Below are 144179 nucleotides of genomic sequence, written 5' to 3' on the forward strand. Positions count from 1 at the left end.
AGTTTGGTCACCATAGTCACGATCTTCAATGTGAAAATTGATCGAAAAGTTTCTCGTCACGTTTGTCTGAGGAGGGATAGAAGTGATTCACCACTGTATCCGTTTCCTTAAGTCCAAAGCGTGAAAAGAAAGCTTGAGTAGCACTGTGTCCAGTGTAGGTGACAAATGTGTCCATTTGTTGCTCCCAGTTAATGATACCACTTTTCTCGGAGATTCGCCCTGCAAGGGGTGCTGGGATTGTAACACCAGTTAGGTTCTCTACCTTTCTGCTTACTTGGATGTTCTTTCCTGGAAGTTGTGTGGGGAAGAGAAGATTTTAGTAAGTGTTCTTTTCAGTTCTGAGAATTTTCCCTAGGCCTTCCATCTCCCTCTTGTCCGTGTTTGCGGCTGCTTGTATCTGCATCTACCTTCTCGTACTTACGCCTAGCCACCCACGTGGCTCTGCCTCTGGTTAGCCTTCTCTTCCCCACTTTGTCACCAAACTCCTATAATTTGATCCCTCAACCCCTCACCTCAATTATTCCTTCTCACATTTGCCTTCTTCTCTCCTCCACCAACTGCTTCAATTTACCCTTTCCAAAGCTGCTCCATTTAATGCTATCCCGGAACAAACTTTCCCCTTCTCTCACCAAATAAACTGCTTTCAATAAGCTGCTCCTAACCCCCTAAACAAATAACATCCCACAATCCACCTCGTTCTAAAGTATTGCTTTTCATAACCTCCAACCATCTGCTCTCTACCTCCCCTTAAAGAAATAAACTGTCTTTAGTGTTCCTTCTTATCTGGGCTCTGAGCTACCTCACTGAAACCATAAAATACACACACACACACACACACACACACACACACACACACACACACACATACCCCCAACAGCCTCCCAAATGAAGAAAAATGACCTAATACAATCTTTTGCCTTCCCTTTTTCTCTCTGAGAAAGAAAACTCTCATGAGGTATATAAGGACCCATTTGGATCTCTTTGAGGATTTTTTTTTCTCCCTGGTGAGATAAGCTAAGGAGAAATACAGTAAGGCATTCCAAGGCCAAACACATTCTACTGTTTATTACACATATTACATTCTTAAATAAAAATGCGTCACATAACATTTTTTGCATAGATATCTTACAATATACCAATTTAAAAAAGAATTATGAAACAGACCAGTAACAAAAATAAATTTTTTCTTCATTAATAATTTTGTAACATTAACATACCACCATCATATAATACAAATAATAGTTTTAAATCTTAAGACTTTTGTACAGCAAAAAAACTTGACAAAGTAATATATTTATATATATATATAAAAAGCTTAAAAAAAATAAAATGTCAAAAAAAGGCATAACCGAGGGCTATAAGACTGGGTACTTCTGTGATATATTATAAATACCAGAGAAGGCCTGAGAGCATGTGACCGAGGGAGGTGTGGGAGGGGTAGGGCTGGGAGTAGGTCTCTCCAAACACACTTGTTAGACACGTCTGGCAAAAAGAAAACGTACAGTGCAAAAATAAAGTTCTTCAAGCAACTGTTACGAGAATGAAAGAGAGTTGAAAGAAAAGTGGCAGTGGCTGGGAGGTTGCATGGTAGGAGGAGGGAGAGGGTGACAGGAGAGAAGGAGTTTGGGGGGCATTTATGGAAAGGAAGGGGGAGGCTTCAAAAACATTAAACATTTATTTTTGCCTCTGTGTTAGCAAGGAGATCTTGGCCGTAACAGGTGTATTTTTCCTCCCTGGAATGAAGCAGAAGTGAAAGATCAAGAAATTCAACTAAGTCTGGGTTTAAATAGAAAATGCATGCTGAGAAAAACAAAAACAAAAAGGTTGAGGACCAGCCAGTGAGCCCCAAAGCCTTTCGGGACCTAGATTTGCAGAAATCATTCTGCCTCGGGTCCAAAGGCCTATGATTAAAATGTCCCCTCTCCCCACCCTCAGCCCCTCCCCTCTACGTGGAACTCCCAGTGTGTTTTCAATATACTGGCAATTATAAGCATCCATCCCCCCCAAAAGATATTAGGCACTGGTGGCTACTCCTCGTAAACGTCAGTAGCCTAACTGTTTTCCTTCTGCGAAGGTACATTAGGTACACATGCACACGTGTCTAGCTGCGTGCACACATACCACCCTCATTATTCTGACGTGGGGTGCATTTTATGGCAGTAGACAGAAGCTGGAGTCAAAGCAGTTTACGATTCCAAAGCTCACAGTTGAAAAAAATTGTATAAACAGTCCCCAACAAAGAACACATCAACCTTCCCTCGTGACTGCTGAGAGGGAGCCCTGTTTGAAAAGAGTATCTCGTTTGGGATATTTGTGAAGTGACGGCCTAGGATTTCTCTCTCCGTTTTTGATACCTGTTTCCCGAGGACTTACACGTAAATGCAGAACACCTGAAAAATACAGTACTATATTGGAAGGGTGCACAGAAGAAAGGTAATTGCAGCTTTACTTTTCCCTTTTCCAGGATCTATTAGGAATCAACAGAGGAGATTTAAGCGAGTGTTAAAAGCAAGAGAAAACCCTGAAGCCTCAGGCAGTTCGTCATGGGATCTCACATTTACAAGCAGTTTTTGCTTCCTTTGACACATTTTCGTTGTTCCATCTCAAGTCTTCCCAAAGATCCTCATTGAGGAAAATAGGCCATCAAAGAGGCATCGATGTATACTCAGGCCAGCCCCTTTTCAAACTGAGATATCACCATGTTTACCGAAATGTAATCCAGACCCGGAATGCAAATTCTCTCCTCCTCCCTCCACCCCACACTTGGCAGTGGCCACTTCCGGAAGATGCCAGAGGAAGCTTCCGCAAGTAGATTTCAACCAGGTTCTACTTAACGAATTTTCACTTTGGCAAAGATCTGGGTGCAAAACTGCGGCCAGAAATGCTGGCCCTCATAAGATTTTTTTTAAAAAGAAACAATGAACCTGATTTTTGTAGTTAAATATGTTGCGTCTCTGACTTTCCCAACCTTCTTCCTTCTCCTAAAACCAACTCATGCAAAAGAAAAGCCAAAAGCACTTTGCACTATATTTTACATTTTATGAAGTGACTTCCATAGAGGAAACCATTTTGAACCAATAAAACTAATCACTAAGATTTGTTGTTCTTGCCATTTGAGTTCATTTCTTTTGACTTTGCCGTAGAATTCAGGAGTTGGGGCTATAGCCAGAATGTTCTGAATGCACTGGCTGAGCCGCCCTGAAAGTCCCATTTATTTCCCCTTTGATGCAAATAGACATGGCTAATCTGGAAGCTTATCTCAAACTGAAATCCTTAAAAAAAAAATCTTCTCTGGCTTCTAGATTCAAAGAAGATTTTTTAAAACATAGGAATCAGTTCTGCTAATCATTCGTGAGGTTGGCTGTCTTTTTTTACCCTGTTATCATCAGGCAATCAAAGATGTAAAAAGGGCACAAGAGGTGCAGGAGGGGAGGAGAGGGGATACTTGAAGGGCTTTGCAAGGGAGAGCACAGAGAGGAGAAGGAAATGGTCAGCAGGAAGTTCATTCTGGGGGTCTCCGATATTTTTATAAAATGCAGCTCTGTCATAGAATCCAAACATCTCTTTTTCTGGACATAATACTCATCACCACCAGGCATTAAGCTGGGCAATGAACCGTCAATGGGGCAGGAGGCCAGTAGCCAGGAGCAGCATTATAATTTCAGGTTTCCACATCTTTGACTTACAGCCGTGTGGTAGGAGAAAGAAGCACAAATTGAAATAAAGAAAACTGTCAATGGCTTCGAAACACTCTTTTCCTATATGTCAAACTCTGAACCCTGGATAAACCGAGCTTGAGAGGACAACCACAAGAAACACCATGCCAGGTTTTTCCTTTCAAATTTGAGATCCCCTGGAATGTTGGGAGGTAACAATTTAAACGAGAAAGCGGTTTACTGTATTTCAAAGGTCCATTAAAGCACTGTTCTAAATAACCTGTCCTCTTGGAAGCGAACTAGCTTCAGGTTATTTCTTGGAAAGCCTGTTCACGCCAGCAGGCTCTTTCCAACCATCTCTGCCATTTCAGAGATGATGGACACTTGATCACAAATCCATTTCCAAAATGATTGGGGCTACTGCCCCCCACCCCACCCACCACGGACAGGACTGGTTATCATTCAGAGGTGTCAATCGGGCTAGAGAAGAACAGTTTCAAAGCCATACACTTAGCGCCCACCAAATTCTCAGGCCAATTCTCACAGTCAACAAATACCTGAAGCAAGCAAGCCAGCCCCACCATCGAGGTTCAGTGCACCCTGCTAAGAGAAAGGTCAGGAGCAGATTACAAAGGACCTCACTGATACAAAAGAGAGAGAAACTGCCGAACATTTCAGACGCTGATGAAGACCAAATGCCCTTTGTTCTGCCACGTTCAAATGAGATCTTTTCAAGACCACAGATGACAACGGGGAGCGAGCAAGCAATGATTACTCTTTTGCATTTTTTTAAACTTTCTTTTTAATAGAGCCTTGCATTGGTCAGTTCAAAAATTAAATTAAGTATTATAAACCCTTAATAATAATAGCATTTCGAGAGGCAAGAGCAACTCCAGCTGGGGAGAGAACGTTTGTAAATCGTGGCAGCCATGGCTAACGCCATCACTGGTGTGTGCGTGCAGTCATGCTGGAGGCTGCTCTAGAAAGGGAAATCAACAAACCAACAAAACCTGGGGTCTCTAAAGTTTCATCTAGTGCACTGACTGGAGGCGCTACAGTCTAATACAGCTGAGGGTCAAGGTCCCTCACACATCCTTCATTGAGAAAGGATGCACCACACATTCAAATATAATCCCATGGTCCGCCCTGATGGACTGGCTACAAATGCACTCGAATGCAGTCGAGAACTATGAGATTGTCAGCAAGCAGTGCTCCAGAAATGGTTTCTAAGTCATGTCTAGTTTTAAATCTTTGGAATAAAACTGATTTTTTAAAATACCCTCCGACTAACATATACATAATTGCCTCTGGCAAATGGGCAGATTTTGTGTGTATGTGTGTTTAGGGTGGTTTTTCTTTTTTTGCTGTTTTTTTTTGTTGTTGTTTCATTTTTCTTTTTTTTTTTTTCTTTTTTTTCTTTTTTTTGGTCTAAATTGAAAAAAGGAAAAAGGGAAAGAAAACGTTAAGGGCCAGACCTCAGAATGCCCCAAGTGTCCAATTGGCAGCTACAGCATTTGTGATAAGGAGGCTCCTTTGCCCTCAGACGAGTAGTTTCAACATTTCAGTGAAATCAAAGTTTGCAGAAAGCTGAGAAACCAAATGCCAAGGATCTTGAAGGTTGCTGTCATAAATGCATCTGTGTTTCTTATATTATTATTTCCTTTCAAAGACTTCACTTTTGCATCCCAAATAGGTATGGGGTGGCATTTTAACAGTCAATGAGTCAAACAGTCAAGGAGGGCAGGAGGGGAGCCAGCTGGTATGAAGGAGCAGCAACCATGGGTGGACCAAATGCCATTTTTGTGTTTTTAGACGTGTCTTGAAGGGATGGTCCCAGAATATACAAAATATACAATCTGCCCTAAAACCACCCCGCTTGCTTGCATAGGCCATTTAATGGTCCTAAAGGCAGTCTTTGGAGTTGAGGCCAGTGCCAGCTAGCTAAGAATGCGGGTAGATGGAGGCCGATATTGGATGTGTGTGTGGGATGGAAAGTGAGGCATGTAACCCCCTCGGCGTCAGCTTGCAGAGTAAGAGTGAGGCCTCTGTGGATCCCGGGTGCTCTAGGTCACAAGTCATGGTGGGCCTAGCCCCAAAAAAAAAAAAAAATCAGAACTATGTCTCTCTTTTTAGACAGAGCATGAGAGAAATATCTCAACCCTTTCTTTAAGTGTCCACCCTTCACTCCCACAATGGCATTTTGTACTGTGTGTTTTAACAAGTGGGGGTGATAGGACTCAGTGGGTATGAGAGAGGAAGAAAGGGTGATGGTTTTTGAAGTCACTAGACTTGAGAGGCATCCTCTGTTCTCCCCACTCCTGGAAAGAGTGATATTTTTGGCTTTTTGTCAGGTCGTAACCCAGAGTTAGGTTAAATATGCAGCTGCCCTTTGAGACTAGCAACATCTATGCTGAAACTGGTTATAGGGTAGCAATGACATACAGCACAGGGTTGATCACTGTAAGCTGAGGTCAGGATGCCTCAAGGGGGATGAGAAAAGTGTGATGTCCCATCTGATTGGCTGCTTCGAGAGCTGGACATCCAGGTGCCGAGAGAGAGTCCTGGAGAGGTTTAGTCCATGGAGAAAAGATAAAACATTTAAGCTTCCAAATAAGCTTTTCAAGTTTTCGTTAGCAAAAAACAGAGATTAAAAAGAAAAAATCTAGCACTGGCAATAAGGTGAGGCTCAAGGGATATACTGTGATTTATCATCAAGGACTTTATTCTCTTGGCCACTTTGCAGTCATGCTAGAAGTTTCCAGAATCCCTAGTGCATATGGTGTGCAAGAGAGTCAAAAAGTAAGAAAAGAAAACTCCTCCCTGGAGAGTGAAGTCTAGAGAAATGCAGGCCAGAAAGGTGTAAGGAGTTATTCCAGAGTCTGCCGCCGCTAAGGCCGTTGGTATCAACTGGATAGATCTCAATAGTACTAAGAAGAACCAAAACTGATCAACAGTTCTGTGAGGAAGTCGGACGCACGGAATAGTAGGACTTTTCACACACAAAGGACAAATAAACCAAGAGTTAATTTTGGCTACCAAACTGCAATTTGGTTTTCTAGGTCATTTTCCCCCAACTATTTAAAAAGAAACATTAGTGCTACACATATGCAACTTTAAGACGTTGTATTCTCCTATCAAGTTGCACTGAGAAGCAAGTTAAATAAGCCCCTCTTACTGCCGTCCACCTGCAGAGACGTCACATCCATTTTCTTTGATTTCCATTGGCAACAGCGGGAAATAATTCCAATAGTGCTGAAGTAAGCAGCCAGACTGCCTTGCTGAGTTCACCTGGTTTCCTTCTTCTTCGTCTTCTACCATCTGGCTAGGGCAAGGCATAAAGAATAGACGTATATATTTTAAATATAGCTGAGTGCATGACAGTGTGTGTGTGCGCGTGTGTGTGTGTCTATGTGTGAGTGCGTGTGTGCGTGTCTGTGTGTGTCTGTGCGTGTGTGTACACAGAGGTTTAATAAGTGAGAACTTTCTTCTGCGAGGCAATGGGTCCCCGCCTGAAGTCCAGCCCCCTGCCTCATGGCATTTCCTTCAGACAACGGCCGGCGCCATGGCAACTGTGGCCTTTAGGTTTTTTAGATATGTCTCTTCATATGGAGGGCAAGATGGTCAGACCTGGAAAAACACCTAGGAAACATAAAAATAACAAGGATATTAGAGAGATCTGGATAAAGAACTCAACTTCCATCACCCCTTAGAAAACGATTAGCCCTACCTTGAAGAGAGGCAGTGCGTATGTGTTGAGAAATAAGGTGTGTAGGGAAGGTGAGCTCAGGAGTCAGACTGCTTGGGTTCAAATCCCAGCTCTTCCAATAGCTGTGTGACTCTGAGCACTTTAACCTCTCTGTGTCTTAATTCTTCCTCAATAAACAGGGATAATTACAGCACTTACTTCATAGATTGGTTGTGAGGATTAAATGAGATGATCTATGTAAAGTGCTTAGAAAATTCTCTGGCACATGGTAAGATCTCGATGAATATTAACTATTATTATCGAAATTGTCATTATTAAAGAAGAAACGAATGTAAAAGTGTGTTGGAAATGACGTGTCATGCCCGTATAGGGTAAATAAAGAATGATTAGCCTGTACCATTGAATGATGAAACTCTAACATTTCAACACCCAGATTTCAGTCCTAAGCTTTACAATGGAAGCCCAGAAATGCTGCCTGTGATACCTGCAGGTCTATATAGACATTCTATATTCAAGTCGAGAAAAAGCTCATGTTTATTAAGGATGGTATCATATGCAGGCACGTGCTAGCTATTTCCCCAATCTCACCCCAGTAATATCCTCAGCAGCCTTCCATGGTAAATCTTCGCACCCCTTTTGTGTGCATGTGCTAAGGACATGAGGCTTGGGTCACACAGCCAGTGAGTGGCAGCCATGGGGTGAGAACCCACGCAGATCTGTAAGCCCACTCTTTTGAACTGTTTCTTGGTACCCAAGGTCCACCGCTGAGTGCCTTTGTCAGCCTCAGAGCTGATGCAGTGGTTGTTTTCACTCCTTCCCCCTTCTTCTGACACCACCAACTTGATCTTGCCCGGGACAGCAACTCTTCTGCATTCTCAATTGTATGGGCCTGACCCTCCTCCTAAGGCTGAAGTTTTATTGCCACAGTGATCTGCTTAGTGAAAGTCATGTGACCCACAAAGGTCAACGAGAGCCAGCTCTGGGACATTTGCTGAAACTATTGGAAGAGAGAAGCTCTCTTTCCACTGTGGTTAAGATACTAATACTGAAGCCCGGAGCTGCTGGTGTCCATATGGCCATGTGGGAAAGAGCCTGCTTGGGAACGAACTCAACAGAGAAAAACGGGGCCAGGGGGTAGAAAGGAAGAGAGAGTTTCTAGTCCTGATGAAGAACATCTGAGAACCTGGACCCAGCCAAGCCAAAAGACAAATCCAATTCTATTCTTCTTAGTTATTAGAGCTAATAAATACCCTTGGAAGCTAACACCAGTCTGAATCAGGGTTCTGTACTTATAACTAATAGAGTGGCCATTTCCATATCCCCAAAGCCTACATACAATCTCAGGTTCTGGCTGGAATCCCAGTGAAGTCAGCACCTCAGACAGCAGTCATTCTCAGCTCTGGGTGTACATCCTCCCTCAGATCCTTCCTCTTCTAGAAACCAGCCACCCTCCTACCTGGGAGAATGTTCCCAGGATCCCCTGAGGCCTGAGATACCCTCACAGTCCAAAACTCTTGTTGGGATGTTAGCAAGCTTTCCTGTTCAGTGCAGAATTTCCCTGTAGTTGTTCATTCCTAAAACAAACAAACAAAAACCTGCCCTATCCCCTGATCCCAACATTTCTCCACACACCTTTTGTGTTCATTTCATAAACAGGTACACATGCAGGATAGAACCTCAAGGAAATGAAGCAAAACAGAACAAAGGTAAAATGAAAAAAAAAAAGGGAAAAGTACAGTAGAAAATGATCTAATCCAATAACGTGTTGAATAATAGTAATTCTAACTATAACCACTTATTTCAGGCTCTGATTTGGTATGAGCAAGATACTTGGATAATCCCTTAGAGTTCCACTGAAAGGGGATTTGATTTACTATAAAACAGTGATAAATTTTCTTTAAAAGCAAGTACTTGATGTCACTGGTACAAGAAAAAGCAATACAGCCTGCAGGGAATTTAGTATTTGACTTGCACGACTCTGTCCTGTCCTGAAGGCACACTTAGTACTGCCCACTGCCTCTTCTCTTTCTTTCCCTCCCTCCCTCCCTTCCTCCCTTCTTTCTTTTCTCCGTCCTTCATCTCAACAGCCTTGAGGAAGAAGATCTAAGCCAGGAAGTTCTTTTTGTAGGTATTTCCTTTTTAAAGTTAACATCCTCACAAGAACTCTATATAAAGACGGTACCATTCTTATCCCCACTACCAGATGAGATACTCATCAAAAAGAGGCAAAGCCAAAATCTGAACCCAAGTAGCCTGACTCCAGAGCACATGCTCTTAGCCATATCTGCTTTTTAGGCTGAAAAGAAGGTCAAGCTGAGCTGTCGATTTAAAGAGTTTGTAGTAGGCAGAATAACGGATGGCCCTCCCCAGATATCTACACCTCATCCCCAGGACTTGTGAATATGTTAGGTTCAAAGACAAAGGGGAGTTAAGGTTGTGGATGGAATTAATTTGCTGATCAACTGATCTTAAGATAGGGAGATTACTCTGATTTACCTGGGTAGGCCCAATGTCACCACAAGGGTCTTCAAAAGTGGAAGAGGGAATTAAAAGAGAAAACCAGAGAGATGGCAGCATGAGAAGGACTCAACAGCTTTGATAATGAAGGAATGGGGTCAGGGGCCAAGGAATGTGGGCAAAGCTGAAGCTGGAAAAGACAAGGAAATGGATTCTCCCCTTAAGACTCCAGAAAGGAACAGAGCACAGCCCCCATCTTGATTTTGTCCCCAGTGAGACCTGTGTTGGACTACTAACCTACAGAGCTGTAAGATAATAATTTATAAAGATAAATAAGGGTGATATAAATCTGTGGCAATTGGTAATGGCAGCAGCTAGAAAACTAATCCAGAAGTTAATCTGGTCAGGCCTGAGCAGTAAGGACCTACTTATAAGAAAGCAACAGAGCAGGTACTAAGAATCCTGCCTGTCCAAAAGAGGCACATGGGGATTTGAGACAGTAAGAAGCAAAGTATAAGTCATGGCAGTACAAAACCTCTTTCCTTTCCTTTCCATATCCTGAGAACATACAGGACAACAGTATTCTTGATATAGGACTTCATTTGAAATTACCACTCTGCAATGTATGTGTTCCATACTTTTATTCTGCTTTTACCACTTGCCTAGCCTGTGCTGGGTATCTAGCAATATATGTACAAGCAACTATCTTTACCCTTCAAGTTCTTTCAGAAAAAAGTAAACCAAATCTTTGACATGGTATGAAATGTAACTGCACCCCTCCTGAATCAAACTAGCATCATTATTTGTTAAAATTCTAGGAAGTACATGATGTTTAGAATTAGACTAGGTGGTTTCTGAACTGGAGATGAAGAAGACTGCAGGGCAAGGAATGTGGGCGGCCTCTAGGAGCTAAGAGTGGTTCTGGCTGATAGCAAACAAGGAAATAGGACTTCAGGCCTACCATAGCAAGAAGCCTTATGATACTCTGAGGAGAGAACCTAGCCAGGCCAGGCTGGATTTCTGACCTACAGAAATATGGGAAGATAAACCACAGGCAGTATGGCCTTTGCATTCATAGGTCTTCGCTGAAGTTCTCACTGAGTTCCTCCTTTCCTCTCCCAAGCCTGGCAAGCATTCTTATGACTACTTCTTTGAACTCTTTATCAGCACCATCATTCTTGAAAGATCAAGACAGTGTTACTGAAAACCATAAATCTGAAGAGGAGTGGCTAACATTTTTATAAAACAGTTGAAGAAGATGAGGAATTGATATACAGAGAAGTTCAATAACTTGCCCTAGGATATAACTGTTACAGGACTGCACTCCAGACTTCCTGAATAAGTCAAATTTTGGTTAACTGATCATCATCAAGTCATTATGACAATCCAGGAGCAAGATCTTTCTGTCCAAAAAGGACTTCCGGTACTATATGAATAGAAGTAGTTAAGAGGAGGCATCCTTGTCTTGCTCCTGATCTTAGAGGAAAAGATTGCAGATTTTCACTGCTGCATGGCTGACAGGGTCTTGGTGCTCCGGCCAGGTGTCAGGCCTGTGCCACTGAGGTGGGAGAGCCAAGTTTAGGACACTGGTCCACCAGAGACCTCCCGGGTCCACATAATATAAAATGGCAAAAGCTCTCCCAGAGATCTCCATCTCAACGCTCCACTCAACGACCAGCAAGCTACAGTGCTAGACACCCTATGCCAAACAACTAGTAAGACAGGAACACAACCCCACCCATCAGCAGAGAGGCTGCCTAAAATCATAATAAGGTCACAGACACCCCAAAACACACCCCCGGACATGGTCCTGCCCACCAGAAAGACAAGATCTAGCCTCATCCACTAGAACACAGGCACCAGTCCCCTCCACCAGGAAGCCTACACAACCCACTGAACCAACCTTAGCCACTGGGGGCAGACACCAAAAACAACAGGAACTATGAACCTGCAGCCTGTGAAAAGGAGACCCCAAACACAGTAAGTTAAGCAAAATCAGAAGAGAGAGAAACACACAGCAGATGAAGGAGCAAGGTAAAAACCCATCAGACCAAACAAATGAAGAGGAAATAGGCAGTCTACCTGAAAAAGAATTCAGAGTAATGATAGTAAAGATGATCCAAAATCTTGGAAATAGAATGCAGAAAATACAAGAAATGTTTAAGAAGGACCTAGAAGAACTAAAGAGCAAACAAACAATGACGAACAACACAATAAATGAAATTAAAAATTCTCTAGAAGGAATCAATAGCAGAATAAATGAGGCAGAAGAATGCATAAGTGACCCGGAAGATAAAACAGTGGAAATAATTACCGTAGAGCAGAATAAAGAAAAGAGAATGAAAAGAATTGAGGAGAGTCTCAGAGACCTCTGGGACAACATTAAACGCACCAACATTCGAATTATAGGGGTCCCAGAAGAAGAAGAGAAAAAGAAAGGGACTGAGAAAATATTTGAAGAGATTATAGTTGAAAACTTCCCTACTATGGGAAAGGAAATAGTCAATCAAGTCCAGGAAGCACAGAGGGTCCCATACAGGATAAATCCAAGGAGAAACACGCCAAGACACGTACTAATCAAACTATCAAAAATTAAATACAAAGAAAAAATATTAAAAGCAGCAAGGGAAAAACAACAAATAACACATAAGGGAATCCCCATAGGTTAAGAGCTGATCTTTCAGCAGAAACTCTTCAAGCCAGAAGGGAGTGGCAGGACACATTTAAAGTGATAAAAGGGAAAAACCGACAATCATGATTACTCTACCCAGCAAGGATCTCATTCAGATTTGACAGAGAAATCAAAAGCTTTTCAGACAAGCAAAAGCTAAGAGAATTCAGCACCACCAAACCAGCTTTACAACAAATGCTAAAGGAACTTCTCTAGGCAGGAAACACAAGAGAAGGAAAAGACCTACAATAACAAACCCAAAACAATTAAGAAAATGGTAATAGGAACATACATATCAATAATTACTTTAAATGTAAATGGATTAAATGCTTCAACCAAAAGACATAGACTGGCTGAATGGATACAAAAACAAGACCCATATATATGCTGTCTACAAGAGACCCACTTCAGACCTAGGGACACATACAGACTGAAAGTGAGGGGATGGAAAAAGATATTCCATGCAAATGGAAATCAAAAGAAAGCTGGAGTAGCAATTCTCCTATCAGACAAAATAGACTTTAAAATAAACACTATTAAAAGAGACAAAGAAGGACACTACATAATGATCAAGGGATCAATCCAAGAAGAAGATATAACAATTGTAAATATTTATGCACCCAACATAGGAGCACCTCAATACATAAGGCAAATGCTAACAGCCATAAAAGGGGAAATCAACTGTAACACAATCAGAGTAGGGGACTTGAACACCCCACTTTCACCAATGGACAGATCATCCAAAATGAAAATAAATAAGGAAAGACAAACTTTAAATGATACATTAAACAAGGTGGACTTAATTGACATTTATAGGACATTCCAACCAAGAATAACAGGATACACTTTCTTCTCAAGTGCTCATGGAACGTTCTCCAGGATAGATCATACCTTGGGTCACAAATCAAGCCTTGGTAAATTTAAGAAAATTGAAATCGTATCAAGTATCTTTTCCGACTACAACGTCATGAGACTAGATATCAATTACAGGAAAAAAATCTGTAAAAAATACAAACACATGGAGGCTAAACAATACACTACTAAATAACCAAGAGATCACTGAAGAAATCAAAGAGGAAATCAAAAAATACCTAGAAACAAATGACAATGAAAACACGATGACCCAAAACCTATGGGATGCAGCAAAAGCAGTTCTAAGAGGGAAGTTTATAGCAATACAATCCTACCTCAAGAAACAAGAAACATCTCAAATAAACAACCTAACCTTACACCTAAAGCAATTAGAGAAAGAAGAACAAAAAAACCCCAAAGTTAGCAGAAGGAAAGAAATCATAAAGATCAGATCAGAAATCAATGAAAAAGAAATGAAGGAAACGATAGCGAAGATCAATAAAACTAAAAGCTGGTTCTTTGAGAAGATAAACAAAATAGATAAACCATTAGCCAGACTCATCAAGAAAAAAAGGGAGAAGACTCAATTCAATAGAATTAGAAATGAAAAAGAAGTAACAATTTACACTGCAGAAATACAAAGGATCATGAGAGATTACTACAAGCAACTCTATGCCAATAAAATGGACAATCTGGAAGAAATGGACAAATTCTTAGAAAAGCACAACCTTCCGAGACTGAACCAGGAAGAAATAGAAAATATAAACAGACCAATCACAAGCACTGAAATTGAGACTCTGATTAAAAGTCTTCCAACAAACAAAAGCCCAGGACCAGATGGTTTCACAGGTGAAGTCTATCAAACATTTAGAGGAGAGCTAACACCTATCCTTCTCAAACTCTTCCAAAATGTAGCACAGGGAGGAACACTCCCAAACTCATTCTACGAGGCCACCATCACCCTGATATCAAAACCAGACAAAGATGTCACAAAAAATGAAAACTACAGACCAATATCACTGATGAACATAGATGTAAAAATCCTCAACAAAATACTAGCAAACAGAATCCAACAGCACATTAAAAGGATCATACACCATGAGCAAGTGGGATTTATCCCAGGAATGCAAGGATTCTTCAATATACACAAATCAATCAATGTGATAAACCATATTAACAAATGGAAGGAGAAAAACCATATGATCATCTCAATATTATTGAAGAGGCTGTCTTTTCTCCATTGTATATTCTCGCCTCCATGTGAGGTGAGGCATCACCTCACATTGGTCAGAATGGCCACCATCAAAAAATCTATAAACAATAAATGCTGGAGAGGGTGTGGAGAAAAGGGAACCCTCTTGCACTGTTGGTGGGAATGTAAATTGATACAGCCACTGTGGAGAACAGTATGGAGGTTCCTTAAAAAACTAAAAATAGAACTACCATATGACCCAGCAATCCCACTACTGGGCATATACCCTGGGAAAACCATAATTCAAAAAGAGTATGTACCACAATGTTCATTGCAGCTCTATTTACAATAGCCAGGACACGGAAGCAACCTAAGTGTCCATCATTGGATGAATGGATAAAGAAGATGTGGCACATATATACAATGGAATATTACTCGGCCATAAAAAGAAACAAAATTGAGTTATTTGTAGTGAGGTGGATGGACCTAGAGTCTGTCATCCAGAGTGAAGTAAGTCAGAAGGAGAAAAACAAATACCATATGCCAGCATATATATATGGAATCTAAAAAAAAAAAAAAATGGTTCTGAAGAACCTATGGGCAGGACAGGAATAAAGACGCAGACGCAGAGAATGGACTTGAGGACATGGGGAGTGGGAAGGGTAAGCTGGGACGAAGTGAGAGATTGGCATGGACATATATACACTACCAAATGTAAAACAGATAGCTAGTGGGAAGCAGCCGCATAGCACAGGGAGATCAGTTCGGTGTTTTGTGACCACTTAGAGGGGTGGGATAGGGAGGGGGGAGGGAGACGCAAAGCGAGGAGATATGGGGATATATGTATATGTATAGCTGATTCACTTTGTTATGAAGCAGAAACTAACAAACCATTGTAAAGCAATTATACTCCAATAAAGACGTTAAAAAAAAAAAATTAGACTAGGTCCCTCACCACTGAGGTTTTATTTAAATCCAGTACACCAGCAAGATACTTAGTCATGATTAATTTATATTTATTAATTTATACTTACTGAGTTCCACATAGGAATAGTAAAGTAAAAAGTAATAAACTCAGCATCTAGAAATGCAGAATCAAATAACTGTAAGGGTAATATACCCCCAGAGGGTATTTGTGACTCTACAGCAGTCAGATGACCTTGAATAAGAAGGTCCTTAATGATTGAAATTTGTTCATTACAGAGAACTAGTCAAACCCCTATTGTAGTTTCTGCTGCTTATGAAAAAGGTCCACTAAAGTCACATGGGCATTAAGCTGATAGCAATCCTCTAGGACACTGAAGGGCCAGATAGGGGTTGGTATTTGTCACCACCTCTTACTGACTGAGCTGACTTAGAGATCAAAGATCAAAATGCCTCCTCTAAACTTCCCAGGATCTTGGAGGTACTACCCCGGGAGCAGTCTCCCTGGATTCTATCTGCATATGAGCACTTGTGGAAACAGCCCTGACTACCACCATCAGCAGCCTCATGCTCTATGGGCTGAGAAACAAGATTCAGCCCTGAAAGCAGCTGATCACTGAGTGGGCTGCACTGTTGAGTTTGACGGTAAGAAAATGGCAGAGCCACCTCACTGCTTTCTCCTCTAACCCAAACCTGAAGCCAGAGGTCACAAAACCCAATGTCTTCAGGGGCCAGGCAGACAAAGTAAATGGGTGCAATGGGTGAAGTGTAAGAAACACACAGTTAAACTATGTTAAACTATGTGATTCCACTTCTGATAAGGCATGGATTAAGAGGACGTAACGAGAAGTGTGATGATACACGGCGACTGATGCTCTGCCTTCACACTGGGGAGACTGTGGTGGGGGAGGAGGGACAGTGAGAAATGAGTGACCACAGGGCCATCACTGAAAGGTAGTGATGACTCTTCAGCGCCAGAAAATCACGGCCACGTGGGAATGTGAGCCCACTGTTACTGGATCTTCCGAGTTTTTCAGACAAAGCCAGGAATAGAGATTTCTGTGGCACTTAGCAATTTTAAATGTTAGCAAAACAAACAAAAACTCATGTATTTTTAATCTACCCTTCAGGCAAAATAAAAGTATAAGTTAGACTTGGTACCTGCTTTAAGGACAAGAAACCCTAATCCTAGTTCAGCCTCTAAGTAGGGTGGTCTGATTGTTAAATTATACAAGGCAACAGATAGGTTTCTTGGGCTCATACACCCTTTGGGACCAATAGGATTCAGTGTCCTGCTAAGGGCTACAGATGCCCTCTGTTTCTGAAGGTAAAGTCTTCTAAGGAATGCCAAGTCCCTGGTCACTCCAGGCTTTCCTTCTATCGGCTTTGGGACCACTCCAACTCCCCACGCCACCTCCCAGACCTGCTCTATTCTTAGCATAATTCCTGCAACTGAAGTACAAGGTGCTGCCTGTCAGAAGGCATGAAGGAGACTCCTCCCCCTGATTTCTGGCCCTGTTGAAATGCACTGACTCTTGGCCCATGTCACAGGATGCTGAGCTACTCACCAGCTCCCCCAAATACCACGTCACAGAATCTGTACCACCTGCTCCTCAAATTTCTAACTCCAGAAACCAGAATATATTTCAATGAGGAAAATAAAGCAAAAGACTAACCAAATTACCCATCCCTGACATCTCCTTCACTGAAATATCCAGTCGGTTTGAAATATTTCTCCATATAAATCACACAAATGGTCAGGTTTAATCCTAATGTGTCAAGTGCTGGACAGTTGCATACTGCTTAGTAACTCGGTGGACCTAAAGAGAGGAATACTAACTCGGGCAATTTCCCCGGATTATGGCCATCCACAATGCACCACCTCCAAGTAATAGCCTCACCGCCCTTCAGGGCAAGGTGACTCGTGTGTACCTACTACCACCACACTTTGATAACTCACAAAGGATCCTCTTCACCCCCACTGATATAAGGCTCTTCCTCAAAGGACTGTGGTCAAAGAGTCACCATCCATATAACTTCTTTATTAGTAGCCAGGGTTAGAGAGGCATGAACTTGAGATGGGAGTCGAGAGAAGATATCAAATAAGGAGAAACATCACTGAAATATAATCTGTAGAAGAACAGCTGCTGATTCACATACATTTAGAGGGACTTTGAGGTAATGGGATAGAAATGAAAAAACAGGTTGTGTTTTTAGGTAGCAGAAGAGAGCTCCAAGGGAATGAGAGACAATAGCTTTATGGAATGTACTTCCTCAGCCCTGGGGTGGGAGGTTATCTTTGGGCTCCAGGAGGCATGGGGGGCTTTATTTAGTTCTTCAAGAATGAAGATAAGAGGAAAATAGCCTCTTCAGGAAAAAGGAGAAAAAAAAAAGGAGGAAAAACCTGAATGCTCCTTTATAAGCATCTTAAAGGAGCTCCAAGCCAACTGGCCACCCATGAGATCTGGCCACTCTTGCCCTGCTCTCCAAACAAACAGGCACTACTCCAGAGGAAGGTCTGGTGAGGGAGGTGCCGGCACAGTGATGAGGGGGGCAGGATGTGAAAACCATCGCATTTCCTCCGACGGAGAGCCAGGCCTCTGCAGACATCCTGCACACCCCTCCTGCCAGCCTGCGAACTGCTGGCTGAGCCGGGGAACCCTGAGGCTTTCAGGGCTTTTATCGTATTAGAAGCATTTTTCTCATCATAACCGAGACCTTTAGTAGTGCATTAAAAAGATGGTTAATTTTCTTAAGCTTCCTTTTAAACACAGAAATAGGATTAGAAGGCTAACACGCTCAGATGCAAGCCCATTATTTGATTATGTCTAAACCTAATCCTGCCTTCACCTTGGCCTGCAGAGTCTCCATTTTGGGGTTTATTGGTTGATAATGCCAGGGCTGTCAGATACTATTACTTGCATAGTATCTGCTGCTACGTGCTCTTTCTTCCACTATCAAATGCTGAAGGTTTGAAATTGAATTATAGGATAAGTTCTCAAAGCCTCACCAACTTTTAGACCTTTGTACCTATTTTCAAGGAAGAAAGGATGGTTCAGGCCCCTCAAAGAATGGGAACTCTCTTCAGCAAATTCATTTCTAACAGTGCTTCGAAGGAAAGCCTTATAACTAACTAACCTTCCCTCCATTAAGCAGGCTTTCTATTCGTTCACATTATTAAGGATGAGGAAAAATAGTATTGATGTTAATAAAAAGATCAGAAGCTACAGGTGACCGTTCTCTATCCTATCACTTTTCCTATTATACTAAAATTATCTGTCACATCATCCCCTTGAGGGTAGGAGCTATGTCTTATTGATACCCAGTGACTATCACAGCTCTGGTGCTCATTAACTATTTATGTAACTGACCCAAGAATTCATATCATCTCTTGGTTACATGCAAGGAGGCACACTTATCTAATTGGTTTTCTCCATGGAGAAGTAAAAGGCATTCCCAGGCCTGAGTCTCTGCAAGAGAGGCTTGTGATAAACCCAAGAGCACACGACCAGCCCCCCCTCCCACCCATTTCAGCACCTCCCTTCCCCATCCCAGCAGCTTCTAAGTTTCTTTACCTGTCGCAGTGGTTGCATTTAAAGGGCTTTGCACCTGTGTGTTTCCTGTAGTGCCTTGTGAGCTCATCGCTTCGTGCAAAACGCCACTCACACCCTTCCCATGAGCACTTATAAGGCTTCTCACCTGCAAGAAGAGATGGAATGACCATGGTCAGCAACAGGAACAAAACGGGCACACACCTGATCAGGGTCTGCTACCTATTCTACAGTCTTGGAAAAGGGCTGTGAAATCATTCTTGAAAGACTGCATTTCCTAACACAGTATGTCTTTTTTTTTTTTTTTTTTTTTTTCCAGTCTCCTGGTGTTTTTCTTGTTGTTATTTTATTTTATTTTATTTTTTAACCTTCAAAAGTGGTTTCACAAGATCTTCAAATCTGGAGCTGTCATTTCAGTTCCCAGAGTCAGAGCATTTCCTTCAACTGGTGAGGGATCAATTTTTATTTATTTTCTATTCCCTGGAGCACTTTGACCCCCTCTCCCCGACTCCAAGCAGAAAGGAAATGTGCTATTTTCATCTGAACCACAAATGCTTCTAATTCTATTTTTCTCCAGAACCTACAGTAATTTACCATTTCAGCCCTTTTAGTCTTCTCCCCTCTCTTCCCTCCTACCACAAACTGTAGCCAGGCAGCTGACTGACAAGGCAAAGAGCTCAGGTCTCCCAGAACCCCAGTTCCTTCCAGTAAATGTGAGTGGATGGACAGTCACGAGAAAAGGCTACGATTTGAGAGTAAAACAAAAATCACTTAACGATTCCCGGCATTTATGTAAAATACAGTTGCAAAAGTCCTATGTAAGAAGCTCATCACTTAATGACTCCAGAGCGTTCATATTTGAGTGTGATACACATTATTACAAAATATTTTTAAAGTCAATTTGTAGAGCAAGGGTTCAGCCACGGTGAAGCTGCTTAGAAGCACGAAATTCGAGCTCTGTGCTCAAGTGACCTTTTCGCACAGTAAATACAGATGGAGGAATATGGAAGAGAAAGTACATGACTTTTCCTAAGACCTTTTTTTTTAACCCATCAACGTCTGTCATCAAACATGACAAATATCTACCCTTCCAACTGTATGGTGGGCTGGTTCTAATAAGAAGAAAAATGATCTTTGAAATCATGAGGGTTACTGAGCCCTGTAACTGAGAGGCTGGTTAGCATAGCAGTCAACAGCTCTGAAGCCAACCTTCCTAGGCTCAACTTTTGGTTCCGCCCTTAACTGTCTATCCTTGGGCAAGTTAATCAACATCTCTGTGCCTCTGTTTTCATAGAGATATGTACCTTAAAGGGTTTGGAGAGGATAAATTAATATACATAGGTACTATATATAAATTAGAACAACGCCTGGCATAGGTAAGTATTATAAACCGCCAAACCTGAAATTTCCAGATACACAAGTGCCAAAGTAGTACGGCTGCCCCATTATTTCTCCATTTTTAATAGCTCAACCTTCACTAGGCAGCACTTAAGGAGACATTGCCCAGGTACTATACTTGACCCACTTTCTTCTTTCCACCTTTTTCCTTCCCTTTGAACCTAACTACAAAGCATTCACAATCCTTTATTTGTATCACCTAGAATTGAACCAAACATGATTGAAAATTTCATTTCATTAAATTGGTGCCCTAGTGGGCTGCTGCTCTGTAAAACCCATGGAGGAGAGGAATGAGAAACACAGGCATTTCTTTTCAATCGAACCAAGAGGACATGAAGGACGGCCAGAAGCACAGGAGGAAACCCATTCAGTTTTGGAAACCAGAAAAAAAAAAAAAAAAGAATCACTGAGCGGTGTTAAAAGTTCACCTTCTGGATCCTTAAAGCCACAAGTTTGGAAAAATGCGTCTGCTGCAGAGAAGGTGAAGAGTGGAGGGGTCAAGTCAGCTTTGGAGTTAGCACACCTGGGATCTTATTCATTCGTTGCAGACACCAGGCCTCAGTGTCCTTATCTGTCAAATGGGGGTGAGATGCCTGTGTTTATCGTGAGGCTTACATAAGTTGTTGTGTATAAGGCATTTCCAGAGCCTGGCACAAGGTAAATGTTCAATTAATCTGAACCCCCTTTCCTCTCCGTTCGCCTATATTCTCAGAGGCTGCTGAGGAGACAGGTCTAACTGGCCATCAGTACAAACTTCCAGGGCTCAGGCTCCAGACAGCTGGGTCTGGAGTCACTCTGGGCAAACTAAATGTTGGAAAACAGAGTCTTTTTAAGTTTTAAGTATTTTCTCAGTATACTGATGGAGAATGGACCAGAAAAACTGTGCTCTTTAGATCTGCTCTGAATGAGTGGGATGCTGAAGGGGAAATAAGAGACCCAAGTAGGAGAGAGAAGTGCCTTCTCAGAGAGGCCTGTTGGCATCATTTACTTAATGTTATTGATCACCCACGAGGCTCTGTTACTTCAAGGAAATCTGGCACAAACAACAACAACAAGAAACGGAGAATGAGGCACCAAAGACTTCAGAAATTCAAAATACCCTCCAACCCCAAAGGCCTTCAAATGAAAGTAAAATTGGAGGGTCCTGGAACCTTGGGTACCAAGCATACCCCAAATGCAACAAGGCATCTGGAAATCCCATGACATCCTACAGCAACAAGCAGAGACATCCAGTCCCCAAAATCAATCCCACAATCGAACAGACCCGTCCATCATAGGCAACCACATTCTGAAGGACACAGGAAGGACAGAGAGAAAATGAGGGAGATTAAAGTAGATGTCTTTGGGTATTTTAAAAAAAAATTTCAAAGTGTTTGCTTTTCCCCTTGCTGAATTTTTTTTAGCCAGTTTTGTTCCGTTTTATTCTGACAAATAATATCAAGGATTTAGTTATTTCCCAGAAAATAATGTAGGTGCTCTGTTAATTCCTGGCACAAACCAACCATCCTCTTCCCAGTAGCTATTTCAGTGTCCTTCCAGTGGCTGTGTCCCTTTTGCCACTGCACAGACAGAAACTACAAACAGCTTGACTTAGCTCTGAATCGTGTCACCTAACATTGTTTCCTGCTTGCAGCAGGTGCTATACAGAATAACACTAAGGACAAGACCCTCTGTGCCCTGCTAGTTTAGCCAAGTTATGCTACAGTGATTCATCAAGTTATTTTTCTAGCGCCTGATTAATCGACCTACAAGTTGCCATTTCTGCAAATACTTACTAATAAGAAATTTAAAATAACCAAGAAAGAACTCAGCCAAATGAAGGAGTAGTGCCTGAAACAGGGAGAGTTCAGAAATCAGAGGGACAGGAAAAATACAAAGAATTGGGAATACAATTTCCTATCTAAAGCTCACAAATAGTGTGGTTAGGCTGGCCTAGTTTCTGGGTTCTGTACCCACTTCCACAAACTAATATCTACTCTCAAGTCAGTGAAATTCTTCCGTCAGTACTTTGCATGCCCAAGATTACATCCCCCAGACACCAACACCTGACTGCTGGATCTTGGGGGCAGAACAATCTACACCCACAATGCATTAGTTTTTATCCTAACACCGTACCTGAGGATTTCTGCTCATTTTATGAAAGGCTTGGGTTTCCTTCTTTAGAAAAGAATGGCTTTCTTTATAAAAGAAAACAAAGTCTTTTAGAAAAAAAAGACAGAGGGTGAAAGGGGTGTGGGAGAAAGGAAGGAAGGAAGGAAAGAAGGAAGGAAGGAAGGGAGGGAGGGAGGGAGGGAGGAAGGAAAAGAAAGAGAGTGGGAGATAGAGAAGAAGGGAAGGAGGGAGGGAGGGAGAAAGAAAAGAAAAAGGCAGTTCAGTAATAACTGAGCAGATTCATGCAAAATCAGCTCATCTGCCTCACCCTCCCTTCTCTCCTTGCTCCACTCCAGGTCCTATTCCTGGGTATAAAACAGAAAATGTCATACCCCTGCCCCACGCTACACTTGCGGCACCTAGAATGCCCAGCATTTGGCTCACTGCATCTCAAGAGTGAACAAAAATGTTCAAGAGAGGTCTCTGTGAGACAGGCAGATGGGAGACAGGCTTCAAACATCAGGACTCAAGTCCTGAAGGAGTGTGTGAATGAAGGCAAGCATGTGACAAAGAGGATGTACAGGAGAGCACGACAGTGCCTGCATGGTTCACAGGGCACGCAGTAGAAGACGCTCTTCAGAACCCTCTGAATTTTAGGGGGAACATCAAGAACTACTTTTCCTTTCTGGAAATTATTAACCCCAGGAAACTCATTTCCCTGGGGGAGTATGTGTCACATCAGACGTGATAGTAGGTCTAATCAGGTGTAAATAGATTTATAGCCATATAAGGGCTCTTAAGGAGAGTTAAGGATGCTTGAGAAACAGGACTGACATTTAGCAAGGCTGAATCATGGCACAAATTCATGCTTCCCCACAAAATGGCCTCTGAAATGGAATGTGGTCTAAAGCAGTGTGGCATTTTTTTTTTTTAGTTTCTTACAGAGTAACTCTTCCTACATCACAATCATCACATTTGATTGATCAAAATATATTGTCACCATTACCTTTTGAACATGTACCTCCAATACATGTAGATTTATTCATGAATTATGTACTTCCTAAATGTACTAATGTCCTAATATATTAGGATATTATAAAACATACACTCAATATAGAAATTTAAAAGAATTAGGGTCAATTAAATATAAATAGAAGTTATAAATTTTTCTTCCTGCACTCAAAAAGACTGTGTTGCACAACCCTATTTCGAGACCATTGCCCTACAGGGTAGATGAAAACAGCTTGGCTCCAAGCTCACTGGTCTCTGTGCTTCTATCCTTGGCCCCTACGGTCTATTCTCACTGCAGCAGTCAGAACAACCCTTTGAAAATGTAAATCAGAGCATGTATGTCCCTTACAGGGGACTTCAATCTTTATATTTCCATATAATTGTTTTCTTTAACATCCCCTGGATTTTATTTTATGCATTTAAAAACATTATTCTGCAGAGGGTTCCACAGGCTTCACCAGACTGCCAAAGAAGTTCATGACCCAAAAATGGTTAAGAAGATATTAAAGTATAAATGCTTCAATGGTTTCCTATTGCTTTTGGAATAAAAGTCAAAAGCCTATAAGGTCCTGTAGTATAGAGTCTACATGATCTGCCCCCGCCAACCTGATTCCCCACGCCCTATCTGGCTGCTCCCACCTCAGAGCCTCTGCACTTGCTACCTGGAACACTCTTTTTGCCTCACTTCATTCAGGTCAATGTTCAAATGTCTCCACCTCAGAGAGACCTACCCTCCCCATCCTCTGCTGAACAGCAGATTCTGTCATCTTCTATACACTACTTAGTCGCTCTGAAATTAGACTGCATATTGTTTGTGTGTACTACTGTCTGCTTCCCCTAGGAGAGTATAAGCTTCATGCAGGCATCTCTTTTGTTCATTGTGATACCAACAGCACTAAAGCAGGGCCTGGCTCAATCCTGTAAAAGACACTGCATGAATAAAGCATCCTGATTTGCAACAAAGACCCAGGTACAGCAGAGGGGCAGGACAGCCTGAGTGATTTCAGTCCCTCTCTATGTACTGAACTGGCCTAAGAGTAGAAAATGCTTGCTTGCTTGTTTAAACCTGGCCACGCCCCTGTGACAGGGACTACAATGTGACACTCTACAATGGATTAACTATTCCTGCACCATCAAAGATCACTTCCCACTTCTTCCCTATTTGCCCGAGCCTAAAAAAGGAGTATCCTGAAAATCTTCCTGTAACCTTCATCTCAACCCTGGGATCAGTCTCCTGAGCAACATCCCCTCTGGGAAACCAAGTGCATCATTTTACGGAACTCATTGGTAGAGGTTCTCACTGAAGATGGGTTTGGGAGAGCATAAGTGATACGTCAAACGTACTGCACTATACATTTGCCTTTAAGATATAGATTGTAGCATGAAATACGAACAGGTGTCAGAATCTTGCATTAAAAGTCTCTTGAAAATAAACATTGCTAATGCAAATTTTCTGCATTCATTTCCTGATCTGCAAAATTTCAAGTTCCTAATCCATTTCCTAAGGAGACTAGGACGTTGACGTACCTAGGTTTCTGTTAAAACTAATTCTATCTATTTCTTTTTACCTGTTTAAAAAATGTAGCTACTAGATTTCTGTTATCGGGCATGTTAGGGTCCTAGTCCCCTTAGGACTTGGATTAGGAATTTGAAATTCTGCAGATCAGGAAATGGAAAAGCAAAATGGAAAGGAGAAAGGGTACTCTGTAATGGGTTTATATTGTCACCTAGCACATCTAGAGGAAACCAGCAAAGACCCATCAATTGCTTTCACATCACACTCAGCAACACTAGAGAATTTAAACCACATGGGGAATAAAGACACTGAGAGAGAAAATGTCACAAAGCTTTCTTAACATTGGAAAAAGAGGCTCATCCACCAGAGGGCAGACAGCAGAAGCAAGAAGAACTACAATCCTGCAGCCTGTGGAACAAAAACCACATTCACAGAAAGATAGACAAGATGAAAAGGCAGAAGGCTATGTACCAGATGAAGAAACAAGATAAAACCCCAGAAAAACAACTAAATGAAAGGGAGATAGGCAATCTTCCAGAAAAAGAATTCAGAATAATGATAGTGAAGATGATCCAGGACCTCAGAAAAAGAATGGAGGCAAAGATTGAGAAGATGCAAGAAATGTTTTAAAAAGATCTAGAAGAATTAAAGAACAAACAAAGAGAGATGAACAATACAATAACTGAAATGAAAACTACACGAGAAGGAATCAATAGCAGAATAACTGAGGCAGAAGAACCGATAAGTGACCTGGAAGACAGAATGGTGGAATTCACGGCTGCGGAACAGACAAAAGAAAAAAGAATGAAAAGAAATGAAGACAGCCTAAGAGACCTCTGGGACAACATTAAACGCAACAACATTCACATTATAGGGGTCCCAGAAGGAGAAGAGAGAGACAAAGGACCCGAGAAAATATTTGAAGAGATTATAGTCGAAAACTTCCCTAACATGGAAAAGGAAATAACCAGCCAAGTCCAGGAAGCGCAGAGAGTCCCATACAGGATAAACCCAAGGAGAAACATGCCGAGACACATAGTAATCAAATTGGCAAAAATTAAAGACAAAGAAAAATTATTGAAAGCAGCAAGGGAAAAATGACAAATAACATACAAGGGAACTCCCACAAGGTGAAAAGCTGATTTCTCAGCAGAAACTCTACAAGCCAGAAGGGGGTGGCATGATATACTTAAAGTAATGAAAGGGAAGAACCTACAACCAAGATTACTCTACCCAGCAAGGATCTCATTCAGATTTGATGGAGAAATCAAAAGCTTTACAGACAAGCAAAAGCTAAGAGAATTCAGCACCACCAAACCAGCTCTACAACAAATGCTAAAGGAACTTCTCCAAGTGGGAAACACAAGAGAAGAAAAGGACCTACAAAAACAAACCCAAAACAATTAAGAAAATGGTAATAGGAACATACATATCGATAATTACCTTAAACGTGAATGGATTAAACGTTCCAACCAAAAGACACAGGCTTGCTTAATGGATACAAAAACAAGACCCATGTATATGCTGTCTACAAGAGACCCACTTCAGACCTAGGGAAACATACAGACTGAAAGTGAGGGGATGGAAAAAGATATTCCATGCAAATGGAAATCAAAAGAAAGCTGGAGTAGCTATACTCATATCAGATAAAATAGACTTTAAAATAAAGAATGTTAAAAGAGACAAGGAAGGACACTACATAATGATCAAGGGATCAATCCAAGAAGAAGATATAACAATTACAAATATATATGCACCCAACATAGGAGCACCTCAATACATAAAGCAACAGCTAACAGCTATAAAAGAGGAAATCGACAGTAACACAATAATAGGGGGGACTTTAACGTCTCACTTACACCAATGGACAGATCATCCAAACAGAAAATTACTAAGGAGACACAAGCTTTAAATGACACAATAGACCAGATAGATTTAATTGATATTTATAGGACATTCCAACCAAAAACAGCAGATTACACTTTCTTCTCAAGTGTGCACAGAAGATTCTCCAGGATAGATCACATCTTGGGTCACAAATCAAGCCTCAGTAAATTTAAGAAAATTGAAATCATGTCAAGCATCTTTTCTGACCACAATGCTATGAGATTAGAAATCAATTGCAGGGGAAAAAAACGTAAAAAACACAAAACACATGGAGGCTAAACAATACGTTACTAAATAACCAAGAGATCACTGAAGAAATCAAAGAGGAAATCAAAAAATACCTAGAGACAAATGACAATGAAAACACGACAATCCAAAACCTATGGGAGGGGCTTCCCTGGTGGTGCAGTGGTTGAGAATCTGCCTGCTGATGCAGGAGACATGGGTTCGAGCCCTGGTCTGGGAAGATCCCACATGCCGCGGAGCAACTAGGCCCATGAGCCACAACTACTGAGCCTGCGCATCTGGAGCCTGTGCTCCGCAACAAGAGAGGCCGCGACAGTGAAAGGCCCGCGCACCGCGATGAAGAGTGGCCCCCGCTTGCCACAACTAGAGAAAGCCCTCGCATAGAAACGAAGATCCAACACAGCCAAAAAAATTAAATAAATAAATAAATAAATAAGTCAGGAGCTCTTTAAAAAAAAAAAAAAAAAGATAACGTCCCAAAACCTATGGGATGCAGCAAAAGCAGTTCTAAGAAGGAAGTTTATAGCTATACAAGCCTACCTCAAGAAACAAGAAAAATCTCAAATAAACAATCTAACGTTACACCTAAGGGAACTAGAGAAAGAAGAACAAACAAAAATTGGAATTGGAATTTTCAGAGCAGAAATAAATGAAATAGAAACAAAGAAAATAATAGCAAAGATCAATAAAACTAAAAGCTGGTTCTTTGAGAAGATAAACAAAACTGATAAACCATTAGCCAGACTCATCAAGAAAAAGAGGGAGAGGACTCAAATCAATAAAATTAGAAATGAAAAAGGAGAAGTTACAACAGACACCGCAGAAATACAAAGCATCCTAAGAGACTACTACAAGCAACTCTATGCCAATAAAATGGACAACCTGGAAGAAATGGACAAATTCTTAGAAAGGTATAACCTTCCAAGATTGAACCAGGAAGAAACAGAAAATATGAACAGACTAATCACAAGTAATGAAATTGAAACTGTGATTAAAAATCTTCCAACAAACAAAAGTCCAGTACCACATGGCTTCAGAGGTGAATTCTATCAAACACTTACAGAAGAGCTAACACCCATCCTTCTCAAACTCTTCCAAAAAATTGCAGAGGAAGTAAAACTCCCAAACTCATTCTATGAGGCCACCATCACCCTGATACCAAAACCAGACAAAGATACTACAAAAAAAGAAAATTACAGACGAATATCACTGATGAATAGAGATGCAAAAATCCTCAACAAAATACTAGCAAACAGAGTCCAACAACACATTAAAAGGATCATACACCATGATCAAGTGGGATTTACCCCAGAGATGCAAGGATTCTTCAATATATGCAAATCAATCAATGTGATACACCATATTAACAAATTGAAGAATAAAAACCATATGATCATCTCAATAGATGCAGAAAAAGCTTTTGACAAAATTCAACACCATTTATGATAAAACCTCTCCAGAAAGTGGGTATAGAGGGAAACTACTTCAACATAATAAAGGCCATATATGACAAACCCACAGCAAAAATCATTCTCAATGGTGAAAAACTGAAAGCATTTCCTCTAAGATCAGGAATGAGACAAGGATGTCCACTCTCACCACTATTATTCAACATAGTTTTGGAAGTCCTAGCCATGGCAATCAGAGAAGAAAAAGAAATAAAAGGAATCCAAATCAGAAAAGAAGAAGTAAAACTGCCACTGTTTGCAGATGACATGATACTATACATAGAGAATCCTAAAGATGCCACCAGAAAACTACTAGAGCTAATCAATGAATTTGGTAAAGTAGCAGGATACAAAACTAATGCACAGAAATCTCTTGCATTCCTATACACTAATGATGAAAAATCTGAAAGAGAAATTAAGAAAACACTCCCATTTACCACTGCAACAAAAAGAATAAAATACCTAGGAATAAACCTACCTAGGGAGACAAAAGACCTGTATGCAGAAAACTGTAAGACACTGATGAAAGAAATTAAAGATGATACCAACAGATGGAGAGATATACCATGTTCTTGGATGGAAGAAACAATATTGTGAAAATGACTATACTACCCAAAGCAATCTACAGATTCAATGCAATCCCTATCAAATTACCAATGGCATTTTTTACAGAACTAGAACAAAAAATCTTAAAATTTGTATGGAGACACAAAAGACCTCAAATAGCCAAAGCAGTCTTGAGGGAAAAAAACGGAGCTGGAGGAATCAGACTCCCTGACTTCACACTATACTACAAAGCTACAGTAATCAAGACAATATGGTACTGGCACAAAAACAGAAATATAGATCAATGGAACAGAATAGAAAGCCCAGAGATAAACCCATGCACCTATGGTCAACTAATCTATGACAAAGGAGGCAAGGATATACAATGGAGAAAAGACAGTCTCTTCAATAAGTGGTGCTGGGAAAACTGGACAGCTACATGTAAAAGAATGAAATTAGAATACTCCCTAACACCATACACAAAAATAAACTCAAAATGGATTAGAGACCCAAATGTAAGACCAGGCACTATAAAACTCTTAGAGGAAAACATAAGAAGAACACTCTTTGACATAAATCACAGCAAGATCTTTTTTGATCCACCTCCTAGAGTACTGGAAATAAAAGCAAAAATAAACAAATGGGACCTAATGAAACTTAAAAGCTTTTGCACAGCAAAGGAAACCATAAACAAGACAAAAAGACAACCCTCAAAATGGGAGAAAATATTTGCAAATGAATCATCGGACAAAGGATTAATCTCCAAAATATATAAACAGCTCATGCAGTTCAATATTAAAAAGACAAACAACCCAATCAAAAAATGGGCAGAATACCTAAACAGACATTTCTCCATAGAAGACATACAGATGGCCAAGAAGCACATGAAAGGCTGCTCAACATCACTAATTACTAGAGAAATGCAAATCAAAACTACGAGGTATCACCTCACACCAGTTAGAATGGGCATCATCAGAAAATCTACAAACAACAAATACTGGAGAGGGTGTGGAGAAAAGGAAACCCTCTTGCACTGTTGGTGGGAATGTAAATTGATACAGCCACTATGGAGAACAGTATGGAGGTTCCTTAAAAAACTAAAAATAGAATTACCATATGACCCAGCAATCCCACTACTGGGCATATACCCAGAGAAAACCATAATTCAAAAAGACACATGCACCCCAATGTTCACCGCAGCACTATTTACAATAGCCAGGTCATGGAAGCAACCTAAATGCCCATTGACAGATGAATGGATAAAGAAGATGTGGTACATATATACAGTGGAATATTACTCAGCCATAAAAAGGAACGAAACTGGGTCATTTGTAGAGACGTGGATGCATCTAGAGACTGTCATACAGAGTGAAGTAAGTCAGAAAGAGAAAAACAAATATCGTATATTAACGCATATATGTGGAACCTAGAAAATGGTACAGATGAACCGGTTTGCAGAGCAGAAATTGAGACACAGAAGTAGAGAACAAACGTATGGACACCAAGGGGGGAAAGCGGCGGGGGGTGGTGGTGGTGCTGGGATGAACTGGGAGACTGGGATTGACATGTATACACTCATGTGTATAAAATGGATGACTAATAAGAAAATAAATAAATAAATAAATAAACATTAAAAAAAAAATTGGAAAAAGAGTAACCAGTAAACATCACTCCATAGCTTGGCAATCCCTTCTCAGTGTGTATGTGCTACAACTAAAAAATACTCCACGTTATTAACTCTGCTTTGGAAAACTGTCTCAGAGTTCCTCTTAGATTCCAGCTGAATTTTAAATATTTTTTTTTCCAAGGTTTTTAGATTAGGGGAGTGATGGAAAAATGAGACAAGGACTTTATTTTCCAGAATTTCAAAAGCATTTATAACTATTACATAAAATAAAATATGTACTCATTTATTTATGCTCCATGTTGATTTTTTTCATTCATCCATTTACTTGCTCACCCAAAAGCCAACTAGTTGCTAGGGCCTGAGTTACTGAATTATGCAAAGCACCAGACACTTTACAGACCATACAAACATTTACTCTATTTTTTTTTAATTTTTAAAACAACTAATAAAATAATAACTGGCCTAGGTTAGGTTAGCTCCTCATTGCCTGGATCACCACCTTAAAACGGTTGTTTAAAAATTTATAAATTAAAATTTAAACCTTATATCCTTAATGAGGTATAGTTCCTACTTCAGAATATGGAGAGAGGTGAGAAAGGATTTTGACTTAATCCCACAGCTGTCAACAACTGCAGTGTCCAATACAGTAGTCACAAACCACATGTGGCTGTGAGCACTTGAAATGTGGCTAAGGCAACTAAAGAACGGAACTTCCAATTTAATTTAATGTAAATTAAAATTTGAAAACTGAAGCAATATAAAGAATATTTTATATTCTTCTTTTGGTAGGACTGTATTTAACTTTAACCATTGAAAATTTAGCATATGGATTTAGGCATGCAATAAGTATAGAATACACTAGATATGGAAGACTTATTAATAAAAAGAATACGTAAAATATAGCTCAATAATTTTTTCATACTGATTTATGTTGAAAATATATTTTGGATATATTGGTTTAGATAAAATATATTATTAAAATTACTATTACTTATTTCTATTTACTTTTTTAAAAATGTGGTTACTAGAAAATTTTAAATCACATATATGGCTTGCATATATTTCTCTTTTAGACAGCACTAGTTTAAAATATAGCTTCTATGTAGAATTCCCACCATTAATTCAAGTGTAAGGGCTCATCCTTTCTAAACTCTTACCAATGCCCAGCCCAAAAAGCTATGTTACCACCCTGCTATCCAGATTCACAAACCCTAACACACATCATCCAAAACAACTCATCTCTGTCTGCAGGTAAGGAGGCAAAGTCAAATACTGATGCTTCTGGTCTAACTCAGTGATAGTGAAAATACCATCAGCCTCTTCAGTGTGACAACCTGGATTCAGCCAACATTAATTGTTGGTTCTAATATGCACCGAGCAATGACAGTGCTAGAGATTAAAGCAAAAGTAAATGGTCTCGGCACTAAAGGAGTTCCCAGGTGGGGAAGCCCCATGCGTGAACACAAACAACACAAGCCCAATGCATCTGATCAATGTGTGTGCGTGGATGTGTGGAGGAGGCCATCCTTAGACTCTGTAGGGCCCTCAGGGTAGGCTTCCCTCAATGCCTCGATGAAACTTGAATCATTGGTCTGGTGGAGAGAAAAAGGACTAGTCATCCAAAAACAGATTCTTTTAGTTCTGGCTTTGCCACATACTAGCAATATAGCCTTGTAGAGTCAGTTAACTTCTTCTGGATTTACTGTTCTTAACCGCGTAGAAAATAAATTTTAAAACATCTTCCTGCTTCTTTTGTAGTTATGAAGATTCAATGGAACCTAGTACATAAAAGTGGTCAATTACGAAGTCCCAAATGGATAAAGGGTGTATTGACAATGATGGTGATATCAAAATGGAGTTTGCAGGTGTGCAGGAAGCCAGAGAAGACTATGGGAACAGAGACCTCAGTCACCTCTGTATGCAGGGCAAGGGCACAAGGGCTTCTCCATGAAACTGAAACTGGAGCCCAAGCATCGCACTGAATCACTTCTCAGACCCATCTAGCTTTGTGAAACACAGCCTGGAAATACACAGGATTAAACAAGTCTTTGGGGACATATTCCATTTTTAATGACTGTTAACTTTTTCTAAAATGTTCTTTTGGAGGTGAACTGTTAGATTCTTGGTGAATTTGTTTGAAACGCTGAAGGAAGACTGGATTGGTCATGAAAACGGGCAACCATCACAGATGCTGGAACAAGTATAGCTCTCAGCAATTATAGAGTTTTTGCAAATGTGCAACCTGTGAGTCCAATACATTTGTTTTTAGATACCACAGCATGTGTCCCATAAGGCTAGGGGTATCATAATATTCTCAAAGTCAAACTGATTTTTTATTTTATCAAAATGTATACAGCATTCTAATATTTTCAGTAAGTTACAATTAATTCCCTTCCCCCAGCAAAACAAAAACAAAATCCCACAACTCTTAAGAGAGTAATTCTCAAAAGACTGTAAACTCACTTAAAAATTCAACACTCATACCTGAAGTTATATGTTGTCAAGCTGTAAAATAGGTAAGTATGACCATTCAGGGAACTAAATGTTTTTCTGGCACCATGGTTAATTTTTTCTTACTTTGCTTTGATTCTTACTGGCTTCTTTTTGTTGCTGTTGTCCAATATTAATTTTAAAAATTATTTTTATCAGCTTTTTAAGGATAAATTCAAGGAAAGTTTAATATCAATTTGGAAATTTAAGTACATTTTGGTGATTACCAAAGTTACAATAAAAGTTAAAAGCTAGATAGAAATTAAATTTGAAGAAAAAAATTGTCAAAACATTTGTCTCTTTTCCTGTCACAATAACTACACCATGTGAATTTATTTGAAACTAATTTGTAGGGCATTTCCTCCATTTAGCAATCAAGATATTACTCTGTAAGCCAGGTCTCCACAATTCAATGTGATGTATTTAGGTAAGAATTTGATTAAGAACTATGAATTTCAAACCCATGGCCAATCTTTGATTTTTGCATTCAAATGTAAATATAGCATGATTGCAAAGGATACATGCAGGAACAGTCTATTACTATTACAACCATGCCCAAACTATTAATTTTTGAATCATTTAAAAAAATTTAATTTTAAAAATGAAGAGGAAAAAAATGTAACTTTAGCCCCAACCAACATGTTCCAAGCTTAGTTGATATGAAAAGTATCACCAAGCCACTGTGAAAGTAATAATATCTCTAATGCAGGAGTGTGCCCTTCAGAAGCAAACCAACATAGAACAGGAACCCTTCCCCCCAGAGGTCCAATGAATTTCAGAGGCTGGCAACGCAGGTGTACAACTTCAAGTGAGTATTGGCAGGAATTTCTTCTTCTAGCATGAAGGGAGGTAGTAAGAAAAAGAATAATGGGTAGCACAGAGCTTTGAATGAGAGTAGGCCTGATACCTACTGGTGAGGATTTGGGAGAACCTGAGGGCAGTGGGAGAGGATTGTGTATCTGGGATTTATGAAAAAAAGAGGGGCATGGAGGTCCAGTACCAGTGTCTCAGGAGGGGAGGCTAAAACAAATCTCACCGGATCCAGGACACATGGTAGTCATCAACTGGCACATATCACATTAGTAGATGATGCCTAATTTATTGTCTTAGATACACTGAATTTTCCTTTTTTGCTAACTAAAAATTGGATAATATAAGCTTGAAACACATATATTAGGGTACAGAGTTAATTTTCTGCTACATATGTGATATATATGAAAAGAGATGGACCGGTGGTATAGAAAACCATAAGACTGGATAATCCAAAAACCATGTTAGATCTGATTTTGGAAATTATCAAATGACTAGTGTCAGCATCCTGAATTTGTTCTGATTCAGCTAACGCAATGATTAATTGTTATTCCCTGATCATACAAATGCAGACGGTACAGAAGTGGTCTAAGCAAATCAATACTGGATAAGGTAATTTGTCTTAAATTAAAAAACAAAAAGGTAACTTTATCAATCCTCAAAAAGCCCAAATTGTATCATTTACATACAGATGATGGAGATATGGGCCCTCACCTGGACCAGCTACCATTCAAGTTGAATAGATATGGATCCAATTACCTAGAGATTTCGAGTCAAGATTTAAAACATCAATTTGTCTATATAACTTAACTCTCCCAAGATTAACCCCCTTTTTTCCCAGAGACTGAATTTCCCCATTAGCTAAACCATCCCACATATGTACCTGCCCAAGTATGAAGTTTAAGGAAAAAAAACTCAAAAGGAAAATATTAGTCTCTTATTTTGACAAATGATAACTTACACAAGATGCTCTTCAAATACCACTGCCTATGTACTTTGGAAAAGATGTCCACAAAACCGTCTCGCTTTTTTTCCTACCCTTATCTATCCACTACTCCTTCCACAAACCCCTCACTCTCCAACATTCCCAAGCAGCCCTCCCCAGCCCTTCCTGCTTACGGGGATGTCCTCAACTCAAGATGTGTCTGTCTTCTACATGTCACCCCAGCCCAAAGTATTTCTCCTCCTCAGAAAACTATAGTTTTGTCTGAGTTTTCACTCTTTGGCCACTTGTTTGCTATTTCCTATAGATATTTATCTTTTTATGCCTTGATCTTTTGCCCTGCCTGAGTATCCAATGTGTCTAGGAACAGAGCTAGATGCTTTCTCGCTTGCCTCTTTGTCATCTCCCACTGTCGAGTACCAGCTCAGGCATTCTCAGTGCATATAGTGCACTCAGAATGACACTTACTAAGGAACAGATCAGTGATCAATCAGAAATCAACAGTAACATCCTGCCTTCCAGATTCATAAATCCTAACATGCATTGTTTCCGACACACCTCATCTCTGTCTACAAGTGAGCAGGCAAAGTCAGATACAAAGACTTCTGGTCTAACTCACTGATGGTGAAAATACCATCAGCCTCTTCAGTGTGACAACCTAGATTCAACCAACATTACTTGTTGGTTCTTATAGGCACCAAGCAATGACAGTGCCGGAGAGAAAAGCAAAAAAGTAAAGGGTCTCTGTTCTAGAGGGGTTTCCAGGTGGGGAAGCCCCACGCGTGCACACAAACAACAAAAGCCCGATGTGTCTGATCAGTGCGTGTGCGTGGATGTCTGGAGAAGGCCATCCCTAGACTCTGTAGGACCCTCAGCGTAGGCATCCCAGAAGAGAGAAGCCTCACTGAAACTTGAAGGATGCCAGGGACAAGGGTAGTGGGCATTTCAGGGAGAAGGAACAGCAGGTGCAAAGGGCCATAGATGAGGAACAGGGGGGTGTCACAGCTGAGGTGAAGGGGGAGCATATGAAGAGGAATTTCAAGAATGGACTGGAAAGAAGTAAGAACCACACCCTTAGGGGCCTTGATGACAAGCCACCCCCCTCTCAGGAGACTGATTTCCTTGAAGTGAGAGTTCACGTCTTTACATAGCTGTATCATCAGAGCCTAGCCTAATGTGTGGCACCAGTACCTCACAAAGCATATCCTCTGGGAAGCGATTCTAGACCAACTCTGGTAGAACTGGATGCCCCTTCCTCTCTGATCCTATAACTTCTTCAGGAGAGTCTTATCTTACTGCTTGAGTGATTTGTTTACATGCTGTCGCCTCACAAAACCAACTGGTCCCTGCAAGGGCAGAGGCCAGGTTTATTTACCTTAGTATTTCCAAGACTTATTTAGAACAGTGGAGACATTTCAAAGACTGTCAATTAACTTGATCGAACAAACATGCATCTATGACTAGTCCTTAGTTCAAACCTTCCTTCAAGCACTGTAGCTTAGATCCTCCTACAACCTCCTTCTGCTGCTTTGTAATAGGAATTAGGAAGAAAACACAATGATTGAAGCCACGCATGGAGTCTACATTAACACACACACACATACACACACACACACACACAAACCACCTCCCCTCCAAATCTGCAAACAATTCAGCACAAACATGTTGACACCCACATATGTAAAAACATCCCCACACAATCTGTCAGACTATATACCTCTAACCTCAAACAGCCTTAATTTTGTCTGTGCTAAACCCACAGCTACAAAATACTTTTCTCTTCATTCTTCTACTAAATTTTCACCTTGGGATGAAAATGTCAGTGCTGTGTGACTTGATATTTTGGAAAGAAAAAAGTGCAAGAACATTAAGATGTGGTTAATTTGACCCTATAGGCTTACTTTCTCAAAGTTATTCATTTCCCAGTCACTTCATATTATGCCAATAATGCAATATTCTCATAAAATGCAAAATGTAAATTAAATTTCCATTCAGAACTTCTGGAATACCACAGGAAGCTAGTTTTCCTGCAGTTATTTTGACTGTGCAATGTGCCACAAACTAAAATGCACTAGGATTTTTTTTCTTACCATATTATACTTTTAGAATTTCTGAACTAAAGTGCTTCATGTTTAAATGTCTTAAAAAGAGGCTATTCTTAAGACTCAGAGCAGAGCAGCAACAGCCAGTTGTCCTTCTATACTCATTCTCCCTTTTTCTATTATAAGAGAATCCCCAGATTTTAGCCATGCTCATTGCCACCTAGAATGAGAATTCTACTTCCTAGCTCCTTTGCAGTTGTATATGGACATATAACTAACTTCTGGTTGATGAGATGTGAGTGGAAGTGACAAGTGCAATTCCAAGCTGTACTTTTAAAGGTTGGGACATCCTCTCCCCTTCCCACTTTCAAAATAGTTGCATGAAAACTAGGTTGCTATAAAGCAGGCCTGGGAGTAGCCATCTTGAATTGCACGGACATGGGCGATCCCTTAAGGACAGAAACCCTTGGGATGGGGGAGGGACAAACAGGACAGAAGGAGTCTGGGCTTTTGAAAACTTCTCAGAGCACACTTGCCTCAGAGCCTGGACTTTTATGTGAAAGAGAAAAAAAATCTTCCATCTTCTTTTAAGCCTCTGTTAGCTTGGGTCTCTGTCACAAATAGCTTCATTTATGTTCTTATTAATTCAAAGGGTAAACAGAAAGCAATGAATGAAAATGATACATGCCCAAATGGAAAATTTGCAGTAAAAGCATTATTTCACATCTCAATCTCACTTTTTGCTTTATTCAGAAAGGTTGCCAGAACTTCTGGAAATGGAGTATCATGTTTGCAAGTATAGTTCAGTGGAAAATACATACGCGCACGCACACACACACACATACACACACACACAACTCACAATCAGGAGACCTGGGTTCTAGTGTTTACTCTTACTACTTACTATTTGGTCTTAGAAAGTTACATACTCTTTGAGTCTCACTTTCCTCCTCTGCAAAATGGGGCTAACCTCTTTTTTTTTAAATTAACATCTTTATTGAAGTATAATTGCTTTAAAATGTTGTGTTAGTTTCTGCTGTGTAACAAAGTTAATCAGTTATATGTATACATATATCTCCATATCCCCTCCCTCTCACCCTCCCTATCCCACCCTATCCCACCCCTCTAGGTGGTCACAAAGTACAGAGCTGATCTCCCTGTGCTATACAGCTGCTTCCCACTAGCTATCTATTTTACATTTGGTAGTGAATATATGTCAATGCTACTCTTTCACTTCGTCCCAGCTTACCCTTCCCCCTCGCCGTGTCCTCAAGTCCATTCTCTACCTCTGTGTCTTTATTCCTGTCCTGCCCCTAGGTTCTTCAGAACCCTTTTTTTTTAGATTCCATATATATGTGTTAGCATACGGTATTTGTTTTTCTCTTTCTGACTTACTTCACTCTGTATGACAGACTCTAGGTCCATCCACCTCACTACAAATAACTCAATTTTGTTTTTTTTATGGCTGAGTAATATTCTATTGTATATATGTGCCACATCTTCTTTATCCATTCATCCAATGATGGACACTTAGGTTGCTTCCATGTCCTGGCTATTGTAAATAGTGCTGCAATGAACATTGTGGTACATGTCTCTTTTTGCATTATGGTTTTCTCAGGGTATATGCCCAGTAGTGGGATTGCTGGGTCATACGGTAGTTCTGTTTTTAGTTTTTTAAGGAACCTCCATACTGTTCTCCATAGTGGCTGTATCAATTTACATTCCCACCAACAGTGAAGGAGGGTTCCCTTTTCTCCAAACCCTCTCCAGCATTTATTATTTGTAGATTTTTTGATGATGGCCATTCTGACCACTGTGAGGTGATACCTCATTGTGGTTTTGATTTGCAGTTCTCTAATGATTAGTGATGCTGAGAATCCTTTCATGTGTTTGTTGGCAATCTGTATATCTTCTTTGGAGAAATGTCTATTTGGGTCTTCCGTGCATTTCTGGATTGGGTTGTTTATATTGAGCTGCATGAGCTGATTGTATATTTTGGAGATTAATCCTTTGTCAGTTGCATCGTTTGCAAATATTTTCTCCCATTCTGAGGGTTGCCTTTTTGTCTTATGGTTTCCTTTGCTGTGCAAAAGCTTTTAAGTTTCATTAGGTCCCATTTGTTTATTTTTGTCTTTATTTCCATGTCTCTAGGAGGTGCGTCAAAAAGGATCTTGCTGTGATTTATGTCATAGAGTGTTCTGCCTATGTTTTCCTCTAAGAGTTTTATAGTGTCTGGCCTTACATTTAGGTCTTTAATCCATTTGGAGTTTACTTTTGTGTACGGTGTTAGGAAGTGCTCTAATTTCATTCTTTTACATGTAGCTGTTCAGTTTTCCCAGCACCACTTATTGAAGAGGCTGTCTTTTCTCCATTGTATATTCTTGCCTCCTTTGTCAAAGATAAGGTGACCATACGTGTGTGGGTTTATCTCTGGGCTTTCTAGCCTGTTCCATTGATCTCTATTTCTGTTTTTGTGCCAGTAACATACTGTCTTGATTACTGTAGCTTTGTAGTATAGTCTGAAGTTTGGGAGCCTCATTCCCCCAGCTCCATTTGTCTTTCTCAAGATTGCTTTGGCTATTTGGGGTCTTTTGTGTTTCCATACACATTGTAAAATTTTTTGTTCTAGTTCTGTGAAAAATGCCATTGGTAGCTTGATTGGCATTGCACTGAATCTGTAGATTGCTTTGGGTAGTATAGTCATTTTCACAATGTTGATTCTTCCAATCTAAGAACATGGTATATCTTTCCATCTGTCTGTATCGTCTTTAATTTCTTTCATCAGTGTCTTATAGTTTTCTGCATACAGGTCTTTTGTCTCCTTAGGAAGGTTTATTCCTAGACATTTTATTCTTTTTGTTGCAGTGGTAAATGGGATTGTTAATTTCTCTTTCAGATTTTTCATCATTAGTGTATAGGAATTCAAGACATTTCTGTGCATCTAATTTGAATCCTGCTACTTTACCAAATTCATTGATTAGCTCTAGTAGTTTTCTGGTAGCATCTTGAGGATTCTCTATGTATAGGATCATGTCATCTGCAAACAGTGACAGTTTTACTTCTTCTTTTCCGATTTGGACTTTATTTCTTTTTCCTTTATTTCTTTTTCTTTTATTTCTTTTTCTTCTCTGATTGCTATGGCTAAAACTTCCAAAACTATGTTGAATAATAGTGGTGAGAGTGGGCAACCTTGTCTTGTTCCTGATCTTAGAGGAAATGGTTTCAGTTTTTCACCATTAAGAATGATGTTGGCTGAGGGTTTGTCATACATGGCCTTTATTATGTTGAGGTGGGTTCCCTCTATGCTCACTTTCTGGAGAGTTTTTATCATAAACGGGTGTTGAATTTTGTTGAAAGCTTTTTCTGCATCTATTGAGAACATACAGTTTTTCTCCTTCAGTTTGTTAATATGGTTTATCACATTGATTGATTTACGTATATTGAAGAATCCTTGCATTCCTGGGATAAACCCCACTTGATCATGGTGTATGATCCTTTTAATGTGCTGGTGGATTCTATTTGCTAGTATTTTGTTGAGGATTTTTGCATCTATGTTCATCAGTGATATTGGTCTGTAATTTTTTTGTGTGACATCTTTGGTTTTGGTATCAGGGTGATGGTGGCCTCATAGAATGAGCTTGGGAGTGTTCCTCCCTCTGCTACATTTTGGAAGAGTTTGAGAAGGATGGGTGTTAGCTCTTCTCTAAATGTTTGATAGAATTCACCTGTGAAGCCATCTGGTCCTGGGCTTTTGTTTGTTGGAATATTTTAAATCACAGTTTCAATTTCAGTGCTTGTCTGAAATTTCAGTCTGTTCATATTTCCTATTTCTTCCTGGTTCAGTCTTGGAAGGTTGTACCTTTCTAAGAATTTGTCCATTTCTTCCAGGTTGTCCATTTTATTGGCGTAGAGTTGCCTGTAGTAGTCTCTCATGATCCTTTGTGTTCTGCAGTGTCAGTTGTTACTTCTTTTTCATTTCTAAATCTGTTGATCTGAGTCTTCTCCCTTTTTTTCCTGATGAGTTTGGCTAATGGTTTATCAATTTTGTTTATCTTCTCAGAGAACGAGCTTTTAGTTTTATTGATCTTTGCTATTGTTTCCTTCATTTCTTTTTCACTTATTTCTGATGTGATCTTTATGATTTCTTTTCTTCTGCTAACTTTGGGGTTTTTTTGTTCTTCTTTCTCTAATTGCTTTAGGTGTAAGGTTAGGTTGTTTATTTGAGATGTTTCTTGTTTCTTGAGGTAGGATTGTATTGCTATAAACTTCCCTCTTAGAACTGCTTTTGCTGCATCCCATAGGTTTTAGGTAGTCGTGTTTTCATTGTCATTTGTTTCTAGGTATTTTTTAATTTCCTCTTTGATTCCTTCAGTTATCTCTTGGTTATTTAGTAGTGTATTGTTTAGCCTCCATGTGTTTGTATTTTTTTACAGATTTTTTTCCTGTAATTGATATCTAGTCTCATGGCATTGTGGTCGGAAAAGATACTTGATACGATTTCAATTTTCTTAAATTTACCGAGGCTTGATTTGTGACCCAAGATATGCTCTATCTTGGAGAATGTTCCATGAGCACTTGAGAAGAAAGTGTATTCTGTTGTTTTTTGTTGGAATGTCCTATAAATATCAATTAAGCCCATATTGCTTAAAGTGTCATTTAAAGCTTGTGTTTCTTTATTTATTTTCATTTTTGATGACATGTCCACTGTTGAGAGTGGAATGTTCAAGTCCCGTACTCTGATTGTGTTACTGTCGATTTCCCCTTTTATGGCTGTTAGCATTTGCCTTATGTATTGAGGTGCTCCTATGTTGGGTGCATAAATATTTACAATTTTTATATCTTCTTCTTGGATTGATCCCTTGATCATTATGTAGTGTCCTTCTTTGTCTCTTTTAATAGTGTTTATTTTAAAGTCTATTTTGTCTGATAGGAGAATTGCTACTCCAGCTTTCTTTTGATTTCCATTTGTATGGAATACCTTTTTCCATCCCCTTACTTTCAGTCTGTATGTGTCCCTAGGTCTGAAGTGGGTCTCTTGTAGACAGCAAATATATGGGTCTGTTTTTGCATCCATTCAGCCAGTCTGTGTCATTTGGTTGGAGCATTTACTCTATTTACATTTAAGGTAATTATCAATATCTACGTTCCTATTACCATTGTCTTAACTGTTTTGGGTTTGTTATTGTAGGTCTTTTCCTTCTCTTGTGTTTCCTGCCTAGAGACGTTCCTTTATCATTTGTTGTAAAGCTGATTTTGTGTTGCTGATTTCTCTTAACTTTTGCTTGTCTGTAAAGGTTTTAATTTCTCCGTCGAATCTGAATGAAATCCTTCCCGGGTAGAGTAATCTTGGTTGTAGGTTTTTCCCGTTCATCACTTTAAATATGTTCTACCACTGCCTTCTGGCTTGCAGAGTTTCTGCTGAAAGATCAGCTGTTAACCTTATGGTGTTTCCCTTGTATGTTATTTGTTGCTTTTCCCTTTCTGCTTTTAATATTTTTTCTTTGAATTTAATTTTTGATAGTTTGATTAATATGTGTCTTGGCGTGTTTCTCCTTGGATTTATCCTGTGTGGGACTCTCTGCACTTCCTGGACTTGACTGACTATTTCCTTTCCCATGTTAGGGAAGTTTTCAACTACAATCTCTTCAAATATTTTCTCAGACCCTTTCTGTTTCTTTTCTTCTTCTGGGACCCCTATAATTCAAATGTTGGTGTGTTTAATGTTGTCCCAGAGGTCTCTGAGACTGTCCTCAATTCTGTTCATTCTTTTTTCTTTATTCTGCTCTGTGGCAATTATTTCCACTAGTTTATCTTCCAGGTCACTTATTCGTTCTTCTGCTTCAGTTATTCTGCTATTGATTTCTTCTAGAGTATTTTAAATTTCATTTATTGTGTTGTTTATCATAGTTTGTTTGCTCTTTAGCTCTTCTAGCTCCTTGTTAAATGTTTCTTGTATTTTCTCCATTCTGTTTCCGAGATTTTGGATCATCTTTACTATCATTACTCTGAATTCTTTTTCAGGTAGACTGCCTATTTCCTCTTCCTTTGTTTGGTCTGGTGGATTTTTACCTTTCTCCTTCATCTGCTGCATATTTCTCTGTTTTCTCATTCTGTTTAACTTACTGTGTTTGGGGTCTCCTTTTTGCAGGCTGCAGGTTTGTAGTGTCTGTTCTTTTTGGTGTGTGTCCCCAGTGGGTGAGGTTGGTTCAGTGGCTTGTGTAGGCTTCCTGGTAGTGGGGACTGGTGCTTGTGTTCTGGTGGGTGGGGCTGTATCTTGTCCTTCTGGTGGGCAGGGTCGTGTCCAGAGGTGTGTTTTGGAGTGTCTGTGAACTTAGTATGACTTTAGGCAGCCTCTCTGCTAATGGATGGGGTTGTGTTCCTTTCTTGCTAGTTGTTTGGCATGGGGTGTCCAGCACTGGAGCTTTCTGGCCGTTGGGTGGAGCTGGGTCTTAGTGTTGAGACAAAGATCCCTGGGAGAGCTCTCGCCGATTGATATCACGTGGGGCCAGGAGGTTTCTGGTGTCCAGTGTCCTGGACTCGGCCCTCTCTCCTCAGAGGCTCAGGCCTGACAACTGGCCGGAGCACCAAGACCCTGACAGGCACACAGCTCAGAAGAAAGGGAAGAGAGAAAAAACAAAAAACAAAAAAGAAAGAAAAAAACAAACAGACAGAACCCTAGGACAAATGGTAAAAGCAAACCTATACAGATAAAATCACAAAAAGCATACACATACACACTTACAAAAAGAGAAAAAGGAAAAAAAAGAACAAACATATATATATATATATATATATATATATATATATATATAAAAGGAAGAGAGCAACCAAACCAATAAACAAATCCACCAATGATAATAAGCACTAAATACTATACTAAGATAAACATAAAACCAGAAACAAATGGGGCTAATCTCTTCTTTGATGTTGGCCTCACAGGACTATTATGAAGTATGAAGAGAGATGATGGCTGGGCAAGTGCTTTGTATTATGTAAGCAAACTTATTATTAAAATATTCCCAACAAACATCCTTCTTTATGCAAGGTGGCTCATATCAACACCCAGTAGCCAGATGTACCTTCCTGGTGAACAAAAGGTCTGCAATCACCTGTTTCTAGCTAACATGGTTAGACATCAGTGTATGGTGTTAGGAGCAGACCACCTCCTGGTGCTAGTCTTTCAGTTAATGATCAGAGATGTCACCCTAAGCCCCAACTTCTCAACTTGCACTGTGTCACTGATTAGAAACACAAAGGGTTTGGACCAAACAGCACAACTTTTTTTAATAGAAAAATAGCTCATAGTTCATGTACCACTAAATATGGTATACATCTCACCATGCCACACATCTCATCCACTAAAATATGTTAGGCTCTTTCTGTTGGATACACGGACAGCAGAATCAAATCCTGCTAAGATGTCTCTATTTTCCTTCCTCACATAGATATACATATAGCAGAAACCAAGTGAGAGAGAAAAACACAAACTATTATACACAAGCAGACAATAAATGTATCTTTCCCGAGAAGACATCTTGCATGATCATCCTGAGCCAAGACTTGTGGCTCAATTCCATCAATGCTCAATCGATGATGATATTTTATAAATCCTGGGGAAACAGGGTACTGGCTAATATTTACCCAGCACTCATTATGGGCTGGCACTGCAGCACTCGAAGGGCTTCAAGGCTATTCTCTCCTTTAATCCTCTCAACAGCTCTATGAGATACATGCTATCATCCTCCCCCATTTTATAGATGAGAAACTGAGGGTCAGAGAAATTAAGCCACTCCCCAAGTTCACCAGCTTATGAGTGGTACAGTCAAGATTTAAACCCAGGCAGGCTCACCTTGAGTCCACATGATTAACCCTTATCTCACTCTGCCTCTTATTTAAATGCCAACAATAAAAATAAATGTTCATATTCCTTTTGGAAATATTTTCTGATAAAATAAATCTTTCAACTGGAAAGAATGCCAGAACTCTTTAGAGGCACCCATACAGTAGCTGTTTTAACTTTTAAAAAATGAATAAGTGAAGGAATATTATCCACTGAGACTAGAAGCAAGGGATGTGAACTACCCCTCACTCACCCCTGTCAAGTCCCACAGTCTCATCTTTAGCTCATATAATGGTACTACTCACTACACGACCTCTGTGTGGGGTAGGCAGGCAAAGGTGATACCACATATCAACTTTACCAGTGGTTTTCCATTTAATTCCCTTCACTTTCTCAAAAAAGCATCAGTTTAGCCTGACACAGCCCTAGATAAACCAAAATGGAAACCCCCAAGGCCAACAGAAAAGCAACGTCTTCATTCTTAACCCATACCTCCGACTGCCTGAAAGCTCTGCAGGTCCAAAGGTAGACTGAAGATGGCTCTGCGTTGGGCTATTTCCTCAAACTCCTACCTCTCTGCCACATCCTCTCCCACACCTAGCCCAGAAGCCCACAGAGGAGGATCTGGAGTGTCCTGCAGGGAGAGAGCAACACAATGGGACTGGAGAAATCAGTAAGGGGCCAGACTGCTGGGTCCAATCTGGAAGCCACTAGTCCCATGTGCCTCCCGAGCATTTGAAATGTGAGCAATCTGAATATAGATATGCTCTAAGTGTAAAATACATGCTGGATATCAAAGACTTACTATGGGGACTTCCCTGGTGGCGTAGTGGTTAAGAATCCGCCTGCCAATGCAGGGGACACGGGTTCGATCCCTGGCCCGGGAAGATCCCACATGCCACGGAGCAACTAAGCCCGTGTGCCACAACTACTGAGCCTGCACTCTAGAGCCCACGAGCCACAACTACTGAGCCCGTGAGCCACAACTACTGAAGCCCGCGCGCCTAGAGCCCGTGCTCCGCAACAAGAGAAGCCACTGCAATGAGAAGCCCACGCACCGCAACAAAGAGTAGCCCCTGCTCACCGCAACTAGAGAAAGCCCGCACACAGCAACGAAGACCCAACGCAGCCAAAAATAAAAATTTAAAAATTAAAAAAAAAAGACTTACTATGGAAAAAAATGTAAAGTAGTTCATTAATAAATGTTAATATTGATTACATGTTGAAATTATTTTAAAGTCTAGTATTAAAATTAATTAATTAGTATAATTAATTACTTTTAAAATAAAGCTGCCAGGATATGTATATATAAACACACATGTGGCTTGTATTACATATTTCTATTGGACAGTCATCTTACACACCACATGTAAGGATTTGGACATTATCCTAAGAACAATGGCAGCTACTGTGAGCTTTTAAGCAGAGGCATACCACGATCAGATTTGAATCTTTAAAATATCACCCTGGCTACAAAACGGAGAATGGGCTGCAGAGGGAAATAAGCTGATGTTGTGGCAGACTCTCTAGGAGGCTCTACAACAGTCTGGGAGAGAGAAGACTGTGGCTGGAACATGGATGGCATTGCTCCTAGCAGCAGAGAAGGAGAGAAGTGAACAAATACAAAACATAGTTAGAAAGTAATGCCAAAAAGTTATAGAAAATGATTGAATAAGGGGGAAACAAAAGGTTGTGTACAGGGATGACTCCCAAGGTTCTGCTATGAATAGAGTGGGTGGGCCATTCAGTATCCACTCTCTAGTAATTGTACATCCAAGTAAAAATAGCCCATTAAGTTATCCCAGGGTCGCAGTATTCTGCCTGCATGAAGTTCTTCTGCAAGAGGCATGAATCATGGATGCTCTGAGTACTCTGGAACTAGCGTATGCTATTCCAAAGTGCTTTCCTTCTGAAGAGCTCCCAGAACAAGTAACTCAAGATTCTGCCAAGACAAGAATCACTTTGGAAAGCTGTCGGAAACAATGATGTTTATTGCTGCTACGATCAGGAAATGGGCTGAAAGCACAGCCAATGGGATGGGCTGTGGTGGAAGCTGGGTGGGGTCTTTGCTCCTATGCCCCTTCCTGGCTTCTCTCCTAGAAAATTCCAGCAGAATACTGCAGGAGAACCGACTTTGGAGTCAGATCTTGACTTAAAGTCAGCTTAGCTCCTTATTAGCTGGGTATCCCTGGGCTCTTCTAGGCCTCTATTTTTCCTCGCTGAGATGGGAAAATCACCACCCACCTTGGGAGTATTCAGGGCAGGGACACAGGTACAGCACCAGCAAGCAGCCTGATTAGCACAGTAGTGCCTCAAACCAGGGCTGAGGCCTCCCCTCCTTCAACCCACTCAACATCCGTCTCCCAGAAAGGGGCGGGCGGCAGGTGTGCGTGAACCTCCCAATCTTCACCCGTCTCACCTCTCACAGGTGAAAGCATGACACCATCTCAAGAAAAGCTGGGCTGGGTGTTTTTGGCATTAACCTCACGGAGAACCCAGCACCGAGCCGAGGCTGCCAGGACAGGGGAGGGACACTCCTTGCAGGGCAAGCATTATCATGAATAATTAAGGCAAAGCTCTGCTAATCAAAATAAATGAACAAAGGATGCCTCCGATACAGCAGCCACTTTTTTTTTGATTGTTTTAGGAGACCAGTTTTTCTCCGTTACCCCGCTCCTTCCAATTTGATCATCTTCAGAGGCCTCCCTATCAATTTGGGTAAATTAGCAAGCTTCTCCTCCATGTGAAGCTGTGGCCATAAATCACAAATATGAGTGTGTGTGAAATCATATAGCATGGGGCCCAGTGTAATAATAAACACATTTATATTTTAGAACTGCTGTTTTCTCCACACTCGAGCCGGCTCACTGCCTGGGCCCCAGCGGCCAGCAGGCACCCACACCCGCCCCGTGGGCAGCGCGCTGGCTTCACGTGCTGGCCCCAGACCTGCGATCTGCCAGCTCCTCTCTGTGCCACGGCGGGCAAGGACTCATACCTGCTCACGGCCCTGTGTGCGGCGCAGCTGAGACACAAATGAGCAGGTGACCTTTCAAGCCGCGTCAAAATGGGCCCTTGACCCCGAGACCTCAAAACTTCAGCGGTTTCACTGTCTGAATCAGCCAAGTGAAAAGACCCATGTTTGCACAATATGATTGTGTTTACACAAAGATTTAACGCCTCAATAGAGCAAAAGCTGTTCAGTTAATTTTAATTATTGCTTTATTCTTCTCACAACAGATTTTTAAAAAAATGTTTAACAGTCAACTCATTGTAATTGATCCCATAAACTTTGTGCCTATGGTCCTTCTAACTCGTGCGATGACACTAGTGGGAAAGATGCATGAAAGGTTTTCCTTAGTTGAAAGGATTATTTCCAGTCCCTGCCGTTGCTTATTTAACATTCCTTGTGGAAAAGATGGACACCAAGGAAAACCACAGGAAAAACTTCAAGATCTGACTGTGGGAGGGGGGAAAAGACACACATGGGTTAGAAAGCATTCTAATGCTTAGCAGCAAATTCTAAGCAAACAAGAAGCTCATATCAAATGAGGATGAGGGCCCTGTCAGTTCTAATGATTTGTTACGATTATTTCTTTGGCAGGTAGAATAAATAAAAGGGGGAAGTAAATTTGAAAATATGAAGATGCACAGGAACCCAAGATCAGACAAAATTAAATCTACAGGCAAACAATCCTCAAAAAGTAGAGCCCTCAGGGTTCATGTGTGCTGTTCCTTCCACCTTGCAGGAATTTGTCTTTTGGTGTTAAAACCTTTTCTTTCTTCAGCTCTCCAGAAGACAATGCAAGTGCTTGTCACTCAGAGGTTCCTATAGATCCTTTTGGCAGAATGCTAGAAAGCAGCTATTCTTCACCACGTGCTTTTGTGAATACAGAGGGGAGATGGCTGCACACAACAGCAGAATCTTCACCTGAGTTTGGGATCTTTGCCCACTAGGGGATTTATAATTACTGTATCGATCAAGTGTTTTTCTCCTTAAGACGTTTAACATGTCCATAAATATCCTCCAAAAAGTGGGGCAAAAGAGGGATAAACAGGATTACTTTTTAACTCCGTAATTATCATACAAATAAAAATAAGAGCACAAATTATTTGTTCAAACTCCCCAAGCAAAGCTCTGGTATACCTAAGACAGCAACGAGTAACCTACACACCAAGATCCATCCATCCACAGTTTCTCCCACCTCTTCTCTAAGGCACTCCATTTGGATTTTCCAGTTTAGTAAGGAAAGAGGACTAAGGTGCATTCTTGTAAGGGGTCAGGAGAAGTTTTCATTTATGATTTCTCTCCATACATTTTCTAAAATATGCAAATGCGCTAGTACTGAGCTATCACTTCAAGAATCAATGCCTTGCACTTGTTGGCATCTTCAAAGCTTTCTTTCTTAAAATAGAAAAAAACAACCAAGATTAAAGATTCTTAAGTTCAATCTAAATAGAATATAGGAATAGATTAGACAAACTTTCAGTTCTCTTAGCTATTCTAAACTTGTCATACTGGATATAGAACAACTCACCTGTTACTTAGCATATGTGTGAGATAAGAAGGATGGCAAACGTTAAGCCATTTATTTTGCTGAACCATAACACAACTAAACTCGTTTATATTGTTTGAATTTAGCCCCATCCCCGCAAAATAACTGATTTCCAAAGGACAAACAGAATGAGGTATGCTGTAGAGTTCATCACAGAAAAATCATTCTCAGAGCCTTAGTCTCCTCATCTATAAAATGGGAATAATGAGAACATTTACCCCACAGGTAAGTGAGGGTTAAATCAAATGAGGTACGTAAAAGCACTTGGTGAGCTATGACAACCAATACAAGTGATATCTTATTGCTTACTTCCTTGGATAAAGCAATAATGTGTTAAGCAGCCATCCAGGCTTGGTCCCCAACTGCCTTCTCATTTCCAAAGCCAATCTGAGTAGGAATGCTTCAGCCTACCCTTTCTTTAGTACATCTGCTCTGGGGAGCTGACTAAATAACCACTGCCTCTTCAGGTCATCAAGATAAATATTACTAATTCCCTACTGGACCTAAAACTAAGGTCTGATAACAACTGTGATCCAAAACATGGCACTTACCATGACCCCAGGAGGCCAGCCCACTAATCGCAATCTCTCCAAGTGGCAAGGGATAAGCTAATCTGTGTGAAAGACACAGATGTCACGTCCTCCCTATAGCCACATTCACATGTATGAGAGGAATAATGTCAGCAGTATTATCTCCAAACAGCAAGGACAATGCCACACAATTATAATAGCATAGTGTCCATTGTATCTGGGGATGACATGTCTGACAATGTTATTTTCTATGCATGTGAATGCAGCTGAAAGGGCCAATGCATTATTCACATCTCCTGACAAAATGCTAGCATGAAGTATGTGTCCATTAGATAATGCCACTTAAAATGCTTTTACGTGAGGTAGCACCTTTCTCCCCGGGAAATCACAATGCTTCACGGTACTTTCCTCATGATGCTGGTGTGAACCAGACAGTGAACGACAGCAAGTGCACTGAGGTAGCACATACTAGTATAATACATTTTTCCCAATAAAAGGTCCATTTTCTGACTGAAAATATTTATTCTCAGCCTTATTTCTGCCCTAACAGTCAACTTTCTCTTTGATAATAAGGAAACAATTGTTACAATTTGGCGAGACTGCTGTACATGAGAGGACGGGTAGAAAATGATCATTAGTGCCTGGTCAGCTGGACCCATTTCCTGGCTAAAAGCCTCTCTCCCACCTACCAGCCTGGCAGCCCATGTGATTTAAATCCCTGCCTCAGCAAAATCTCAAATTATTACAGGCCAGGAGCCTTCAGCAAGAGGGGAGGGGATGTCGCTTGTGAGGAGCTACAATCATGAATGTTAATTCTAGAAAGCTAAGCATCGGGTAGAGGTGGAGAGATTTCCCTATATCATAAGGGGGGGGGGGGAATAGAACATCTTCTAAGACCCAAAAGAAATAATACATTATACAGTAGTTATATTCTGTCAATTTTTAAAAGAGCACAAAAGGGGGCTTCCCTGGTGGCGCAGTGGTTGAGAGTCTGCCTGCAGATGCAGGGGACACAGGTTCGAGCCCTGGTCTGGGAAGATCCCACATGCCGTGGAGCAACTAGGCCCGTGAGCCACAACTACTGAGCCTGCGCGTCTGGAGCCTGTGCTCCGCAACAAGAGAGGCCACGATAGTGAGAGGCCCGCGCACCGTGATGAAGAGTGGCCCCCGCTTGCCGCAACTAGAGAAAGCCCTCGCACAGAAACGAAGACCCAACACAGCCAAAATAAATAAATAAATAAATAAATAATAATTAAAAAAAAAAAAAAAAGAGCACAAAAGGGAAGGCAAGACCTGGCTGGTAGTCTTAAAAGGATGAGGAAATATTTTGCAAGTGGTGCAGAGGAACCCAAAGAGAAGGAGCGAAGGACAGCTAAGGTTGCGTTAGGCCAGGGTTTCTCAATCTCGGTCCTGTGGACGCTTGGGCCCCATGAGTCTCCTTTGTGGAGGCCGTCCCATGCACTGTAGTGCGTTTACCAGCATTCCTGCCCTCCACGTACCAGATGCCAGTAGCAATCCCCCTCCAAGATGTGACAACCCAAAGTGTCTCCAGACATTGCCAAATGCCCCAAGGGGGAAAATGGGCCCAAGTTGAGAATCAGAGCATTAGGCAACTAATGATCTCACATTTGGGGAGTGCGGCTGGGCTAAAAGGTTTACTCTCACATATAATGGGCGGCCTCTTCCGCCACTGAGAGGAGGTCCCAATACCCACCCCCACCCCGAACAGTCATGCGACTTTCATGTTCCTGCCGGCACCTCATTAGCTGCTCAAGTTCTTGGAGGGTCAGGGAAGGCCCGCCGAGTGGATCAGCTCCCGTGGTGAGTAGGCAGCCATGTGAGGTTGTGCACACAGGGTGGCCAGCTGAAGGGCGGAGGAGGGCTGAATCCAGCTCTGCTGTTCAAGCACGGGCCACATCTGCCCCACGGAAGGTGCACCTTTTTCTGATTCACACAGAAGCATGATATGGGTTAGCCGCAGCCCTACTGGGCAGCTAGCAGCCATCAGATTCCTCTTTTCCAGGTTCATCAACTGATATACCTCATACAAGAGGCAGCAACATTGAGTGCAGATGAGAATTAGCAAAGCAGGTTTTTTTGTGACTGAGGAGAATCGAAAGTTTGAAACAGCTGCATGGAACATCTCCTTTCCTCAACCCCCAAAGCATGCTTGCACTCCCACTATTGCTTTCACTATGGAGCCATGCGAAGAATAAAGATCTGCCTGCCTGAAGAGCAGGAAGAGAAGAAGCTAGGAAGTGGGTCCCGGTGTTTGTTTATGGCTAGGGTTAATCATGACTGCTTCAGTCTTCCAAGACCTCTGCCTTGGTTTCTCAGGTCTTACCAGAGCCAGGATGCAGATACGTCCAATCCACGGGTGAAGAGGAATGGACAAAAACAGCCAGGACTTCCTTGGACTTTTCCTCCATATCCTGCTTCAGTTGACTGCAGATGACCCATAATATTTCGGAGTGATTAACAATGGTCCTTTTAATAGAGACAGCAGAAATACTACTATACCTGCTCTGTAGTTATCCTCTGATAATAAGGTTTTCTTTTGCAGTTCGATTGCTACTAACAGCTAGCTGGTTTCCTTAAGATCTATGGAACACTGCACTATTCTCTCCATCATCCTAGCCTAGTTTGAGGCCTTCTACCTATTTTAAGGATACTTTAAACAGAAATGATTCCATAGAGCCTGATCTGATCTACTAGCGGCAGGGCTGTTGCTCAGAATAGAGCTTCTCCTGCTTCACTTTCAATAGAGGAGGGTAGATCTCATTAGTATGGGAAGCCGGTACTAGCCATTAGCGTTGAGTAAGAGTTGCCTCTGCTAACTATTTCTGTGCACAGTCACACAACATGCTCTGAGTTTTCTCAATAAAACAGCTCCTTCCCAGGGGGATGAAGCTGCCTCTTCAAGGGGCCTCAATTTACGTATACTTTCCCAACCATTTAAAGTGAAACCTCCTTGAAGCATCATTTCACTTCTGAAGAATCTTCCTCCCCATACTTCCAGGGAGAATTTCAATAATGATGAAATGGAAACCTCTACTTAGATAGGAAATAAAAATGATATGGAAAGTAATTACACTTTTTAAAAAAAATCACAAAACTGATTTTAGGTTTACTTTGCACCACATTTGTTTGTTTGCTATAAGGAAAGAAAAATAAGGTGTGCAAACATGCTTATTTCTATGTAAATGCAATGTATCACCAAAGAGTACTTAGGACATGCGCTCTGCACATCAGAGGAACGAAATCCATAATGGAAACGCATGGGTCTAGAAGCTTCCCTTCACTCTTTCTTAATGAATAAAACAGTTGGGAAAATCCTATAGTTGCTTTTAGTCCATTTGATTTCTTACTTTATACTATGTATGATATCAAGAAGAATGGCTACAAAGGAATTTGGTCCATTTAAGGGATAAAGTGGTACTCTCCTTAAGATGTTAAAGATGCTGCTTTGTTATAAGTTAGAAATGTTCATGTTTGCACAAATTCTATTAGTGCCCATATCAACTATAGATGTGTAATAATTTGCCCGTTCTTTCTTAAGATCAAATCCATCATTGAAGTAATAAGTCTTCAAACATCTTTTTTCTTTTAAACTATATTCAAAAGGTAAGCAGAGAGAAGAAAGACTTCAAGAGTCTAATGTGTTTTCATAGCTAAAGGATTTAGTTGAGAAAGCAGGCTGAAGGGACGCAGGTGCCAGACATTGTGTAGAATTTGCACTTATGCTCCATTAATTGCCAGCATATCTTCCTTTCCCTTTTTCCTCCCCTCCCCCCATTAAATCCCTTTGGAAAACAGCAGAGCAGCAGGCCCAGACTGGTACCCAGCAGCAACACCAGGAGCAGAAGTAGCCAATTAGCCTCCAGAATACAAAGAGGGGGAAAAAAATTGATGCAGTTACCTAGCAACCAGAAAGAGCAGAAACAGCTGTGTAGCAGGCCCAGGCTGGTACCCAGGCAGAAACAGGATAGCCAATTAGCACACTGTATTTAATGCTGATGTGGTTTCCTAGTAACAGGCTGTACAAGTCTGTCTGTTGCATTTTCTCCCTCCCTTCCTCACATTTTCCTCAATCATGCACAGTATTACTATTTGCCCTAATTACTGTTTCTCCACTGCTTCAAGCAGCCATTATTTTGTCCCCAGAGAAATTGGAAGAACTCGGAAAAAAATCTTCTGTAATGACAGTATTTAGTTTCAAATTCAGATTAGCCATAAGCCTTGAGACACTAAACAACAACAACAAAGAACGAAAAAAACAAAAAGCCAGCAAATCGCCTTCTGCCTAAATTTATAAGTAGCCTATGGTACCTTTTCTTCATGCTAATATTCACATGTGAGTGAAGCAAGAAACATTTAATAATGCATACCATCATTCTGCCATACACTATATTTTCGAATAGGTTGAATCTTCTGTGTACTTGAATTTATTCATATTGATTTTCTGACACTCTCTCCTGAACACTGGGAACATAAAATGTCTTATTACTTATATCAGAGAAGGGAGATGTATCTTTTGTTGCTCTTTTTAAAATACTGATACTACGTTCAATAGGCTCATGACCAATTGAGAATTCGGTATGAGGAATCATTATTTCCTTTCTACAACAGAAGTTGAGTACAGGTGAAGAGTGTGTGAATACCGCAGTAAGGGTTGTAACATGTACAAACGACATGTTGTAAGTTCAAAATCACAGTAATGAATTCCAGTGAGGTGATATTAAACCTCATGAACATACAAAATGAAGACAGAAAACATTTAAACATGACTATCGTGCAGCTATTCTAAAATATTTCCAACTGCACACTGCCCATCTTATATACTAGAATATGTACTGGCGTCAACCTTTTTCCTGGGTTCTAGTCATCAGGGCACAGATTATATAATTTCACATTTTTAGGGCATCCTTTAGACTCCTAGAACCTGTCTCATTTTAACAGTACCTTCAATATTGGAACAATCTATCTATCATCCTTCTTACAAAATTCCCCTGCTATGAAAACTCCAAGGGCTCCAGAAGAAGACATTAGACACCATAACACACTTCACTGGGCAATACTCTTCCATGAAGGAAAAGGACTTTCTCCATTGAGGATGGCTTCTGGCTTCCTGCCCACAACAAAAGGATTGACGGCTTTTGTCAACTTTAGCTCACCTAGTGGAATGGTTGAAACTATTGTATCCCAACAGATTTGGGATTTTAAAAATTTTTACATTGTTTGCTTGAAAACAGTATGCATAATACTGTTTTACTTTACTGAATTCCATAAATTAAATGTCAATTACAGTAATGGAAAGAGGATACATTCTGAAGACAAAAACAACAAAAGAAGTCTAAAGTATATGCTTGCTGACACCAGATGAGTGGCTTATCATATAAAATGAGTTTTAAACTGTAAGTGCATTTTTATTTTGCAAATAAAATAAAAGGAGTCTAACCTGACTGCAGGTAACTTTTGAAGGGAAGAAAGGAAAAGATGCGAAGTCCAAAAAGGAAGAAAGTCTGCCAAGTAGGCCTGGTTTAAGACAAAGCTGGACCTAGGATCCATAAGGAATTAGTAATGGGGCGCCCTGGTCTTCCATTCCCCAAAACTTATTGGCTTCCATCCTGGGTCAGTCCCCAACTCACCTACCTCAATAAGCACAGATAATAAAGGAGGAGGCAAGGTGAACATAAATATGGGACAGACCACAGAAAGTATATTCTCTCTGCAGACACCCTTAAATAATTTAAGTAGGTTGACTTCCATTATATAAGCTAGTCAGGTCCTAACACTGGCAACCAAATATGGAGACAACTGCAGGAATGGGGGGGTGACTCTGTCACTGGTTGGCCAAATAGCCAGCACATTAAAAAGTCACTAACTTTTGTTTATTTTGAATGGTCTTCCTTCTATTAACATTTAGCTTAATAACTGTCCTGTCAATATATTACTTTAAAAAAATGGCTGAAAAGAGGTTACTCTTAGAAAATGTAGAAAATCCAGTAGCAGGGGAAGGGGGAAGAGTGGGAGGCAGAGAATGCTGCTCCAGCTTCCAACACACCCCCATCTTGACTCCCTACTTGCTTGCAGATTCCTGAAATTCCATTAAGTCTCCTATAATTGAAGATTCAAAACATAATAAAAGATTTCAGTGTTTTATACTGGTTGATGGATATGTAATCCACCAATCAATAGTGTACCAGATCCTTTCTGATGTAAGGGAGGGTAAAGGAAGGCTAAAAAAGGCAGGAAGTGACTCAGTATAGGAAAGCATCAAGTATAAGATTCTTTGGTGGGGCATGAAGAAGGAAGGAACTGAGATTTTTAGAAAACAAATTTGCCGCCATCCAGATCACCTCCATTAGACTGGGGACAAATTGAAACTGCCTGGATTAAAGGGTCACACCCTCTCCATTTGGTACCTGATAGCCTGGCTCTGAGTCCCATTACACATATATCCATAGTAGGCTGGATTCCCAAAGAGTTCCATTTGCTTACCAGAATTAACCTCTTTATATGAAAAGTTTGTTTCCTCATGATCCATATTCAAGGTTTCAACTACAATTTCTACAAAATTCAAACTGAATATTTTTCAAAGAAAGGCACATTATTTTACAAATACTTTTTCATCTGTCCCTGTATTTCAACTAATTTTTTCAAAAGGATTATTCCAAAGCTTAAAAAAAAAAAGGTTTTGGTTTTGGTTTTATTACACATGACTTTCTTGAACTCCCCTTTGTTTCCTGATTGTAACAGAATCACTCCATTACTGTTTCAACTTCAGGAGACATAAAAAAACTATTGCCTACCACCAATTAATTCTTACAATATTATCTTTGCCTGCACTCTTTACAAAGCTCCGTTTAACTTTCCTCCAACCTCCCAATACAATATATACAGGATAATCATAATGATCATGGTTATTAATATTCTTACTGTATTAGAAACAGCGTCTATACATTAATTATTTATTAAAGGGAACAGTTTTTTTCAGGTTCACACTTGGCCTTCCCAATGCCATTCCTTCATTTGCACAGACTTCTCATGACCCTCTTTTCCTCTTTAGCAAACAGAGCTGGCCTAACCTTTAAATCTTAGAATTCATAAAATTCGATTACTTCCACTGCCTTTTCTGAAATGAGATTCCTCTTTTCTCTTCCCTCTCCCTACCTCCCATCCCCAATCCATGCTCTATTCTCTTTTGAAATCAGGTTCTAAATATAATGGCTTTATGAAACCATATTTCAGGCTTTTGCATCAAAAAATGAGGTTCTCAGAGATGGGGGAAGGAACAGTATCTAGTATAGTGGGTGTTTAATAAATATCGTTTATGGTGAAATACTTTTTAATTTCATGGTTTTTTCTTTCTCCTCAATTCTTATTTTAACATATTTATTTACTTTGTGACTACCAATTATCCATTAAAAGGACATCTGGAATAGGCATCCCACAAAGCCTACAGTTATTACCATATTATAATAATAAAATAAATGTGCTTGCTGTGTATATGCTGAGTTTAAGCCATTCTACTCAATGTATGTTTACCTAAATTTATCTTCATAAATGTTAAGAGCTAGCATATTGCTAGATTATCATGTGGTGAAGCTCTAAGATTTTCCTGAATCATAAAATTCTCCCATCAATTGTTTTTCACCACGTCATTCACGACCCTTCTTTCAAACTCTTTCTCTTAAGCCCCTGAATATGCTAAATCCAAACTACCAAACCCTCCTATTAAACTCTCTTCACCTTGTGAACTGAACAGTTAACCCTTATGCTAGTTTCCATCCCATAATAGGGGTTTAATGAGTTTCTGCCTCAACACATGGATAAACTTCATTAGCAGCCATGTGTCTCAGCATATTAAAGGCCCTTTAATGTCTTAAAATTGCCCTATTTCAGTTGCTATTGTATAAATTCAAAGAATTCTTATCTATGGCGCTGAGGAGGTTGAAAGTGGTCGATGGGCCCCCTACAGTTCCAGACTGAGGTATTTAATTTCATCCTGCTGATACGCCTGACCTTGAATTAGGGTTTCTATTTTATATAAATTAGTGTATTATCACATTGGCATCATTTTAAAAGATGAACAGCATCAATAAAAGACACCCTTTCCAGAAAGAGAAGAGCGACTTCGTATCTCTGAATCATCCATGCTGCTTCTGACCACTGACAGGAGCCCTGATCTCATTTAATGTCCTGTCTTCCTTTAGAACTCCTTATCTGACTGGCTCTTCCCTTCTTAACTGCTGGTCATTTCTGTGGCACAGCACCTGACATCCACGGGCACTTAATACCTGTTTGTAGAATGACTGAATGAACAAAGTAAATAAGAATACTACTAAATTCTACTAAATAGAATGCAAGCCTGAGGGACACGGTACAAATTTTAATTCTGCCAGTGGCAGGTTGTATATCCTGGACCTTAGTCCATTTTTATAGTTTTGGTCCTCAGTTTCCATTATATGTGATAATGCTTGTTTTTATTATTTCATATGGATAGAGTATTAACATTTGTCATTTTAATGAGTGAATTGGGAATGTTATAAGAAAGTCTCTCTTTAATTTTAAAGTAAAAAAAAAAACGGTTTAATAGTAATGACCATAATAATAGTAACTATTGCAGTAACAATAATGGGCCTGGAAACGGAAGATCATTCCTTTGTAATTTCCTTGTTCTGGCTCTTAGTCACTTGATGAGGCAGTATGTTTAAGGATTCTCCCAGTTCTTACCTATTTAGAAGACACTTAAAGTAGTTTTCATTGTCAATTTGTATTTAAACTATAAGTTTCTCATTTCCTCTGAATAATGGGTTATGAAGAAAAATATCTGTATGACTTCTTTTCCCCTCATGAGTTAGCACAGAAGTTAAGAGCTCGGACTGCAGCAATACTATTTGATTTGAATCTTGGCCCAGCCATCTAGGACCTCTGTGACACTGGATGAGTTACTTGACCTCTCCTGGTCTCATTTTTCTCCTCTGTGAAATAAGAATAGCACCTGTGTCATTAGATTAATATGGCTTAAAGGGTTATATTTGTAAAAGATTTCTGTTAAAAAAAAAAGACAACAGGCCCAAAATGGAGTCATTTGTGCTAAGCCCCACATCATCAAACCAAGACTTAATACCTAACTTAACTATAGTTTTAGCCTCCCCCAAGAATGAAATCTTAAACAAGTCAATCTGGAATTACCTGGTCAGCACTAGTGAGGTAATCTGCCTGAGAGACCCCTGCCATCACCCCTAAAGGAAGATGATCTTGCCACAAACAGCTCTGTGCTGGTATAACTCCCTTGTCCTGCCACCTTCTGCCTATAAAAGTCTTACATTTTGTACAGCTCTTCAGAGCTCCTTGCTATTTGCCAGATGGGATGCTGCCCAATTCTTGAATCATTGAATAAAGCCAATAAGATTGTTAAAATTTACTCAGTTGAATTTTGTTTTTTAACAGATTTGGAGGCAGTGGTGGGATCCAAAGGAAACTTCTGATGGCTTCAGAGATAACGAGAAACACAGGCACTGGTACCTGTAAACCCTTTGAGTTCTTTGTCTTTCTCATTATTTTCAAGGGCTGTGGGTAAGTTCCTCTCAGCTCTGAGTTCTGCTCTCTTTGCATTGAGCTCCTGATCCAATTGGCTTTCCAGTGAGGGTTAATGGGCCAGTCTAGTATGACAGGAGGCTCTAACCGAGTGCCAATCCTTAGCCCTTGGTTAGACCATGGTCCCAGTCCAGGGCTTAGTGGGTCAGCGTGAGCTGGCAGATGGTCCCACCTGGAACCCAAGTCCCTAGCCCTTGGTTAGTCCACAATCCCCATTTATTAGGGACTGTTAGTTTAGTCTGTAGCTCCTCATTGGGAACAGCTGGTGGTGTCCACCTAGCGCCTTCTCTTGGCCAGTATGCAGTAACATCTCTTTGGTTACTGCTGGTATGTTAGTGTGCATATGAGGTAAAGACTATTGCTAATGGGAATCTCAGAAGACAAAAGTCACAAAATTGATGGGTATGGTCGAGCACTTAAAAGCTGTTACAGCGCTTGTCACCTAACTCAAAAGACTCCTGTGTTAGGATAAATTGGTCACAAAACAGGTTAGATGGACACCAGGTCACCTGCCAATCCCAAGAAAATTTCCACACAACAAGGTATGCTGTAAAACACCACACAATCCCCAACCCAGTGCCACATCCCTCTTGGGTATTAATGTTGGCTCCGAGAGACCCAAGGCTTAGCTAAAAAAACTGGGATCCTTACGTTTCAAAGAACTGAGTATACTACCTCTGGCACACCTGCTTATTTTATGTCTAAGAACTATGGTCCCGGAAGCTATAAATATCTTAACAACAATGGCAAAACCTTACTAAAGACAACCTAGAATTACAATGGCCGTTATAGGGAATGTTCCAATTAGATATGATCATTTAAGAAAGCTTGCCTTAAAACAAGGGTTCCCAAATCAAACAAACAGAATGGGATACCTACTGTAATTGGCATGCAGAGGCTCCAAAAGGCTCCAAAGTTCCAAAATACCTTCACTGAAAGATTTGTTATAAAAGGCTAATGAAAAGACTCAAGAGGTACCTAAAACCAAAGACCATATGAGGGACACAGCTCCGGCTGTTCCCCTCTACCCTCCTTTACTGGAGCATTCATTCTACTGTCTTCTGTCTGAATTGTCTTTCCATTCTGAAGAGACTACAGGACTGTGAACAAGTCTGCCAAGTTAGTGGCCATACAGACACCCCCATATCTACCCTCAAAGGAAGGTCCCCATATGCACCCCTCCCAGAGTTGAGAGGACTCTGAGGGATTTTCTGGTAAACTGCTACATTATTTCCTTAAACAGCCAAGGAAAAATAAAATTAAAATTAATGGAAAAACCTTGTCAAATTCTGGTAGATACTACAGCCCACAGATGGGATCCTGGGAAACTGGCAGAAGCCAGCGAAGAGTGAGAGTTCTTACCAGAGGGAGCTCTCCTGAATTTCTGTCTGTTATGCCCAGTTGGGAGAGGAAAATAAAATTTCACATTGCCCCTTCCTTTCTAAATCCAGATCCACTGGTTATTGATCCTTTCTCTCCCAAGGACAGCTGTTACCTTCTTGTTTGTCTTATTTTACGTCCTGAGAACTTGGCTTGTCAATTTGAGGGCCTCAAGATATGACTGGGCAGAAATGTAGGTTATATCCCATTTGCTGCTAGATATGGCTGGACAGAAATGTGGGTTAGGCTCCATTTGCAGCTTGGGTATACAGCCAGCCCTCAGGGGAATTGTCTAAGTCTTTATTTTTTTCTTTCTTTCTCCTTTTGGCTATCTTTGGGAGTGGCTCTGGATCTTGGGAGGGTAATAACTTTTGCACCCTCTTTGGGGACACCTCTTGAGTCCATAGGATTGTTCAATACTGCCAGTATTTTTTATTTCATCTTATTTATTTATATTTATTGCGTGTGTCAGCTGAAAACTGACAAGATATTTGAAAGCATTTTTTAAGTAGCTCTGTGATCAGAAGTTGGCCAAACTGGAAGCTGATATTCAGAGCCTGATAGAAAAAAAATTTTTAAACCTTCTCCCCTAAGAGAAATGAAACTATGTACCCAGGAGGAAAAAAATAAAATAACAAAAAACATTCTGTTGCCTTTGTGAAAGGATTTACTAAAACGTTCCGAAGGCAAACAGCTCTAAATCCAGAACGTAAATTTTCATTTCCATCTTAGTTGGAAATCCTCTCCCCAATATAAAAAAGCAAATTGAAGATAATGTGGTTGAATAAGCAAATCAACCCCTTGATAATCATTTAGGCTACAACCCACTTCTTTGAGAAATTAAAAGCAACTGCCCCTATCTTACAAATTTTTGCAAAACCAGAAATGCAGCTCTAGAAACAATTCGAAGCCCAATCCCCAAACCTCCCCTATTCATCTCAAAAGACTTGTAGGTATTGTAAAAATTCTGGCCTTATGAAACAAGAGTCCTTCTTGGAAGAACTTGCATTCTTTTCCTGTGCCTTTGAGATGTAAATGTTCTACCAGGTCATCTCCAGGAAATCGTATCTAGGCCATATCTCTTTGAAATGCAAACTCCAGGGAGGTAATTCTTATCAAAGGGAAAAAAAGGGGGTAGGGAGTTATTTGGAACTTAGATAAATGAAAAATCTTAAGTGTCTTCTTCACAAATATTAGTGAAAAGCTTTAGCCATCTGAGCCTTAACTTATTCCATCTGCCAAACACACAATTTTGATCCAACTTATTTTATATAACTAGTGAGTTTTGTATTACTGTACCTAATTCATGGCTAAAATTTGAGAATGGAAGCTTTAAGGTCTCTGAGTCTGTCTGTATGTTTATGTGTGTCTATATACACAGTTGACACTTGAACCACAAAGATTTGAACTGCTTGGATCCACTTGTTTGCAGGTTTTTTCCAACAGTCAGTATTTCAGTACTATATGATCTGCAGTTGGTTGAATCCACAGATATAGAGGAACCATGTATACAGAGGGCGGACGATGAGTTACACACAGATTTTCCACTATGCAGAGGGTTGGCACTCCTGAACCCCACATTGTTCAAGGGTCAACTGTATATGTGTTGTAGTTGTGTGGTATTTTCTACCTCTGGATGGTATTGCTAAAATTAATTTGTAAACGGCTCCATTTAATTGGTTTAAAAACAAATGCTATATAAATTAAACATAGTCTCAGAAATATGAAAACTAACTCAAATGTTTTTCAAGTTCACATGACCTAGGATAATCTTCAGTAAATAAAAGCTAGTTTAAGTTTGTTGGCTTAATTAAAATAGATATGTCTTTAGAGTTATCAACTTTGAAAATAATGCAGACATACAACTTTTATTCTACCTGGGTTTACTAGTCAAATAAGTTCATGTTATCTCCGTTACAAAATTTTTCAGCAAGAAAAATAACTTGGTATGATAAAATTTTCATGAGTAATCTAAACATAACTGTTAAGAACAAGTGATTTAAGTAGATGTAAGTGGGTAAGCGTTTCCACTTTCCAGCAATAACTATGGTTTATGGTATATCTACTTAAATAGTTTCCCCAAATCTTTTTGGTAACTTGAAGCCTTAGAGTTTTGCTAAGTTAAATTAAATGATGAATAGTCACTGACTATCTAGATCATTTCCATTTAAATACTGGAACATTAGTCCTGAACATAGGTTTATCTACTTTTAGCTTCTTATTACTGAGAAACTTGGGTTTATTAGTAGACATGGTTTTTTTGCCACATTGGAAAATTTATTATGAGAACGAATATACTTCTAGAAATTATGAAATGTATTTATAAATTTGCCAATCCACAGAATGCCCATATAAGAGACAGTCCACAATTTCTTACATCTTAGTTTTCACTATGAATTAAGGATGTATTCCTTATTTTCAATATTATCAATATATGTAATTAAAACTACTTAGAAAAAATAAGGGTGAAGGGAAACAACTGTGTATGAAAAGTAGGTAAGGAAAGTAAAATGACTGATTGTTCCAAAATGAGAAAGAGAAAAAAAAAAAATAGGACAAAATTGTAGAAAGTTTGTGGAAAAGGAACCTTGGGAAACAAATTTTTTGTGTAGTCAGGCTGGCTAAGATTAGAATGAATTTATTTAAGTTTAAAAAAAATGAGTTTTAATATCAAAAGTACACTGGTACAAAATTAGAATTTGGTTTTCTCTGTTAAAATTACAAGGTTTTACTGGACTTTTAGTCTGCTTTTGATAACGGAATGTGAAATTTTCTTTATTTTTTAAGTAATCTGCCTGGACAGTGAAGATTTTGTGTCTTACCACAGTAACTTACTGTGCTTCACACTGTCTTTATCAGGTCTTTGATTGCTTGAGAAAACCCAATCTTCTCAATATTAAAAGAGCTAAGTTTTGCTTACAACTATGTAACCTTCTGTATTTGCCTTTAACAATATCTACTGTCACTATTAAATGGATATTTTTGACACACTTCCCCCCAAATCAAATTCTAAGTAAAGTTTTTTGACTTCAAACTTTCTTTGGGATTTTCCAGAGGGCCCCTGGAACATCTCAAGAGATTTGTTCTCTCTCCTCATAAAAAGAAAGATGTTAAACTAAATAGGCTTATTTGATACATTAAATTAAATGAGAAGGATTGTCAAATAGGTAACAATAAGTCTTCTCTATTTTGTATTTGTATATGTTATAAGTGTTCCAGAAATCGTATGAAATTCCTGGAAATCTTAAATGTTCCGGTAAAATGTTATCAGTCATAATTCCAGGTACTATCTTAAAATGTATATCACAGAAATAAATACACTTCCTTAGCAAATGAGTTCTCATCAGATCTTAACAGTGGGCATTTTAAAGTCTTTTATAATTTACAGGCAGTTATTGTTTTACTCTGATATTTTTGCAAAAGTGAGACTCATGGAAAGGACCTTACCAAGTGCTCCTGACCACTGACACTGCTGCAAAACTAGAAGGCACTGAACCTTGGGTACATATCGCACAGCTGAAGAAGGCTCTACCTGACATCTGCTCCTGGGCAAACTCTGGAGACCTGCAAATCAAACTAACTAGGAAGAGAAGTAGCTGACATCAGTATAGACTGCTTCCACCCAAGATGCTGAATCAAGACTTCATACTTTAAGCATTAAAAACCCTTTCTTCTTCTCTTTCTTTCCTTTACTGTGGCATTGGCCTGGAACGACAACACCATCATATCTCCCAGGCCATTACCAAGGGGGATAACCTTTTAGACTGCTGGATTTGCCATTAAAAACTCCAACCTGTCCATAATGCTAGAGACCCCCTGGTCCTTTCTGCAACCAATTTTTCTTCTATTCCTAATGTCCTGTAAACTACAATTGAACCCCCCTTAGAAGTCACTTAGAGGGTCTAACTTTTATGGCCAGGACATTCAGTGCCTTGTTTTTACTTTTCTCTGATTATAGCTGTACTTGCCCAACTAGACACAACACCTAGACAAACCATAGTATATTCGCACCCTCATATTCTTATGATTATCTAAATCAGATCTTACCCCAATCATGAAAAGATCTTACCAGCAGCACCCATTTTTGCAAGGAATTTAGAACAACTTTTTATTTGGGGCTAGGAGATTTACTTTCCAAATGCACTGAAAAACTAACTGACCCCTGGCTTGAATGGGCAAGTGCAACGATCCCTGCAAATGAATCCGTTAACAGTGCCACATTCATGGGAATGGTTTGTGCCCTGACATGATTAATCTTTGTCTGTGGTGATTATCATTCTCCTTGGGCTTATGCATGCCTAGATGGCTGGTACATAACCAGGCAATGCCTCTTAGGTTATCTAACTGTACCCCTAACCATCCACAATCAAACTGAGGCACCTCATTGGTCAACTCCCCTGATTTACATTGTCAAGTTAGAAGGGACCTATCAGAAGGCTTCAGGACTCAGGATTCGCTTCCTTTGGCAGGCACCTACTTCCCTGGTTAGGAGTGAGTACAAATGAGACTATGATCAGGAACCTTCCTTAACTCTTGAAAGTACAGCAGAATCCACTGCTAAAGCAACAGCTGCCCAAGAAGATTCCTTAGACTCTCTGACCAAGGTTGTTCTTGATAATGGGATAGCCCTTGATTATCTTTTAGCTGAACAATAAGGTGTCTGTGCTGCGTCCAATACCACTTGCTGCACTTGGATTAACACTTCTGGGGAAGCTGAAACTCAGCTACATAAAATCACTGAATAAGCCACTTGGCTTTAAAAAGTGACTCCTTCAACGAGGTCTTCCTTGACGTATTTGATTTTGATTGGTTTGGGTCTTGGGGAGCATGGCTCTGAAGTGCACTCCAGATACTGGGAATTGTCTTGCTTACAATAATCATAGTTGTCTTCCTGGTGCACTTTAAATGCACGTTTAAGTGCATGTTCATGGCCACTAACCACCAAGCAAGTAATACCCTAAGACTGAAATGTCAGAAAAGGGATGAAGAGAATGACCAACTTAAAAAGTGTGAACCTTAAGTAATGACCTGTGAATAGCACACAGAGAATCAGCAAAAACTGTGAGATCTTCAGAGCAGTAGCTGGGAGTGGCATTAATGCATTAAATTTTGATCACATCTCTCAGGCTGAGTCTGATCAGAAGGGGAGAATTGTTAAAAAAGACAACTGGCCCAAAATGGAGTCACTTGTGCTAAGCCCCACTTCACCAAACTGAAACTTACAGTTTTAATATAGGTTCACCCGCCCCAAGAATGGAATCTTAAACCAGTCAATCTGGAATTACCTGATCAGCACTAGTGAGGTAATTTGCCTGATAGACCCCTGTCATCCCCTAAAGGAAGGTGACCTTGCCACAAACAATCAGCTCTTTGCCGGTACAACTTCCTTGTCCAGCCCCCTTCTGTCTATAAAAGTCTTTTGTTTTGTATAGTGCTTCAGAGCTCCTTTCTATCTGTTAGATGAGATGCTGCCCAATTCATGAATCACTGAATAAAGCCAGTAAGACCTATAAAATTTACTCAATTGAATTTTGTTTCTTAATACTCTGAACAATACCTGGCATATAGCAAGTGTTTTCAAGTATTTGTTGAATAAGTAAAATAAATTATATTTCAAACTTTAAAGAACTTTCATTATATGTATAAAATAAGCACTTTTGTTCGCCTCTGAAATACTACACTCATCTTTTTGTTTGTAATGTTTTTACCCACCTTTCCATTTAAAAACAATTTCCCTAAATCCTAATTAAACTTAGAGATTGTGCCACATCTTGATTCATTATGACCACCCCAAAGCAGATATAAAATGCTAAGTAAATTGCACGTTCGTTTTATCTTTTCACTTAGAAAGCATACTTTTATATTTTTCAGTGCAAAATCTAGAATGTCCTATCACCACCCATGGATTAGGCTAAAGCAACCCCAGTCTATAGAGAGTTCTCCAAGTAGCACAAGAGAGGACGTGGCCTCTTTTCTCCCTCCTCTGTGACCAACAACCAAAGATTTCATTGCTGGCCTTTGTCCGGACTTTACCAACCTGACTCATCTTAATAGTGTAAATGTGGACATGCTTTTATATGAATTTCCATATTAGAAAAGTCTGCTCACTTAACACAAAGCACCATTTCAATCACAGACTTTCTTCCTTTCCTACTCATTAGTGATCGAGAAGAAATGTAGAATATTATTCTTTCTCATTTTGAATAGAAACTACTAACATTTTAACAAATTGATTTTTGCTGAAAATAAGCATAATAAAATGGGTTTTTTTTTAATTGAAAGTGAGGGATTCCCCTGCGTCAAAATATAAGAATTATTTAGCTGTCTCCAAGAAGATGAATAAAACTATGAACATAATGGTTGACTTATTGAGAAAGAAAAATATATTATACAAAGACCAGAAAACAGAGTGGGAGAGAAAGGTCTGTAATGGCTTGGCTGCTAAAGGACATTTTTACGCTCATGCCAGCACTAAGTGCTCTTCCCAATGAATAAACCATATGTCCATTTTTATATGCTTCCTTTCACTAAGATTCTGCTACTTCACAATATTCCTTTTGTCCCAGTCCCTGCCTCATCTTCTGCCACCCCCAGCCTGGCTCCCCCATCCCTCACTTCACCTCCTTGGGCAACCAGTATTTGTGCCCTAGCTACCAACTTGAATATCTGCTACCTGAAAAAAAGAAAAACCACCTCATTGCCTAACATCCTCCAGGGCAAAAAGTTTGAAGGATTCAGCATCCTCAAAAAACAGCCACAGAAGGGGAAAAAAAAAAAGAAGATGAAGCAGCAGCATATCTTTTCCAGCTCAGTAAATCCTATCTGTATAAAGATTAAATGAATAACACTTTTAAAAATTCTTCAATGCAAGGAAATCCACGTCACCAACAATGTATTGTCTTTCTTTATGCATAGACAGAGACCCACATATTTTATTTCACATTTGCAAGTGTGTTTCTTTTTCAACATATTACCATATAGAAGAGATAGATCATATATATAACTCTAGAGAACAAAATGCCAATATTTCCCCTCTTTCTCCTGGATGGTTTTCTCTCTCTCTCTCTCTCTCTCTCTCTCTTTTTATGTCCCAAAACACGTCCCCAGCTGAAGGATAAGAAAATATTTTCACTGAATTAAAGTGAGCCCTGTGTTAAAACAGCTTGCCTGAATCCAACCAGAGTCCATTTTTTTAAACTTCATTTCAACATTTGGTCAGCGGCTCTCCCTACTCCATTCATTTCTAGCAGCAGACTCATCTCCAACCTGAATTCCCATCACCCTATACCTTGGCCCTCAAGCTTTTTACTAGTCTACTTCCTTGATATGTTTGCACTTAATTTGATTCCATCCTTCATGCTTTTTTCATTATTCTTAGTTCATCCACACCACATAAATTATCACTTTTGTTTTTTTCAGTTCCCCATGTGCCCCCTTCACACCAATTCCAAATAAATACTTCTGATTCTCATCCATTTCATCCAAATTAATTCAGATTCCCTCTCCTCATCCCCCATCTCCACTTTTACCTCCCCTCCTATCTGTTTCTCTTTCTTATAGCACCTACTTTTCCCTCCATGCTTGTCTCTGCAGAAGGTTTTACTGGCAAAATGCATCTGGAGGGTGCGAGGCCATTGCTTCCTGTGTTGTTTCAGGAAAGTCATGCTCTACATTACTGCCAACTTCAACGGGCCAATGCCTGCATGTCCAATTTCACCCTCCATGAATAATGTCCTTGTATCATCACCCCTACACTGAAATTATGGAAGTGAGGAAAGAAAAGCTTCTTGTTTTTTGGAGGCATTTAACTTTAAGTGGTTTATTTCTAGTTTACATAAAGCTGTTTTTGCACAAAATCACTGCTAATCAATATCATCGGAAATAGTCACAACTACAACCAACCCTATTACTATCCTTAATGAGCTCTTACCATCTGCCAAGTATTTTACATATGTTTACTCATTTAATCTTCAAAACAATCTAGGAGGTAAATTATCCCTATTTTACAGGTGAGGAAACTGAGGCTCAGGGAAGATACATCATGTATCCAGGTCATAAATCTAGGAAGTTGTAGAGCCAGAATTCAAACCCAAGTCTCCCTGACTGCAAAGACCTGCTCTTAACCACTCTGCAGTACTGCTTTTCTAATAATGCATGGTGCCTTCTTGGGTAAATTCCCCACGGGGAGGAGTCTTTCCACTTTAATCCACTATAAGGCAAGGGGTTGCAGGTGCTGGGAAACATAATGAGCTCCACCTTGATAATCACTCTGAACAGAAAATGCCCAAAAAACAAAGCACAAAATACGCATCACTCCTCAGAGTTATCCTTCTAACACATCCATTGGAAAGAGGGGATAGGGAAAAGAAGAAAATGCTCTGGACTCACCCCCAAAAAAGACTCTCTGCTTCCCCAGAGCCGTCCAGTCTCCATACTAGGCAGGACATTGCCTGTCTCACGTTAGTAATGAAAAAATGTGCTCATAAGCATGAATTCCACACCCCCAACAAAGCTCAACCTTCTTGCCTCATCCTGCCTTCTCTGGTTTCCTGCGGGGAACAGGAGATGAGTCATGGCTGAAGCCTGGGAGCACTGCAATGTCTTCTCGTTACTTTACTCACTGACTTGAGAAAGAAAGACATATAAATAAAAATGACCTCCAGGACAATATCAGAGAGAGGGAAAAAAAGCTGAAAATAGCAGGAAGCTTTCGCCTTGATGTATGTGGACTGAAGGACTTGAACCCAATCTCCAGTGGGAACCCTGAGTGGCACCCGAACCTGAGCCACGGGTTCAAAAGTTACCTTAGGGGACCTTCCCATGAACCAAGCAAGGGCACAAGGGAAAGTCAGTTCGGAATTAGAGGAGGGCATGCCTAAGTCCTGTGGTGTGAGGAAGCAACGTCCACGCTCATCCTCCCGTGGGAGTACCTTCCAGGTTCACGGTGGTGATGGCTTCTAGTCACACATTATGCACTCCTACCTCAGGGAAGCTCCTCTGTCCTGCACAAAGACATTTCGCAGACCCCCTCCCCCCAGAACATTAAAGCTGAGAGGGGCCTTAAGATCCGGATTGTTTGGCAGATGTGGAAAATGAGGCCGCCAGTGAGGTAAAGCGATGTGCTCAAGGTCACAAAGCTAGTTAGTAATAGCATTAGAATAGAACCCAGGTTTTCCTGATTTTCCAGCCAATGAACTTTGCACTGTACACTTCCTTGGTGACACAGTCCACAAACCACCACAGAGTACCTGGAAGACAAGCAGTGAGCCCGAAAAGAACTCTCACCAACACATCTCCTAGCCTAGATCCAATCACCTATTTCTCCCTGACAACACTCTGATTCTGCTGTTTATACTTTCGGAGTTTTTCCCTGTTCAGCTTGTACTGTGCACGCAGTATGCAAAAACCATACCAGCAATACACTGTCAGGGACTCATTAAAAAACCCCCAATGACGGTAATTGCTCCTACGATGCTAACCCCAAGAAGAGACACCAGCCCTAAGCTTCCAACTCAAATCAGAGAACAAAGACCAGATTCAAGGAAAATGCTAATCTCACTCTTTTCTCTGCAAACTCCACTCTTCCAAATTATCCCATCGCTCCCAAGATGAACATGATTCCTGGGAGTCACCACAAAAGTCCTGAGGAAAATATACAGTCCCCGCCGGTCCCCAGCGCCCTTACCACACACATAGCAATGTAATCACTTTAGCAACTTCTCAGTAACAAGCTCATTAAAAAGCAATTCTGCCATCTCTCCATTAAAGCATGCGCCAGAGAACAATGCAAAAGAGGAGATGCCAATTAATTATAGAATGATCACCTCTAATGAACTCTGAAACCCTCCTGCTGTTGGTGACTTTGATGAAAAATCACGGATGCTGGAAAAAGAGTGAATAGGGACACCTTGGCTACCTTGTTCAACTGTGAATTTCAAATGTACCTCCTCGGATTCCAGTGTTGATCCAAACTGCAAAATTACACTGATAAAACAATGAAAAGTGTCAGGAAAGTGACAAGTGCACATATCACGTACGGTTGTGAGTCACACCACCAGAGCCCCTGTTCAGGCATCCTCAGTAGTGTCTGATTCTACACCGTGGTTGGCATTGCCTCTGAAAGTGTCTCTGAGCCAGTGACAAACCCATGTCCTGTGCTCAGGACACCTGGAGATCCTAAGGTAACGAGTGAGTCACCTGCTTCCCCACCCAGGCCCACCTGCCTCTCTACACCTCCTAGTTGGCATGGATGCCACTTCTCGGAACAGAGAGAAGCCCTTCCCACCACGAGGCTAAAGGAGGAAAAAGAAGAAACCACGTGCGGCCAACTTGTACCACTACCTGTGTGAGTCCTCTGGTGGGCCTTTAAGTGGGAGCTTTTTGTATAAACTTTCCGGCACCCGTTAAACTGACAGCGGTGAACCCTCTTCTTGTTTTCAGGGCATGCCTCAGCCCCTACCCCTCCTTGTTCACTGTCGCTCTGTCCACTCTTAACTGTCCCAGCTGCCGCCACGGCTGCCGCTGCTGTTGCCACCCCTCCCACCTTTACTGAGCTGAGTGCAGCCTTCTTGGCCACCAGTTTCAACGTCACTGTGCCATCCACGGCTGAGAGAGTCTGTGAGGTTTTGACCAGATGGCGGCTGAGCTCAGGGGACGAGGGGGGCGTTAATGAGGTCACTGCGTTGAGCTGGGCCTGGTTGACGGCTGTGTAGCTGTCTAGAGAAGAGCTGGTTGGCTGGAGGCTGAGGCAGGTCTCAGATAGCAACTTGTCCCGAGAGAGCAAAATGTCCACTGCCGAACTCTTCTCACAGATGGTCGCTTCCACAGGGAGCAGCAGGGGGTCTAAGCGCCGGAAACTTTCCTCAATGCACGGGGGAGGAGAAGCACGGAGGAAACAGTCCAAGTCCTCACCAAAGGTCTCCGAGATCCTCCTAGGCTCCGTCTGCAGGTAGCGTTCCAATTCAAGGCATGTCTGCAGAGGGGAAGGAGGGAGGGAGAGAAACAGCCATCAGAAGCAAAGAACACCATAAGACCACATGTTGACAGGCTGAGGAAGAAGATACAGGAAGGAACAGAGAATGTTTCATGGCTCGTATCTGAAATTCTCTTGTTGAAAGGTCTGACCTTGTTATTTCCTCCCTGGACACTTCTGAAGGGTTCACAAGGGTCACATGATATGAGTTCAACTACTATAGTTAATGGGGAACTAGAAGCCCAGAAGGGCTATCTCACACCATCAAGTTCCCTGAGAACATTTAATGTTAAAATGGTCTCATGCTCCACAATCCAATTCAGCAGGTGAGATGCTCTAAGCCTCCCTAGGAGTTCCCGCGCAAGCAAGAAGCAAATAGAATCAGACAAGGTTTTCATATCGAGATAAGACTCCCCACAGTCCAACTTAATTTTTCAAATAGACTTTAGCAAGTCACAAAAATAAGCCAATTTTCCAACCTGACCTGAAGAATAAACCATGCCCACCCAAACTAAGTCATGAGCTGAACCAACAGCAAGCCCTGCCTTGGGAGTGGATTCCCTAACCAGCAGGAATGGACACTGTTCTAAAGAACGCCTTGTATAAAACCTTTGATGCACATGACAAAACCCCCATTGTTTACAGCAAGTTATTCAAAATACAATTGCTACATACTGTGTGGCAAGGAGCATGAGTCCCATTACAATAGTTCGACATCTCTGACTCCATGATAAAAATAAGTTCAATCATAGCTATTTGAATTGTTAAAGATAAGACACAATCTATTTCAATATAAAGTTTTCACCTGGTAAAGAAGTGAGGAAAAAGAAACCAAAAAAAACAGAAAGGTTCAGAGTTTCAACAAATATTCATCCATGGTGCATGTAAGTCTTTGTAAGATGGGGGAAGCGCTTTTATGGCCAAAGCGGATTTTAAGTTTATAATCTAAAAGCTCTCCTCACTTAATCCTACTCTTCCAGAATCTGGTAGAAAACCATGGTGCTAACTTATACTATCAGTTCAATTTGCTCTAACTTCTGGGGCTTCAACAAAGAAACACTGATGGCAAATTTAAAATGTGACTAGCTCCTAATTTACTGCCTCTGTAGAGCTTCTATGTTTTCAACCAATGTTCTGATTCTAGGTTTTTATTCTGTTAAGAATCTATTTTAATGATATACCTAGTTGTGTTGTATCTGTCAAGGATCTTATTTTGGTGACATTTCAAAAGATTGGTTTTTAATCAGCCTTCTGGTAAAACTCTGCATTACTGAATAAGAAAAGCAGATTTTTAACAATGAATGACCTTTGGGTCTCACTATCGATTTTTAATAGGATAAACTAATGAATGGTTCCAATCTTCATTCAACCCTCATGTCACACGTGTTCGCTCAACTACTGTGTTCACAGCAAGGTGCAAGGCTTTCTGTATGTTAGAAGGAGAAGACTGTGATAGATCCATGTGATGTAGGTGCAGAATAAACAATTACAAGCTAAAAATTACATGAATTTATAAGCAAAGTGGTACCAAATAACATAACAATAAAGTATGTTGATAAGTTCTTAGGGGATGAGTGGACAATGAATTCTGTACTCTATATTATGGAGGTATTAATCAAGTAAAGCTTATTGGAAAAGTAAGTTTGATTCTATTTTGCTTATTGATTAAATAATAGCTCTTGCTGAGTAGCTTCCCACCACTTCATATCCGAAACGAGTACTACCACCTTCTCAGGTCTAGGAATTTGTCTTATCCTTATTTGCCCCTTTTCTGAATTCTCTGTTTCAGAGATTTTCCCTTTCATTTTTCCATCTCATTGCTAAAAATTATCATTTACTTCTTTCCAATATTGAAACCCTCAGTGTTAGTCCCAGCCAATTCACTTCTGAATTATAAGATATTAGCCCTGAAACCTCCCTTAAACCTCCCCTTCCCTTTTTAAACCATCATCTACCAAGTACAGTGTCTGGTACCCATCAGGTACATAATGTCTATCAAACAAAGATAAAATCAACTTTATGCTATTATTTTGATCATTCTACTCTACTCCACTCTACAAAAGCCACCTGCTGACCCTAACCTGGACTAGGCTGAGGCTAGCAATCCTAGAAACGACCACTAATACATGTCTTCTAGAACATAATTGTAATGCTCCTTTAGCTTTGCCCAAAGAGCAGAACCAGACCTTTGAGACACAGATATGTTTCAGGTAGAAATCAGCTGAATCATGGGTTATAAGAGGTCCTTGAGGCAGTTCCCGGCCTCACGCACACAAGGACTATTTCACACCCACAGTCACCAGTGTCTATGAATAGAGCTTTTGGATGTCATGTCATCTTACATATTTTTAGCTCAAAGAATCAAAAGTCACTAAGAAATTGTTGTGATTATTAGGAAGCTCAGATCTCTTCATAGTCAGAGTTCTAAGGAACTGAGATATTCTAAATGCATTTACACACTCTTCAGGGAGGATAAAAAATAACCTACCCAGTATGCCCTAGTTTGAATCCCAGAACACATGGATCACACTAATTATCTAAGGATGGAGATACTTCCCATCACTAAAATGTGGGAAAATCTGGACCACTTAAGAGAGGCTATCACTTGCAATCCTAATACAAGGCATTCTTATTCCATCTGAGAGTTAGAGAAGCATGAGTACCCATCAGAATGTGCTGGGTAGCCCTCTGAAATCATTATGGAATATTTTTGTCTTGAGAAATCTACTTCTTGTAATATTTGTTGGTGATGAAGCTTAGATAGAAAAGAAGACTTTGTCAACCAGAAACTCATCAGGAGTGTTGGAGATTAAAATGTTAAGGATGAGGAGGATTTCAATGTTAGATTATTTCCAAGCAAAAGAGACCGTTTATCGCCAATGTTTTTGAAAAATAATTATAAGAACTCCCTTAAGAAATGCCTATGATGTTTAATTGGAATTTAAGGTATCAGTATTTACTCAGAGATTTTAATACATATACACACAGAGGTAGATATAGAAATAAATGTGTATATGCATGTATGTGTATATATACATGTATTTCCTAGCTCTGTCAATGAGAAGAGTCTACAAGCAAAGACACTCCAGTAGCAGTGAGCACACCTGGCATGAAGATCTTGGTTTCTAAATATCACTATCCAATAAAGGGAACCAGGATGCCTTGGAGAAATAGTTGATTGAAAGGCTGAGGCAAAGAAAATAAAGATGAGACTAGAATATACTGTTGTACCAGAAGGTAAGGAAGTGCTCATAAAGTGATGGAGGCATGTCAAAAAGACTCATGAGCCAACTTGAAGGAGTTCTCAAAGCCCAAATCTAGGCAATGTGAGCAACAAAAACGAATAATGATAAAAGAGTCTAACCCATGGAATACAATTAATATCCATGAATCCACAGTGATATAAATAAATGGTTGAATAAATAAATAAGTGGAGGAGATAGATCAGCTCCTACTTATAGTAAAATTACAATTAATAAACATAGAAGTATTGAAAATAGAAGTATTAAAATAGAAAATCGCCATTAGTCAAACAACAAAGTAGTAATGAGTACAGGCAAGAATCACCAATGGATGTTAAAATTAATAGATGAAGGTATAATGAGAAACAAGATATTTGCCTAGTCTCAAAGCACTCCCCCAACAAGACATTTATTAATCACAAAGACAAAAATAATAATTTTACAGTAGAGAAACCTGGCATGCACCACCTTCACCATATGATGAAATTTAGCAGCATATTGATATCATGCTCCCCGAACATGACAGTCTGAAAAGGGCACAACATTATTCTGTGCCATTCTTGCCAAAAGTACCTAACTTCAATCTAATCATGAGAAAACATGAGACCAATACAAATTGAGGGCCATTACACAAAATAACTGGCCGGTATTCTTTAAAAGTATGAAGGTCATGAGAAACAAAGGAGAAGCTGTCACAGATTGCAGGAAACTAAGGAGATAAGACAACTAAATGCAATGGATCCCTGCCTGGATCCTGGAAGAGAAAAAGGACACCGGTGGGAAAAATAATGTAATTCAAATAAAGTGTATAAATTAGTTAATGGTATTTTATCAAGGTTAATTTCTTGTTCTGATACTTGTATTATGATTATGTAACATTAAGGGAAGCTGCAAAGAGTGTATACAGGAACTCTATGTACAATTTTTGTGACTTACTATAAGTCTAAATACTTTCAAAAGAGAGACAGAGAGAGAAAAGAAATGCCCATCGGCACACTAGGAGTGTCTCCAGATTGCAAATTTCGATACAGAGTTCAAATGTTTGTTTGTCCACCAGAACCAGAGATTTACTCTGTCCCAATGACACTAGCCAGCAAACTCCAAATTGGAGTCAGCAGATGTCAATTTAATGACATAAATCATGGCTGTCTGGTACCTCACCTTGGAGAAATGAGGCTTTCCTCAGCCTGACCTAACAATACAACTTAGGGCTTGAGCCACTGGATCAGCCTCCACCTTCTCAAAAATCCACTACCGTCAGCAATGGGGAGGAAACGCACCCAAGTGCAAAGTGACTTTCTTATTATTTATGAGTTACAGATGAGTTTTGTGAAGGCTCTCCGAAATCCCAATTTCGAAATGCATGGCTTCTTCTAGTTTCCTAACAAATATCACCTGAACTTGGTTTTGAAATGATCACCCTGAAATATTTTAAAATACTCTCTCCATTCTCTTCATAGCCTTCTTGTTGAAACATGCTTATTAAAATGACAATCCAAGACCTAGTTTTAAAAAAAGAAAAAAATTCAAACCTGTTACTGCCATACCTGCTACTTCTATGATAGGATCCACAGGCAGAATTTGACAGAAAACAGGATAATCCAAGTCTTGCAGGACAAATCAAGTTCACCAAAATCTCCCTGCTGTTGGCAAGAGGTAGTTACTTTCACAGGATCAAGAAATATGTAAGAAACTTGGTCACATGTGGGCATGATGATGCCAAGGTTACCAAATGGCTCTTGTTCAACCTGTCCTTATCTCATCATAATTTACATGAAACTTGCCAGTCAAGATTGCAAATATCTCCAGGCGCTTTTGCCATTTCCCCTAAAACCCTCCCCTAAAGGGTTTCCCTCACCTATTTTTCCTCTCCTTAACTTCCCCTCATGCCCATATGCTTGACACAATCTTTCATTTTCTCTCCCACTAATCGTTCTTTCATCCAAAGTTCAGCATAAAGTCTATCTCTTTCAGGAAGCCTGGTTTAGGAAACACAGAGTTAAGAAAATATGCTGGCTGTCAAGTGTTGAAAGACAACCCTCCTCGATCGTGGACAATCAAACAGTGTCTCCAAAATGAATCTAAGGGTCCATAAATTGGTAGCATGTCTGGTTTATTAAGATTATGATCTCCTTAAAAGCAATGACCATATTGTTTAAATCACATAGGTCTCAAACAATAAAAATAATCTTTTAGAGCTAAATTCTACCTTTGCTATCTCAGATGGCAGATATGTCTAAGTATTTGAAGTGGTGTACCATTGTAAGAACTTTCTAAAAAATAAGCTTACCTCACAACCCCCATCCATCACCACCACTGAAACTATACCCATGTTTTTAAAACATAAAAAGTTCTAGTTTTTTTTTCTGTCTTTTAATTAGAACATAAGACAAAGCCATTGGTCCAATATTCTTGCCACCACTCAATAACTGTGTCATTAGGAGTAGTTATTTGTAGTCTTTGGATCCACATATACTTGAGTTAGTGAGTCAAAAAAGAAATAGAAGAAATAAAAGAAATGGCATTTTGCTAATGATTACTTTCTGGAATAATATAGTCATTGAAATAAAGTGCCACCTACACTACTACCTATGTTCATAATCAATTATCAGTCATTTGTGTTCCCTTTAGCCAGCTGCCCTTCATTCCAAGTATTCCACCTATTTCATTCACCTAAGAGATCCAAGAGTTAAAAGAACAAAGAGATCAAACAAATTGGGGAAAGAACATAGAGGCAAAAATATGGGGAGATACCAGCAATCTCCTTCATGGAAACTTGCAAAGTCATGCTTCTTCTGAGATCAGACCTTGACCTACTGATGTTGATGATAATGATGATGCCGATGCTTCCAGCAAGGAAGGGGTGAATTTTGGTTCCCAGAAAGAATGCTCACCCAGGTAAACTGCACACGCAGGTGAACTGCACTTGGCTGCCCATGGGAGCCCCTTCCTGACATTTGTTATGTGTGGTTTTGTCACCTGCTATTAACCATGGTGCCACAGTCCCCAAAGAGTCTGAAGTATAGAAACAGGGAGACGAACCTCTTACCTTTCTCCTGGGAGTGTCCCAGAGCTTAATTACTTTTCTGTGCTCTGAAATTCACACACAACCCAGAATGGAAATTCAAAGTGACACAAAACAAGCTACTGACAGTAGGGTAATTTGTGCTTCTTTTGTAAAGCAATCTTCTAAAATACTCATTCTTTCTAACATATTATTAACTAAGTTTACACTTCACACTTTTTGGCAAAATCTTTATTCTTCTAACTCCAAACCAACTTGAAAACTCTATAGGATTGCAAAGATTGATATTTATGGGAACTTTGTGATTTTTTTTTTTTCCCCTTCAGAGGATGGTATGATGTAATGGTTCTGACACATTTCTAGTCTTTTTAAATTAGGTCAGAGTTGAAAGATGGGAAAGGAAGTTGAAAGCATGGCCAGAGTTCTGGTACCGTTTTTCTGAGGGATTGGGGGAGGGAAAGGAAGCACCATAATTGATAAACTCAGTAAGCCTATGGGAGAACCTCACATAACAGGCACCTCAACGTTTTGCCCATCTCCCTGGGTTTCGACATTTCAAAGCAGTTCTGAGGAGGAGAAATGTAACAGTGAACCTAACTCGTGGCAGAGAGGAGGTATGAACCAGTGACAAGAATCAAACTTGTAAGACCTAGAGATAGATTTTAAACAAACATTCACTTTTTCTTGACTTTCACTGCCAGAAAATATTTGGGTGGAAGGTTAGGAGAGAATAAACTCTGTCTAGAAATTGTGGGTGAGCAAGTATATGGTATAAGTGAAAATCTCTTACTGCGTTTTTTAGCTATTAGGTTAAAAAAAAAGAACCCACATCAATAGCACACCCCAGAGGTACAACAGTATTACCCATCATTGTCAGAACTGCTGAACTCCGCAAAACCACCAGAGTACTGCAACCAGTGTAAATGCCATTCCTTCCCACTGTCTCTCACATCAACTGGTTGCCGGAGCTGAAACCAAATTAAGTATTTCCCTCTAGTAATCCGTAAATTCTGAGAGACAGTGCTATGAAAATTAACTGAATTCTAAACAAACATGAAAGTTGGGAAACCTCTACCAAAACCCCTTCAGTGTTTCTCCTCCCCCAACGATTTTCAACATACAAAGAAAATATTTGTTGTATATTTTTCCTTTGGGGAGGCTGGGGAGAAAGGAGACAAAATTAAAGGCCTGGGGAGAGGGTGACGTCTTTGAAATAGACAGCCTCAAATACCCCTTTCATCTCCCAGGGATTCCTTAGTTGCAGCGCATTAAAAACAAACAAACCAACAAACACCAAACAACTCAAATCCGAATTAAGAGTTAAGGCGAATTTTACAGCCACGTAAGCTGCGCAGAGTTGGGGCCCAGGTCTTGTGCTCCTTGTCCCCCAGGCCTCCCACAACCTGGAAGACCTCTTTCCTCCTTCACAGTGTCTGTGACCCTTAAAATTCAGTGTCCACTAGGGATAAGGTGGCCCATGCACGAGAGGCCATCCTATCTTGGTTCAGGGTTGTTTTTCCATATGTTACTTTTCAGAACACACCAATGAGAAGTCTATCACTCTGGCCTCTACCTACAATTACTGCACCTACCCTCCATCAGCCCTTAAGGAGGGTCACTCGCTCTCACTTTGCCGCTGAACTATAACTAAATTCAACTTCTGAGTGGTGCAGAGACACCACTGCTCGTCACAGCTAGGTCACAGAACACGCCGGGGTCCACTATCAACTTACTTCCCAGCTAAGTCTCCATTTAGCTTGACACACACTGGAGGAAACCCCATTTGTTACTTTAGAGCTTGAAAATAAGTTTCGTTACATGTCTCTGCTTCAGTTATTATACTTCCACGGACGAAATAAAATTCATGCCTGAATAGTCAATGAAAAACCATCCTACGCTAGAGCAAAGACCCAGATCTGGGCTGAGAGTGTGGTTTAAAAAAGAAACAAAATGCACAAGAGACACCCCCAAAGGAAAAGCCCATCGCTGTGCAGGAGAGGGCCAAGCAGTCCTTGCTCGAGAAGAAGGGCACCCTGCTCCAGCAACTCATGAGAGCCCAAGGACTCGGGAGAAGGCCTCCCCCCTGAGGAGTGATGCTTTGCAAGAACAATGACCCTGACAGTTGCTCAGCTTCACCATTAATTCTCCATAAAGAGCAGTTTTTGCGATGAGCGCTTGTGTCAGGAGGGGCCTGATGGTTCAGAAACCTGTAATTATTCTTGGCTCGCCACCCCCCCACTGCCTCTGCACCTGTGTCAGTGCAAGGCACCAGCTGGCCATGTCTTGCCTCCTGCCTCTTAAAGGGGTGGATTGGGGCTGGGAGGGGGCGGGTGGGCAGGGGAGCCTTCATTGAAAACCCGCACTCACATTACTTGCCTCTTCTTCCAAAATGCAAAAACAAAACAAAAATTTTAAATTCACCAATCTCATCCCTTCCCCCAACGGGTCTTGCCAAAGGAAACAAATAAACATTAATTGGCTAGAGAGCCTTCATTCAAACCAAAATTACTGCAAAACACAGTAACAGGGAAAGGTCTGACAAGGGGTTATTAATCCTGTTTTACAACCCGCTCTTACTCACCCCCCTACCCGCTCCTGTGAACTTTGCACACACACGCACACACCCTCCCCAAACTCCCCAGGCCCCTCTGCACTGAGTGGCCAAGATCGGAACATGCCGAACCCATGACATCATCTCCCCTTCCTCTCTCAAATCACTTGCACAGGCTGACTCAGGCTACTGGGATTTTTTTTTTTAAAGCAAGCTCAATTCATTGACTCCCTTCTGGACCATTGTTATATCCTTCTCAGTCGGGTAAATTAAATATATCCTTCCTCTACCTCCCATAAAAAATACATATACATACATGATTGTTTTTCACCCCGAAGCACAGCTGCCCAGGTGTACAATGTATACACACACACACACACACACACACACACACACACACACACAAACCCACTCGAAGCTTGAATTTCCCAAGAACAACAGGTTCAGATCCCATCGGGGCCCTCAGTGGCAGATGCAATTTAGTGGCTGGTGATCACAGAGGATCTTTTCAAAACCAAGAGAGTTTAAGAACTTCCACTGTGGAATGTTGAAGACAACGTAAGGGCACTAAAAGGAATATTTGTTTTGCTCTTCAGACTTCGAAAAGTGACAGCCAAAGACATAATGAAACCAAGCCCTAAGCCGCTGTTCCTGACATAGATGGCTGTACATTTACTTAATTCAGGGCCCTTGGAATCAACTTCCCAAAATATTTAAGGTGCCTGTGTGGGTGTGCCACTGTGCTGCTCACCCCAGTTAAGGAAACAGGCCCTGTATACCCTGAAAGGCAGAAGCAAGGGGGTTAAGAGTTGGCCCTGGAGACAGACTGCCTGGGTCCAAAATCAGGTTGCACTACTTACTAGCTCACATCACTGCTGGGCAAGTTACTTGACCCCTCTGCCTCAGTTTCCTCGTCTGTAAAGTGAGATAACAGAAGAACCTACAACGCAGAAGTGTGTGAGAGTTCACTCTCAAGTGTCAAGTGCTTATAACAGGGCCTGAAACACACACTATGGATGCTATAGCCAATATATAATGTGTTCTTTTCATTACACATCTAAGAAGAAAATAAATATATCAAGGGCACGGAAAGGGAAGATAAAAACACCAAATAATTATCAATGTAAAGCAAAGCTGTTGAGTGGAAAAGGTTAAGTGAGCAGGGGACTCCAGCTGCATGATCGACCTCACTGGGCTGTTTTCTCACCTACCAGGTGAATGGATGGGGGGTCTCAGGAACCTACTAGTCTGGAGTTCCAGGAGGCCATGAAATAGTGGTGGAAGGGTAAAGAAACATGGGAATGGCTCATTCAGAACAGGTTCAAAGGAACAGACCAATGGCTTTGCTGCCCAACTGGCTGGTGAAAGGAAGGAGGCTGCAAAACCCAGAAGAAGGTGGTCTTTGGCCTCTTCACAGGGACCTCATGGCCTCGCTCATGAAGCTTAAGACACTCACTAACCCAGGTTTACAGATACTATGAAATGAATTCTCTGGTTCACCACGGATATGAGCCTCGCCAGCATTTAAATATAATCTTCACTAGAATATGGGCTCCTCAAAGACACCCGGACTTGTTTTTGACTCATGGCCTGATTCAAGCATTTGTCTTGTCGAATGAATGAATGAATGAATGAATGAATGAAGCAACTCTCAAACAAACAATTCAGTCAAAATGTCAACACATTTGATCACAATTCTGGTCAGGCATGGGTCGAAGAGTATGATACAAGCCCAAAATTCTTCTTCCTTCACCAAAAGAACACCAGAAACAATATGTATGCATATATAACCAACAACAGTCCTTGTAGGCTTCAGCAGTATTTTAATATTTAATTACAGGTGATATTTACTTGTCTCTTCAATGTTTTTCATTAAAGGAAAAAAAAAAAAAAGTTTAAATGCTTACTGTCTGGGATACACCCAGCATTCCCAAATGAGAGGCACATTTAGATTCCCACAAGGCCATAGGGCAGCCCTGTGTAGGAAGTAAAAGCCATTTCCTCATCTCAGAGAGTGTTCCTCTTCCTCCTGCCACTTCATCTTTTCTCCTCTGGCCTCCAGAAACCACCAGGAAGAGAAGCCATAAACACAAGTGGACAAGATGCTGTTCAACTCTCATTTTGTATTTGTAAAAAGAACCTGGCCTGGGAATCAGATTCAACACCTCCCTTTCCAACACTGCCTCTTCCCTTCCCACTGAACTACTGACCCTGAGCAGGGAGTTCATTTCCTTCTCGCAAAGTGAGTGAACCACCCTCTCAAAGACCCCTTCCAGCTCAAATTCTTGCCAATAGTCCTTCAATGGCCTGCCATCACACTTACTTCCTCGCCATGCAAATCAGATCCTACGTGAACCAGTCTTGTTTTCTTCACCTCTTACCCCCCCTCCCATTCACACAAACACACCAAGCTCAGAGCCATAGTGCCTGCTATTCCTGCACCCCAGAATCCAGACTCCCCGGGTCATGGCATACCTGCTTTCTTTTAATCTGTTATGTTTTGGTTTAATTGCCACCTATTCAGAGAGTCCTTTGATCTGCCTAGATAAACTAACCCAAACACCCTATTCATTCTCCCTCAGACTACCTTGTTTTATTTGTTTTTTAGTTACTTACCAAGCCCTGGAAAGATCTAAATTATTTGTTTTCATGTTTATTGTCCATCTTTCCCTACTATTAGGGAAGTTCCAGCAGAGTAGGGACCTGGGCTTATGTGCCAATGAATCTCCACACCCAGCACAGGGCCTGGAAAAGGCATCTAAACATACTAGTTTAATGGGTAAATGAATCAATGAAGCCATTAGTCAATCCGGAATTCCAGGGAGGACGTTAGCTGGTCTCACCAACCAGGAAAGCTATCCTAAAATGTCTACCTTATTAGGTCAGAGGGCTCCATCGATGTTTCTCCTCCATTCACATTTTAGCACCGAGAAAGCACTCACTGACTCATACTCATCAGACTCAGTAAGATGGAATCTCTGCTCAAGACAAAGAGATCAGTCTTGGGTCCTCACACCTGCCCATTTCAAACAGATGCAAAGAGGGCATTTCTTCTCAGGAGTCTGTATTGCATCATGTGCTCCAAGTGTCGCTCAGATGAACAAACCCACCCTCTCCTGGCCTCCGCAACCAGGTTCTTGTTAACTGGTGCCCTGAGGGAACAGATTAAAGATAGAGGCTCAACCATCTTATATCATTTATTCCCATTTCTATTACCCAAAAGGACCTCCCTGAGGAAGGCAACTCTGGCCACTGGTCTCTGAAGCACTTGAGGGTCACATCCATTTGGTTCCCAACATGGGCATCCCACATTCACTGATATTTCGATGAAACAGTGCATTCAAGTCTCGCAGGCAGGGAGGACTCATGTTTTTTGTCATCCTAAATAGCTGCACACTTCACTTACATAGGTGAGGTCCTTGGAAATTCCTGTTTTGGCCCATTCTGGTGACCTTCCCATAAGTTCCTAAACACAAAGCATTTCGTTCCTCTCCATTCCCTTTAAGAATTTTACATAAAAAGATATCTCTACTGAGAGGTGCTATTTATTTCAGTATCATTATTTCACGGATACAGAGCCCTCAAAACACTGAACCTGGAAGTAAGCCAAAATCCAATTAAGAGGGTATGGCGTTTAAACTAGGCAAGAGCTAAGGGTGAAAATATTGAATATAAGCTGTACAGGGTCCCTGTGTGTGTATGAACACATGTATGCGTGTGTGTGCACATGCCACTGACAATGAAATGTAGATTCTTTTTCATGTCATTCAGATGCCTTTCTCTAAACCCGTCATTGTTCCCAGAGTCACAAAGTCATTCCCTTTCTTGTTTGTTATGTTAGGCAATAGGAAGCTTTCACATGATGGCTGGAAAAAGATGAAGGAGAAAGAAATAGAAGGTTTTCCATCACATAAAGAAAAGAAAAATTGTGCTTGGCCCATTTCTGAACCACATTCTGATGTTGCAGATTTCAAATTAACAACTCAACCCAACTGGACAGGGAGGAATCAAGTGCTGAGGCCCTGAAGTTTGGTTTCCAGTAGCTCTGGCATCTCATTTAACCTAAGGTGGCTCGCCTGGTACCGCAAGACATGCACTTTCAGGCACACCAGACTCTCATTGAAGAAGAGACACTAATTTGAATCATCACTGCCATCCCCTCTCCCCTTTGTTCCTGTCTGAACCAATTTCCATACAGTTTCAAAGAAATCATCAGCCCATGCAAAGGGAAATCCCAATGGAACAAGAACTACATTAGCAGCATAAGGGGGAAAATCTAATTTCCAATCCAGTTGCTTTGTTGTTTCAACCTCCAAGGAAGGTTGCTACATATGCACAACATAAAATTAAGTTTTAAAATGCCACCGTGATTTAAAATTAATAGAAACTCTCATGGGGAAAAAGTGGTTCTTAGTACAAATCTCCTTACACAATTGAAGGTCAACTCTACCAGAGCTTGTGGGTGGTCTGGGTCTTTGAGGTCTCAATCGTCTCAATCATCTCAATCATCTCAGCCAACAAAATATTTTAGAATGGCATATATTCATTGAAACCAATGCACATGCTACTTAATAGTTTATGGTGAATGAATTCACAGTGTAAGGTAGTATCCACATTAAAAATTCTTAAACTACCTTGTTGACAGAGCTCACTGAGATGTATTTTAATGGTCCAAATTAAGGATTCCATTTTGGCATGACAGGATATGCCAATGAGACTTCCTAGTGCCCTACTTACTGGAATAAAACTCATGGCAAGACACCAGTGTGACTACATCATTAATTAACCTGAACCACATACCGGAACATTGCTGCTAATAAAACTCCCCTATAAAGAAAACATGTTTTCTCTACTGAGAATCCTGGAATGTGGGCCCCAGCAGAGCCACAGCCTTAATTTAGGAGATATTTTGATGTTGTGTCTATATCTGCAATTGCCATAAAATTTGCTTATATTTGGCTTGATCTTCAATAAATTGAGTTCTTTTTTTCCAAATTTTATTTTATTTTTAATACAGCAGTTCTTATTAGTTATCTATTTTATACATATTAGTGTATATAAATTGAGTTCTTGAATGTGTTTCTTGGAAAAATAAAATTAAAATGCCATCCCCACTATCAGGATTTGCAAACAACTATATGAATGAAAGGATCATTTTTGCTAAGGCTGGGATGCTTTATCTGTGCTGTTCTTAAAAGCATACTCTGAGCTCTGAACCCACGATTCACTGAATCAGAGATCTATAGAAACCTTCAACTTTCTCTAGAAAACAGGCTGACAGAATCGGGAACAAATCATAACTATAGCAGCCAGGTGAAACTGGGACTTTTCCAATCCAATCCATATGAAATGACATATACCTTTTTTTACGGAGAATTCTTTTGTGAAAAGCTTCTGAAAATGGTTGTCAATATTTTCATGTAACCTCAAAGTCCCCCTGTGAGACCAACTAGACAACAAGGATTAAAATCCCCATCCTATTGATGGAGAACCCAAGCTAGTAAAGAAAACTGGGTTTTCCATACTTCTATAGCCACACTATAGACCAGAAACAGAACCAAAAGTTTCTTGCCTTTTTCCCTTAGGCTTTTTTTCTGGTCCAACTCTGAACCTTCTACCACGATCTCAAAACATTCTAAAAAATTCAACAAACCATCTGCAGTAACCTTGAAGCAACAGGATTCCTGAAAAAGGTTCAGGATCTTCCCAAATTGTAAACACAATACCCGATCCCAAATTTCACTTCACAAACTTTTCAACTACATATGTAATTTCTATGTAATTTCTCCTGGTGAGAACAAAAAGAGGTCTTAGTTTTGACAACAGCCTTTATTAAGAGATTTCTGAGTTTTCTCTGACTGTTCCAAATCTTGGTTGGATTGTTAAAAGTAAATAGTATTTTAGTCATTCCAATCTGTCAACATCAAGTGTCATCACTGAGATAGAAAGAAATGGAACCAGTATCATTTTTTAAGATCTGAACTGAGAAAATTTATAATTACAGTTTACTAAGAACCTAATTTTACTTGTTTATTGGATTAATACCAAATATATGAAAACTGTAAGTGATACACTTTTTTTAAAGGGGGTATTTGAATTTGTCATTCAACATTAAAAAAAAAATTTCCTAGTTTTAATAAACATAAAAATGCATATTTCACTAAACCAGATTCAACATTCCCCCCCAACCCAGTGCCCTTCAGAATACTGGATCTTAGCCCATTTTCAACACCAGTATTATCAATCACTCATCTCTTTTGTTCGAGATTCAAATAGAAAATGCAGCTTGAAAAAGAACATGGAAGGATTAGAAGCAGCAAGAAGAAGAGGAAAAATAGCAGTAATGGAAAACAGATGAACAGCAAGCATTTCACTCCTGTGTAAAAATCCTGGATGCCAGTAGCTCTTATCAGGTGACGTACCTCTAACCAAGGGGATCCATCAAACTTTGGGCAGCAAAGGGCAAAACTGACACTTAGCCCTGCTCCCTACATGGAACCTAAACCTTAATTTTAAAGTGGTTTTATCTATAATCATTTGGTAGTAAACTAAGAAGAAAGACTTATTATTGCGATTCAGAAATGTGTAGTTGTGGAAGACCATCTTTATTAAAAATCAAGTAATTTAGCATCTTATTGGGAGGGGGTACCTAATCAATCTCGGATATCAAAATCTTTCAACTTTGGGACTTTTTATAGGTATATAAAATCAAAGGCAATGTGGTGTCACGGAGAGAACACAGACCAAAGTCAGGAAGACTTTTACCAGCTCCTCCTATGTAATTAGCTTTGTGGCCTTCCTGAAGTCACTTCCTCTTTGATCCTTGGTTTCTCGTGACCAAATCTTGCTTGCCTCAAGGAAGCAAGGCATGATGAAGATGGAATTTACTATTCTGATCCCTCTGCTTATAGGAGTCTTCAGGTATCTCGATTTCAGATTCTGGACTGCAATTTCTGCCCAACCTCCCAGGTGAGGTCCCATGAAACAAGGCCAGATAGTTGTCCTTGAGATGTTGGGGTAGGCAGGTGTTGTTTCTAAGGATCCCCTCCTCTAGTAGTTATCAATGCCCTTCCTGATAAATCTAGGTCAGGATTCACAAACTCAAATACCTACAGGGGCCAGGAGGCTAATACACATTAGTGAAAAGAATATGACAGCAGAGACTGGTGGCAACTGTGATAAACACTTCCAAGTTTTCCTGAGAAATTGCTTATTTGAGGAGAGACCCAGCTGGAGGAAATCACAAATGAGCAGCACCTTCCTTCGTCTCCTGCTCAGCTACTCTTGCCCAGCACCACGCAGCTGGAATCCCTGCTCTCAAGAAGAATCTTGACACAAGAAAGGGAAATCTGCAGAGATGTCACCACGAAAAGTCAAGCAGGAGAGGGTAAGCGCTAACAAATCTACAAGAGCCTGGAGGTCTGGCACCAAGTTTTAAACCTCCCTCGGGCTAAGCACAGTGCTCGGTATAATCAACAGCTGCTCAATAAATTCTTCCTAAATGAATTTTTTAAAAAATCTTGATTAGGAGCCACTATTACATATCATTCTGTGCTCTTCTCAAGGGTGACTGGATCAGACTGGTAGCTTTGTCTTAGCAGGATAACGGCCAGGGAGGAAGAACTCTGCTACGATATGTAGGTTATACCCATTTGAACTCTGTTGGCCTTTCAGGGGCAGGTACTGTATTTGTACTTCTTTTAAATTAATTTAACAGTTATTTACTGAGCCTCCACTTTACGTCAGACACTTTGCTAGAGATTTCGGGGAATCCTAGGGCTCAATGTCTACCTATAAGATGCCCATGGTATAGTAAGGACAGAGGGATAGAAACACATACAATTAAAGAGAACAGGGTATATGTGTGACCAATAGCTAGGACAAACAACGTGTTACGGCAACACAGCAAAGGAACCAACTCACTCTCCTAGAAAGGTCAGTGAAGGTCACATGAAGAAGTCACATTTGAGCTAGACCTTGAAAAATAAGTGAGCTTTTGTCAAATGTAGAAAGGGAACAATAACATTCTAGAAAGAGCACACAACATGAGCAATGATGTAGACACATGAAAGCCCCACTGTGTGCTTGGAAAAGGGTGAGCAGTCTAGGGGGTCTGATACATGGGGTATCTGTAAAGGGGCAGCAAAAAATGCATCCCCAGGGCCTAGAAAATGCAAACAGTTTTTGGCTGACAATGACGTTGCTGGTTTGTTCTCGGTTCAGCTTTACCAGTATACTTACTAAACAGCAATGGCTGTTTCTCTAGATCCTCAGTGATAATTCAGGGAAAGATCAAGAGCTCAAAAGATATTAGTGAGGCCCAATGGTCATATTAATGCTACCAAGTAATACTCCTGAACCCAAATGTTTTACAAAGTCATCTAAGGCATTTTCCGTTTCAGATTCATACTAATTTAAGACGTACATATAACAAACCTTAAAATGAGAACAAAAGAAGATAAATATTACCAAAAAGAAATCTTAGCTTAAAAAAGTGCTACTGGATCATGCACAGAATTAAATTCAGCCCTGAGTTTCCTGGTAGCCAAGGCGAAAAGATCAATACTGAGTTAAGAAATTCTCATCATCAAGTAAAAGAAACATCAGTTCCTCGGATATCAGTTGACCTGTGTATGCCACCTTTAAAGCAAGAAGAGGAGGAAGACAAGAAAATGTGAAATAAAAGAGAAAAAACAAGAGGAAAAAAGACGATGATTATCTCCCCTTTTTAAAAAAAGTGAAATTTCCTCATTAAAACCATCAGCTGTTTTGTTGGTGAGGGGACCAAAGGTTCAGTGCCTGGATGTGTTTTTTTCCTTTGTAGCCCCTTTCTGTTGATGTTTTTCTGGCTTTCTAAGCAAAGAGGAAACCTCGCCCATTCCTGTAGACATGCATTTATGACCACATTCTCCTGGCCAATAACCCTAGGTGGCTCCTTTTGGCACCTCGCAAGGGTGGAACGTCAGTTGGATCTGGTCATGAAGCTGCTGCTACCACTCAGGTTGAACGCTGGCAAGTTCAGAGAGGGCTCCAGGGCAAAGCTAACTCATTAAGGACAAAATGTGCAGGCACATTTGACCTTTGGAAATCCAGCTCTGGTTGGAAGCTTCCAGATTCAAAACAAAAGCTCCAGGGCTGGAAAGAGAGTTGGAGGAAGCGCACTGTGAGTGCTGGCCCCATCCCCCATACATTCCCCTGTGACTGAGAGCCTCATAAAATCAATAGAGCAGCATTATTAACTCCGCAATATCATAACAGAAGGCTTTGCTCTCTGCCTTGGTGGAGAGCAAAGACGGCAGAAAGGCAGGCTGGCTCCAAGGGAAAGGATGCCTCATTAAAGTCTTAACTCTCAGGAGGCAAATGCGTTTAAGCTCTACAGATGAAGCCAGTATTGATATAGCACCTCCCCCACCCCCATAAAAATCTTGCCCTTGGTCAAGGAGCTGTCATAGTGGAAGGAAGTACAGGTAGGCCAAGCTAGGTCTGAATGACAAAGAGTTATTGTTTAGTGCAGACTTCCAAAAAGTCATGCCAGGCGGCTAACCCAAGGCAAAAGTTTCAAAAACATCATACAAATGTTGAGTCACAAGTTTTACAGCATCCCACTGTTGCTAACTTTTCAACTTGTTTTCCTGGGTCACCTACAAGTACCAAAATGAACATTTTCCAATGTTTTCACCAGAAGAAAATACAGAGCTTTTGTTATAGCTGCATGGAAATGAAACCACCAGCCCTACGCTTGTGTCCCTTCTGATTTGCTTAGGACTCCCAACCAGCTGGGAGTCACTGCTTCCCTCTCATAGGTCACATGACCCAATTCAACTGCCTCCATCACCAAGTCAGTGTCAACAAATCTCATGCACACCCGATGAACAAGGTTCATTTCATGCTTTCCTTCACACGAAGATGTACCTTGCTCTCTCCAGTACCCTGCCACCATCCCACGGTAATGCCAGTAACTGTCACTGCAAGGCTGAAAACTGGCAGATGTTAAAGGTAAGCAAAGTTAAGTTTTCAGATACATCTTTATCCCCAAATCCTTCTTCCAATCATGCAGATCAAGCAAAAGTCTTACTGCTGTTAAAGTCACTGTTGTCTTCAGCATCTCTAATTCCGGCATTTGATTCTAGATAGAAGGTTAAGCATCCCCTGTTGCAAATCATACTTATATCAATTCAATCCATTTGCTGTTTAAAGAAGCATCACTCTTCCCAGAAAGGTTTTTTTCCCTTTAGCTATGTACCAAGCCAGAATCAGACAAATACGACCCGATACGTTTATCGATATTATTCACATCACTCAACAGGACGCGATGGCAACTCACCAATCCTGAGGCAGAACTTAAGGAACAGAATGTGCATCGTATCTGTATATTTTTAAAACTGCTACCACTGATGACCATAAATTACCTACTGCTTCTTCATATACAGATTTTATTAAGGAAGTGCTGTACAGTAACGTATCATTAAAGCCTTAACTGACATGCTTAGTCAAAATCTCTTGCCTGCCATGATTTGCTGTGTGACATGAAAAGACCCATTAGCTTTTCCTTTTCTTTACTTCCCTCGTTTTTTTTTCCTATGAAAGGAATAAAATAAATCTATTAGAAAAAAGAGTTGAGGTTAAAAAAAACCCTTTAAACAAAAATATACTTACTCAAACAGTAACAATACATATAGGATACAGAGCATGACAACCTCTTTGTTTAGCAATGTTAAAACTCCAGCTACATACATAGAAGAGAATTTATATACCCAGGAGGAGACTAGTAATAAATGAAATACAGGTGTCTAAAGGTTGTAAGTACCCTCAACCCAAAATGTCTGTTCCATTTTAGATTTCCTTTTTGAGTGGTAACTATACACTTCCAGGAAAAGGGTTTGAGAAGAACATTTTGGGAAGTATATAAAAAAGCTATGAGATGAATAGGAAAATTCCTTAACTATTTCAGATGTGACTGGGAAAGTCACTGAAGAAATGTTCTCTCCTGACACCCTATTCTTTTCCTTATATGCCAATCACAATGCATACATCCATATGTATCCATTTATCTTCTGGGTCCACCTCTAGACTCTCAGCTCCATGACAGCAGGGACAATATCTGTTTGGGTCACTACTACATTCTCAGCGCCTAGCACAATGCTTGGCACATCAAAAGCCCTCAAGGAAGGAAGAGAAGGAGAAAGAGAGGAATTAAATGAATACATTAAAGAAAAAGAACCAGAAGAGTGACATCACTAAGATGGTAATATAGGTGGTTTCAGACTTCACAAGAAGAACAACTAACAGCTATTCATGGACAAGACATCACTGAGAAAATCCTAAAGAAAGAGAACCAAACAAAAATCACAGAGGAGAAATGAAGCACAACTACAGAATTGAACATTCTCTACTTCCTTCCCAAGAATCCCAATGGTTTATTACAGACGAGTGTGACTATTCCGACTCCTTCACCCCTTATTGGTGGATGACAAACTCTGATCAGCAAGCACCAGCTGACTTCAGGGACTAGGAGTGAGTTCTGTTCTGACGTGAAGTGGCCAAGGAGAGGTAAGTGGGCAGGTGGAGAGGTAAGGGACAAAGCAGTCTCCACAACCAGAGTGTTTTGGAGACACAGGATTCTTCTGTTCTCATCTCTCCACCTCCGCCACTCTTCTGTTAAGGCTACCTGCCTACAGTCTTCAAATTCTTTCCATTTTTACTTGCAGGGTGAGGTCGGGGGAATTCAGGACACACTAGAACCGAACACACTCTGGGTCACTCCCCTTCCCTGACTGCTCCTGGTTCCTTTCCGGCCAGTGTTCCTTGAGGACAAGGGCCTAAGACAATGGACCCTTGAGCCCCGCCCCTGAGTCAGACCAATGTAAAACTGTCACTGCTGCTTCCAGTCTTCCTTCTGCACCCTGAGCTCCTCCCCTTGCTGTGCTGGGCTTCTCCCTGCCCTCCTCTGGAATTCCACAGAGGCACAGGGCTCCCCCTCTTCCAGCCCTTCCACAGGGCTCCCTCTTCCAGAAGTAAATATCTCCCAGGACATCCTGGAAGTAAAGCTTCCGAACTTCTTTTTACTTCCTTCCCTCACTCCTGCCCAAGAAAGAAAGTGATCAGTGATACTGGGAGAAAAAACATTAAGAAAAGAAAACATACCGGAGCCCATGCTCCTCTCTTGCTGCCCTGACCTCTTCCTGGAAGGTTCTGCCACCTGCCGCGGGGGAAGCACGGAGGGGCCAGGTAGGCAGGCGAGGCTGGCAACCTGCTGTTCTGTGGAGCACACGCTTCCCGTGGACGGGCCAGCCCGCAGGCCACCAGCGGGAGGGCTACGGTAAATACTGGGAAGCCAGAGTGACACGGCACCGCCCAGCGGGGTCCAAACCCAGCTTTATCAGTTTGAGACCTGATATTTAACCTCTCTCTCTCTGGTTCCCGTATCTGTTTTCTCAAATAGGTTAGGGAGGGGAGAGGTGGGGTTAATTTATTGGTCCCACTAAAATAACGGCAATCGTGGTATAATTATAGACAACTGTCAACAGTCCAAATTGTTGATAATTATTGATCTTCTCAAGAGGCTTGGTATTTTTTAAATGAACACAAGACTAAAATATATATATATATGTATAACACGAGGAAAATGTAAGTGGCCCATCACTCCATCACCAGGACTGTCTTAAAAAAATTAAAAGTAATGACCATATGTGAAGGTCAAAAACATTTAAACAGAACAGAAAAGGTATAAAAAGTAAAATCTCCCTTTTCTATCTCCCAGCACCCTCTCCTCCTTCTCCTCAAAACTGTCAATAAGTACTTATGTATATCCTTTTATTTGAAATGTTATGCATATCAGCAAATAGACAGTTTTATTTCTTCTTTTTTCTCATTTACACAGAGGGTAATTGGCTTTTCATTTTGACAGCTGAGAGGTCCCAGGTACAAAGAGGCTGGGGAGGGGATGGCCTGGATTCCTTCTCGATTCCCCCTCTGCCCCCTGCCCACAGCTCCCTTTGCCCCATAAGGACGTCACCCTGCTTTCCAAGGTGTTCCCTCCTACCACACCCGTCCGACTCCCTCAGAGCAAGTGCCTCAAAATGAAGTAAGTCATCTGATAGCTATAGAATAAGATGTCGCCACTGGGGGAAACACGGGACTCTGTATTGTTTTTGCAACTTACTATGAGTCTATAATTATTTCAAAATAAAAAGTGTTTTTAAAATGAAATAAGTTAGCACTTGACGGGGAAAGCCACAGTGGAGGAACCTGAAAGCGAGAGGACACGGAGTAACAGATGGTGACAAAGCTCTCTGATAATATAATGTGCCGACGCCAGCCCCAGCCTCTGCTGCTTCCATGGTGTTCACTGGCCAGGACTATAGCATCAGCCGCGTCTTGCAACATCTCAGGATGGGTTTGATTTTCTTTAAAGAACAAAACAATGTTTTCCAATAAAGCTGTTTGTTGCAAACTTGAAAATGTTACCACTAGATCTGAAGCAATTTATGTTTTTTTTCTTAATAGTTGAGTGCGTTTCTATCCTCTTTTAAAAAAATCAAAACTAAACTTTAAAAGTACATAAATATTTAATTTTGCAGGGAAAGGTATGGCTCTCCAGATGGGGAGTCCATCCAATTCATGATCTCAAGCATTTTATGGCCACACTTTCCTGCAAATCACATTGATGGCAAAAATCCAGCTGCATACCTAAGTGTTTTGTCACATTCCTGACCCCAGAATCAAATTTCTCATGTGGGAGGTTGAGCCAAAGGTATGTCCTGACAAACCCCTACAGAAGTAGATTCCTGTCCCTCTCCATCTCCACTTCCCCTTGAAAATCGGCAGCCAGGGCAAACAGGCAGCTGTGAGCTTCAGGGACCCCCTCCAACTCTACCTAGGGTGAGGGGAGGGCCGTGGCTGCCATCTGACCCAGGCAGGCAGAGCAAGAGAGGCCCGTGCCAAGCCACCACATGGGCTGCTCCCCAGGGCCATCGAAGTTGCAAGCCTTCGCTTTGAAGGAACGTAGAAAGACAGAGCTACTCAACCCCCCAAAACAGGGATGGGCTAAAACCCTAGTGGCCTCATAGACAGTGATCCAGATGCACCCTCATTTCCACCAGTGCTCCAGATGAGGCAGTATGAGAGTGGGCCTTTGGACCTGACACTCCAGGCCCCCAAATTCTTGTCAATATGGCACCTGTCTTCAGCAGCATGGAGATCTGAGCAGCCTGAGTTGAAGCATTCATGGAGCTTGACCAACAATAGTGTGGTCTTCATGTCAGAGAGATCAACCTCCCTTCTTATCTACAGTTACCTCGTACTAGGGTTGTCTTGGGCAGGATAAAAGTCCATGTCCCAGAGAGCACGTATGCTGCTCTGTCACTCCAATCCTTGTGTAGCAGAAGCTGGGTTTCCCTGTAAGTCAGCTGAAAGGTCCTGGTAAGTCTAGGACTTCCTATCCAGGCAAGTCCCCATCTTCTTATCATCTAACAACATGTGACAGACATTGTGAATGAGTCATTTTAGCCACCCAGACTTCCACTTTCAGAAGCAAACTGTCCCCAGGGTTCTCCTTTCTACACAAAATCCAAACTTCCTTCATCCTTGGGCACCAACACACATACACACACAAATGCGCACAATTGTTTCATGAGCGTGGTAAAATATTCTAACTTTTAAAAATTTATCTTAAAAAATCAATTAAGCTAAATGTATTATCTTAATCTAGAAGTTCTGACATACTATAAATTAGATACTAAGTTTACTTTTTCAAAATTTATTTAAAAGCTAGCACACACACACAAAGAAATTAGAAATTATGTCCCCACTTCTAGAAAACCAGTAGGAAGATTTTTCAAAGTGCCATAATTAAGGCACAAGTAATAGCCCCATTTGAACAAGTAAGAAGCTACTATATCCCTGCTGAGAACACTAAATAGAAATCATAAGGAAGAAGAAAGTCAACAAGGAGTGCTAGTTTAAGGTTTGAAACTAAAGCCTCCCCTGTCACAGAATAGAAAACAATAACATTATATAGCATATGACAGTTTACAAAGCACTTTCACAGCCATATATCATTTGATTATAAGAATCCTATTATTATAAACCCCACACTGCAGATGGGAAAATGCAGCTTAGCAATTTGCCCTGGTTTATACTTACAAAGTCAGGCCTAATTCCAGTTTTCTGACTCCAAGTCCCTTGATTTTCTACCACACCAGCATTCCTCAAACTTCATTTCAGTCCACCTTCATACATTTTTACCAAATCAGCATTCCATCTGTGTAATCATTTCCCTATTATTTACATTTTTAATTGCCTCACTAAGGCATTATGTATTAAGGCTGAATATATTTTAAAATACTCTTCCTGTAAATGTTCATCAATAAAAGATAATCATAAAATTAAAAACAATAAAGCCAAAATGATATTATTAACTTTTAGCTGGATGTTTGCCTGTCAAAATCTCTGGGTCTGGGATCTGAAGTCAGAAGGAAGGTAGGAAGGAAGGGAGGGAGGGAGGAAGGGGGGGAGGGGGGAGGGAGGGGGGAGGGAGGGAGGAAGAAAGAGAGAGAGAAAGAAAGAAAGAAAGAGAGAGAAAGAGAGAAAGAAAGAAAGGAAGGGAGGAAGGAAGGGAGGGAGGGAGGGAGGAAAGAAAAAGAGGCAAGAAGGAAGGAACAAAGGGAGGGAGGGAGGACAGGACAGAGAAGAAGGCGGAGAAGAAAAGATTATCAAGCCTTAAAGACATACTACCACAAAGCTGAGTCTTTCTCCTTGAGTTAGTCAGAAGGATTGAAAGAAAACTAAAAAGGGAATAGTAAGGCCTCCCAAGGTGATTCTGTTGTTATTTAAGGCTGTGCTCACAGAAGCCCACGAGTGCAGCCCACCCTTTGAGAAGCACTGCCTTGAGCCATGCTATACCACGCATTGTGTTAACATGAGAATGCATCTGAAATACTGAAAAGGGATACATTGTGAGTTTGGGATTAACATATACAAACTACTATATATAAAATAGATAACCAACAAGGACCTACTGTATAGCACAGGGAACTATACTCAGTATCTTAAAATAGCCTATGATGGAAAAGAATCTGAAAAAGTGTGTGTGTGTGTGTGTGTGTGTGTGTGTGTATGTATAACTGAATCACTTTGCTGTACACCTGAAAGTAACACAACATTGTAAATCAATTATACTTCAATAAAAGTTTGAAAAATAAATAAATAAAATATTGAAAGGGGGCTCACAGTTCTTGATGGTCCAATACTGGCTTGGACTTAAATAATGTCCTCTAAAGCTCAGGCAGGTTACCCACAAATTGAGGAGAAGAAAACAGATTGCAGTGAGATGTCTAATGGTCCTCAAATTCTAATATTTGTAAAATCCTAGTCTCTATGAATAGGGAGCATAAAAAAAGAGATCATGAATGCAAAAACAGGAGGAAAATGTAGGCAGGCACATCCTGGATAGGAAGACAAATGGTTTGCATTCTGCTTCTCTTTCACAGAAGAACTGTGCAACGACATTTGAAGCCCACATAATGTCTTTCTTTCCTTTTTCCTTTTCTTTTCCTTATCTTCTATCTTTCTTTTCTTTCTTTCTTCCTTTCTAGGGATATTTTTCAGAAATATTTTAATAGCTGCCAATTCACACAGTAAGATAAACAGCTATTAGTTAAAAAAATTAATTAATATATATGTTAACAAGATAATGAACCTGGACCTTTACTTAACACTCAGAGTTTTTAAAAAAGAAAAAAAAAAAGAAAGAAAGAAAAAGTAATTGGAGATTGGAGAAAAGGAGAAACACCCTGCATCAAGTAATTTAATGGAATGACGGGGTTTTTTTAACAGGAAAAGAATGACCCTGAAAATCACCAGCTGGTCAACCTAAATGATATCCTTAGTAATATCAGGGAGCCAATACAAAAGAATAAATTTTTTTAAACACCCCTAATGTAGACCAGCATCCTGAAAGCATTAGAAAATGAAGGCCAAGTGCCTTGTTGGCAGTATTTGAGTGCCAAGCGTAGGAAAAAATGCAAATTACTTGATTCTCAGGAAAGTACTTTATTATAATGCCCTGGAGTTCTTCACACAAAAAGCATCACTTCCTCAGTGAAACAAGTCATATAAAATCTACTTCCACACAAAATAAGCAGTTAAAGCAGTTAATGGGGTTCCGTACAACATGCTTCTATGTCAAGACTAAGAAACCTCAGAAATGGTTACATGTTTTTCTACCACAAAAAGGAGTTTTTCCCACCACTGACCAGTTGGGTCTCAGGAGTGACAATAGAAACAGTGACAATGGCAGTCATTTGTTAATGAGGGCTGTTTGACCAAAAGAACTTTTTGTTTGGTATTGTCCCATTTCACTCCCATTTCCACCAAGAAGAGGCTGCAAGCTCAGGAACCATAGAGTCAGTTTCCAAATTGGAAAATGTTGCAAATACCAAGTAATAAACATGCTCTGCAGACACTGCTCAGCCCAGGCGGGGAGAGGGGTAAACCAGATGGTCTTTTCCAACCCAGATTTCGATGATCTACAACAGAACCTGGATGACTAGGATAAATTGAGAAGCAATTTGGAATCTGCTTTATAAAACAGAATCCCAAACAAAGACATTCAACAAGGCAGAGAAATCTAAAAAGAAATGAAAATGGATTCCAGGTAAGAGTAGTAATCAAGCCAGCTTGAGACTGATAAATATATAAAGGTTGTCCCCAAATCACAGCGTTTTGGAGGGGAAGGTGACTTAGAGAGCTGCCAGTCTGGGGGTCACAAACCCAAATGCATGCTCACCTGGCCAGAGATCAGAAACAAAGCGAGGTAGAAATAGTGGAGACAAGGTTAATTGAAGAGTGCATATCTGTCTAAAAGCATTCCAATTAAAAAGAAATTGAAATATGTATGCTGGCCAAATAAAACAGCTCTTGAAGCCAGTTTATCCCAGGACCTTCCTGTTTGTATCTCTGATCGCTGACTATTCCTAACTCTACGCTACTATATACACGTGAGGAAACTGAGGACCAGAGAAGTCACATTATTGGATGATAAGCACGGAATAGTGTTTGTAGGTAGCAGAGCCAAAATGATAGGATTATATTACACACTGAGATGAAGTTAAATAGAAAAAATGAAATGACATTAAGGCAAAAATCCTGCATGCCCTTGGATCAGGTGTACTAAGTTCACATGGGTTATTCTTTCAGAGGCCAAAGTATATTATCATCTAGCTAAACACAAAGCTTCTGAGAACTGGGGGAAGATGTATGTATGCAAGGAGAGGTTGTACCAAAAAAATAAATTAAAAAATCCTAAGTAGTCAGAGTCAGATATTCAATTTTTCAAAAACAATTGTTAAATCCATAATTAACTTTGTCACAATGGTCCTGAGTAAGATGGCAAATGGAGCTCCTGACTTCCATATTCCAGACAGGAAAAACGAGGCACATAGAACTCTCATGGCTTTTTCTTTTTTTTTAATGGATTCTTTAAAGTTACATGTTCAAGGTTCCTTCTAGACACTCCTCAAAGAGCAAGGTAAGGAAAATCCTTTCCATACTTGGTACTGGGGAATAGTACATTTTAAAAAATTGGATAAGTTTAAGACTCTTTTTTTTAAAAAGGGAAATACCAAGGGAAAAAAATCTCACTGAGATACATGAAATGGTGTGAAATCTTCCTAGGAAATCCACGAAGTGCAGAGAAGGATGAGAACATCCTCCCTTGGGGCAGCTGGAAACAGATGAGACAAAGAACTGGAAACCTTCTTTCTGGGAGCCCCCTCCTGCCAGCCAATGGGACTTTCCTTCCCTGGATTCTATGTGTCTAAGAAAACACAAATGCACACTCCTCAGGAGGAGGAAATGCAGTCTGCACACAGGGCTGGCATCTCCGACATAAATCTCCCCATAGGTGCTGGGCTAAACCTTCAACATGAGGAAATAACATTCGAGTTTTATAGCGGCGTATGCGTGATCCTTCCCCCTCCCCCATAAAACTCCCAACATGAACAAACACATCAAATTATTGCTTTTCAGAGGCCAATTCAAAAACACCCACTTTATCACAGAAAGAATATTCCTTGTGTATGTGATTGCTTCCATTATGTCTTACTTGAAGGGGGGGAAATGAAATAAAAATCCTACCGGAGATATTTATAGATCTCATAAAACCTGATTCACTCTCATAAGCTGCTGTAAGCTCAGTCATCAGGTAAGGCAGAAAAGGCAGGTGTAGTAACCAGCACTATATTATAGTATATGTGCCTAATTCTGGCTCGTAAAGAAAAATAACCGCATGCTGGAAAAACTTAAGGGAAGTAAGTCAGAAGTAAGACTGGAAAGAAAGGGAACGAGTTGGACATTTGTGTGAGCAAGTCAAACAAATTCCAAGGATATCAAAGGAGGCTGAGTTTTGGGGGGACAATGGATATTGCTAGTATTTCCCCACTTCTAAGCACCAGTGACTTCGTGAGAGCTCTCTTGTGGGATGGATAAAGGAACACCATGTCCAATGCCCAGCATTCTCCCTGGCCTGGCCTTTCATCATTCACCTTCTCTTAGACACTCCAGAATCACTGGGATCTTAGAGAGACCAGTGATACTATTTAGAAAAAGAGCATTGTGTCACTCTGCACTGTTTTTAATGGGAGGAAGGATGGTTGAAAACGGGGAAGGAAAGAGCATTTGTTGAGTGGATGCCATGTACCAGACACTGGGCCAGAGAGCCAACAGGCCTGCCCTTACCTAGGCATTATTAACTCCATTCCACTCATGACAGAATGAGACTCAGAGACGTTAGGTGACTTTCTCAAGGTTCCAGCTCTGCCTGATTTCAACGCCTCGTGTAATTTGACTACTACAAACACTATGACATTAAGGAGCCCTAGCACAACCCAGTTCTTTTTCAGATGAGAAAACCAAGGCCCAGAAAGCAGACCAGAAAGCCGTTCAAACCCGTACAGTTCCACTGAGTCCCAGGCCATGACCTTTGGCTCTTGCCCTGGTGTCTCCTGCCTAACTAGGAGTCAGTATAAATGTAAAAATTCGGAGTCCTGAGCATACTGCCCGGGTTTGCATTCTGGCTCAACCACTTCCAAGTTGTGTGACTTTAGGCAAAGTCATTTAATAACTCGAACCTCAACATCTCCATCTGTAAAGTGGGGATAAGAAGAATATGTATCTCACAGGGTTGGTGTGAGGATTAAATGAAATGATGCACATAAAGTGCTCAGATGAGATCATCTCTAGGATATATATGACAGATATTAGATATTATTATGATGCTTATTACGATAATAGGCAGAATAGCCAAGTGGAAAGAAGGAAGAGGGAAGTGTGTTCCACCACTGGTTTTGCAACTCATTTGCTTTGTGGCCACATTAAGACAACTTGCTTAATCTTCCTCTGCCCCAATTTTCTCACCTCTGAAAGGGAAATTCTGTAATACCTGTCTGTTCCTTAGTTACAAAAAGAATGTGCCAATGACAAGAGATCCTGAGCAAAACACCCTGAGCCCTTAAGAAAAAAAACTCAATACAGATGTTTGTTAGACTCTCACAAGCCAACATGAACATCTCCGTCATAGAGGAAATCATATCTTGGTCCATATCAAAGAAAGCAAGAACCTTGATATAGGGAGGCAAATGCACAGGGGAGGGCCGAGCCATCTTGGAACGCAGAAAGCAAAGCCAGAGACGCAGTCTGACATTGAGCAGCATCTCAGGGAGCTCACTGGAGAATCGGTTCTGCACAGAGGCCCCCTCGCAGAAGACATCCTTCACCCCTTAGGCAGGAACTGTGCTCTATTAACAGGGTCTACAGTGGCCATATGAACAAACACTAAGAGCTCAAAAGGTAGGGATGGGGCAATCTATTTCCACTCCTTTGTGTGATGAGCGAATTTGCCGCCTCTCCAAAAATAAGAGCCAGCACTGTGACCACTCCATTGAATTCCTGCTACCTCGGCTCTGGAAGGTGAGTGTGAAAGCGGGGTCAGGAGCAGGCGGGCACTTCCTCGCAGAGCAATTGCTCCACAGCTAATTGCCATTTTCACGGCTGGGTTGAGCTTTCCAAAAGACATCCTTCAACCCTAAGCTCTGAGCTCCTCTCATGATGTTCTCTCTTGCCAACCGTACCCCCATCAAAGACAGTTTATAGATGAAAGGATGTAGCTACAGTACATACATTTTTGCAAACATCACAGTTTGAAATAGAGGCATTTCTAAGGCTTCTTTGTGAACATCGCCACATGCCCACAGTCATTACCACAAGAGCTAAAGCCTTCTATGGACGAGGAGGCAGCCTCCTTGCCTGAATGTCCTCAGCGGCAATTCTTCCACAGTTTATTTTTGCTCCTCTTACTAGAAACATGGGTCCTTTGAAATTCTTTATAAACAGAGTCTACTTGCAAACAGTGAGGTCAGGAAGAAATATGTAGACCTGCTACCTAATGCCTATCTGGCATCATCCAACAAATGTTCGTGCATGCGTCCATCCCTTTAAAACCACAGAGCAGGCTGAGGTAAGTGGAAAATCATGGTCGAGAGCCTGCTGAGAATGAATTATTTGAAGCACGGCATGGTTGGAGTTTAATGCCCACCACCACAAAGGTACCAGAAATGGAATTTGACCAGGTTAAGCAAACCTCTAGTGGGTCATAGGCAATGTGAGCTAAATGAGAAACACTTTAGGGTAAGGGAAAGTAAAACAAGAAAGATGAAACAACACTTGGACAGTTGCTATTAACCAAGGAGCTGGATGAAGTACATCCACCACTGTCCTGCTTTATTATAAACCTCTATTACACTTAGATTCCAAGTTACACAAGAAATGAAATATTTCCATATAAGTAGTAGCCACCTGCAACTCTGATATCTCTGATATTAACCCTCTATAGATTAATGGCTCAAAGCCTTGGCTGCATATTGGAATCACCCAGAAGCTTTAAAAAAACACTGAGGGAGTTCCCTGGTGGCGCAGTGGTTAAGAATCCACCTGCCAATGCAGAGGACACAGGTTCCAGGAAGATCCCACATGCCGTGAAGCAACTAAGCCTGGGCGCCACAATTACTGAGCCTGCGATCTAGAGCCCGTGAGCCACAACTACTGAGCCCACGTGCCACAACTACTGAAGCCTGCACGCCTAGAGCCCGTGCTCCACAACAAGAGAATCCACCGCAATGAGAAGCCCACACACTGCAACGAAGAGTAGCCCCTGCTCACTGCAACTAGAGAAAGCCCATGCGCAGCAACGAAGACCCAACGCAGTCAAAAATAAATAAATAAATAAAATAAATTTATAAACAAACAAAAACAAAACAACACTGATACCTGGGTTCCACCCAAAGGAATACTGATTTAACTGGTCTGGGATGCAGCCACAGTTGTGAACCATTACTACAGACATAGTCAAATCTTAAGTCACATCATAAGCCTTAAATATCTATTGAGTATCTACCACGTGCAAGGCTTTCTAAGAACCTGAAGGATTATGTATTAAAAGTTTATTATCAAAATTATAACAAAGGCATGGACTCTGCTCTAAATCATACAACCTAACTGGACAAATAAGGCAATGGGGAAAAAAAAGAAAAGAAAAACTATACTACAGGACAAAACTGAAAAGCATCATGAGGAAGTAAAAAGTTCTACACAAGAGTATAGAAACAGCAGCAATTACTGTTGGCCAAGGGAAAGGGAGGGAGTTTCTTGGAAGATGTGGCAACCATCTGAAAGTTAAAGGATGGGTAGAATTTGGACAAAGAGACTCAAAGAGGAAGAAAAAGGAAAAGGTTGAAGGAAATGACATAAATGAAGAGAGAAGCAGGAAAAGTACAGTCATTCGATTTGGATGGCGGTTACTGCACATGGTAACAAAGGGGGAAACTTTTGACTACTACCTAGACCCAGTCTTGGAACATCGTGACTCTTAGACGTTTGGCCTCATCGTATGTAAAAGAGGGCCCCATTGACAGTTTGAAACATGGTGATGGAGGTAGTAAGTCAGTCCAGGGGAGGTGATGGAGCTGCCCTGGGGCAATGGCAGAGCAAGAAGAAAGTGGAAGACCATGGTGAAGTACTGTAAGAACCAAATCAATGGGATTTTTCAACCAATCAGAGTGAAGGGAAAGAGAGGAGCCAAAGATGGCTGGACCTTCAAACCTGGATCACAGAAGAAAGGTCAACTCAATAAAAGAAACAGGGAAGCCAGGAAAAGGAGGAAAGAAGTTGATGAGTTCAAGCTTTGGGACATATTCAGCTGAGGTCTTCATGGGACAACCTCAAAAGCCTTAAGTGTCAGCCCCAGGTTTCCAGTTCAAAAATGTGGGCCTGAAACTCAGGAAAATATTGGAGTTGGAGTTGTAGATTACAGCTTTGAAGAAATAAAGAAGTCTCCATTTGGGAAGAAATCTTCAGTTTCTAAGATCTTAGAGGTGAAACCAATCTGTGAGCCAAGTTCCAAGAGAGAATTTTCACCATCATAACTACACTAGAGATTGGGTGGAGAAGGGCCAAAAGTCACTGAGCAGAGTGAAGAGCGCCCTGCGTTTCCCCTCCTCACTAGGGACACTGTGAAAATTGAGCCTTGGCTTCACCCTCCCACCCCATAAGGACTTTTTAAAAACTGCACAGAAGTTGACTCTCTTCCCAACTGCTTATCACAATGTGCAATGTTTTTTGTTTAAATTTGTAAAACATTACCACCTCACTGCCCATCCAACCCTCTCAAGAAATTTTAAAACACTTCAAAAGAGATTTTTCTGAATTGGCGCATGATAACTGCTACAGTTTCACGCAGTCCCTTTGTTGGCAAGTTGTCAGAGACAAAGCATTTCAAAACTTCGCATTTGACGCTTTCCACATAAAACCCCAGTTCTATCATCCATCCAACTCCCTACCGCATACATCTCAATGCACCCTCCTTACTCTCACTCCGTTTGTTATCATTTAAGTGACAGTACTTTTTTTCATAAGGCTGGAGTTGTAATTGGGGGCTTTTGTTTTGTTTTTTCAGTACAGTGTACATTTTCCAGGTTACCACACATTATTAAAAATGGAAAAGAGATTAAATTACACACATAAGCTTTCTCCAAGATATTCAATAGCTTGGTTTAGGGCCCAGACAATTCCAAAATTCCATGTACTAGTATTGTTCAAAGTAAAATGGGGGTTTTCTTGCTTCCCTTTAAGGGGAGAGGGGGAAAGAGAGAGGAGGAAAGATAAGAAGTGACTCAAAGTATATTCAGAACAGTGTGATGAAAAGCAAGCAAACTGATTTGGGTATCTGAAAGAGTACTGGGCCTGGGACCACCATCCATGTTAACAACAGCTGGGTGACCTTGGAAGGTTCAATGCCTCATCTGGCTTCAACAATCATTTGGTCCTAGCATAGTGTTTTAGAGTTAAAGACACCAAGACCCTTTCAGGATTTGAAATTCTAAGATTCTCTGGGTCTAGCTTTGGTACAAGGCCTGGGGCCTGACTTTCAATATGACCTCAGGAAATGTCAATAAACCCATATTCAGAAATAGATATTGCATTAATTATTTTAATTACCTATAATCATTTCCGAATGACACAGACATGGATGCTGTTTCCTGGCCATTACGGACATGTGTATTCATTCACACTGTCAACTCATCTGCCCTAAAAGGGCCACCAGCCCCATTACACCATTAGCTAAAAAAGCCTAAGAAAACTTAGTAAATCTCAAGTATGTTTTATAAGCAAGGTTGTAATGAGGTGGGTAAGTACAGAGAGGCATGGGTCAGTGTTCAAACACTGGACTTAAAAATCTCTTTTTTTTTGGCAATCCTGTTCTAATACTGTATTACTTAATTCTGGACATGCTCACTCTCCCCTACTGAAGTCAAGCTCATAGAGGGCAGAACTATATCCAATTCAAATTCGCATCACCCAAACAGTATTTTGCACATAACTAGAGCAAAGGAATGAAGTACTGACTGCGAAATATTTTCCATATTTTAATATAAACAGAGAAAAGCCCACAAGGTGTGACTGACTGCCTCTACCAGCTCAGAGGCATGACCAATCTTAGGTAAAAGCCTGTTCCAGTAATGCTCAGTCAGGAATGGTATCACTATGAAATCAGAAGTCACACCCACCTCAAGCAGACTGATTCTGGACTGATCACAAAGCTGCTGCTAACCCCCCGCTGTCCATGTCTATGTCACGCATGCGGTGGATGGGGCAGCTGGAAGCTGCTCTAATGGACAGTGCAACGGACACAATACACTTAGCAGGACCAAGTTCTCAGGATCACAGCAAAATACCAAGTGAGGAAAACAAAAAGGATTCGAGGCAGGAGAAATGATTCTCCAAATTAGCAGCAGCAAATGAAGGTCAAGGAACAAGAAGGGAGAGCAACAAGATCATGACCAATCTTAGGTAAAAGCCTGTTCCAGTAATGCAATATTTGATTTGGGGAACACTTAAATTAAACTGAGTAAGGACAGCTTCTCATGTGGACGCTCTAAAATGAGCACACAATGTAACTGGGCGGAGGAGTGTTTCTTAACTTGTGGATGTTGCATGTGACATTAATGATTAGATGCTGTATCTTGTTCCACCGACTTTAACACCATTAGTACTTATAGAGCTTCCTAATCACTGTACTAGGTAAGGTTTGGCAATTTGGGTTAAAATATTTCCACCTGTTAATGCTAAGCAAGCACTCAGCTAATTTGGGGAAACAAAGGGGTTTATTTGTAGGGAGATAAATCTCCACCCCTCACCCTTCTGGCACCGCTCAGGTTACGTTGGGGAGCTGTCCTAAACTTTCAGCAAATCCCAATTCCAAACATACATGCTAACTGATAGATTGAGTGAACCGGAATCACAGAGGCGTTCTCTGCATTCACCAATCATGGAGTCCAGCAAAGGTGATTTAAAACCCGTTGCACACTACCGACAAACTGCAGAGATAGCGGGCGTCTGCCACCCCATCTGGCCAGCTATCCTATCAACATGAGCCAGTTCGGACTGGCCAGAGGAAACCATCTTCTCTCCCAAATAAGCACACAGCGATTAAAGAAGACTGCATTGCCTTCTTGTACTCAAAAAGTTAAAATACAGGAATTCTCTGAAGGGAGAAGAATCTGAAGATTTATAAGAGAATGGCTACTGAAAGCTCCATTAGGACCTTCTCTAAACTATTCCCATTTAAGTGGAGAGGCAAATAGCCCCCACTGGCATTTATATTTAGAATGGGCTGGGAGAGAGGAAGAGCACATTTTGAACGCTGAAGGTCTCTGACATCCCCATACATAAATCATTTCAGGGTGAGGTGTCACATCTTCTGCTCTGCCCTTTAAATGGATTGGACCCCAACATCACATCCTCCTCAGGGTAGGGAGTGGGGGTGGGAGTTTCATGGAGAACAAAGAAGTCACCACTTCCTTTATCCCCCCAACTAAAGACAGATGTAGTAAAAACATCTGCGTTGTAACATTCACTCACTTTAAAATACCGAACTGCAAACAGGTAGACTGAGTGATAATGTTTGAGAGTCCCTAAATCTACACAAAGATGTATCTATTAAAAAGAACATGGAAATTAAAATTAAAAAGAACATGGAAAGGCCAACTGTGTGATAGATGGCATTCACATGTGCTTTCATTTGTAAAGCTACATTTATTGAATGGCTGCATCCTTATTTAGAAAATCTGGAGAACAGGGGCAGTTCTGAATTTTTTTTTCATCTATCAAGTCACTGTTTCAAATTTAAAAAAAAAAATAGAGTTATGGTAACTAAAGAGCACACAAATCACATACAAAAAAGAAAAAAAAAAAAGCCAGCTATTTTATCCTTTCAGTGTGGTTAGCAAGGCTCCTTTGTGTCTACAAATTTCCCTGGGTGGTGCTGTTGCCAAGAAATTCTAATTCATGACAAGGTTTTCTGCAAATTGGGGACAGAGGCAAACCTGCGGATGCAGGGACCCTACAGTTTGCTTTGTCTTTCTGGCTGAGACAGCACCAGGCTGCTCGGGCCTGTAGAAGGCAGTGCAAAGGCAAGATCCCAACGTAGGAGAAGCGATGTAGCTCACAGATCAAATCCCATCCCTTGCACCATGAGGCTGTTCTTGGCAGGCAACCATTTTTGTAAGTTGTCCCCTAGAGATGCTTCATACCAAAGGCCCTTGTAAAAAGTGTTTCAGGGTGCCTGAAACCAAGATGAAATTGCAGTGTTATGGGGACACTGTAGTTCTTACAGTAGCCAAGTATGCCATTAGTTTAAAACAATGGGGGAATGGGGGAGGAGGGAAGAATGTTCTATGATTTATTTATTTGTTTCCAGTAGCAGTGGAAAATTTTCTCTGAGCAAAAAGGAGGCCTGAAACTGACCCCATCTGCCAATTATGAATCAGCATTAACAACAAGCATAATTCCATAAGAGTTTTCAAGTAAACATACCATGCTCCTCAATGGCATGAAGCAAAGCTAAGTGCAAATAAGACTTAGAACATCATTACTTGACCCGCACTCATGAAATAGCAGTCTAGGTATAAAGAATATATCCAAATTCTAAAAGTCTTTGTAGCTTCCCAAAGAAAAATAACCATCAGTATTGTACCAAATCCTTTTTTATTTTCCAAGTCAGCAGTGGGTCCAGAAAAATCATGATTTCTAATGGCAACAAAACTCATGAATGGGTCCCCCTTTATCCATCATCAAGTGGTACCCTATACGCTACTCTTAGTTTCTGTCCTACCTTTGGCTTTTTCCTACTTTTGCTCAGACAGCTCTTGGAAATTTTCCTGCAAGTTTCCAAAGAGCTTAAGGCTGGTAGCCTCAAGAGTTGTGCGTCAGCGGAATTCCATAAAATAATAGACCACATAAGCACAGTGTAATTTACAGTTATATGACAGGCAGGGATGATGTTACTTGGGCCAAATGCTTAAGTATGCAGTCAGGGCCCAGGAATGGAGAGCTGTTAATGTAGGATGTCCATGTGGATTTAAAAATTACACCAACAATGGTTTTCATAGTTGGAGCTGTATGAGGCTAAGACATTATTGCCCAAAAACCCAATGTCAAAATGATGACCCCTGTGACAGGAGGGCCATGACAAGCTCACTGACTATTAAGCAGAACAATTACCCCAGACTTGAGTTTAAAATAAAATCTCCAAAGAGTCCATCCTTAATTTTCAAATGCACAGCTGTTCTTGAGTTTATCATCCAAGCCACTCTTTCTTACGAACCAAATCAGACTATTGGAATCTCTGTACTTGGCTCATCTCCTCAAGGTACACTGTTCACTTTCAGGACTACATCTAATAACTGCTCCTCATTTGACCTCTAAAATTTGATTACCCCCGAGCATCAGGAAACTTCCTCCTGCCTGGGGTTCTTTGTAGCAACCTTCTTGAGCTGATTTGAGCAAAGAAGCCTTAAAATTTCACCATGTGATGGTTGATTTAGAACCAACAGTTGCATATAACCACACTCCCCTCCTTTATACTCAGAAGAGGCAAGAGGGAGGGGGCAGGTAGAGGGAGGAAGGAAGAGACAGAGGTTGGAGGTTATGTCATCAGCATGAACTTGGAGTCACAGTCACCTTTACAGAAAGCATCTGTGACTACAGAGTCCACAGAAGAAAGCTCCTTGGAATGATATCTCATTTAGGACCGTGTCCTCACAAGTTATGTTTCAGTATGGATTATGAGCATGCCTCTGAAAGAGCTTGGCAAAGGGTTTTAAGCTGAGGGCAGTTGGCAGTAGGAGAGGATTAAGGCAAGAAATAGGGGGGTGAAAATTTCTTTGCCCACAGATACAAACTAAGCTAGAGATGCCCTGAAGGAGGTGAGATGAAGGATGAGGTGGGTGGGAAGCGGAGAAGGCTTCTAAGGAAACAAAAGATCCAATACATCTTCTCGTTATCAAACCAATGATGTTTCTTTACAGATCTAGACTTTCTCAAGGATGCTCTAACCAGATCTAGAAAAGCAGGTTTCCTCTGGAGAGGCCTTCCCCCAAAGCAGGCTTTACTACTGTGAAATCTTGAACCAAAACAAAGTTGGGTGATTCATCAGGAGGGAACGTTGTAACAAATAAAGCCAACTTTCTTCCCTCCAACCCTGCTTAACAGTTAGTCACAAACAAGGGCTGCCTTGGGCAGGCTGACTAAATCAACAGATTCTCTTCCCTAACCTGTCTAGACAGTTGTTAATAGGCAACCGATTCAACACCAGTGGACTGACAGTGTGAAATGAAGACTATTTCAGAAAATGAAATTCTGGCAACCTTTTGGTTTAATTAGCATGTGAAATAAAAGGAGGAAAAAGCTCTACTGAGACCCTTCCTGAGATAGTCTCATCAAGGATGGGGGAAAGGATGCACTGGAGAAATGCCTTCTGCTAGAAACATGTGAGCTGTGCGTGCGTTTAGAGAAAGACAAAGTCAAACACATCTGCCAGCATCCTTGGGCAGGAATGTATGTGTGGAAGCACAGACACCAGAGGCCAGTACCTGGAGAAACTCCAGCCTCGAAATCAGGGGAGAACAGCAACTAGCAACAATGGTACACAGGATAGGCTCTTTATACCAAAAGCCAAACCTCACTCGCTAAAACAGCAACTGTTACATCCCAGGCTCAAACTGGCAAATCCCTCTTTGGATCCTGGCAGAGGAAATTCAGCTGTTCATTAGCCTTAACAAGCTGCTGTCACGGAGCAGAGAAGTTACATGAGCAGCCACACACCAAGCCTCTTGCCGCCCTCCCCAAGGGCAAGCACGTTTCTCCCAGACGGACTGTGCACGTTCACACTTCCAATGTGCAAATCCGAACTGTCTTCTTGCACGTTTCATGATGCACACTGTAGAATTCTGAAAGAATGTTCGTGTCCCTCCATCCCCACCCACCATCTTTCCTGCAGGATGTCCCCTCAGCAGCTCCTAATCCTTACTGAGAAAACCACTGTTTCCGCAGCAGATCTAGCACTTTCCACTAACCAGCACTTTCTTTATTCCACTTCACAAAGCCCAGTGAACTTGTCACCAGCCCCGCTTCCCCCTCACTGGGACACCTAGCCAACTTGGCATCGGTGCCCTTCAGCATCTTAGGAGTTTCTTGACTAGTCCTCTAAAACAAAGTCAGAGGCATGGAAGCACACACCACCCTTTGTCGGAGGTTGTGCAAGTGGAGAGGCACACCAAACGAAAGAGAAGCAAGGACACCCACAGAGGGTGTTCTCCTTCCGAAGACACCGCACTGGGGAAACCTACAATGCACGGTCAGCATGAGATAGATACATCTTCCCATCCTCTTCCGAGATATCTTTGAGTATCCTTTACCACTGGGCTCCTCTTCCTCCTGCCCACCTTCTAATCTCAAAATCAAGTTCCTATTCTTTACTGATACTCGCTAATTACTAGGAAAACACTCCGCTTTGCTCCTACCCCCTACCCCCCATCTGACGGTCCTTAGCACCAGTTGAAAGAGATGAACCTGATTTAAGGTACCAAGGAGGTAGAGCTCCTGCATGTAGGGACGCGGTACCTGTCTGTGATGGCTCGTAAAGCCCCAAACCACCTTCCCACCCGGCTCCTCCGAACCCCAGAAGTTAGGCAGGTCTCTGCTGGGGGGCAGTGAGCCGCACAACGTGTGCGCAAGGATGTGTGTTGGTGACTGAAACGCAGGCAGCTCGGACCGGCCGCTCAGCTCAGCACAGTAAGGGGTTAGGGAGTGGGTGGAGAGGTAAGCATATGACTGTTTCCGAAAACATTTTAAACAACAGACAGCCAAAAGGGGGGGGGGGGGAATTAAACAAACAAACAAACAAAATTCAACCCCAAGCCCACACCAACGCAGCCCCTGCGTCTCCGCCGCCACCACACGATTTACACAAGTAATTTAAATCATTCACCTGCTGCCAGGTCTCCTCCAGGGATGGCAAAGCTGAGAAGTAGCCGGTGTCGTGGACAAGTTGTAGCTCCTGGAATATACTATAACTAGCCAACACGTCCATGCTGCTGCTGCCGGGCAAAACGGGAGGAGAAACCCTCCCCCGAACACAGTTGGGTCTGTTTGTTTGTCAGTCTGTCTGGCTCACCCCCCAAGGAGGCAGACATCCAGTGGCCCTTTTGTTTTGTTTTGTTTCAGTCAACTAAAAAGGAAAAAAAAAAAAAAAATCAATGCAGAAGAGAGGGAGAGAGGAGGTGAGAGAGGAGAGACTGAGTGGGGTGGATGGAGAGAGGCATCCAGCGTGTACAGTGCAGACGGCTGCCAGGAAAAGGGGACTTCACGGGAGTAACAATTCCCTTCCAGGGCTCTAATCACTCCAGCTCGTGGATCAGGAAGGGGGATGCAAACTCACTGACACGAAGCTGCCATCTATTTCTGCAGCGCTGTTCGCTCCTAATGCAATCTTTGCTCTTTATTTTGGGAGGTGGCATTTTTTTTTTCTCGCGATCGCTTCTCTCCCCCCCTTTCCTTCCCTCCCCACCCCCACCCCCATCCTTGCTAGTTTGTAGTCTCTCCCCCCCCCCCCTCCTTTTCTCCTCCTCCTGCTCTTCCCCCTCCCCAAACTCCCTCCCTCCGCCCGGCTCTCCGCGCAGCCGTGGGATCTCGGAGGAGGGCGTCCATTAGGCCGCGTGTGACCATGTATGGTAAACAGGGGGCTCATGAAGTCACTGAGGACCAATGGGCAGCGTGGAGCAGGGCCTGGGGCGGGGCTTGGCCCTGGCGGCGGGCGCGGATTGGCACGCTGCGAATCTCCCTGCTGCCTTACAAGGCGGTGCGAGGCGAGCTATTTTTAGAGGGCTATATAAGGGGGCCGAAGAGGCCGTGCGGCGGTCGGGGAGTGCAAGCGCGAGGGACTGGGAGGGTCGCGGCGACACTTGCACCGGCTCCCGGGACGCCGAGGCGACTGGGCTCGGGCCGCACGCCGGCCTCCGACCTTCCCTTGGGCGCCAGGTGGAGCCCCAGGCGGCCGGAGCCTGCGCCCCTCAGAGGGGAGAGGGTCGCGTATCGCCGTTCTGGCGTGGACGCGGCCGGTCAGGAGGTGAAAGTCCAGAATGCGGGGTTAGGATGCCTCCCGGAGGAAGAGCGAGGCGGGAGGACGAGGAAGCCGGCGTGGGGAGGAGGGCAGGCCGCTTCCCACTCCGCCTCCCTTCTAGGCCCGGGGGCAGGGAACCGCGAGGGCGGGGCAGCGCAAAAGAGTTCCTCACTTCCTCAAAAATAAACCGGGGGGTTGGGGGGAGGGAGGAAGAAAGAAAAAGTCACCAAAAGCCCCTTCACGAATTCCCCACAGGCTGCCAGGGTGCAGAGAAGAAGCGCCAGAGGAGGAAGCGCCACACAATGGAGCAGAACAAAGGGGAATGCGCGAAAACAGCGGCCTGCCCCCCCGTCGCGCGCCGCGCGCAGTCCCCGCCCCCAGCCCCGCCGGCGCCCCAGTGCGTGCCGCCGCGCCCCGCCCCACCCCGCCCGCCCAGCCTTCTGACCCGGCTCCGGGGACCGGGCGGGGGTCAGATTCGCAGTTAGAGATGATTGGAACTGGACGTTTTGCTGGAGAGTGTGTTAAAGACAATAAAGGGAATCCTTGTAGACGCGGGGTGCAGGCAGGAGCCGGCAACTTGCTTGGGGGCTTAAACGTGAGACTTCCCATGTGGCTTGGAGAGAGGGTGTCCGTCTGCCTAGCTGCAGTGGTGAGAGGAGGACCCGGATTGCGTTACGGCGCTAACATATAGAGATGTATAGATAGAGACCCTATTATCTCTTAGCCGAACTACGCACGTTGTGAGGGTTGACCGGTTGTTTGCTTGACCTTAAATGGTTAGTGTGGTTAAAGCTTCCCCAAAATGCAATGTGAGCTGAACTTCCACTTTTGGAATGATTGCAGAATTTGGTACTTATTCTGAAATGAGAAACTTATATTGAATTCATAATGGAAGAAACATATCCACCTTAATCGCCCTTCTCACCTGTCTCTCCTGATTATGTGGGACTCCATATCACAATATTTCGAGAGTTCTACTTTATAGAACAAACACAGTTTGAAATTCAGTATTTGCCAGGGGAAATTAAACGGGAATTATTGAGTTGAGGAAAGTCTAGTTTATTTGCTTTTTGATGTCTGGAATTCTGTTGGTCAGATCTCCAGCATCCAGTGTATGTGTATAATTGGTGAATGTACTGTAAGTGTGTGTGCATGGAATGTACGAGGATCTTGGTACATTTAGTATTATGTATTATACACATTCGTGGTGCTAGGGGATAAATGGTATGAAAAGGGTAAAAGTCCTACACGAATAAAGTGATATTATGATAGCACACATATAAGTGCCAGTATGAGAAGTCTGCGTGGGCCTTTCCCAGAAGCAGAAAACCATTTAGAGCCATCACATACCAATTAATGCATTAATTTGATCCTTATGGCCATTGATACTGCCACTTACTACTGTGTGACTTTGAGCAAATTACTGGCTCAGACCCTCTGGCTACCCTTCTCAGACACAGGAAAAGTGGTATCTGCCTTGCCTGATTGTTATGAACAGTCAAAATGTTATAAAATAATGTTTGTTAACTCACCTAGCATAGCGTAGCTGGTGCTAATAGGTGAATACTAAATGTTAGCCATCATTATCTCCTGACTTTAGCTGAGTAAATTAAATAATACCTGAACCAATCAGACTTGTAGGGGGATATACCAGTCTTAGAGAAGAAGAAGGTAGAAACCTCTTGCCAGTTTGTAATAAGGTCTTCCCCTGTAACCCAACATGCTATCCTGATTGTGTGTGGGGATGGGGAAGAGACCACTGAGAAGTACTGGGGCAGAAGACATGTTCAGGAGTAATAGGGGAGGGAAAGGATCTTATTTATTTATTTTTTGAATTTTATTTTATTTATTCTGTTATATAGCAGGTTCTTATTAGTTATCTATTTTATACATATTAGTGTATACATGTCAATCCCAGTCTCCCAATTCATCCCTCCACCACCACCCAGGGGAGGGAAAGGATCTTAAATGTAGGAAATGCAAGAGGCAAAAAGCAAAGCAAGACCAAAGAACATAATTTGAGACTCAACTGAACTTGTTTTTTATTTTTTTTGTGTTACACTATTACCATTTTCAACAAAATATGACATACCTGTTAACTTTGAAGATTTTAAGCACAATGTGCCAAGCTGTATGGGCACATAAACATTTTATATGCTGTGTCTCATTTCATCCTCATGACAGCCCCAAGGTAGGTATTTTTATTATCCCCAACTTTATGGATAAAGATACCCAGACTTGGAAATACTAAGTTGGTCAAGGTCACACAACCAGGAAGCAGCCAAACAGGGGTTCAAATCCAGGACCACCTGACTTCCAAGACTGTGCTCTGCAAGGTGAAAGACTTGAGTTTCTTGGTTTTAAGTCAAGACTTGTTTATAAAAATTGCTTGGGTGTGGAGAGGGAGGCTTCCATTGAGGTTTTTCACATGTAAATATCAGCCATCCAACTTATAGAAGAACTCAACCAAAATTTTACAATGTAAATCCTAGAAACCTCATTATGAGTTTTTTCAAAGCTTTATAGATTAGAATTCATTCTGAGAGATTTATGTAACAAGGCGCTCCTAAAGGCATATTTTCAGTATTAGTCATATTTAGCTACTTTTAATAGCCTAGAGACCCTAGGTTCACATTGCAAAGCACATGGAAAGAATCTGAATGTACAAAATAATCAACAAATTAACATCACAAGGGAAATTTGGCAGCCAAACAAACCAAAAATAAAGAGCACTGCTACAACTACTGCATACTGAATGCTTTCTCTGTACCTGGCATTTTACACGTGTTCACATCTAATCTTCACCACAATCTTGTGAGGGAGCTATTACTGCTCCATTTTCACAGATGAAGATACCAAAGTTCAGAGTGGGCACATAATTTGCCCATTGTCATATGTCTCTTAAGTGGCAAAAGCAGATTCAAACATAGGTCTGGCTCCAAGTTGACTCCAAAGTCTATGTCCTCCACATGTGTTGCCTTAGAAGATACTGATGATACTTTTAAAAGTATCACCCTTTGGAAGTGATCCTATAGGAAACACCTAAGAGTAAATAACAAGTTACCCCCCAAGAACTGAGAAATGAGGATATTTTATGAACAAAATAGTAAAAATTCAATATGCAAATAGAAACAAGACATCAGACTGTTACTACTAGAAAAGTTCTGTGTCATTATTACGGGAAGTCCTTAATATCCTATTGTGATTAGCACTGGGAAAGCCTCCTTAAAGTAAATCTACTTAAAACACGGACCAAATTTCAGAGAAGTTAGTGAAAAAAGGTTTGCTGGGGACTTGTCTTGAAAATAAAACTCAACATTTTTAAAACACATTTATTCTATCCTATATTGAACAAAATTGCTAAGTACAACTATGTGCTAATTATAGAATGAATAAATAATAAATCAAGATGATTATTGTTGGCTTAATTTTCTCCTACGCATTGTGAAGCACCTTACAACATGCTTTATTTCATATCTGACTTTCAGAGAATAATAAAAAAGAGGGTCATTTTTTGTAAAAATGTTTCAGAGTTTCTTCAGTTTTCCCAAGGGTCTCAATTAATTCTTTGATATTCAAACTATTCTCTTCTGAAGTATCAATATAGTCATCAGCCCAGTTGATTTTACCTTCATGTGTTTAACTCCATAGATCTTCATGTGCCAGTTTTACCAACCTCACTTTCACTGACCTTACACCTTTTGCAAGATTTGCAATAGAACTGAATGTATATGCGTTGTGCTGTAAATGTTCACCATCATTGTGGGGGGGGGGGAGGTGTTTAAAAGAGATGCTTGAATGGGGGATTAATTTATAAGTGGCCATATCATTATTAATACTTTCATATACCATTGACTTTTTCTTCTCTTTACAATCTTACTATAGTGGAACAAAGTGTGAGCTTAGGGAGCAGGCTTTGTTTGTATCAGAGAAAATAAGAGTGACAAGGAGATGGAGATGGAGATGCCAAAGAATGCCGAAGACTCTCTGAGAGACAGTTAGAATCTGAAAGGAAATGTATGTGGCCATACATACAATGACATGCATACATACATACATACAACCAGAGAGTTATTTCATGATTGAAAAAAAAATGGCAGCTTCCTCAGGCCTCTCACGTCCTGGACAAAATATTCCTTGAGAATACACATCTCTTCTTGTTTTCATTCTCTACTTACTTTCAGTTCATAATTTGGCTTCCCACTTGTTCTGCCTGCAGGGAAAGAATGTGCTGGTTACAACCACAGGAGCCTGGTGGTCATTGTGACAGTTCTGGTTGTTTTTGTCCACACAAAGTCCTTTTAGTTGTACGTGTGCTCCTCATGAGTTCAGTGAGCATGGGTCTGACTCCCTGGGTGTGTTCAATTTTGAGATTCTTCCATGTTGAGGTCTCTGGACATGATGGGTAAAAAAACAAACACCACCACCAGCAAAACCCTTTTCTCAGTGAATTAACCAAAAACTCTTGGCACGTAGCCTGCTGATCTCCAGAAAACATCCCAATCTTGCCACTGACTCTTCAAAATTCTGTGGGTATGTTATAGTTTAATAAAAACATTTATTTTTTTAATCAGATGGTAAAGTCAACCCTGAATGTTGACTTTGCATTGCAGTGGGCTATGCTAAAAGGATTAAGGGGAATACCTGGGGTGCATCAACAGTGATGGGCATGTTGTTCTGATGCAAGAAGGCAGGCTATTTATTGCTTAATAAAAAATTGACTCACCGCAATGATAAAGGTAAGGAACTCAAGAATTCAGCAAAAGTTCACTGTCAGGAATGTCCTGTCCAGACCTTAGAACATTGGACATTTAATGCCATTATGACCTATGGCGCCTAATTCCTATGGAGATTAATGACGGTAGCCACTTTTCCAGCCTGAGCTACGAGCACTTAGAAGTGTCAATATTCTCCAATGAAAAACAAAATCATCATCTAAATTCAATCAGTCATTCAACATATATTATGCAAAACATTCAGTCATTCGGCATATATTATGCAAAACATTTGGTCATTTAACATATATTATGCAAAGTGCATAGGTTGAAAATAGAATGGTAAACACAGACATGTTTACCACTGTAAACAATGTCAGATGGTAGAGCTGTATCTCAGAACTTAGAAAAAGCATTTGAAGTATCTAGTCCTACTTTCACAGGTCCACTGCTTCCCTCAACAATATTCCTTCCAGGAGATGCCCCGTTGCTCCAATGATGGGGAAATCCCAGCAGGCGCTGGGATAAACCACTATGACTGAGTCTGGCTGGCTAATTTTCCCCATCTGAGAATAGCATCACAAGCTATTCAGGGGTTTCTGGACAAGGATTTTGGAAAAGAGACTGGTAGAAGATGAGAAAAGATTTTAAATAATAAAAAGAAGAATTCCTTTGGCTATGTAATGATAGAAATGCCAAGACAGTTGTGAAGCTAGTGAGAAATTAAGTTGCTAATGTTTTAGGGATTATTGTCCTTTGCAGTGTGTGAGGCAGTTTGTAGGATTGTGTTATGTTTCATCCTGAACAATTTTTATTGTGACATGGTGAATACAGCACAGCATTACTATTAATATATAAATATCACTGTCAATGTTTTATCAGGATATTATCATTTTTCTTTTACACATGCCACTTCCAAAGGGTTTGGTACACATTTAATGGGATTTAACAGCAGAATGCATCTCAGATTTGGTAATGGAAATCAATGAGAGAATAAGATTGATTTGATAGAAAGTCTGGACCGCTAACTTTGCTGACAATGACCATTCCTTTAAGGGAGGGATACCTATTCCACAAGTGCCCAATGATAAGTTTTTATGTGGATGATAGATCTGGGTAGTTTGGAAGATTAATAATGTCAGCAGCAGTTTTTTTGCTGACTGGTTGCTCATTTGAATTTCACCGACTTTGCTTTACCAGAAGGATGCTTATCTGAATGGTTAGAAGAGTCAGCTGAGTCATAGTTTTTAATACTGGTTACTGCTTTTCTCAGGAGTAAGCAAGGCAAATGCCCTAAACTTCCATTTATGCAGTCCAAATGGGAGGGGGCAGAGGAAATTCCTCAGTGTCCACCTCAGAATGCTTCACAACCCTCTCCCAGCTCTCATCATCTCCCCCTACTGCTTTGCAATGCTCAAAAATTGTTCTAAGCAATCATCAGCGTCATCACATTTTGGTCATGCCCAAGCTAGTCCCCATGTATGACATGCTCCTCTGCGCTGCTGGGAAGCTAGGGAAATCCCATTTGATGAAGACCAACAGTGAGTATAACTCAGAGAGGCTCACTCCTTCCACCCAATTTGCCCAAATGTGAGATTCAACCCAACTCCTCTGTGCCATACATTAACCTATCCTTTGCTTTTCTGCAATATCAATTCTTGATCTTGAGGATGTCCTTTCCACATGTTCATGTGCATCATTGCCCTTTTGAGATTATAAATTCTTAGGGAACATGTGTCTGATCACCCTATAGAGAATCTAATATCTGTTATGATAAGCACAAATTTTTTTAAAACTAACTTTAAAAAGATCATACAAAATATTTTCAGTAAAATTTAAAAACAATATTACTCCTTCTCCGGTATTGTTAGGACACTATTGTTTGTGCTGGCTTCTGTTAGGTTGACCTAAGCAGGAGGAAATGGCATTACCTCAAATGATGTCAAATATGGTTGAAAGAAAAAAGAAGATCTAAGGCTCCTGGCAAAATTCTCTGTAATTAAAATACCAAAATCTGGGCTTCCCTGGTGGCACAGTGGTTAAGAATCTGCCTGCCAATGCAGGGGACATGGGTTCGAGCCCTGATCCGGGAAGATCCCACATGCCACGGAGCAACTAAGCCCGTGCACCACAACTACTGAGCCCACGTGCCACAACTACTGAAGCCTGCATGCCTAGAGCCTGTGCTCCACAACAAGAGAAGCCACTGCAATGAGAAGCCCTTGCACCACAACAAAGAGTAGCCCCAGCTTGCTGCAACTAGAGAAAGCCCATGCCCAGCAACAAAGACCCAATGCAGCCAATAAATAAATTAATTAATTAAATAAAATAAATTAAAAAAAATTTTTTAAATACCAAAATCTACATAAAGTATATGAGATATGTTGTCAAAGAACCCACTTTACAGAGTGATTCAGAGATAATGTATATTTTTAAATAAGGTACTACATAGTCTATCAGGAAACAGCCACTGTTACATTTGTTACATTTTAAGAGAGACTGTAATCTTGAATATTGTAACATTTCACAAAGTGATGTAATAACAGACTTTTCTGGGAAGGTTAGCAAAAAGGAAGCTGGAGAATAGAATTTTTAAAATTTGAGTTTCTTTTATAATGACCTGAGGTAGAGGATGTCCTGATGCTAAATGACCTTTAAAGATCACTTAGAATAGAAAGAGATCTACTTTAGTAGCTTGAAAGTAAGTTATTTGGCAACCTTGAATTTCCCGTTTCTGACTTGTCTTTACCATGGCAACCTTCTGATCTATAACTTGGTCTTCTGAGTGGACTGACTTATACAAGATTGCCCTTTGTAAACATGTAGTATCGATTTTATTTATTTACCTACTTGTTTATTATTTCTTCTACATCCAGAGCAGAAGTATGAATAAAGACATTAAAACACAGGAAACGTAATACAGAAAACTATTTGCCTTGAAGAAAAGACAGAAGTACCAAAGAATAAGGGAAGAAGAAATATAGAAGGTATCCATTATCATTCCAGCTGTGTCTCCCATTAAGCACTGATCAAGGTATGTTGCTATTTATAAACTACTTCCTTGTAAATTTGCCTAGTGTGAACCAATTCGGAGAATCTTCTTTCTGTGAATGTAGTCATTTGGTTTTTAAACTGGCAAAACTGAGCTTCATATTTTTCAGTTCTGGTGGACCCACTGAGATGTGCCCAGGTGGTCTCATTTAAAGCCACATCATTTCATTTACTCAACAATTATTGAGTACCTATTTTGTCAAGCACTAGGCTGGGGAATGGGACTATAAGGATGAGTGAGATATGATTCTTGTCCTTCTGGAACTAACATGTTAAGTGAAGAGAGATTTAAATAAAAAGTAACATGAGTAATATGGCAGACTAGATTATTGGGTCAGACTCCCTCTATGTAAAAACAACCAAAATGCTAGGATATAAGTCTTGATGAGCTGACAAGATAATAAGGAATTATTGAGCTAAAATCTAAGCGAAAGTGAGATTCAACATCACTTCTGGTAGTGAGCACTCTTAAACTCAATATTCTCAGCACTAGCTGTATATTAGAAAGAGCTTAAAAATTATCATGTGTGCTTCCAGCAAAGGTCGACTAGCGGGTATTGGATAAACCCTGCCCTCCCCTATGCCAAAGAACACCTGGAAAATCTGGACAAAATATAAAAATTATATTATGAAGTAACAATGCAGCAATAACTCATCAAGCCTAGATCCTGGAAAGAAAGGAGGCCCAAAGAGGTAAACTAAAAAATCAGCATGGTTTTATCCCACTGGAAGTAATTACCTAAGAGAAAGCTGAGAGGCTATGAAGCTGAGCAGAAAACACAACTGAAAAGGAAGATGAGCAAAGGATTCAGTAAATTCAAAAGGCTGGAAGTATAAATATTAGAGTTTAGAGTTGACCAGGAGGTTGAGGGAGGGAAGGTGTGGAGGGCAGAAATAGGCTATACCTTACCAGGACTGAAGTCTGGCTTTGACATATCACAATACTTGATTGGAGTAAAGTAGTCTGCCCCTAGTCAAGCCCCCTTCAGAAGAAAAGAGTAAATCCTCTCTGCAAAAATATAATTCAGAACCTTGAACTAATCTACAAAATTTTTTATACTTAATGTCCAGCACTCAATTAAAAAGAAAGAGGCATAAAAAGGTAAAACTTCCCCAAAACCAGTATTTAAAAAATCAGATAGTAGAAATTGACCCATTAAGAAATCCAGACATTGTCATTATCAGACATACACTTTAATTTTTTAAAAATTTTATTGGAGTGTAGTTGATTTACAATGTTGTGTTAGTTTCAGGTGTACAGCAAAGTGATTCAGTTATACATATACATATATTCATTCTTTTGCAGATTCTTTACCCACATAGGTTATTACAGAATTTTGAGTAGGGTTCCCTGTTCTATACAGTAGGTCCTTATTGATTATCTATTTTATATACAGTAGTGTGTGTATGTTAATCCCAAGCTCCTAATTTATCCCTCCCACCCCTCATTTCCCCTTTGGTAACCATAAGTTTGTTTTCAAAATCTGTAAGTCTGTTTCTGTTTTGTAAATAACTTCATTTGTATCATTTTTAATATTAGATTCCACATATGAGTGATATCATGGGATATTTGTCTTTCTCTGTCTGACTTCACTTAGCATGATAATCTCTAGATCCATTCATCTTGCTGTAAATGGCATTATTTCATTCTTTCTTACGGCTGAGTAATATTCCATTATATATATGTACCACATCTTCTTTATCCATTCCTCTGTTGATGGACATTTAGGTTACTGCCATGTCTTGGCTATCGTAAATAGTGCTGCAGTGAACATTGGGGTGCATGTATCGTTTCAAATGACAGTTTTCTCCAGATATATGCCCAGGAGTGGGCTTGCTGGATCATATGGTAGTTCTATTTTAAGTTTTTTAAGGAACCTCCATACTGTTCTCCATAGTGGTTATACCAATTTACATTCCTACGAATAGTGTAGGAGGGTTCCCTTTTCTCCACACCCTCTCCAGCATTGATTGTTTGCAGACTTTTTGATGATGGCCATTCTGACCACTGTGAGTTGATACCTCATTGTAGTTTTGATTTGCATTTCTCTGAGAATTAGTGACGTTGAGCATCTTTTCATGTGCTTCTTGGCCATCTGTATGTCTTCTTTGGAGAAATGTCTGTTTAGATTTTCTGCCCATGTTTTGATTGGGTTGTTTGGTTTTTTTGTTTCATTTTGTTTTTGTTTTGACATAGAGCTGCATGAGCTGTTTGTATATTTTGGAGATTAATCCCTTGTCGGTCACGTTGTTTGCAAATATTTTCTCCCATTCTATGGGTTGTCTTTTTATTTTGTTCATGGTTTCCTTTGACACTTTAAAATAACTGTCATTAATATAATCATGAAATTAAATGACAAGATACATAGATATAGATATAGATATAGATATCTATATGTATATCTCCTGTTGGTTCTGTTTCTGTACAAAACCTTAATCCACAGTTTAACAACAGATTAGACATGGATAAAGAGAGAATTGGAAGTTGGTTAGAAGAAAATATTCAGGCAAAAGCCTGGGGATGCAAAAAATGGTGAAAAGGAAAAAGAGCACAAATGGCAAGGGGACAACATGAAACATTCTCTCATATGTATAACTGGATTCTGTAAAAGAGAAAAGAGAGAACAGGAGAGAAGGGGATAATGGCTGAGAATTTTCCAAAATTAAACAAAAGACATCAAAAGCCACAGACTACAAAGAGATATAGACCCCAAGATGGATAAATACAGCAAAACTATTTCTAAGCAATTCATAGAAAAACTGCTGACAACCAAAGAAAAAAATCTGAAAAGCATTTAAGTAAATGGTATTTTACTTTCAAGAGTACAAAAATAAGATTGAACTCTTTATTCTCAACAGAAACATTGGAAACAGAAGGCAATGGAATGACATATTCAAAGTACTGAAAGAAAATAACTGTCAATTTAGATTTCTATACCCAGTGAAAATGTCCTTCAAAAATTGCTGGGGGAGACCAACCCTAAAATATTACTAAGGAGAGTTCTGAAGGCAGAAAGATAATGGTGCCAGATGAAGATATGGAGATGGGGAGGTGGGGAAGAGTGAATATAAATATTGATTCTATAAAACAATAATCATAAGGTCTATGAGGTTTTAAATTATGTGGAGTTAAAATAGCACAAAAGTAGGGAAGTAATTGGAGTTAAAATATTCTCATACCCCTTGCATGGTCCCAGGACATGTAAAAAGTTCAAATGTGTATCCAACTTTAACAAATCAAAGAGAAATGTTATAATTTCTAAGGTAACCACTAAAAGAATAATTTAAGAATATTAAATAACAAGCTAATAAAGGGGGAGGAATAAAATTATTAATCTAGGAAAGGAGAGAAAAAAGAGAATAATTAGTACAAATATGAGACTATTAGAGAAATTAGACTTTAAGTTAATAAGCTAGACATAAAAAGAATAGTTTATGAGTCCACCAAAAAGAGAGAACACTTCTAAAGCTATTAATGTAGCCTCAAAATAATATAGTCTCAAAATGATAAAGTAAAATGGAAGAATTAAAGGAAAAGTAGAAAAATATATAATCATACTGATAGAGTTTAATTTTGCTTGGTAACTGATAGGACAAACAGACAAAAATCAGTAAGGGTATAAAGAATTTGATCAACAAGATGTCTAATTGTCAAACAGAGAATATGGCATTAACGCCTATAGAAAACATATTTTCAAGTGCATATGGAACATTTACCAAAATAGACCATATGTTGTGCCATACACAAGTCTCAGCAAACTCCAAAGAGCAAAACTATACAGAATAGATTATCTTACCATAGTGGGAATTAAGCCAGAAATCAACAGCAAAAGATAACTGTAAAGTCCCCATGTGTTTGGAAATTAGGAAATATGCTACTAAATATCCTGTACATTAAAGACAATATCACAATAAAATCTTTTAAATGTGTTTTGTACTACTTAAAGATGATATTTAGATATACATGTAACAAAACAAGTATAGCAAAATGGTAATGGTAGAATCTAGATGAATATATGGTTATTCACTGGAAAATTTTGTTATATTCAGCTCAAGTTTCCTTTCTGTCAAAAAATCTAAATCTAAAAGGTTCTTGATTTTATAATCTAACTCATTTGCTATTCCTCTCAATTCCATGTCACCTACAAATTGGATAGGCCTAATAATAACAGCTAACATATATGAAGCTTCCCATGTGCTAGGCACTGTTCTGGGTGCTTTACATGTATTATTTCATGCTCATAAGAATACCCTGAATTAGGTACTAATTGTATACCCATTATATACATAAAAAACCGGAGGCACAGAGAGGTTAAGTAACCAACCCTGGACCACATAGTTCCTAAGTGATAGGCCAAATCTGAATCCTAAGTCTGCATGCTTAGTCACTACACTGTGCTTTGCTCCCTCAAATCTCTGAGGGCAATTTATACAGACAAGATGAAGATGCTGAACCCTTTAGAGACTACCCTCCACATTGAGCCCACTTAGGGGACCTATAAAGTCAGTGGACTGGTTATCACACATATCTTTCATCTTGTCCATGAGGATACCATGAATGATTTCATTGGCTGCTTTGCATAGATGTACTATGTCCACAGTCCCTCTACCTCTGGCTAGGTCATCACTTAAACAAGGACACTGGGCTATTTGGCCTGACTCCATCTTGGGGCATAGATGGTGGGTCCAGGGTATTGTGACTTCTCCTTTTGGGTCCATACAAATTATTGGTTTAATAATTAATTCTAGAATTTTGCTAAGAAATGGTGTCAAGATTCAACATACAATCTGACCCAGGAGGGGATTTTGGTAAACCCCCAAATAGATTGTTATAAGGATACACATGGTACTAAGGAAAACAGGATTCTTGGCTATGGGTCTATCTCCTGGGTACACTAGCATTGCTTTTTAAAATTTAACTAATTTTAAAATAACATTAAAATAACTTTTAAATAACAGCTCACTCTGTTCTAATGCCTTCTAGACAAGTCTATACCATTTGTTTATAATTTTCCTTGATTATATGTCTCTCCTTCCAACTTCCACACATTCTTTTAGAATCTGAGCTTATTGAAGCTACCCCAAGACAGTCAAGGCAGTATCTTTAGATTCCTTACAATTTTTTCCTTAGTAGAGTCATTCATCAATATGTTGTCAGAATTTCAGTTCTGAAAAATTCCTAACCTTTTTGGGTTCAGCTTCCTTTTCAGTGATGTAGATCTTGCTATTCAAAGTGTGATCCTTGGACCGCTAGCACTGACAACATCTGAGACTTGCAGAAGGGCAAGCCATACCCCCGACCTACTGAATTGCAATCTGCATTTTAACAAAATCCCCAGGTGATTTGTGTGCATGTAAAGTTTGAGAAGCACTGTTATAGGCCAAGGACTCATCACCTCTCTTTTTCTGAACTTGTTAAAAATGGCTTCCTGAAGCCTAGAGCCAGTACCATCTGGCTACACCCACCTGCCTGACTCCTATTTACTCTGAGATAATGGGGTTGTTTCCTGTGGTGTCACTGCCACTTCATCAATTGGTGCCTTCTTTTTGGTAAGAATTAGATTTAGAGGAACCACCATTCCCCTTTCACTTCCTCTAACTTCTAAGAGAAGTCTGTTTTGTTTCAACTTTCCTTCATTTCCAAGACATAGAAGCTGAACTACCTCCTTCTTAATTATCCTTTTATATCTGAACAGACTATTTACAACATACTATATGTAAGTTCAAAGGTACTTTCATTTCTGCTATTTTACTTGGTCCTCACAACAGTTCTATCTAGCATTAACATGCTCAGAGTACAGGTTATTATTCCCATTTGTCAGATAAAAAAGCTGAAGCTTAGTTGCTAAAGCAACTTGAAACCATATAGCAAGTAGTGGCAACGTCAGTGCTAGTGTGCAGACCCCTTGTATTCTTGCCACTGCTCGGTCAGCTCGCCAAAGCATTAATTCAAATCTCTGAGCTGTGTTGGAGGGAGAGCTACCCATCTTAGCACCACCAAGCAAATACTCTCTCCCCTATGGAAAATGCTCTGGCTTATCTACCCAATGCCCAACTTCCTTTTTAAATTTGCTGCCGGAATCCTAATGCTTTGGGTGGACCATGTTCAGCTACATACATATTTGCCCAGCCTCCCTTGTACCTAGGGGTGGCCAGGGGCACACTTCTGGCCAATAAGATGTAAATAGAAGTCTTGTGGAATGTATTAGCTTGCTGGGGCTGCCATAACAAAACACCACAAACTGGGTGGCTTAAACAACAGAAATATATTATCTCACTGCTTTGGAGGCTAGAAGTCTGAAATCAAGGTGTTGGCAAGGTTGGTTCCTTCCAAGGGCTATGAAGGAAGTATCAGTTCCAGGTATCTCTCCTTGGTTTGGCGTTGGCTGCCTTCCTGTTCACGTGGTGTTCTCCCTGTATGCGCATCTTTGTGTTCAAATTTCCTCTTTTCATAAAGACATCAGTCACATTGGGCTAGAGCCCACCCTAATGACCCATTTTAACTTGGTTACCTCTGTAAAGACCCTATCTCTAAATAAGGTCACATTCTGAGGTACTTGGGGTTAGTACTTCCACATACCTTGTTTAAGGGGACACAATTCAACCCTAACATGGGGAGAGTATGGGCTTCTGGAGAAGACTTTGCTTTCCCCATAAAAGGGGACAGCCACAGTGTGCCATCTTTCCACTGTCCTTCCTTCTTTCTGCCTTATATACATACTGTCTCAGTGGCTGGAGCTGCCCAGCCTTATTGGGATTAAGAGCGAAAAACCAAGAGAACTAAGGAATTGAACCAACATTAGGAGCTGCTTGACTCTTCATCTTGTTGCATGAGACAAATTAACCCCTATGCTAAAAGTCCTTGTAGCAGGTTTTCTGTTATTTATAGCTAAACACATCCTATTATATCACGTTTTCAAAGAACTGGCTTTATGTGATTTTATCAAATAATACCAATTAATCCAGAGTAAAACTGCTAGTTATTATCAAGCTATGTTTACGAATGATTAGATTGGAAACAGGGTTGACTGAATTGAATAATGAAAGTACCGTAACTTTGCAGACATTCTGGAAAACAATGTCTAAGAAAAATACGTATGTTGGAGGCTGTCCACCAACTGCCATCCAACTCCCTTTTGTTGCTTGTTCTTGAAGGTGACTGGGTCTTCCAGCCCAGAGTGGTGTTCTTGACAAGCCAATAAAAAAGATCCTGACCTACTAGAATGGACTTGAGGATATGGGGAGGGGGAAGGGTGAGATGTGACAGGGTGAGAGAGTGTCATGGACATATATACACTACCAAATGTACAATAGATAGCTAGTGGGAAGCAGCCGCATAGCACAGGGAGATCAGCTCGGTGCTTTGTGACCACCTAGAGGGGTGGGATGGGGAGGGTGGGAGGGAGGGAGATGCAAGAGGGAAGAGATATGGGAACATATGTATATGTATAACTGATTCACTTTGTTATAAAGCAGAAACTAACACACCATTGTAAAGCAATTATACTTCAATAAAGATGTTTAAAAACAAACAACAAAAAAAAAGATCCTGCTTGCTATTCTTAGCGCTTATACTAAGGCTCTAGGGTGAGAAATGAGGTCATGACTTGTAACCCTCAACAGAGGAAATTTTAGCAAGTCCCTCCGTGTACTTCTTTGACGACTGAACATGAGATCATCTCTGCAGTTAAAATTTATAGTCTTAACTGCACCTCTGTTCCCTTTCACACGCCACATCCTGTAATGATCTCTTTTGGAATTCTTGGGGAAGTTAAAGAAGTCTGACAGCAGTGACTGTTGTTTCTCCAGATACTGAAAGTGTGAAAGAAAGCGCTGGGGAGAGGGCAAGGTGCAGTTACCAACAAGCCAGGCGGGATGTCTCCGAAGACAAGGACTAGAATAAGGCAGGAGGGGAACCTCGGGGGGAAAATTTAAGGAGGCGCTTACACTCAGCACCAGGCAGTGCAGGGTCAGCACCTCTTAATTTTTGCCCTGGGCTTTTCTCCTGCCTCACCCTCGTCCCAGCCCTACCTCCGAGCAAAAATGATCTCTAATGGACTATTACCCCCTTAAATTCATTTCAGTTGCTACATGTCTGCTTTTTGCTTCTAAACTGTATGTTTTATTAATTTCAGTTGAATAGTTATACTTTTCACCATAATCCTGATACGAACACAATTACAGAAAAAGATATTTTCTTTCCTTCCTACCCAGGCATTTAATTTTTTACAATGATAACTCCAAATAAGTGAGTACCTATGTGCCCAAGCTGTGCAGTGTACTATGTGTAACACACTTAGAAATTCTACAGTCTAGGCATCCATATCCCATCTGGTAGATGAGTCCCAGAGACAGGAAATGACTTGCCCTGAGCCCCACAGAAGATAGGGCCACCCCAACAGGAGTGCCACAGCTGCACCTGCTACCTGCGCCCTCTTCAGGCCTCAAAATCCATGCTTTCCAAGCTTTTCTTGTTTTAATCCCCTTAATCACCACAAGTTCTACCTCTTCATCTCCTGGTCAGATTTTTCCTCCTTGACTAAAAGATTTTACTATTGCTTTGCTTTTGTGGTTTCTTAACTCTTTTCCAGCTTAAAAAAAAAATTCATTGAGTTTCAGAGTAGATCAGTATGTCAGGTTTTCTCAAAACATTCTTTAAAGCCATTTTCTGACTTAAATATCTAGAGGGCAGAGCTAAATGGGGCCACCAGGTAAGAAAGCAGGACGGCTCCACACACTTAGAGAGGATGAGGAGGGAGAAATGGAAAGGAAAAATCTTATTAGGCTTTGTAGGTCAGGGAAATCCTTTCTAGCCTGGATTTTTAAACCTTCTGAATTTTAATTGAAAGTATTTCTCCAGGGTATTTACTTTAACATGACTGTGCACTCTCAAAAAATATTCCCTATCCATAGTAGAAAAATATTACAAATCCCAGGAAGACAAGATTGCATTAGAAGGAAGAATCTGATGATGTGCCCTTTCTGCTTCAGACAGTAACCGTGAAATTGCTGGCAACTACAAAAGTTGCCAGACTTCTCTTGAGCATCTCTGCTGGGAAAAACCTAATGCTTGTGGGTATGATGCATGACTATCTGGTCCCACCTAGGAATCACCATTAATTCTTAAAAGAAGTGAGCAGTACTCCTTTTGAGAGATTTATGATCATCCACACCAGAAAGTGCTCCCAAATTAGACAATAAAAGATTAGTTTTAACCTCTCATAATAACCTGGGGGCTATTGTAAGAAAGGTATGAAAATTAATGAACAAAACTTGAAGTCACCCCAATTTCCGGCTTTGGCCTTGAATGCAAAATATTGCTTATTCTTTTTTTTAACTTTTTATTTTATATTGGAATATAGTTGATTAACAATGTTGTGATAGTTTCAGGTGTACTGCAAAGTGATTTAGTTATACATATACATGTATCTATTCTTTTTCAAATTCTTTGTACAGTCCCCCCCCACACACACACAAATACACACTCCAAAAGATAGAAATTCTCAATTGTTTCCTTATAACAAATGCAAAATCCAGTGACAGCTAAGTGTTACTACTCATCTTTTCTTAATTTGTGTGTATGTACATTTTTGCTCAAACTAGAAATTACTCTCTTCTTCCTGCATAGAGGAGTATTACTATAACTGTGATTATTAGTAATAATGGAGATTTTAATAATACACTTGTTTAAATAGTACTTTTTGTCTTTCAGGCTCAATATACTTTTTTATAGCATATCTTCTCATCATTATCTTCCCATAAAGGAGGTGACTTATGATTTCTGATTTATAGATGTAAAAGTCAGGGCACTAAAAAACCAGGTGACAAAATGTGAGGTCAAACAGTCATGAAAAATTGATCCTTCAATTCACTTCCTGTATTCAAATTATTTAGCTCTCTTTAAAGACAGGAAATGGAGTATAGTAATATGTAAGAAAGAATTTTCAATTGAAAGAGTCCTTCAGCATTAGAACACGTTTCCAAATTAGGGAATCTTCCTTTCCAAATTCCTTTAACCATAGCATGGAAGACTGGGTATTTTGGATGGTTTCAAAGCTGACCCACCTGAGCCAGGGCATTTACTGGATAATCTTGTAAGGACTCTGAGTAGAGTTCTTGTGATGCTATGACTAAGTGATCATGCCTTGCCTGCTTCATCCACCTCTTACTCATATTTTCCCAGCACTCGCTTATGAAGAATCACTTTGGCCCCTCCTTGGAAACATACTTTCCCACACTACTTCAGAGTTTTTGCTGCAACTCTGCTGCAGTATCCCCGCTTGACACTGTGCTCCCCGCTGTGGGATTAGAAGGAAGTTTCCCTTCCCTGGGACTCAAAGCTAGAAGGAGTCTCAGCACTAATGAAGGATGCGCAATATGTCCATTGCTCAGCCATCCGTTCTGATCCCTGAGCTCGGGTGGAGGTGTCCCTTCTCTCCAGGTTGCTGCCTGATTCATTGGAGCCAACTCCCCACCTTCAACTTTGCTTCTATTCTGCAAGTCTCAGGGATCTTTGCCGTCACAGGAGGCTCAGAGATAACAGTATATGGGCATGGCCATGACCTCCACTGTCAGCATTTAGAATACAGGATGATTCAACCCAGCCACGAAACGAGAAGGTAGATGGGGTGGAGATGGGAGGGCAAGCATCCACTATCTGCAACCCCGTGAGACTGTTAACCTCCCACCTTAGCAGGGGCAGGGTAGAAGCAGCACGAATCTATCTAACACGCAGGCTCTCTGGGTTTTAACTCTAGCTTAGGTGCTTTTTTTGCTGCGGTTTTCACATTTAGACCTAACAACATATTTTCTTGATAATGACTATGCATCAGGTATATGCTCCCTGCTTTTACATATAATGGTTCTAGTGGCCAGCTATTGATTTTTGGTCCTCTAGCATCCTGAGTTGTCTGCATAGGTAATCCTACTCTGATTTTCCTCTGAGAACTGCCTCTTTTCCAGTCATAGCCCATGAGCTTCAGGATGGACTTCATTCATTCTCAGCTCCAGAGCTGAAGCATGTGAATTAAGCGTGGCCCATCAGAATTTCATATTTCCCTGGATTATGGGAACTGAATCTCAGGACTTCCCTAGAAGCTACCTGAAGAGACTTGCTCTAGCTTTATCAATCTGAGTGTTGAGTGTTGTCATACTAGGAGCCAAAGGCCACTGAGCCATATCACATAGAGGCTAACAATGAGCCAGCCCAGAGGAGTCAATGAAGCAGAGCCAAGAAATGGATCCTTATGGCAGCTTTGTTGAGGACTGAATCATACTGACCCGAAGCTGTACCTATTCCTACACTTCTAGTAATAAAATTCCTTTTCAGCTTAAGCCAGTTTGATTTGGGTCTTCTGTCACAATATTTTGCATATTTGCATAAAGACTGATTGAGCTAATACACAATATTGTTGTAAGCAGCAAATGAGATAACGCGTATAAGGGAAACTTCAAGGGTAGGAACAGAACTATGAAAGCATGAAAGATTATTGTTGATCTACCCTAAAGGTAAGCCCCTCTTGCTATTTTCCCTCTTCAATCATGATATTTAAAATCTGATTCCTGTGAAGAAATTGTGCAAAGTGATGTATGAAGACCTAGCTCATTAAAGGTTATTTGGCTGTATTTTTCTTTCGTTCCTTTTGGAATTGAGCATAGTAAAACACGAACCGATGAACAAGCCTCTCATCCTAAACTCCTGTCACTCTCTACCTCCTCACCTCCTATCACCAAGTCTATCATATACTTCCTTAATTTCTATTTAGTCCTTTCATTTTCTGCCACATCTATTGCCACTATTTTAAACAGGGTCCTCATTATTTCTTATGTGAGTTATTGAAATTAGAATGTGGTGTACATGTCTGAAGAAGGGGACACAGGAGGAGTTTTAGGCTTTGTTGGAATATTGGTTATACACTTGCTGCATGACCCCAAACTTAGTGTCCCCAAACAACAATAAACATTATTTCACATAGTTTCTGTGACACAAGGTTTGAGAGTGGTTTTGCTAGATGGTTCTGATTCAGGTCCACTCATGGGATTACAGTCAAAATGTTGGTTGGGGCTGCAGTCATCTGAAGGCTTGACTGGGACTGGAGATCTGCTTCCAGCTTGGCTCCCTCACATGCCTGGCAAGTTGCTGCTGGTTGTTGGTAGGCGGCATCTTCCATACCACACAGTCCTCTCCATGGGGAGGTTGAGTTGATACTGACTGGGGTTCTTGGCCTTCCCCAATCAATAGTAATTGACTAGAGGCCAGACAAGAAATTCAGGCGAGGCTTTACTGGGACCCCTGCTGCAGCAGTGGGGAGTGAGAACAAATAACAGTTTCCCTTGCTTGCTCGCTTGGGGTGGGGTGGGGGGACAAGCTTGTTCCTTATATGGAGTGAGGGTAGGGGTGTGTCCAGGGGTCGGGCGGAGGGGTGGCTTAGGTGTTTTGCCCACCCCTCTGGTGGTGTTGAGTGCAGGGGGCATGCTCAGTACCCTGCTTTTGCTCCCAACACCCTGTTTTTGCTCCTGGCTCTTCAGAAGTGGTAGTAGGGGTTTTTTGGTCTTTTTGTATCTTTTGTCCAGAATTTGCCCCAACTGGGCATGCACACAGTTATTTTTAGTCCCATATAGCTTCTTTGTATTTTGTTGCTGGAGGAGAGGTTTGTCCAGGTACAAGCATTGCAGCACCGCAGCAAAGGGTCCCAGGTCCCAGCCTGTCTCAGAGTGTCCTCATGACATAGTAGCAAGCTCCCTCTAGAGCAAATAATCAAGAGAGAGCAAGAAAGAAGCCACAATGTCTTTTATGACTAAGCCTCAGAAGGCACTCTTCATCATTTCCACAATGTTCTTTTGGTTACACAGGTCAGCCCTAACCAGTGTGGAAAGGGGTACAAGGGCATAAAAATCAAGAGGTGGGAATCATGAGGGGTCATCTTGTGGCTTGGCTACCACTGAAAACTTCAGTCTGGATGTTCAGTTTTGAATATAAAGTACTTATCAAGCACTATCAAGGTGGGGATGGGCAGTAGAGAGCTGGACTTCTGGGTCGTGAATCAGAAGAGAGATGTGCACGAGTCATCAGCAAAAAGATGATAGCAGAAGACATGGCAATGAATAAGATCACCCAGAGAGAGTTAGAAGGACTGAACCACTGACATCTGAGGATGGACAGAGGAGGAAGAGGCTGCACAGAAGACTGAGAAAAATCAACCAGAAAGGTGGAAGAAAAGCCAAGATAGACTGATACCATCAAAACCAAGGGAGTTTCAAGGAAGGATAATTGCTAACTTCCCACTGAATTCTAGAATTCTATGATCCCAGTTGACAGTTGTAATGATATCAGGTTTTGCTAAGAAACTGATACAATTGAAATAGAATGGTAAAAATCCAAAGGTTTTTGGAAGTTGATACCTAACAGATTTGTTAAATTTCTAATTGTCTTTGCAAGCACAAAATAAAGAATTTTTTTGTTTCATCTTTGGTGGAGGTGACAGATTTTGTTTGTTTTGCTTTACAAGTTAGTATTTTCTTTCTCTATACATTCTGTCCATATATTTTCTCAAATTCTTTCCTGGTTATTAAAAGAATACTCATCATTATCTGAAATGCCAGACTCAGTTATCAACCTCTCCTATTCTCCTCCTATCTCTTGAGGCAGCAATCACTCCATTACGTTCTCTGTGATTTTGAGGGTTCCAGGATCTCTAGACCACCTCTCTGGTCTGTGACATCATGGGATATCAGAGTTTGTAAGAATTCTGTCAGGCTCACGGTTTTGGGTTGGTAGGTTGCTGCTCTGGTCATCTACAGTTGTGAGAAAAAAACTTCAAGAAACATACTTTAAATAGAAGTATGAACTAGTCATGAATATACTAGATGTTTTTGTTTTGTTTGTTTGTTTTGCCTTTGAAAGTCTTCAGGTTGGATGTGTGTGGCTTAGAGATTTGTTCTGTTTTGTTTAGGGCTATTTTAGTTAATCTACGATCTATTTATCCTGCACCTGACCAAATATATTTGCTCTGACCCATTTCATAGATAGCTGTTTGCTGTTTACTTTCCAGGGAGAAAAGTGCTTGGTCAGTCAAGGAAAATACTGCAAATGTTAGCAAGAGAATCTGTGTGACAGCTTAGCAAACCAATTGTATTTTGACCCTCTTCTCTGTATTCTAAAGAGTTCAAGTTCAGGAGGAAAATAAACCAAATTTATGTTAAAGTAGAAATCAAATTCTTTCCATGAAAATGAAATCTACAAATAAATTAAAACTGGCACTCCTAAATACCTCATAATAGCACCTGACAGCACTATCCCCAATTTTCTTTTCTCTCTATCTCTCATTACAGAAAAGACACAGGAAACATTTCATTCATTTCTGGAGTAGGGCCACTTCTGGCATAGTGAGCAACAAACTTGATTTAACAGCACACAATAAAGCATTTCACAATAGTGTATAAAGATAGTCCTGGCCAAAAATGCTACTATTCAGTGTGAATTTATCTGTAACTTATCTGGAATGCTGTTGAGCTGACCTTGGCCACTATTTATGAGTTGAATTGTGTCCCCCCAAAACTTATATGTTGAAGTCCTAACTCCCAGTATCTCAGAATTACTATGTTTGGAGATAGGGTCTTTAAAGAGGTAAAATGAGAGTTGAAATGAAATCACTAGGATGGACCCTATTCCAATATGACTTGTATGTCCTTACATTGTATATGTTCTTATAATATGTCCTTAAAAGAAGAGGAGATTAGGATATAGACACACACAGAGGGAAGACCATGTGAAGACACAGGAAGAAGGTAGTCATCTACAAGACAAGGAGAGAGACATCAGAGGAAAACAACATTATTGACACCTTGATCTCAGACCTCCAGGCTCCAGAACTATGAGAAAATCATTTCTGTTGTTTAAGCCACCCAGTGTGTTGTGCATTGTATGGGGCCCAAGCAAACTGATACAGCCATGGTGTCAGGCATAAATAGTTCTACAGCTTGGATTTACTGGGGGATTGCATCTCTGAATCCCAGAAACACAGGATATGTTAGGCATGGTGGTTCTCTCCGCTTTTGCCCCAGTCAACCAATCAGCTCTACTCCGGACTCTCACATCAATTCACTCTTGAATTTAGTTATTTTTAAAAATTCATCTATTACCTATTAAAGTCTAAGCTAGCCCCACCAATAAGTGCCTAGAGAGCTATGTTTCTCTCAGTATGTGTGCGCGCACACACACACACACATGCAAACACACTTTCTGTGTTAATAACTAATAAATATTCTAGTAAGTGTTCTAATGGCCAACAAGAGGCAAATTCTTAGCAAGCCGAGGTACTTTTGTAAATGAGCTACATGGGAGAAATTCACAGTCCATTTATGTTATTCGCCTTAAATCATATATTAAGACACAGGGATTTAATACGAATCTGTCGGGTACAGTGAAAAGCCTCTCCTAGACATTTTTTTTGGCTTCTTAACTGAACTCAGAATATATATTTGGGATAATGCCCACAAACATGAATTAAACATAGGAAATGGAGACCATTAACATATGAACTAAAATAAGTGCTGTAAAACAATTTTTTAATCTGAATTAAATTACCCCAGTTAATGCAGAATGTTTATGGAATTTTTGCTCTTTAGGGCAACAGTGCTCTCCTTGGCTCTCCCAACTTCTCTGCAAGGGAGGGGGCAGAAAGAAAAGGGAGAAGAGCTTCCGTTTACAAATCAGGAGACAGAGGTGCAAAGAAAGACTGGCACTGCTCCCACCATTAATGCAGGGGCCTTGACTGGGCACACCTACCTCAAAGAAAATGTTAAGCCTGCACCCTCGAAGTATATCTTTTTATTCATTTCTTTGTAAGTGATATATACTTGTTTCACTGCAGTAATATATTACGTACATTGTAAAGCATGCACTAAAAATAGAGATTTTGTAAGAATGACTTCAACATTCGTCTTCTTGTCACAGATTTTCCTGTGTCCTCTCTGCCTTGGAAACCACTGAATTATTGAGTGGGGCAGATCGGGCAGAGCCCCACGGGGGGCAGATCCTCAGCCTTCCTTCAGCACATCTGTTTGATCACACTGCCTCTCGCCAGTTTTCGGAAGTAAATAACTTTGTTTGTGCAAAGGAGCACGTGCCAGGCACTGCTTATACTCAGGGTCACCATGTCATCTCTCTAGAAACTCCCTGAGGGTCAGACATTAAACACAAACACATGGGCTTTCTTTCCTTTTGGCTTGGTGGTAGCTTTCCCCATGGTACCAGTGGTCCAAGTACACAAGTTTAACTGGAATTACACTCTAAGGTATAGTCATGGGTTGCACTGAAATATCACAGTAGAAGAAAATAATCAAGTGATGGGAACGAGTTCAGCATTAAATGTTTTGGTCTCTGTACCTCCTTATAAGTGAACGTAGACGTGTGGGATAAACTAGGAAAGAGGTCTCCTCCCCACAACAAATATTTGGGAGTAAGCATTCATTTTTAAGTTCAGTAATTCCCTTTGTTTCACTTCAGTTTCTTTTCATTTGTATTAAATTTGAATTAAATTAAAATTGATTCTTCGTGTTTAAAATAGTAAGTATAATATGACCCAGTGTTATAAAAACATTTTTATTTATCTATTCTCAGAGTAGCTTTACCTGAGCAATCAATGATTCTGATTTCTGGGTTGTGAGATTTAGTGTGGTTTTTCTTTGCTTGTTTCCTTTTTTTGTTTTTACTTTCTGCCTTTACTCTTCCGTATCACTTACAATACCTTTGTAATATAAAAACATTATGTATATTGTATAAAAACTATAAAGGAATTTTCCTTTAAAAGAAATGTCAGATATTCATATCTAAGTCAATGAATAAATAAATCTGAAAAATCAGTTGCATCTAAAATTGAAAGGAGACTTTGCAGATCAGAGCAAAGCAGAGGACATTGTTCTTTTGGGGTTAACTGCACAGGCTGTCCCTGTGGAAATGAAAGCATGGTCAGCTTTGAGGCCCTCCCCCAACCAGGGGAGACAGGGTCCACACTTCTGCATTCTCCTGCACTGTCTACACCACAAACAACAGTACCCTCATCTGCAAGATAACTGGCTAGACTTACAAGATACACCCTCAGCCCTAAAATCATTTTTTTCTTTATATTCAGCTGAATGATTCATGAAAGCCCTAAATCCTAGAAACCTGGGATTTTAAAGCTGGATGGTAGTTCACAAATCATCTAAGAATTGTAATCCCTATACTTTCTAGTTGAGGAAGTCACAGTGCAAAGAGATGTAGCATCTTGCTCAAGGCCACCAGGATGTGGATGGACCCTAGATGGTAACCTTGTCCTTCTGACTTCAAGTTCAACAACAGCCACTCTGCTAACCCCAGACTTGGCACATTTCTGGTTCTCTTTTCTTTTCATTTGTACTGACTTACTATTTCTATTTATGGCTTTATTATTGTTGCAATATTGTTGTAAGTTGTCCCAAACCATTTGTGGTAAGAGGCGGGGGACTAAATATTTACACTGTAAAGGACAGAACAGCTCTCCTAACCCCCAGTGCAAGTGTTCTCTCCAAAGAGGCTAGCGTGTCAGAAGCCTGGGGTTCACGGTTACTTCATGGTCACTGACAGTATCTGCTGTGTCCCTGGGGTCGTGAAGACTTGCAGTAGTGTGCATACTTACAGGCTTCCTTCCCAGCTGGAAATTCCTTGAAAGTGATTTCTTTTAATGTTTTACTGGCAAGTCATGTATCTATTCAAGAACTTATTTAATAATCATGAATAAAATTACCAAAGGTGAGAGTAGAAATTCTTGTTAGAACAGACTCACAGACAGAGAGAACAGACTTGTGGTTACCAAGGGTGTGTGTGTGTGTGTGTGTGTGTGTGTGTGTGTGTGTGTGTGTGGAGGGGGCGGGTTGGAGGAGGGATAGAGTGGGAGTTTAGGATTAATAGATGTAAACTATTATATATAGAATGGATAAACAACAAGGTGCTACTGTATAGCACAGGGAACTATATTCAATATCTGTGATATAATGGAAAAGATTATGAAAAAAAAAATATATATATATAAGACTGAACTGAATCATTTTGCTGTACAGTAGAAATTAACACAACATTGTAAATCAACTATCCTATAGAATCAACAACTAAACTCTATAAGAATATTTATCTATATAACACTTCAGTGGTGGAAAGACAGAAAAAACTGCATTGACTATTTCTGACCCTGAAAACACAACTAATTAGCAATAACACCAAAAGGAAGAGTAAGTTGAGCTTCCAGGTCTGGTAGGGTATTAAATTAATAATGACTTGCAAAAATTCAGTTATAATCCACTTAATTATCTCATGCTAGATGACTGCTCAAATTGGTGTCAATAATCTTTTAACCAAAGAAAATCAGAAGGAGAAAAGAACCTGCTACATTAATATTTTAGTATATTTATATTTTTATGCTCTCTTTATTTCCTCTCTTTGTTTGAAAAGCTACAACCAAGGTTATGGATTGTATATCTTCTATAGACCATTGACATCCTGATAGGGAATAGTGGCCATCTTTGAACAACCTGCCTTTAACTTACTGGTCTTAAGGCTGTCAATCATTGTTGGAACAGAACAAGGTGAATTTAATGCAGTGAACACACATCCATTAAATTCAAGTCAAGGAATAGGAACTGTTTTAAATAAGGCTTAAACATAATACAAACCCTTCCATGGTCAAACACAGAAACAGGGCTCTTGATTATTCACTCTATTTGGTGGCGGAGACGGGGGGTGGTTTACATACCATAAGAATCACATATAGGCTTCCCTGGTGGCGCAGTGGTTAAGAATCTGCCTGCCAATGCAGGGGACATGGGTTCGAGCCCTGGTCCGGGAAGATCCCACATGCCGCGGAGCAACGAAGCCCGTGCGCCACAACTACTGAGCCTGCGCTCTAGAGCCCGCGAGCCACAACTACTGAAGCCCCCGCGCCTAGAGCCCATGCCCCGCAACAAGAGAAGCCACCGCAATGAGAAGCCTGCATACCGCAACTGCTAGCCGCAACTAGAGAAAGCCCGCGCGCAGCAATGAAGACCCAACGCAGCCAAAAATAAATAAATTAAATTAATTAATTTTAAAAAAAAAGAATCACATATAAAGAAATGCCAAACTCCAAGGCAAAACATTTTAAACATAAGAATTATATTGAGAAGTAGCCCAGTGCTAGTTTTTATCTTCTAGATTAATATAGAGAAGTGTTCATCGTCTTGTTTGAAAAATAAAACTTATTATGTAAATGTGTATTGATTTCATCTCAATAACAAGATCAACAGTAAAAATAATTATTAGACAGTTGTCGCACAAAAATTAAAGGCTTTATGCTCTGTGTGTGTTTATAATAATAATAACAGAACCTTAAGGTGTAGCAATGAAGAATTAGCTTATTTTAAAGCAATTGTGTGGGAGGCAACTAATAAAACTACATTGCCATTATATACACTTGTCTTTCCACAAGAATAACAGCAATCAAGTCAAATTAAATTTAAAAGAATACACTAAAATACTCACTGCTCAAAGGTGATCAACAGATCTTTCTTAAGCATCTAACTGTGATAATTAGGAGGATAATGTTTGATTTGCCCATAAAACTCATTATTTTTTTCTATTTCTGGGATTCATTTATCTCACTTACCTGTGACCTGTTTAGCATGGATCTGGGTCACTTTTAAATTAAAGAGTATACATCTTAGTGTAACGAAAAATCTACGAAAGGACTGTGGATATAAATAAAATGCGGGCATTCCTTAAATTACAAATATCCAATTTATGAACACACATGCATATGAGCAGAGACCTGGAGAATAAAAGGTATAACCAGTCTTGCCAACCCCAATGCCTACAGCATCATGCAGGTAAAATAAAATACATGAATAGAGCTACTCTTTAAATGGAGGCAGCCTCTATCCAGGCTGCCAAACTATTGTCACATAGGAATAAGGGGCAGCAAATCCACTTTCTTACATAAAATCTCTAAATGTTTGAATATTGGACATACCAATTCAAAACTTTAAAAAATATTTTGTAGGCCACACAAAAGACTTCTATAAGCCATTATGAACCTTCTTCAATGTAAAACTCATGATGGTCAAGAGAAATAATTCTCCAGTCCACGTTTATTCAAAATGTGAAAATCTTGTCTCTTCTGCTTTAAAACATGTTTTCAGAATGTAAAAGAGTGGTAAATAAGGGAACTGTGTTAATAGAACATAAATGACACACTGATTTTTCACAGAGTTTTCTGCCAGCACATTAATGTTTTGTGTCACACAGTAATGGCAGCTGGATGCAAAGTGTATTAGCCTAGCTCAATGCAACAAGTCACAGAGGAATACAGTAGTGGTCCGTCCACCCTGCTCTGTCTTAGAAGTGATTACTGACTCCTAAGACAGAGCAAAAAAAAATTATTTACACAGTTTTCCCCAATCTTTTTGTATTTTGGCCTTTTACCATTATCTACAGACTCAATACTTCCTTGAACATCCCTTTCGTCAAGCCACCTTCATTTTTAAAGTCTTATATTTGCTGTAGTGTATATTTATTAAGAAAACAGTATGACTGATTTACAAAATACTAAAATTTGATTGAAGTTACTGTTTTATTAGTACTTTGTTTACAATGTTACCTCAGTGTTAGTCGGTCTGCCTCAATCTTATTTTTCCCAAAAGTGCTGCTATTTTGGGTATGGGCTTTTACAGAACACAAGTTCTTTTTTAGGAGTACATATATCACATTATAGCAAAAATATTACCCTTTGTTGAGATATGGATGTGGGATTTCAAGTTAGATCTGTTCACTAATTAATGTCGTTAAACTAGCCTTTCAAAATATGTGATTCACTTTTGGCTAAGCCCTTTGTTCTTAGTCGGTTTACACTGCTATAATATAAATACCAGGGACTGGTGGCTTAAAACAACAAACATTTATGTCTCATAGTTCTGGAGGCTCGGAAGTTCAAGATCAAGCTACCAGCAGATCTGGTATCTGGTGAGAGCCTGCTCCCTCGTTTGTAGACAGCTGCATTCTTACTGTACCCTCACATGGCCGAGGAGAAAGAGACTGACAGGCATCTGGTCTCTTCTTCCCTCTATAAGGCACTAATCCCATCATGGGAACTCCACCCCCATGACCTCATCCAAACCTTATCACCTCCCAAAGGCCCCATCTTCAAATACCATCACATTGGGAATTAGAGCTTCAACACATGAATTTTGAGGGGACATAAACATTCAGCCCATAGCACCTTTCCCTATATGATTTCATTTAATTTTCTCAACTACCTTACCCACTCAGCAGCTACAAACGGATTAGAAATGGTACCAGGCAGCCTGCTCGACTCTGGGGACACGGTGGTGAATAAGACAGATCTGGCCTGTAGTCTCACAGAGCTAAGCGCCCTTATCAGGTAGATGGAATAATCCCTGTTATAAATGCTTACCTGGCCGACTAAAGGGTTGTCTACGTCAAGGGAGCACTCTAGTCCCAGAGGCCAAGAGCGTGAAGGGAGCCTCCCGTCACTGTGTTCCCTGTCACTGCCCTTGGGAAGGGGCTGGGGGTTGTCCCACACCACATACCTTCCACCCCCACCACCACCATTAAAAGACACCATCAGCTCCCAGGGACTCTTTGTTGCTGACTGACTCTCGCCTCACACCTCTCAGCTGTGTGACCCTTGCCCTCTGACCTCAGAACTGGTTGTTGGGATACGGTGTTTCTGGGGCTTGAGCATAGGCTTTCCCTGTACCTTTTTAGCTTAAATTGCTCCCCTGCTCATGGTTCTCAGCTTTTGGTCTTGCCTGAGGCAAGTATCCTCTATTCCTTCTCAGCCCTGCAGAACTAATGTCTGCATTTGGCCAACGCTGGCTCCCTGCCAAGGAGGGGGTGGTGCGGGCGAGGGTTGGACATTGGGCTCCATTGTTGCCATGTCTGGGGCTCCTACACAAGCATTCCTCAGTCCTCCATGATCCCTCCTTGTCAGGCTCTGGAGCCATTGTCCCAGGAAAACAAGGTGTCTAAGTGCATAGCTAGTTCTTTCAACCACATTCAATTTATAATCTAAAAAACCCTACGCTTTGAAAGGTGTGGCTTGGAAGGGAGATGTGATAGGGCTTTCGAGCAGTGGGATATCTCATGGAAAACCACAGAAGAGGAAGAAACGAACTTTACTTAGGAGATAGCAGAGAGTAGAGAGGAAGGAGAAATGTTGATGATTAAAGAGAGGGGTAGAGATAGGGGTTTACTTGCAGTGAGAGGGCATTTGTTAGGGACCTTGATATTAAAGTGAAGAATGTGGACCTTTATTATAAGCAATAGGAAATTCTTGATCAGAGGAGTAACATGATGGTTTCTGCACTTGAGGACAGTTGCATTCCAGCAGGTTTTAGAATGGGTTGGACCAAAGAGAGGCGAAAATTAGAATAAACATCTAAGAGGTTGTTGCTATCTATCAATTTATCTATCTATCTATCTGTCTATCTATCTATCTGGCAAAGAGAATCCAAACAGCCAGGGGAGTTTGAGAATTGAAGGGAGGTACAAACTCAAGGGACATTTTAAGAGTTTTTAGGAAGGAATTAGGAGGAACTTTGTCCATCCAGATCATCGCTTTTCAAAATGGAGATCTCAATAAAGTGAACTTTCCTGCATTTCTGCCATTTTTTAAGACCTTCAGAGAGAGGAGTCATGGGAACAAAAGAATTTCCATAATGAATGAGACTCTCTGGTCCTTGCACTCAGTGTCCCATTGACCACAATAACCTGGGATGCCCTGAGAGTACCTGCTTCTCCTCTAGGAGTCCAGATGTGGGGTCAGAGGACCACTAAGCGTCTATATGTACACACAAGATCTCCAGCCGTTGATATGCTGAATACAGAATATATCAGAATGCAGTTCAGGAAGGGATGTTCAAGAAAGTACTCCCATACCAGTTATAAAACTCCACTGTAAATAACATGAGCATCTTAGCAGCAGCTCTCCCTATGCCGTGCAATATCCACTCAGGAAGGAAATAGAGACTTGATGCTATGTTTTTCTACTTTGAGCATGTAGGAGAGTTGGCCTTCTCTAAAATCACTACCAACTCATGTCCTTCATTTTCAACATCTCATTTAAAATTCAATTAATTGAGGAAACTTTCTAAGGTTACTCCTAAACTTGGTGTTTTTCCTGGCCCAGGAGCCCAAAGTATAAAACCCACATCAAGGAACCCATTCACACACTTTAGAAATTTTAATATCAATAAGTTAGACTATGAAAAAAATCACTTTACCATAAAGGACTCCTATAAATAGCTGTTCTTTTCAGCACTTCACAAGATTTAGTACCCATTCATCTTTTCAAGAATATAGCTATTGCACTGTTTGTGATGCAACTATATCTTATTTAGGCACTTCCTGTTAGTAGTTTTGTAATTATATTCTTTGATCATTTTATGAATGCCTTCTTTCTGATTATATTATAAATTCCATGGGGGCACAAACCTACTGTATTAATTTTTTGGTATCATTCGTAGTTCCCAGTGTTATTTCTTGGTACACGGTGGGCATTCAATAAATGCCTTTCCCATCAGATCAAGTTGTTAAGTCAGAAGAGAAGTCAATGGTTTATAGTTAGGTCTAAATC

At 40.6% G+C, this 144179-nt stretch overlaps 1 protein-coding gene across 2 annotated transcripts; it reads right to left on the bottom strand.

The window, feature by feature from the left end:
• Window positions 1-1106: 1106 nt before the first annotated feature.
• KLF7 (KLF transcription factor 7) lies at window positions 1107-112188 on the bottom strand. 2 transcript variants are annotated; one of them, XM_061186788.1, is made up of 5 exons: window positions 112091-112188; window positions 111641-111880; window positions 71312-71942; window positions 19034-19157; window positions 1107-7295 (listed from the first exon to the last, which is right to left on the bottom strand). In XM_061186788.1, the coding sequence occupies exons 2-5, from the start codon at window positions 111740-111742 to the stop codon at window positions 7244-7246; spliced, it is 909 nt and encodes a 302-aa protein (XP_061042771.1). In that variant the 5' UTR covers window positions 111743-111880; window positions 112091-112188; the 3' UTR covers window positions 1107-7243. The 2 variants fall into 2 exon arrangements, with proteins under 2 accessions (XP_061042771.1, XP_061042762.1); XM_061186779.1 differs by having other exon boundaries at window positions 111641-112188.
• Window positions 112189-144179: the final 31991 nt, after the last annotated feature.

The sequence above is a fragment of the Eubalaena glacialis genome, chromosome 1 (genome assembly GCF_028564815.1).
Source record: "Eubalaena glacialis isolate mEubGla1 chromosome 1, mEubGla1.1.hap2.+ XY, whole genome shotgun sequence".
Classification (NCBI taxonomy): domain Eukaryota; kingdom Metazoa; phylum Chordata; class Mammalia; order Artiodactyla; family Balaenidae; genus Eubalaena; species Eubalaena glacialis.

Bases quoted from the DNA above. Each gene is read 5' to 3' on its own strand.
- KLF7 (XM_061186788.1), bottom strand. From the start codon at position 111,742: ATGGACGTGTTGGCTAGTTATAGTATATTCCAGGAGCTACAACTTGTC. The intron at 71,943-111,640 runs GTGAATGATTTA...TCCCCTCTGCAG, and splicing joins TGGAGGAGACCTGGCAGCAG to ACATGCCTTGAATTGGAACG. The intron at 19,158-71,311 runs GTAGTGGTACAA...CTCTTCTTGCAG, and splicing joins CCACCAGAGGACTCACACAG to GTGAGAAGCCTTATAAGTGC.